The sequence below is a fragment of the Protopterus annectens genome, chromosome 3.part1 (assembly GCF_019279795.1).
Source record: "Protopterus annectens isolate FY-2018-M chromosome 3.part1, PAN1.0, whole genome shotgun sequence".
Taxonomy (NCBI): Eukaryota; Metazoa; Chordata; order Ceratodontiformes; family Protopteridae; genus Protopterus; species Protopterus annectens.
In genome coordinates this window covers 337,666,452-337,810,630 of record NC_056732.1, presented here as the reverse complement: position 1 = coordinate 337,810,630, position 144,179 = coordinate 337,666,452, and positions in this window count along the sequence as shown.

The window sequence follows — 144,179 nt, the reverse complement described above, 5'->3', positions numbered from 1 at the left end:
GAAATAAAGTAATCAACTGTCCAGCATTATAATTTATATTCACAGCACTTCCTATTAGTTTAAGAAGAAGAAAAGCAAACATGGATAATAGCTTTTAGTACAATGCACATTTAATGTAGTAGAGGTAGAGAAAAATGAACTCAACATATCAAACACTTTAGTAATCAATATTTAAGACAGGATATATTTATGGTACACATTGCTAAAACTTTTTATTTACCAGGTATGTACCCACACAATGGTATAAGAAAGCCAATCACATCACCATCAAAAAGGTACATATTAAACTAGGGTCGCACTCTAGGGTCAAGCTTTTCCTCACTAATGCCACCAAAAAATCTATAGTCAATGCACACTTACTCTCCTCCCTGCTGTATGCCTCATCTATACTCACTAATCTTAGCAAAACAGACCAAAATAAGATGTCATCTTGCTATAACAAAATAGCAAAATTTGCCACTGGCCTCCCCTACAGATCATGCCATTGTAACGAACTTCACCAACTAAAATGGCTGGAATGTCCAAACCTACTAATGTTCAACCAACTAAACTTCACACATAATGTCTTTCTCCACCCTAGTAACTGCACATCCCTAAAAGACCTGATTCACCCTTACAGCACCAAGAGATCCCTAAGAACAACCAACAAACTACTTCTAGAAGTAACTAAATCCAACAATTACCATGGTGATCCCTCATATCAAATAAGATATCCAAAATCTGGAATTCCATACCCCAAACAATCATCAACACTAGCAATGCAGTAAAGTTTAAAACACTTCTGAAAGAACACCTTGCAAATAAATGGTTATACTCTTGCACCAACCCTGGATGATTAATCCCTTCTCTACTACCTCCCTTTTTCACCCACTTTCTCAAACATCCTCTCTAATTCTTCCTGCTTTCTCCTTTTATCCCCTCACTGAAACCTACCTGACCCTCCCTCTCACCCTCCCCACTTTCAAACTACCCCCTCAGTTTTCACTACATTTGTTCTTTAGTACTTCTGTCAGTTTATTATCAAACTGCTCTAACAATTACTCTAGGCTCTTTATTTCCCAGTAATGTTTTCACAGTATTACTTTCCCCCACTTTTTTCAGTTTGCTACCTCTGGCCTATTAATTCCACTCCTCTGCTGTACATCTTCAAGCTCACATGTCATCCACTCTGTCTCAATCATACAGTTTTTCTCTTCCATCAGCACTATTTCCATGGCACATCAACTATCAGTACTACTACTGCTGCTGTTAACTAACTTATACCTTGTTCACTACTTGTAATACCCAGACTGGTTGGCTTATGTTTTTTTTTCTCCCAGTCTAGTTCTGAACTATTTTACCTACCTATCTGAAAATCGTATCTATACTTATTTAAGATATTAGCTCTTTTATTTGCTATGTTGATATGTTTCAAATGCAATTAATTATACACCTGTTGTATTTTTTACTGCTACTTTTTTTTCCTTACTGTGTATGACCATGTCTTCAAACGTTTGTATATATTATTTTACTCTATTACTAGTAACTTTTAGGCTAAGGTTATGTGTACCTATTATGTATTGTTTTATTATTGACATTTGTATTGCTTGTTGTGTTAATTGGGGAGCTTTTCTCCCCAGGCCACCACTGAAAAGGGGCTAATTATTCTCAGCCCAGTGGATAATCCTGGTAAACAAATGTAAAATAAAATAAAAAATAAATAAATAAAATGTTATAGAATCTGGAAATAAAGCTTTGTGTGATGAGTCTATACATTACCTTATACCATCAACTGTAAACTATAAAGGTACTGGTAATGTCATCTGAGTGTAAATTCCTTACTTATTGAAATATTTAGAAAGTGATTGTCTCCATTATTTCCATCAGCAAATCTGCAGCAAAGTGAATCCTGATGTTGTCTAAGAAAAGCAAGCTAAGATTCCACTCCTGATAAGAAGTAAACCATATCTACCAGCTTAAAGTTTTACATTGGAAGTGTGAGTCTACTGCATGTCTTAAGACACAACAAATTATTTTAGTTGTTAGGTTTCCTTCAGAATTTGGATCTTTAAACAAAGCAACTAAATGTTTTATATGGTTCACATAAGGATATTATTTATTATGGATTCATTTGTTTGCTTGTTTTTTTCCTGTTGCTTAACTGGATAGTCTGAGTGGGCAAGTTGCCCATTTTCAGATGTGTTCTGGAATGATAAGTTCCACAGAGACATTTGATGATGACAGAAACAAAACAATGAAAAATGTGTGATAAATATAGTAAAACATTATATTATGACTATATCCCAAAAATGTTAATGAGCTCCAAACAAATTATGAACATTTACAAAAACAATGAAATATATATGCACATACACACACACACACACACACACACACACACACACACACACACACACACACACACACACACATATATTTATTTATTTATATATATGGGTTTAGGACTGTTGCTCGAAATCACGTTTACCTGAAACGTAAACAGCCAAGCACACTTTCACGAAAGTGCATTTCTGCCGAAAATGCATTTTCGCAAAAGAGAAATAAAAAAAAAAAAACATAAAAAGAAGGCAACTGAGAGATGGGGGCTGTTGCTTAGATCACGGTACCATGGGGATAAGGGAATATTCCTTTTTCCCCACTGTCGTGCGATCTTGGAGTGAAAATATAAAAGTAGGGTTGTGTTAGACCATAGCCCCCCACATGGGGCTGCAGGGGGGCTTGCCCCCCAGCATAAATGTGATTACTGTTATTTTGTTTTTTTTTTGCTTTTTATGTTTTGTTTTGTTTTAATTTCTCTTTCACGAAAGTGCATTTTCGGTAGAAATGCACTTTTGCGAAAGTGTGCTCAGCCGTTTACTTTTCGAGTAAATGTGATTTCGAGCAATAGTCCTAGATCCAGAAATATATATATATATATATATATATATATATATATATATATATATATATATATATATATATAAAGATATTATATAAGAGAACTATATATTCTAAAACGTTATATATGAGTTTTCCTAGGAACATTTGAAAAGGGACAGTGTAGTAAACAACATTAATATGAAGAAGTAAAAGATATACAACAGTTATGCAATTTGGCTTGAATGAAATTATCAGATGAGGATAAGCAATACATTGTGATAAAGACAAAAAATCCAATGTCAAGATGAATGAGAACATAAAAGAAAATTAGAGAGAGAAAGTATATCTGAAGGAAAGAAAGAAAAATAGTATTGGTAGAAATCAACAAACATAGAAGAAGAATAAGGAGAAGTTAATGGAGTCATGGTGAGTAAAAATACTATAAAAGAGGGTTTCAATATTCATGAGTTGTTTAGCAATGCAAATTATTTGGTAATTAATTATATAATGTTATTATGGTCTTGGGATATCTTTTAGTATGATTATAGGTGATGTTTTACTATAAATTGAAACACCTCAGTGTTAGAGTATGCTCAAAGGCTCAGAAGGATAGAATTCCAATATTATGCTATATGGGCACAATAAAAAGAAGATACCATAGTGACTAGTAAATGTAATTAATGTTATTTGGTTTACATACTGAGGTCTGAGGTCTCTTCTTGCATTATGCTTTATGATCATGTGATGGCAGAGAGCTTGTTAGGTTTGCCTAAGATATTATGCACAGTATCAGTTTTGACATAATTCAAACACTGTTTATGTTCCATCCACTGGAATTTTTGGGTTGAGTGATTCAGTGGTGAATTTTACTATGTAGATATCTGGCAAATCTTCCTATTTTAGGTTCTCTTGAGTTTACTAAGTCGAGTTGTTTGAAGGTTAGAGTAATTGACACATACAGCAGGCTTTGAAGAAATAGGAGAGTTTAAACTGTGTAGATCCGTACTTCTTGTATAACAAATGACTTAATTTTATATGCCATTCTTTTTATTGGTTTTAGTTGCCACATACATAATGTGTTGTTCAGATTTAAGAGACTGATCTATAATTACCTTTGATAACATAATTTGTGTGACCTGTTGTATTTGTTTATTTATCTATTTATTTGAGAGAATAGTTATGTTATTTGTACATTTGTGAGATAATGTGGGTAGATTACTATTAATTTAGTTTTGTTTTCAGAATGTTATGATTTCCAGAGCCAGATTCCAATTTAGTAAAGGTTATTTGAGTTTCAGAATAGTAAAAATAAATGCCATGGAGGTCCCACAAATGGTTTAAAAACAGAATTTGGTGCATTTTTAAGACTATATCAGCTGGTAAGGAATGAACCTACTTGCATTACTAAAACAGCACCTAATTTCAAAAGATTAATGGACAACAAATATGGTACAGTTCCATAGGCAATTAAAGGAACTATGAGATGTGGGTGTTGTAAATAGTGTACTTACATCACTAGGAACCTGACCTTAACATTAGGTAAAACTATGAATAGCAGAATAACATTTCAGGACGGTGGCTGTGACACCTCAAGAGTGGCATATCTTGCTTACTGTGTTGAATGTTTAGCATTTTATGTTGGCAAGGTTGAGCATGCTTTAAAGACACACATATATATATATGAACTCACGTACAACATTACCAGCAAAAATGAAAACAGTGCTCTATTCAAGCATTCTGTTGTATGTCAAGGATTTATGAAGTTTTGCTTTGATATCTTGGGAAAAAAATAAGTTGGACCCAAGAGGGGGATTGGAAAAACTTTTTAAAAGTGAGGGAAATGAAGTGGCAACTTCGACTTGGTGCAATATTCTTCCTGGTTTAAATGACAATGTGTCTATTGCTCCTGTGTTGTATACAAAAGCTACTAAATTATGGGTTATTCAACCAACACTTACAATTATAATGTTGTTTGGTACATATGAATACACACAAATTATGTGTGTGCCTTGTTTATAACAACATTGAAGTTTTCCATGTAATAGCTGCCTGATATACTTGGGTTCTTTAAGAGAAAAATATGAAAAGAGCAGGTTCAAGTGATTCGTCAATTACAGCCAATGAAAATTGGTTCTAGATATCATATAATACCTTGGTATTGACTTCTAATTATTCTGATGAAGTTTCTTTTGTGAGGCAACAGTGCTCAATGGTTTATGGTATAATATTAAATTGTTTTTAAACCATTCATGGACTCTCCATGATGTTTATTTTTTCTATTTTTAAGTGTTTTGCTTGATGTTGCACCTATTTTGTATCTTCCATTATCTGAGTTTGAGTTCTGAGCTCAGTAGGATTGTTAGCAAGATATATAAGAGTAGAATCATCTACATATTGACTGGTGCCCCACCACCTTCAGTGTTTTTGATGATTGTTAACAACAGATGGTAAAATAGCAGTGTTCATAACGTAGACCCTTTAGTGATGTCTGCAGTATTGGGGGTGAGGGTAGAATGGCTGTCTTGTTTGTTGATCTTTCGGAGAGATAATAATCAAACCACTTCTGAGTTGAGTTGGTCATATCAAGTTAAACAAGTCTACTAGTTTTAGGAGACAGTATTGTTACAGTTGGAAGATTTTGATTCAAGTGAGCATTTATTGTGTCTTGTTAAAAGATTCAGGCAAACCAATGAATATTATGTTATTCTGTTAATACTCAATTTCAAGTTGTGACCATCAGAGATTATTTATTTTAATTCCCATACTGCTGATATCTGAAATTAATAAGATGAAACAAGCTATACAGGGATTTGAATCCCACCACCACGACTGCTAGTTAATATACAATAGGTAATTGGTCTTAACAATTATAGTAGGTGCTCACTGAAAACATAGGTAAAAGCAAAGCCCTGCCACAAGTAAATATGCTTTGCACTTCAGAGCTAAAGCAAATGGCCAGAATGTTAACATGTCAACTGTATAGTGCAACATGTTAATACTAAATTGTATATTCTTACTGCATGATATTTAGAAAATGTTTTGTTCAAGGACATATGCAAATGTAGCAAACTCAATATAGTGATTACATTTTATCAATTATATCAGAAGCTGCTATATTCAGAGGTGTAGAAGTATATCTTAACCATGTTAGGTGCACAGTTCTTCATTGATAACCATATTGTGCATGTCACACAGATTGTCTTTTCAAAATTGTAATGTATATTGCACCTACTTGTAAAATATGTGCAGTTACACCCAGGACATGACTGAAAACAGTCCATGGACCACCTAGCAATGTAATAAAGAAGAAATAAATAAAAATCACTGATTCCCTAGGATTTCACTCACCCCAGACAGAGGTCAGTGCCTGCCAGCACAATTTACCAAAAGTAATTAAAACTTGACCATAATTAGCTTGCATACTCACTCAAACAATATCTATAGGATGGTGGTAAATGGCGGCACTCAAGCACCAACATTCATCTCCCAGTCTTACTTTATCACTGTCACCAAAACAAGAAAACCTACTGTTTACCCTTAAAACAGGTAAGTGAAGTTTGGAACAGACGAATTTGTCCTTGGTATGAATGGAGTGGGGGGGGGTTAAGAATTAGGGAGATAGGTAAGTTAGGATTGTGTGGGTAGGGAGCAATTGGGAAAGAGTTAATTAAGTTGGGAGCTGAGGGAGGAAGTGAGGTAAGGCTAAGCGGTGGGTCTTAAGGGGTTCTGAAGGGGAAACTGGTATGAGTTAGCACATTTTGGTGTGGTCTTGTTGAAGCAGGTTCACGTCCCTGATGACCTGAGGTGTTAGTAAGGTAGGCCTTGGGTAGTTATAGATGGTGAGCTGAGTACAGTTATGGGTTATATTTTAGCGTTTTTTTTTTTGTTAAGTGTAGATTATGGTGGGTTGATGGAAAAGTCATATATAGTGGAGGCTATGACCTGCCTGACAGTATTGTGGTAGATATGATTGTAGACATTTTGCAGGGGGTAGATTAGGAAGATCAGTGGTTTTGTTATTAATTTGAGCTTTCCTTGTTATATCATGGTAGGGAGCGGTGTGAGTTTCTTTCTTGTAGCTGTGTCCATGGTGGTTTAGTGGTTATTCATTCATTTATAAGGTTTCTTTCTTCATATTCATGTTCCATGATGGTTTAGAGGCTTATTCGTCTGAACATGTGCATCTCCTTTCATTTGTTTGTTTTCCATGGTGGCTTTGCGGTTATTTTGCCAGGTTGCTTGGTTTTGGTTGCTTTCAGGGTGTTCCATGGTGGTTTAGTGGATTTTCACCTTGTTGTGGCGGTTTTTGGTTGCTATTTGTGTTCCTGGTGGTGTAGCAGTTATTTGCAGGCTAGTAAGGTCATTTGCGGCTGGGTGCACATGTGCAGTAGAGCTAGTGTGGCCAGCTGCTTATATAAAAAAAAAAAAAAAAAAAAGAAAAGAGAATGGAGACGAGAGATAGCAAGGTTGATTCTGTGCAAGCCAGTGGGTGCCTTGCTTGGTGGTGTGCGGAGGAGTGTGTCGTTCATCTAGGTTTGGTAGCTTGATGTGCTGGTTGTCTCCTCGATTGCAGCAGGTAAGTGCTGATTTTGGGTGCTGGTAATGGCTGGTTATGAGGTAGTGCCAATTGGTGTGTCTGTGTTTTCCCTTAGATTGGGAAGTGAGGTGAGTGGCATCTTTGTGGGATTTGTGTGAGTGGTTTTCGTTTCCCTGGTGGTTAGTGGTATGTCCCTGGGACCTGGGGGAGTGTAGCGGCTTTGTTGGGGTGTTGTATCCCTGCTGGTTAGTGGTTTCTTGGCTGAAGGTAAGCCATTGTGGCTTTTTGCGGCTGATAGGGGTAGTGCGGGCATGCCCAATTGCATCGGCAATTGCGGATTGCCTTTTTAGTAAAAAAAAAAAAAAAAAAAAAAAAAAAGAAAAGAAAAGAAAGTGAAAATAGTTAAGGAAAATGGCATGTTAGGTTCCTTAGTTAGAGTAGGGTTTGGGTATGTGAGGAGGTTGGCAGATGGTGGGCAGCTGGTCACCATAGTGCAGGCAGGGTTGCAGTTTTACATGCAGAGGTGCATGGTTCAAGTCCCAAGATGGCCAACTTAGGTTAGATTGTAGTTGCAGTGGGTAGGGTGTTGCTTTTGCATTACAGATGAATGAGTGATTGGTTGTATGATGGTGGTGTTAAGGGCCAGAGGGTCAATTTTTTTTCCTCCACAAACCCTGGGCTGAATCAGGGCAGGTAGGAATCAGAGCAGGTAGTTAGGGGGGAGTAGTTAGTCGAGGGTAGTGGTTTAGGAGATAGGTGATAGGCATAGGGATCTTTAGGATTCATGTGTTGAATTTGTCTGCAGGTACTGGTTGGTGCTAGTAAGACTTTCTTTATGGGTTGTTTTAACAGCAATTTTTCTTTTGTTTCTTTAAGTTATCATGGCTGAAGCATTGAGACAGAGGTGGGCCAGTATTGTGGTGCAGGCTGTGGACCTCTTCAAGGACATATCTACTGAAGTTCCATCAACTAGTGCCCAGGATCCAAAAACCCGACGGAAGAGGCAGATGGTGCCTGCAACCCGGGTGTCGAGGGCGAAGAGAGCCAGGTAGTCAGCAATGGAAAATGTGTTCTGCAGGTAATTCTTTATCAGGTCTGACGAGGAGTGAGGAGAGAGCAGCATCTATGGGGGGAGCACCAAGGTGCAGTGAGGGGGTCCAAGGTGAGCTAGCAGGTAGGGGTTTAGAGGTGTTGGTTGATTGTGAGGGGGTTTTTGATAATACTCTATCATTGCTGGATCCGTATTTGGGGTCTGACTTAGATGTTGTGGGGTCTGACTTTGGGTCACGGCCGGGGGATTGGTTGGCAACACAGGCCTTACGTCAGGAAGGGGCACCCATTGTTTGGACCCCCCACATATCTCTGGTGGTGAAGAAGAGGATTGGGAAAGGGGAATTCATTGATAGTTTTGAATTGCTTGATGCTGATGGGGTTCAATAGTTGACAGAGGCAGAGTCGGCTAATGGGAAGGATCTTTTGGTGGCATTACCGGCCATAGGTCGCAGAAGAGTAGGTAGGTTTTGGCCTATGTTATCGGATAATTGGGTCCTTGGTTTTATATACTACATGGCAGTTTGGTTGGAGAGGGATACTTTGCTGGCTCTTCCACTTTTGGCCTATTTTTTGACTATCAGGGAAGCACAGAGGTTGCGGCCAGGCTAGGCATGGTTTTGCTATGATCGGAAGTTTCGTAAGTGGAAGGTGGTGGATAAATCCATGTGATGGGAGGTTAGACAGCTAGACATTTGGCTTTCTACCATGATGGACACTGGTGGATTGAGTAGTAGATTGGCTCAACCATCTGAGGGAGGTTCCAGGATATGTTGGGCTTTTAATGCAGGGAGGTGTTTTTTGGGTAAGTTGTAAATTTTCTCATATTTGCTCTAAGTGTATGGGGGCTCATGCCATTACACAGTGTGGGGCCCTGTTGGCATCTTATTCTGTGGGTCCAAGAGGTTGGGTTGATTCTTGCCTAGCATTGCTAGGTGGATGAGTCCAGGCTAATTTTCGGGGGCAAAGAAGGGGTCCTTTTGTGGAGATAGGGGACAACCGGGGGACTCATTCCTCTATTAAGGTCCAGGTTTTGGAGTCATTCCTGGCCCATTACCCTTTGCCAGTTGAGGCAGGGGAATTGATTGAGGGTTTTTCAAGGAGTTTTTCAATTAAGTCCATGTTGGTGGGGGACGGTATGGAGAGTAAAAATTTGAAGTCTGTAAGAGGGAGGAAGGGGATTTTGCAGGAGTTGATTGACAAGGAGTGTCAGGCAGGGAGATTGTTGGGCACATTTAGTTGTCCTCCATTTTCTAGCTTTAAGGTGTCACCATTAGGTTTGGTTCCTAAGAAAAACCAAGGTGAATTTCATTTAATTCATCATTTGTCATACCCTGGAGGTAAGTCTGTGAATGACTTCATACCCAATGCAGAGGTTTAAGATCACGTATTCATCTTTGGATGATGTGGTCCAAATTATCAGGAGTTTTGAGGATCCCTGGTTAGTTAAAGTAAATATTGAGTCGGCTTTTCATTTGTTGCCCATACAGGAGGAGGACTGGTCTTTGTTGAGCATGGTGGTTGGGGATAAATTTTATTTTGACACTGCCATGCCTATGGGATGTGCAGTGGCATGTTCCACTTTTGAAAAGTTTAGCTCAGTACTCCATTGGATTTGGCAACAGAGGGTGGAGGATCAGCAAGCAGTTCACTATTTAGATCATTTTTTGTTGGTGGGTGATGGTCAAGATAAGGCGCAGGCAGCTCTGCATGAGTTTGTGGGGATGTGTGAGTCCCTTGGAGTTCCTTTTGCTAAGCATATGTTAGATGGCCCTTCGAAGGTGTTGGACTTTTTGGGCTTGACATTAGATGCAGGACAAGGTTTATTTAGTTTACTGCAGGACAAGTTGGTTCGGCTGCAGGAGAAAATCTGCTAGATGAAGTCCAAGGTTCAGGTGCGAGAGGTTATGGAATTGTTGGGTTTGATGAATTTCGCTTGTAGGGCTGTGCATCCAGGGCACATGTTTTGTCGGTCTGTAGCATTTCTTTTGAAAGGAGGGAGGAGTAAGCACCACAGAATTTGGGTCACTAAGCTAGTGCGAGAGGATTTAGAGTTGTGGATGAAATTTTTAGAGCAGTTTAATGTGATTTCATTCTGGCAGTCGGATTGGGTAGAGCAATGGGAGGTGCAGTTGTTTACTGATGCAGCTGGGGGGCTGGGCATGGGAGCTTACTTTGCAGGCCAATGGTTTTTGGCCCCTTGGCTGGAGCATTGGTCAGAAGAGTGGAAACGGGATGTTGCCTTTTTGGAGTTGATGCCAATTTGGGCGGCTTTGGTGGTTTGGCAGGATTGTTAAAAAGGTAGGAGGGTGTTTTTTTATTCGGATAATACTGTGGTGGTGAGAGTGTTGCAGGTTAAGATGGCTAAATCTCCTCATTTGTTACTTGTTCTCAGAAACTGGTACTGCAGAGTTTGATGATTAAATTTTCCTTCACAACATCGCATGTGCCTGGGATTAAAAATGAGTTAGCCGATAGCTTGTCTCGTTTCAGTTTTGCAGGTTTTGGCAGGTGGCCACAACAGCAGCATTGCATCTGGGAGTCATTCCAGATGTCATTTGGCAGACTGGTCCATAGTAATTGGCAGGTTGGTGCAGCAGTCATGGGTGGTGTCTACGAGAAGAGCTTACGGTAGAGCATTATTTCATTTTGACCAGTTCTTGACACAGTTACTGGATGAGGAGTGCGAGTGGTCAGAGGTTTTGTTGTTGTGTTAGTTGGCCAAGTTGAGGGAACAGGGAAGGGCAGTTAGGATGGTGAGGGTGGTGTTGGCAGCTATTGCTGCTTTCACTCGTTTGGCCGGATTGCAGGATTGGACTAGGTCCAGGGTGGTGAGTTGCATATTAAAGGGTTGGGGCAGAGTTGAAGGTGGGGATAGGAGATGACCAGTGATGAAGGAGATCTTAAGCCAGTTGCTACAGGGTTTAGCTAAGGTGTGTGGATCCTTGGAGGATTATGTGGTGTGGAGCACAGTTAGCATGTGGATGTATTGTGGAGTGTTTAGAGTGTCTGAGTTATTGGGTTCGTTACTATGGGAGGATGTGTTGATCTTACCTAGGGCGGTGCACATTCAGCTGCGGTCTTCAAAGATGGATCAGGAGGGGCATGGGGCCCTGATGGTATTGGAAGCAGCTGAAGTAAGTTGGAGATGTCCTGTGGTGTGGGGAAAGAGATTGTGGGTGGTTCAGAGGGGTAGAGTGCAAGGTTTAGTTTTTACTTCAGTAGGTGGTAAAGACTTGAGGGGTGAGCAATTGAATTTGATTATGAGAAGGGCTCTTTATAGTGTTGGTTTAGAAGGGGATAAGTTTTCTTCTCATTCTTTTAGAATGGGTAGGGCATTGGACTTAGCAAAGGAAGGAAGTTCTATAGACGTCATCAAGAGGGTGGGTAGGTGGCTTTACAATGCCTTTTTGTCTTATATTAAGTAGCTTTGTGGCAGGCTTTGTTTACATTTTTTTTAGGTAACAGAAGGATCATCATATTGAGTCATTCTTTCATCTTTTGGGCAAATAGGTATGCAGCAATTAGACGCAATATAATGAATTTGGGGCTGGACCATTTTGGATGGAAGGTCATCTGGCATGGTGTTAGAGGGTTGATGTGGAGCAGGATATTATTGGATTACAGAGTCAATGGGGGTTGCCGCAGGTTTTGTTGATTCATTTAGGAGGGAATGATTTAGGTAGGGTTCTGAAGAGGCAGTTGGTTTATCACATTTGTGAGGATGTGTTAGCGTTGAGGAGGATATATCCATATTTGGCTTTAATATGGTCTGAGATTATTCCCCTGTTGCTGTGAAGAGCGGCAAGGAATTTTGTGGTGGTGGAGAGAGCTCAGAGGTATGTTAATTTTATATTGGTGAAATATTTGAAGGAAATTGGGGTGAATACAATACAGCATGTGAAGTCTGAAAGCAGGGATCCTGTATGATATAGGTCGGATGGAGTTCATTTCAATGAATTTGGGCTTGATTTATTTAACCTTAACGTGGGCTTAAAGGTGGAGGATCTATTGAAAAGTGGTATGGTCTGAGGGGGAACAGCCCTTTGGGCTGGTGGGAAGAGAAGATGGTCAGGCTTGACCCTCTTCTGTCCCCCTCAGTAAGATATTTGGAATTGAGGTGGTGATTTGATGGTGGATGACTTGGAATGGAAGTATGGAATTGATGATATTAAGGTGAGTGGGGATGCTGCCTTCATGATTATTATGATAAGTGAGCAAGTGGGGGATGCTGCTTACCCAAGGATGAGCGGGTGTGCTGCCTTTATGTTTGCTATCTTATTTGTTGCAATGTTGAATTCTGTGTGCCTCAATAAAGTTTGATGTTTGTTATTCATTTTCCATTACAATAAAGGTTGTCAAATGTCTTTGGGTGTCTGTGTTGTTTTATTAGGACCGTGACAAGTAAAGTTTGGAAGAGATGAATTTGTCACGGGACGACCTTGGTATGAATGGAGTGGGGGGGGGGGGCTGGGAAGTAGGGAGAAAGGTAAGTTAGGATTGTGTGGGTAGGGAGCGGTTAGGAAAGAGTTAATTAAGTTGGGAGCTGAGGCAGGAAGTGAGGAAAGGCTAAGGGGTGGGTCTTAAGGGGTTTTGAAGGGGAAACTGGTATGAGTTAGCACATTTTGGTGTGGTCTTGTTACCCTCTCAGCTGGACCCATTTGATGATGGCTTGAGGGGTGGAGAAGAGGGTCAGGCTTGACCCTCTTCTGTCCTCCTCAGTAGGATATTTGGAATTGAGGTGGTGATTTGATGGTGGATGACTTGGAATGGAAGTATGGAATTGATGATATTAAGGTGAGCGGGGATGCTGCCTTCATGATTACTATGATAAGTGAGCAAGTGGGGGGTGTTGCTTATCCAAGGGTGAGCAGGTGTGCTGCCCTTATGTTTGCTATCTTATCTGTAACAATGTTGGATTCTCTGTGCCTCAATAAAGTTTGATGTTTGTTATTCATTTTCCATTACAATAAAGGTCATCAAATGTCTTTGAGGTGTCTGTGTTGTTTTATTAGGACCGTGACAAATGGTTAAATATTTAAATAGTAGCAATTAGAATTGAACAGCCACCTATCAAGGAGTGGAAACCACACAGCTGAAAACATATTCGTCAAATGCAATCAATTCTTAAACTAATAAATCATCAACCACAAGCACTTAAAGTTGGATAGTGACATTCTTGACTTAAAATAAATCTGCTACATCATTTCCTTTACAAATAAATATTCCAACAATACACAGCTTGCAAAAGGAACTTAATATAAAGATGTAAACTTTCATCAGAAATAGCCTGTCTAAGCACTTTAACTAAAAATTATATTATCTGTTTTTTTTTTTAAATCAGAATGAATGCTCAGAGTCCTTACAGACAGTTGACCAAAGCTGATCTCTCTTATAGTATATGCTCCTGAAGACAGAGCCAGGAAATGAACTGTGGTAACTTCATTAATCATTATCTCTGCTTATATAAGTCCTAAACAGGATTTCTCATAGCTCTTTCTTTGAATTATATTCTGGGGGACGCCTTTTTACATGTTCAAGGGAAAGGATAAGTATTAGTAAGCCACAGCTGAAACAAAGAAATAACATTTGACCCAGCTTAGCATCTTCAAGAATTAACCTTTAACGGGTACAAACATTTGAGAAGCAAGGATTACTTTCCTTTGTAACACAAATGCATTTTCTTAATGATAATAGCAATTCTAGTTTACATCTTATCTGGAGCATTTCTCCCCGGGCCTCCGCTGAAAACAGGCTCTGTGAAACCTAGTCGGACTTTCCCGGTCAACAAATGATAAATAAATAAATAAATAAATTCTGTATAATTTTAGTAATTTTCTGTTACATAATACAATTTACTGAAAGGCAAGTACAATACAGCTTATTTTACATTTATATTTTTTACAATGTGTGGTATATTTAAAAAAATAAACCTATTTAACTTTCCATAAAATTTCCTTTAAAACAGCAGTAAAATTTGTTGAAATTAATCTGCAGCTTTTTTCATGGCAAATCCAAAATGTAATCCTGAAGAGTTTAATACTAGTATTATTTTATAGCTAAATCATATGTTTCTCCTGGAAAAATCTCAAAGCAAATTGCATACCTTCATCCATTTACTTAAGCCTTGAAAATAGATTTGATTTCTGCAGATCTGTCCAAAATTCTTGTCAGAGCATCTTGGATGAGAATCAGTACTTCCTATATACCATCCATGTTAAAAGTTGAATATTTACTAACTTTACAATGTGTGGTTCTTTTCCCTTTGATGGACATTGATCCATCAGCGGTTTTAACTTTTACGGACTTCATCATCATATAAAGAAGAAAAATGTTAGGCAAGGTATGTCTTTCAGGTCAATATTTCTGTGGTCTCCTCAGACATGTTGGACCTTGAGTTAAAAATTGTTAAAACAAAACTGAAGTCCTTTTATGTCCTAAATAATTTAATATACAATTATCAAATATTATATCTCATGTTTAGTTAAAAAAAAAGAAAATGATTATATTTGGGATTATAATTTAATTAGTTAACTGAATGGAAGAGTGTAGAAAATGCCACTCTTAACACTTCAACACCATTTTGAAAAGTCCCCAACTTCCAAGACTTTCAGTACACATATGTGCATGCATTCATTATTTTTCAATGTATTCATCCATTTTCAGAAACTGCCACATCGATTTCAATGAAGTGGAGACCAAGAGCCTATCCTGTCATGCTTTGGGAATAACACAGAAAACAATTCTAGATGTAATGACTGTCTCAAAGACATATATACATTGACAGACAGACAGACACACATGTGTAAGTGTGTGTGTGTGTCCATGCTCAGTGCATAATATACACACTCCTAGGGACACTCAGCTTGGAACATTGGCAATAGGTTCACATATCCATGTATTAGGGATGTAGCAGGAAACCAGATACTGAAGCAAAAAACATTTGAGCAATGCTAAACCATGAAAACTCTGCAAAGAAGACATCTCAGCTGGAACCAAAGAAGAAAATCAGGTGCTGAGGGAAAGCATTGTTAAATAATGCACCACTTTGCAACTTTCTTCAGTTAAATGTAGAACTAAATCAGTTTTACAAGGATTTTTCCATTGCTTAGGGCAAGACACTGACGTATGATTATGATTTTTCATTGTATTATATGGATTGAAAAACACAGCAGGAAAACTCATTTTTTAATAAAATAAAACTCGCAGTGCGAATGTAAAAACATACAAAAATAATGAAAACAGGAGTATTTTATCCCTGGCATATTCCTCAAGCAGTGTGCTATTTCCTTTACAAATGTCAGCTTCAATATTTCCTTTCAGTATTCACATATTCATTGGCCACAAGCAGGTTTGGCAGGTGATCCTGTAGATGAAAACTGTATAACAAAAAAAGCTTGACATTGTACTAAAAACAATAATACAGGAATTCTGTCTTGTCTGCCATGAAGTCTGCTTTGCACAATTTATGCCAAGTAACAAATAACTTGGCAACAGATTACAGGAAATATTTTGTAGCCTATGGATATACCTGGCTAATAGGATGAAATAGTTTGAAGAGAGAATTAAGCCATATGACATAGATATGCCGTACTGATTTAAGGTCTTGATATCTTGTATATGCACTTTTACTGCTCTGTTCTGTAACTGAGCTGCTTGTGTCTGTACTGTCCTCCCTTCTTCAACGGAATTAAAAATAATTGAAGCTGGGTATCATGTTTCTTGACTCAGTAGGGCTTAGAGAGGATAAGAAAGATGCCTCCTGGTCAGTATGTCAAATAAAATTGTGTAAATTATAGATACACAGTGCAGCCAAGGAGTATGATGCAATGGCTGCTTAGAGTCTTGGCGATGGAACAGCTACATATCAGTTACAGTGTGTAGTGGAGCTCATATTGTAATTCAGCCTCTGGGTGCTACATTCCCTGAACTTTAAACTCACAATAACAGCAAGACTTCAACAAAGAATGAGGTACTACATTTCACTGTTTTAAGTTAGAAAATAAACCTTTTAACACAGAGGAATCCAATGTCAAGTTCCACAAACGGACATACATGCTTAAGTTGAGAGATGAAGCATTCCAGCTGTTGTTGGACAATTGTAGTTGAACATACAAACTGGCTTTAGTCACCATTAATCATTGTACAAGAAACTAAAAAAAACATGATATCAGTTTCATTTGTTGCTGTGCATAACTTGTACTTATGCAGGGTAATGTCTATTGCAGAGTACACTAAAGGATCTGGTTAAAGTAACTGCAGATGATTTGTAACTTGATGTTTCTAAAAAAACATAGTCTTTAAAGTTATTTCCTATATTTGGCCCAATTTTAATCTCTTATTTTGAGTACTGCCTCCTTTACAGATCTGTCCTGGAACTTATTTTTTCAGTAATCCATTTGTACACAATAGACTTACCACAACTTGTCTGTTACAGAAATTATTGCATAACTAAGTTGTCTAGTACATAATAACTCCCTTTCTATGAATTAAGAGATCTTCTATATTCCTGTTTGGTTGGTAGAAATTCTACAACTATTACAGGCAAAATGTACTAACAAAGATGCAAACCTACTGTGGCCATAAGTGTGGAAGCACAGAGATGTAATTTGGGACATGATAAATATCATGCATGACTATATTCACTATATAGATAGTACACCTCTATGATAAAATCTTCATGGTAGGTTTTGGTGATCTTAACATCTACAGTGTGATAGGCTACTTGCAAAACACATAAGCAACAACTGCTATAAACTATTTACACAAACTGTGGCTCATTGCTGGCAGTCCATTGCATTTTACATGTGATGGCCAATAATGTCCAACAGCCTTTTTTATTGCATACATCTTTTGAACATCGTCAGTATTTTCAGTTTGCATGCATGGCCCCTTATAGCTTCTGCGGGCAGCACCAACCATACTCTTCTCGAAACATGGGCAATTTGTTTCACCTGATTCATAGTCTACAGCACAAATACCTTTGAGTAAGATATTTAAACTGCTTTTAACTCAACCGCTTCAACCTATGGTCATTTTGTACAAAACAAATTGTAGCTTAACCACACCATACAGATGTAGACAATGACACACTGATGGATGCTCAGCATCTGGGTGGTCATAAGTGTCAGGATGACATTACTGCATGAACGTGCACTAGTTCCAGTAAAAAAGGTGTCATACATGCTGGCTGGGTACAAGATGACCACAATCCACTGCTGTATTAGGTCTGTATAAAAAGGTGTTAATAGCATTTTCAACAGGATCCTTTTCCACTCATATTTTCATTTGTTCCTTCATACCAACTTGCTTTTATTCAGATCTGTGGTGGTCATAGAGTCTATTTATTTATATTTATTGACTGGGAAAGTCTTACTAGGACAGAGCCTATTTTCAGTGGTGGCCCGAGGAGAAATGCTCCAGATGCATGTCTTTAGAATGTGGGAGGAAACTGGAGTAGCTGGCAGAAACCTATGTGAATGCAGGAAGAACATGCAAACTCCACACAGAAGGCACCCCAGCTGAGAATCGAACCGGAGAACCTCTTGCTGCGAGGTGACAACATTAACCGTTGCACCACTGCTTCACCCTGTTACAGCACTGTCTGAATTTAAGTCATAGAACAAATTCTAGACAGAATGCCAGTCCTTTGCATGATGTGATCGGGACGTGGCTTAGACACTGCTAGGTTGTTAACTGTCTATTTCATATTCTCAGTAGTCACCTATCATGAAACAGGTGCAGTAAAATGCATATCTAATTCTGAACAAATAATAATGTATGTGCAGTAAGAAGCTGAGATCCCCCATAAAATCCTCCAAAGCTAGTTACAAAAACAAAATAGCCATTGATTCTAAAGACAACCACAAATCATGCTATAGCTATGTCAAGAATCTCAATGGCAACATTCAGAGCTGCTCTGAGTTACAGCACAATGGCACTAAATATACAGAACCAACTGATATTGCCAACATCCTTGCAGATAGGTTCAGTGCTAACTTTACCCCCCCCAACCCCTAAAGGACCCATCTCTATACCAGAAGAATGCAAAGTTACTGTAATCACGGCTGCACAGGTAAAAACCACATGCTCCAAAGCCAAGAACATAACATCCATGGGACCTGAAAACATCCCAGGTTGCATTCTACATGAACTGCAGAATGAACTGGCACCCCACCTAAGCACCATGTTTAATCATAGCCTCACCTCAGGCTTTGTGCCAACTGAATAGCGCACAGTGACAGTTATCCCACTCCACAAAGGGGGAGCCACCACAGACCCTGGGAACTACCGCCCCATTTGCCTAACGAGCCTGGTCTGCAAGGCCATGGAATGTACGATCCGGGATCTTATAAACAAAGAGACTGGTAATCTCCAAACTCTGGACCCCAGCCATTTTGGGTTTGTAAAAGACAGATCATGTCTCCTAAACCTGATAGACTTCTTTGAAGCAGTCACCAAAGCCGTAGACAAGGGTAAGGTGGTTCACACAGCCTATCTAGATCTTACCAAGGCTTTTGACACCATCCCCCACTCTGGAATTATATATAAACTCACTAAACTAGGTATAAATCCCTATGTCACAAGATAGGTTGCCAACTGGCTCACTGACAGAACCTACACTGTGAAAGTAGCAGACTCCAAATCTGACTTCAGACCAGTGACAAGTGGAGTACCACAGGGTTCAGTCTTGGGTCCTCTCCTGTTTGGTATCTACATTTCTGAAGTATAGGCTAACACAGAAGGTCTTTGGCTAATGAAGTTCACAGATGGCTGCAAACTAGGAGCCATAATCAAAATTCCTAATGATGTGGACAGCCTACGAAAGGGCCTCACTGAGACAGATGCCTGGTGTCAAAGCCATGGCCTCAAGCTCAATGCCAAAAAGTGCATTGTCATCCCCTTTGGTAAATACTCTGTACCCATGAGCTACCACATAGGTGGTAGTCTACTTAACACCAAAAGTGTGATAAGAGACCTTAGGACACAAGTAGACAGTAGTCTCTCCTTTGATATTCACATCGCCACAGTAGTCAGGAAATCCTTCTATGTGGCACACCTCATCACAAAAAGTTTCTTATCCAAGAAAAAAGAGGTCATTGTTCTCCTCTACTCGACACTCATTAGACCCTTTATAGAGTACAATGCCCCTTTTGGTACGTACCTCACAAGACATCTACAACAACTGTAAAGACACAGAAATGCCTCACAAAGAGGATTTCCGGCCTCAAACAGATGCTCTACGTAGACCGTCTCAAAAAACTCCAGCTTTACTCCGTCGCATATCACCTACTCAGAGGCGATCTCTGCCTAACATACAAAGCTATGTCAAACCTAGAGCTGTTGGACATGCTCCAATTAAAGAAATCCCAATCCCTCTGAGCTACATGCTCTAGGGAGCTAAACCTTGTCACCACAATAAACAGAACATGCTGGAGGGATAGATTCCTGCCCCAGAGACTTTCCATACTCTGGAACAAACTACCTATCTATATCAAACAAAGCTCCTCATTAGCACTCTTCAAGAAAAATCTTGATGACTGGATGGGAAATAGGAAATTCACCACGGGGATCACCTCTGTGGCTCTGCTTGACAGGGGCACAGGAAAATAATTTTCTTGGGTGGCAAAAGCCGGGGTACCTTTTTTGGCTAGGCTTATGTAGGCTCTAGGGTCAATAGCCTAGTACCTACCTATGAACCTATGTATACATAGCTTAGATAGACAGACAGAGAGATGGATAGATAGAAAGATGGATGCATATCCATTTGTTATTACATCTGCAACCTCTTGTTGTTACAGTATCTAACATATCTATATGTCGGTCTAGCAGTTAGCACAGAGGGTAATGCTAGGAGCCATTAACAAGTTATTTTAGGTGGCACTGAGTTTGATTCCCTCACCTTTCATTTGCCAGCTGAGTGACCTTGAGCAAATCACTTAACCAGACAGTGTTCGGAGCAACTAGAAATTTGGACTAAGCTTGTCAATAGTCCCTTGGAATGCAAGCCTAGTAACAACCTATGAATGCTTATTGCCCCTACGTACTCATCATCCCATCCAGTCCCATTTCCAAACAAAAATCTAAGCTGTACTGCAGTCATGCATAAAGCAGATTGGAACATTGCTGTTCCTCATTGTACATTGCCTTCTGAATGCTTAAATGTGAGAAAACAGCTGAGTGCGTATAATAAAAACAGCGAGAGGGTGACAGAATGGCAGTGGCACTACAACCAAAGATTCAGAAAGTCATTAGCCCAGATCTATAAATGGTTTTGTACCATGAACAATAATGACTGGTAGCTGACAGCATTAGTTAAAGGAAGAGTCTCCAAGACAGCAGTGGGTCTTTTGTTCTCCCTTAATAGTAATGAAGGACTTTGCTATTGAAGACAGAAGCAATCCAATGTTGTGTCTTTCAGCTTTTCCCGGTTAGGGGTCGCCACAGCAGAACTCCGGTCCGCTAATGATTGGCGGTGGATTTTTTAGGTGCCGAGTTGCCAGCCCTGATGCACAACCTTCAACGAAGGCACGCCCATTCACGCATGTCTCCACACAGAAGACGCTCTAACTGGGAATTGAACAGGACAACGTCTTACTGTGAGGCAACAAGGCTACTGCGGCACCACAACCGCAGTATACAGAAGCAATCCAATAAGCTATAAAAATATATTAATTATTTAAAGACTGAAAGCCTGATGATATACTCATTTTTTCTGCTATATTATAATAAAACTAATCAATCTAAACTATTAAGATTAGTAGAAATCACTTTTCAGCCATGAATGAGTTCCTTAATCACCCACAATAAAAAGCAAGGCAATTATATTTGAAAAAAGAGGTATAGAGGTGGAAATAAATGGCTACCTTTCTTCACTGAGCAACATTCTGAAATACTTCCTCTCATACCTTAGATTTACACTGTATATCTTTACAGGAGAAATTTAACCCACAAACTGACCTTACACTTCTGTTGAGTCCTTCCAGACTGGTGGTTATCACTTTGTACAAAGTGACAATACCTGTGCCTTCACTGTTGTAGACTTTCTGTCACACCTGCAGCAGGAACATCTTTTATGATGCAATACTGTTGGCATTGTGAAAAATAGGATCAATTAATCACTGCTGCTGTGCTACATAATGATTCCCTTTCATTCAAAAACATGGAAACAACAAAACCAGTAGAAAAACAGCAATTGATCTAGTTAAGTATTCATGATGGTATTGCTGAGACATGCTGCCTTTCTTCATAATTTTTAGTAGTAGGATTTGATCCTTGTTATGAAAACGTCCAACACTTTGAGCATATAGCATGTCTGTGTGGGCATGTCTGTCTCTAGGAAAGTAGGGGATCTACTTCACTGCTTTGCTGCAGAAGACAGAAGCATTATAAAAATGAAATAAAATAAACACTTTAGCAACATATATTCTACACAATAAACAAATGCAATGGAATAACAATAGACCATGTTTGGGTATGAGTTACAGTGGGATTTACTTGCACCTTTGTTTTTAATTTTGGTCACACAGATGAAACTTCAGAAGGTGGTGAGAGTAAATCCTAGCATAGACTATGCCCATATAAGGTATGTTCCATATTAATGTGGATCATGGTAGAGTTGCCTCATTAGGCAGCTGGTGTAGACTCATAGAACGAGTCAGATGTTAGACTATTTGTAATATTATTTCACTATTGAGGATTCTGGAGAGCAAGCTGCTATTCTTGGTATGACTTGTTCTTCCCATACACTGGTAAAAAACAGGCAAACATGACAGCTACATGACAGCTACAATGGGGCATGGATACAACACTGAAAACAGGATGGATAAGTGAATCCTGTGCCTGGTTACCCAGTAATATGGTTTTACAGGTTTATTGGTTCATTGACTTATTGGCCTATCATTGATTACTAAATGTCTGTTTTGATATGTATCTATGTGAGATTTATCTAATATATGCAGATTCTTTCAATCAGTGTGAATGGTTTAAACCACTTTATAAAAAGTGAAATTGTTCAAATTAATTAAACACTATTCAACAGGAATTGTTGGCTAAAAATAACTTAATCTTTCAACCACAAATCATTTAGGCTTTCAGCCAAGAAGCTCATTGGGTATTCTACAGTGAATTCATATTATAGTAAATCTAAGGGTGCTGCAATTATTTACTCATGGTGCTTACATAATGATTAATAGTTGTTTAAATACTAATGATAGCATAATATTGGTTAAAGTTCAGTATAAAAGTTTGATTTTTTTTATAACATGGCTTGGTTTATGCTCCATTTACAAATTATAGTCTAATTATAAGAGTATTATTGATTGGCCTTACCTACCTCAATTGTTTTAATATAATTCTGAAAGGAGATATTAACATGTGTTTTAACACATAATCAAGGTTACATAATATAAGCATCTTAAATAGGTTTTTTTAACTAGATGGAAGTACAAATAGCCATCATTGCATATTTTACTGATTCAGATACCAGATACAAAACCAGCAAGACTAGATTACATTTTATTTATTCTTATTTTATAAAATATGCCCAAGATGTGCATATTCTACCCACAGTTATCTCAGATCATATCCCTACATTAATAAGTATAACAAATCAATTATAAAACAGACAAATAATTATTTACATAGGTCCACAGCTGATCAATACATCAAAGTTATACATATCAAAAACAATTAATATTTTTCAATTATAAAACAAACAAATAACTATTTACATACCCACAGCTGATCAATACATCAAAGGTATACATATCAAAAACAATTAATATTTTTCAAGCAAGTCTTTAAGTTTAAAGCAAGATTTATATGAATGTGTAATATCAGATGTTCTCATCTTTATGATATGCAATTCACTACAGCAATCAATTTTTGCTATAGTAACAAATTCAGCCTGAGTGGGGTAACTTTACTTTTCCAATTTTTAGTAATTACTTTTCTGGTTACAGCAAAAATAGACCAAAAAAGAGGGACTTGGGTTTTTGGAATTATCTCAGGAACTGGAGCATTAAATAAAACTAACTTAAGAATTTTATAAATTTGTGAAAAATGTGACTTATTTTTATTGCATTATTATTGACATTTATTGAAAATTCCAATAATTTGAAGAACAATTTCTTACTTTGGTTAAACATCTTATTTATCTCTGGTTTCATAAAGGTGCTAAATATTTGTAAAATTAACCAATTCTCAGAATCTTGATTGTATTTGGACCTTAAATTTTCAACAGTATATATATCAGTACCATTTAAGAATTGATGCCAATAAATTATTACTTTGTTGATTCAAGACAAGCATTTTGTTGAAATTATGAGCTTCTAATCAGTCATTTGCATATTCAATTGGAAGCATACAAAATATCAAGTCTTTAATACAATGATTAGAATATGTTAACTTTTGGAAAGAGGACATGATGTTATTTACATAAGGAATTTAAGAAGAGGTGTAATTTAGACAAAAAGCTTTTAATAACCAGATAAAACTATCAGAGACTATTTGTTTATGACTGGTTGTGATATGTTTATTTACTAATAATATTTCTTGATGTATTTGCTTCCATTTTGAAACATAAGATGAATTTATCTACAATGCTATAACTTTTACAATTGTTGAAGGACCATACAATTGAATATCAGGGAATCATATTCCACCATTATCCCAACCTCTTCTGTGCCATTCAAAGGAATTGGTTTATTAGAATTCCAAAAAAAAAAGTAGGGTACTATTTAACTTATTCTTCAATTTTTTATGTGGAGATAGTACTAAAGATTGTAAGACAAACAATATTTTAGGGAGAATTGCCATCTTAATAAGCATTAATTGTTCTTCCATAGTAAAGAGGAATTTATTCCAATTTGTGACTAAGCCTAAAATTTTATCAACAACATGCTGAAAGCTTGTTTGTATCATTTTTACTATTAGACATAATGGTTATACCAAGGTATTTGATTTGACTGTTATTCCAGCTGAAGTTAGAATATATTTTATTAACTGATAATGTACTTGTTTTATTATGATTAAATCGTAAGTTCAAGATTTCTTCAAACTGACTCATAGAACTAATTACAGTATATGTTCTAATAAATTTTCTATGTTTCCTGTTGTTAGTAAAGTATCATCAGCAAAGAGTTGAATCTTTAGTTCAAAATCTTCTTTTATTTTGATACCATTAATTTTGTTACTGGATTTAATACTATTACCAAAGGGTTCTGTAGATAATGTAAAAAGTAATTTTGAAATGTAAAGGAATTATTAAGAAAATAATCTATTTTAACATAATCACACGTGTCTGTGTAACGTAAAAATTAATGCAATTAGCTCAGGTGATAAATTATATACTTTAAGTGTTTTAAACAGGTACGACAAAAGCCTTATCAAAATCAAAACTAATGATAGAAAGTTCTTTTTTATTTTTATTTGCATAGTCTATTAGTGTATGTATTCTTATTATAGCATCCTTGTACTTTTCTATTTAAAATAAACACAGTATGATCATTGTTAATTAGTTTAGGTATAAGTAGATTCATTCTGTTAGCTAAAATGGACATGAATATCTTATAGTCCACACTTAATAGTGAAATGGGTCTGTATGATGAACACTTTCTTGGATCCTTATCTTGTTTTAGAATAGGTGATATAAGGGAATAGTTCCTCAATGGAGACAGGGCTTCAGCATTTGTTTTTATTTCACTATCGACCTTATCTAATATTTTAACTGCATCATCTGGTAATATTTTATATAGTTCTGGTATAAGCCTATCTAAGCCTGACGCCTTATTCTTCTTCTTCTTTTGGCTTTTCCCATTTAGGAGTCACCACAGCAGATCACCTGTCTGCTTAATGATTGGCAGTGGAGTTTTACGGTGTTGAGTTCCCAGCCCAGCGCCCAACCTTCCACAGAAGGCGCACACATGCACACACTCATGCCTAGGGCCAATTTAGAGTGTCCAAACCACCTACAATAAGTCTTTGGGATATGGGAGGAAACAGGAGCACCTGGAGGAAACACACACAACCACAGGGGGGACATGCAAACTCCACACAGAAGGCACCCCAGCCAAGGATCAAACTGGCAAACATCTTGCTGTGAGGTGAAGCCTGGTGCCTTATTATTTTTTATTTTTTTATTTGCTCTTTTATTTTTGTTAAAGTGAATGGTCTATCATTTTTTTTTTAATTTGTTCACTTGTTATTTTATTACTTATATTTTCCCTTAGAAAAGTTTCAACTATATCATCATTATCTAGGTTATTTATATTATTATTTATATTTTTATAAAATATTTTAAAGCCCTCAAGAATACCATTAATATCTGTTCTTTCTTTTTTATTATTTATATGTGTTATAATTCCATTGATATGATTTAGTGTATTCATTTTCTTTGATCAAAGAGCAAGTTTATGTACGTTTATAGGGTTTACTGAATATGCATGAAATTATAAGTTTTTCCAGGTTTATTGAAACTTTATGATTTAGAACTTCAACATACTTTGTACTTAAGTTTTTAAGTTCTGACTGACTGATAATGTCATTTGGTTTTAGGTTTAACTTTAGTGTGCTATTTTGGTGTGTAGTGTATTAAATTCTTTGTCACATTCTCTTGTTTTGGTACTATACCACTGGACAATGTCAGATACTTCACCATTCATGTTTATTTCTAGGAAATTTTTGATCTCTTATCATACCAATTGTTGAATCCTTTTATTTTAATAATGTACACTGCTAATCTCCTGTGATGTATTAAATTGTCAGTTTTTAAAATAATATTAAATATTATAGCATTATTGTCCAAGAATGGACATTAAACTATTGACACTTCTCTGATATGTGAATTAGATTGTTTGAGACCAAAATTTTATCGAAATTTGTTTGTGTTCTATATCTATATGAATGATGGACAAATTGAAGTTAATTTGTTTTCCTTAGCCCATATATATCCTTTAAATTCATTAGATTTACAAAATTCATTAAGTATTTGCCTGGAGATGTGATTCACAGCTTTCTATCTGCAGTGGAATCTTTGTCTGATAAAATACATTAAAATCGCCAACCATTATGACTTCACCTTTCATGTATTAGGCTACAGTGTCTAAATGTTTTGCATCTTTAGCACAACCCCTGGATTCCAATAAGAGTTCACCAATGTATATAGTTTTATGTTCCACTCAATTGTAACAATGCTTAATGTACCATTTTTATCAACATAGGTATCTTTTACTTTAGGCATTACTGGTGAGGTCTTCCATAAAATGAGGGTGTCTTTTTTTTAGTTTGAAACCTACTAAAACCAAATAATACTTTAATGAAAGTTTATTTACATCTTTATTAAGTAAATGTGTTTCCTGTAGAAATACTGTTTGAGCTTTATGTAATTGCAAGTATTTGAACAGACTCCCCTTCTTTACTGGATTATTCACTCCATTAATATTAATAAATATGCATTTAAAATCATGCATTTATATGACAGAGAAAAACACAGGTATAATGAAATCACATTTATGTACAGAGCTTATTATATACTTTATATATATAAATATGAAATCTTCATCTGGGGACAAAACCTTTTAAGCAAATAAAAAAATGACCTAATGATATAACCTTAAAAATTCTACCATGGAATAATGTATTCCTAGTTTGTTGAAAAAGACAAACTACCTCACAAACTCTCCATTAGACTAACAATGCTTAGCTCATGCTTCTGATTCATATTAATGTGTCTCATATTTTTAGTATGCATCATCTTAAAAAAAGCCCATCAGTGAGTTATTATGAATAAGAAAAGTTAAACAGTTGTTCAGAATCTTTATTATAAGTTGACCAAACTGCATATCTCTACAATCATCTTTCCCTATACCTCACATTACCTCCCTGGTCTACTGTAGGAAAGACATCCATTGTTATTTTCATATTTATTATTTTACAGGTCAGATGATTTTATATTTTTTCTGTTTTACTTATTATGTATAAAGTTGTTCATAGGATCAAGTTCATAAATTAGTGCTACACTAACTGTCCTTGTGGGCCATTTCAAGCCCAACCAATTACCCCATGTGAGAGTCAAATGCTGTACCTTGTGCTTAAAAGGTGAATTCCTTAACCACTATGCCACCCTCCCACCCTTGCAGATATATTTATATGTTTAACTATATATTATTTATTCATTTATTTATTTGCATTGTGTTTACTGGGAAATTCCACCCGGCCATTCAGAGCTCATTTTCAGTGGAGACGGGGAGAAAAGTTCCTCATTACATCATCATAAAAGTGAATACAGACATTGAGAATACTATTCAGAAGTATACACAACAAAGGTAAAACAGGTAACAATTAGTTGACTTATCGGTGGAAAATTTTAACAAACAGGTAACAACAAAGTAACACTAACATTGAACAAATTATTTACTTATACATATTTACATAGTCTGATCTCTTTCTGTTTCTATTTGTATACTATGTCTTGTGCTATTACTATATTTCCAGGTTTTATATTTTAGCTATAATCCTAGTGTAGTGTCACATAATAGAACATTTATATTTACCCTTATATATTTGATACTCTTTAATCTAGTACTACTGTTAGAATCAGTTCTGTTTTTCCTTAAATGTTATGTCTAATAGCATCTGAACAATCATCTGAAAAATCTTCCCTTTTAAGATTCAAACTTCCCATAGTAAATCATTCTGAGATATTAATTTTATTATCATTAAAAAGATACAATAATAGAGAAATACAATCCAATTTATTTATCAGAAGTGTCATCCTACAGGCTAGTATATAAACTATCCTGTTGATATACTACAAGGATTCAGAAGTATTTATGAACTGACAGCAGTTTAGAATGCAATTCACCATCTTTTGCTTATTATCTAACTTTTATTCATTGACATCTCAGCATGTGATTCAAAATATTATGATTATTTACTTTTAAACAGGAAGAAGTAACATGAACAGTTCTTAAAATTTTCAGAACTCCCACAGCATCACAAAAGTGCTCATGACTTTAATTAAGCTGCTTCAAGCTGGTCCTCATGACAAAGGTTTGTAAATGAGAAGTTAATCAGTTACAATTCACACAAAAATGTTCACGAGTGAATCCAAACCAATTGTACATTACAAATCAATCCCTCAAACCCTTCCAAACCATAAAAAAGACATTTCAAAGCACGTTAACCACTAAAAAGGCTATTGTATTTAAAGCAATAACATTTAATGATTCAGTAAGTACTATATGTATAAGATGTTTAATATAAAGCAGACCTCATTTTTAAAGGAGACATAGCATATAAACTTGCATTAAAAGAATGACAATCATGTGGGATCCAGGTCTAACCTGTAAACGTGCAAATATTACTTTATTTGATAACATTCCAATAATGACTTATATATATATATATATATATATATATATATATATATATATATATATGTAAGAAACTATATTTTGTATACTTTGTTTATAACATAGCATAACTTTGTTGCATGCTATTAAATTTTGAGTATGCCATCAGTAGCAAGCATTCATAACTATGTAATAACTGATAGTGATTTAGAATGCAATTCACTGTCTTTTGCTTATTATCTAACTTGTATGATTTGACATCTTAGCATAGGATTCAAAATATTATGATTTTTTACTTTTAGACAGGAAGAAGTAACCTGGACAGTCCTTAGAATTTTCAGAACTCCTGCATCATTACAAAAGTTCTGATGACTCTAAGTTGTTTCAAAACTGTTTTTCATGATCATCTGAAAGTATCCGAACCACTAAAAAGTCATTGTACACGAAAAAATAACATTTACTAATTCAGCCAGCACTATTTGTATAAGATGCTTAATATAAAGCAGACTGTCATTTTTAAAGGAGATATAGCATATACACTTGCATTAAAAGAATGACAGCTATGTGTGATCCAGGTTAACTTGTAAAAGTGTGAATGTTACTCTAATTATTTGATATCATTCCAATAGCAACTTTTATATATGTAAAAAGCTTTATTTTTCTACTTTGCATATAACATAGCATGTCTTTAAAGGGTGCTATTAGATGTCAAGTATACTATCAGTAGCACACTACCTGACCAGTTTAAGAGCAAAGAATGTAACTTAACATGCCTCGTTAGTGTCATTTGTTGCATCTTGTATTATATTTAATAGTACATTACTCAACTATGCCAAGATCAGGAAGTGTGCCACCTAAAATAAGTTTCATCATAATAATGATTAACTTTTAATAAAATGAATAGTATAGCCTTTTAAACTCTTAATGAAAATAAGTGGCTTTAATTGCGTATATATCAAAAAGAATTAAACTCTAATATTTTTAAAAAGGAAACTAATAACCATTCAAAGCAGGGAAATCAAGAAATAAATTATTTACTTTGTAAAAAGTAATATTCAGCACCTGTTCATAAGCATTCAAGCAGTTCTTTAAATTTATAAGAATTTATAACCATGAAATACATTGATTTCCATTTGTCCTTCACTTTTTGACTGTGTTTGTATTTTATTAACCAGCCATCTCTTGTTGCACTTCCCTTCAAAGAAGTTGATAGATTCCAGTCCATTTCTTTTTTTTTCCCCCTAGGATTTTATTTTTCTGTGCATCTTCCAAGGCGATAAAAATCTTTTTCCTTCTGGAAGGTGAATCATTTTTTCTGGAAACAAGATTTGTGATTTAATATTGTTTTTCTTTAAGATTTTAATGAATGGCACATGTGCATTTCTCTTTGACATTACTAATGTTGAATAGTCATTGTCAAATTGTATAGTATTTTCTTTAATTTTAACTGGATAATTAGCCCATGCAGCTTTTAAGACTAAATCCTTATCATAACTTGAGAAAAATCTCATGATCACTGACCTTAGTCAATGTGTTTTTTTAAGATGAGTTAACAAGTGACCTATGTACCCTTTCCATGTCAAAGGAAAAAGCTTCAGGTAGATTCAAAGTTTTAACCAGGTATTACGGAATTGAATCATACTGCCTCCCTCTTATTTTTTAGGAATCCTGTAAATCTGTGTGTTATTCCTTCTAGATCTGCTTTCTAAGTTTTCTATTTTTCCAGAATAAGTTGATTTGTTTCAGAATAAATTCAGTGTTATTCTCATTTTCAAGTAATCTCCCATCAAAATCAGACATTTGTCTCTTCTATATCAGATGTAGCTATTCAGTTGGGAATTTATGCAAAGTTTAATGGCTTCTAACTGAGATCACTGAGAGTCTTATTAAACTAGTTACTTAATGTTTAATTTTATTTATATGGAATACTATGTTCTACCTATACAGGAGCAGTAGTTAAAATTTGCATAATTTTACAAATTTAAATCTCTTGGTCTATAACAAACTACCATTACATCATAAATCATTTTTTCCATTGCTGGACGATGGTGTGGTTTGAAATGACTCAATTCATTAACAACTGTTTCTATATAATTCATCTGTTGTCAATATCTTTCAAACTGTAGTGTAATTTTTAATTTGTTTGCTATGTTTTAATAAAAAAACTCTATCTCATTTTCTGGTAACATTTAGATGATTCCATAACTTTAGTTTTCTAACCAAAGCATTGAGGTTGGGTTTCAGTAGGTAATAAGAAATCAATGCAACAAAGAAATGTGGGTTTCAGTAGGTAATACAAAATCAATGCAAAAAGATTATGCAGTGGCAAGTGTTGAAAATGTTGATGGTGGATTGAGTTATCAGTAATACATAACTTTGGCATGAGGCCTTGTTACCAGCAATGCAACTTGAAAGGTTTAAGCTAGCAGACAAGGTTCTATTTATTTATGTATTTATTTATTTTTTTGTTTGTTAACTGGGTAAGTGAGCTTGTCCAAAGACACTTTTCATTTGCAACCAGGGCCAGAGGCAATAACACAGAAAAATTTACGGTCTATATTATTCGAACGAAAACTCACTTCAGCAAAACCCGTTTGAGCAACACATATTGAGCGAATGTCTCAAATATTGAAGAACAAAAATAAAAAAACTAACACACGAAAACTATCACTAACATTTTATGCAGGGGGGCAAGCCCCTCTGCACCCCGCACACCCCCGCTACTTAAATATACCAACTCCGAGATCGCACTCCATTGAAGTAAGGGGAAGAATTCCCTATAGTGATCTCCATTCACTTTTGCGATATTTGAGACATTCGCTCAATATGTATTGCTCAAACTGGTTTTGCTGAAGTGAGTTTTCGTTCAAATAATATAGACCCAAAATTTATACATGACTATTATACAGAATAAGCACATTATTTGTACATCACAATTACACAAATAAACAATTTGCTGTACAATTTTGAATAAGTACAGTTGAATATAAGAAAACACTTCAAAAAGAATGGCAACTACAAGCACAAAAAACAAACCATATAAAGTAAAAAATGATTTAATGTTGAGTGCTTTCATCTGTATAATCATCAAACTTCTTCAGAAGAAATTTAACAGTAAAACAACTCCATATACAACTTCAAAAACAGTCATGTAATAAGTGGCATCATATCTGCTAGCTTCTTTCCATGTTACTTTTTTAAAAAACACAGTCCATCTACAATACAACACATTTCAAAACTATACACATTTATGACAATAAAACCTTCATATTTGTTCTATAAACATTAAGAAGTAATAAATAAACATAAGTTTTCAACTGTAAATTTTAAAACTGGCAATAAAGTTCATCCTTTAACCATGGTGAAATATTTGCATTTAAATGAAACTGCCACTAAAGCTCACAATATTCTAATACCTCATAGTCACCACTTTCAGGATTACTTTTGATGGAATTAATTACAAAAAAATGTAATTTTGCTTTCAAGATGGAATCACTTACACAACAATGCCAACATAGAACTCTTTTTGGAGAGACAAAGATGACCGCCGTTCAGTAAGCACTGTTAACCTGCAGCTCCTCAAATACCCAGAGAAAAACTCAACCTAGAAGATATACCACTACTTATTTAATAACAATCTGCTGATCCAACAACTCTACTTATTATCCAGAAACACAGTAAAGATACCTGAACCTAAAATACTAGCAAATCTATCAAGATTACAACAGATTACCTGAACCTGTAGTAAGTCTCAAAGAAAGAAGCCGTGTGCTCAGAAAACTTCCCTCATATCCATCTGAATATATACCAGAAGTTTTGTTTTACTTTTACCTGTGACTTTACAAAATGTCAAAAGATGATAATGCGATGGAGACTACAACAACAAAAACTAAACTTTCAGAACTTATGTCACCTGAGAAAGATTTAAACTCCAAAAGGCAGAAAATAACAAAATAACAAGAATCCGGAAAACCTGGAAATAAAAATAAAACAGACCAAATGGCAAACCTGGAAGATATTAAAGCAGCCTTATTACCTATCCAAGAAGCTATAAAAGAATTATCTACTCAAGTACAATCCTTTGGAACTTCCTTCAATCAAATTATGGAGAGAATGGACAAATCTGAAGCTAAAATCATAGAGAATGAAGACAGAATAGCCCTGCTTACCAGAAAATCTGACTCACATGTAACAGACATTCAAAATATGCAAGCTAAAATCATTGATCTTGAGGCAAGGTCTAGAAGAAATAATATAATCATCAGAGGCATGCCGGAAAATATACAACACTATGATTTGATCCCATCTATCGTACAAATACTTACAACTCTACTCAATGACCCAAAAGCTGCACATCAAATAACAATAGAAAGAGCCTATAGAGCTCTAAGAGAATCTCAAGCATCAAATAGTCCAAAGCCTGTCTTCGCCAAACTCCTCAACTTTCAAGATGTGAATAAAATATTATTAACTGTAAAGAAAAATGGAGGATCATTAATATAGAACAACAACAGAATATCCCTGGCCCAAGACCTGCCCCTACAAATTAGGCAAGCCAGACAGCTTCTATCACCTTACTGCAGATTCCTGATTGAAAAACAACAAAAATTCCAAATGAAGTACCCAAATACCTTATTATTTTCAGTCAATGGGGTGAAATATTCAGTTTCTAACAAGAAAGAAGCAGAGCTTACCTTCATGTATGTTAGTGTTTAAATCCATTCCAGCTTCAGAGAACTAGATTTAAATCCCGTTGCGCTCAACTGAACTCCAAGGTCGGATTCACCCTCCACCAACAGCTGAGGACCTATTTCTCCTTATATCTGGCATCTACCCTGCACTAGGCCGTATTGTGGGTCTGGCGTGACCCTTTTCCTGACTCTACAAAGAGCAAAAACTCAAACAGGAAGTGTACATCCCTCGCGCAAAGCTGGCTTTCCCACGAGAGGAACCGAAAGTGTGTTTGAAGCCTTAGAAGCAGCTTTAAAGCGGTAGTGCATCCAGAAGTTCGATCGCAATATAAGTCCCCCTTCACGAAATTAAGCAATCGGCTTAGCTGGATGGAAGCTCGAAGGGAAGCCTAAAAGGAACTAAAAAAACGAAAAAGAAAAGTAAAATAAGTAATGTATAGTTACAAAAACACCAAACACATGTAATATAAGATGAAATGTCAACCTCATTGCCCCATAAACTGTAGTTAAGCTTTAATTAATAAGTTTAAACATCTACAAATATTTATACGCACATACAATCTATACACAAAATTTGTGAAAATGAAACATTTTGCATGCAACCAGATATCAAAACACTATATATTAATACAACAAACTACAGCTAAACAACTATACAGACCTGAAATACATAATCATAAGAGCTAAATATTTTTAATTCTATCTAATATGTATACATCAAAATACTAGATAACCAGTGAGCATTTACCTTCCTTACTATTACAAATCCAATTGACATAAGTATACAATTAGCATTATTGTAAAGCTTCAACTCAGAGGATTCATAAACCTAAATATATATCACATATCTTCACAACTTTAATGTTGCATTAGCCTGAGTTGGTAAAGAAGCATGCATAGGTTACACCTTTGTTAACTCATTCAATATGGCCCAACAAGCTGGATGGAAAAGATGTTAATATAGCTTATTGTATCAAATAACGGACTACTAACTAGTAGTCGTGTAGCTTCTAGATTTGATAACCATCTGAATACCTAAATATTGGTGTTTATGTCTATTTACTTACATAAGCCGGAACTGTTAATATTTACATTGTTTTCTGCAGGAGTCAGGAAGCTTTTTCCAAATCTAATATATGTGGTATGACATATACTTGGATAGAGAGAAATTGCCTCAAATCCCCTTTAATATAACACTACCTACCTAAGATTTGGGCAAAAATGGTAAAAAGGGTAGTTCTAGAAGTTGAGGTTCACTTGAAGCTAATTACTCGACCAATACCTACAAGGGACTTAAGTTACAATCACAAAGGAAGAATTAGACCTAGAGGAGGTGGAGGGACCACCCACAAACTAAGGCTAGATAAGGAAGTTACATATTTTATGTACATAGTTATTAAACTAAATTGAAAAAATAAGATATAGGTACCATTCTCTTAAATAGCATTTATGTTAAGCTGTGTAAATGGATGTCTACTGTCTTTAGAAGTAATCAGTACTGGTGCTTATGATTGCTCAAAACTTTGACATCATATAAATAAATCTAACAAGAAGAGGTGTAGGTGTCAAAGCTACTGAATGAGTGGGATAGACTTTGTACAAATAATTTTAGGTTATTCAGGACCACCATGTTTCTTTTACCTCTTATATGCTAATATACAAGACATATATTTAACATGGATACAGAAAAATTCAAATACAAGTTATTGTCAGGTCCTGTTAAGTTCCTGGTCCAGGGTATTAGTGGGTAGGCACTGGGAAGGGACAGGAATTATAGAATGCTTTCACAATACACCCTTGATAAGAAATCGACATAACTCAAAATATCTACTCATATTTCAGCACTACCTATACAAAATAAAGCTATATGAATGTGGGAAATAGATTCATGGAATATTAAAGGGCTTCAGAACATGAAAAAAAGGAAACTCTTTCTTCATCTATTTCTGCAGGCTAAGGCGTGTTTTATACTACTCCAAGAAACTCACTTAACCAATGACCAATGGTCAGAAATAAAAAAGAAAAAATGGATAAGAGAAATAATAGCCTCTGAAGGCAAGACCAATAGTGCTGGAGTTGTGATTATCATTAAGGACCAATATCAAGACAAAATTATAGAATCCAAAACAGATAAAGAAGGTAGATGGTGCTATGTGATCTTATCAACTACCCTTTATGATAAGCCCATTATACTTCTCAGTATATATGCACCTTGTTACAATCAACATTCCTTCTTCGCTTCATTATATCCTATCTTAAATAAATATAATAATCATTACATAATCATAGGGGGGGACTGGAATGCTTATCAAAACCCTAAACAGGATAAATCAAGCACACAAAGATCATGTAATAACCAAGCAGTGTTAACATTAAGCAAACTTAAATATGACTTTAGGTTATATGATCCCTTTAAATATGGTAACAAAACTCATACCCCAAATGACTATACGAACTGTCATAAAATGTGGTCAAGAATAGACTTCTTTCTAATCTCGGAAGCACTAACCAATCTTGAACCCACAGTAGATATCCATGCCCGCTACCTATCAGACCATTCTAAAATTACATTAAACATTTTCAAGGACTCTAGAACCAACACACCATATAGGGGAAATGACTGGTCCTTAAACCCCAACCTCTTAAATAAAAAGGAAACAGTTCAGCAAATACAGGACATACTTAAAACCTCATTAATCAAGATAGTAAAACAGCAATACCCACCGGATATTGAATGGGCGGCAACTAAGGCCCAGACAAGAGGTATCTTCATCCAAAATGCTTCATATTATAAAAAAATCCAACACAGAGAAGAACAGCTACTAGAGAGTAAAATCAAATCATTAGACCAAGATTTAATGAAAAAATCATAACACACAAACTGAATCAGAACTATTGAAATGTCAGAAAGAACTTTTCCTAATAAAATAATAGATTATCATTTCAAGAAACTAAAATACTTGCAAAATATGCTAACCGTATACAAACTCAGTCACGAGCACTAACAAGAATTATTAACCAGTCTAAAACCCCCTCCCAAATTCACAAAATTTGCTATAAGAATAAATCCTTTACAGGAACTGAGGATATTATTAACACATTTGAAATTATATACTCACAAGTCTATGGAGAACAAAAAAACGTATCCACATATGAAAATAATTGTGACTTCCTACAAAAACTTAACTTTCCAAAAATTGATGAAGAACTACGAAAAGACCTAATAAAACCAATATCTATCAAAGAAATAACAACTACAATTAAAAAACTAAAACCACATAAAGCTCCTGGTCCAGATGGCCTTATAGCAGAATTTTATAAAACATTCTACCTTATTATTGCTCAAATTCTATCACACGTATTAAATTATATAATAAATAATACAATTAATGATATACATTTTAATGCATCCAAAACAATTTTTATACCCAAAGAAAAATCAGATCCTCAGAACCCGGACAACTACAGACCTATATCCCTTCTAAATATTGATACTAAAATTCTGACATCTATTCTGGCCAGTAGACTGAAGAAAATATCGAACATAATTATATCCAATGAACAGTCTGGCGTTTTGGCATCTAGACAAACCAGAGATAATACTTTAACACTACATACACTAATTTCATTTGCTAACCAAAAGAAACTAAACATGTACACACTCATTATAGATGCACAAAAGGCCTTTGATAGAGTTAATATAAAATTTTTATTTCAGATCTTACCCTACTTTAATATACCCCAAAAATTCATTCTAACTTTACAAACATTATACAATAAACCGTATACAACATTATATATAAATAAAACACGCTCCAAAAGAATTAAAATCAGAAATGGTACCCGCCAAGGATGCCCTCTATCACCCCTATTATTTAACATGTACCTAGAACCCCTATTCCTATATATCAAACAAAAGATATATCATAATGCCCCAGTAATTTATGGTACCAAAATCACCTTATCAGCTTTCGCAGATGACCTCAACATATACTGTACAACACCTATCTCAGACACCGATAAAATAATATCTGCCATTGAAGACTTTGCATTAATATCAAACTATAAAATAAACCTTAATAAAACCAACATATTCCCTTTAAGAACTCTGAAACCTTTCTCACTTTTACCATTGATAGGCCAATTAAAAGCTGAAGAAAAGGTCAAATACTTAGGAATTACATACTCTACAGATAATAAAGATTTTTATCTCAATAATATTAAACAAAATTGGGAACACATTTTAGCCGATCTAAAAAGGTGGAAAAATTTGAAATTACCACCACTAGCAAAAGTTTTGATTATTAAAATGAATGTCTTGCCTAGGCTATTATACATTTTCAGGTCTGCACAGTTGCTAATACCCAAGAAATTTTTTAAACAAATACACACTGAATTCGCCAAATTTATTTGGGAACCAAAAAAAAGTAGAATATCTTATGATAAACTGATGACCCCGAAAAGCAAAGGTGGACTAGATCTACCTAATTTTGAGATTTACTACTTAATCATAAATGCAAATAGAACTTTAAGAATTGCAACCTACGATACGCAAAGCAATAATTGGTCCCCACACTGGTTAAAGATATGTTTTAATTATATTAAAAATCTGAATATTAATCCCAAATCATTGCCCTTTTTAAACAGAGACAACACTAAAACATATAATATAATGGAACCCATAAAAAATTATATAAAATTAACGCAAAATCTCTTTAGATCAGTAAATCTCTTTCAATACATGATGATTCTACAACCCTTCCACAAAAATCCTAACTTGAAAATTGATAACCAACTAATAGACCTGAAAAGATTCCCACTTATAATAAACTTATCATTACAAGATATATATCCATACATAAATTGTTTGGCTCATGAATTAAGACAGCAACTGGGTCTTCCAAAATCTTATCTATTGATCTTGAGACAGATTAAAGAAATATCTACAAATTACTTTAAAAATCTAAACATCATTAAAGAGGAATTAACAAATTGTATATCACTATGGCAAGCCCTTTTACAAAACACCAAATTTATAACATGCTCATACAAATTGATAAAAGACATCAAATATCAAAATCAGCTACTCTTAGCTAAATACTGGAAAGAAAAATTGCCACTGGTGGAAGAAAACAAAATAGCACAGGCAATTAATTTAACGATAAAATCCATTTCCCTTCAAAAGCTATCATTCACCCAACTCATGATATACAATTATGCTTACTACACACGCCTTAGCTTGCATAAATTTAACCCTACGAATTCTCCAAAGTGCCCACATTGCAAAGATGAAACTGCTGACCTTTTGCATATGTTCTGGAGCTGTAAATGTATATATAAACTTTGGAACTCACTGAAAATACAATTCCAAAAGATGGGATATCAAACAACAACGCTTACTTGGGAATTTATGGTATTACATATCCCCCCAAATAACCTATCTAAAACCCAAATTATCATCCTAATAAATATTTTTATGCTAATGAAACTTTACATAGCTACTAACTGGCTGACCCCATCTAAAACCTCATGGGAAAACTTTAGTACCTTAGCGATAAAGCACATCTTAGCCCACAAATACATATTAAATAAACAAAACAAAAAGCCCTACAACTTGAAAACATGGGAACAAATATTTAATATTATACTGGCATAAAACATAGAACCTGAACTACCTCTTCAATATACACAATACAAAACATAACAATATTTGAAACTACACTTTTACAAGATACTAACCCTGGAGAAAATAACATATATATATATTTTTACTTTTAAGAGAGAGTATGGAAGCATTCATGTAAATAATGTAAATATGTTGTAAGAATATTGTTAGAATTTCTGTTAGAACATCAATGGTATACCTTTTGAACAAATGTTCTGTAATGAATAAAAAAAGAAAAACAATAAAAAATATTATTGAAAAAAAAACCAACATAGAACACTTTTTGAAATGTGTTTAAATAATATGAAAACTGTGTTTATACATCTGCTTTTTTTTACTCAAATGATTTTTATTTTGATGAAATAACACAATAATTTTGTACATTCATAACATTCAATAACTATTTACAGTATTTAAATTCAGCCTGACAAAAAGGATTCAGATAAAAACATCTGTAGTTAAATAATAAGTTAATATATAAACTATGATAGTTAGGAAGAGTTTGGTTCCATCTGTAGGGTATCAATCAAATTCAAAACTTTCCTCCATGGACTGTTAACCAATGGCTTAGGAAAAGTTCTTAACTCTTTAGTTCTTTTCTCCATTAGTATGCATTTCTTCAATGATGATAGGAATTCCTTCATTGTGGGTGGTACATTAGAGTTCCATCTTCTAGTTATACATTTTCTGGCTATTGCTAACATTGTCCACAACAAATACAGGTCATCTTTCTTCATATTATTACTATTAACAAGATTCAATAAAAGTAAAGACTTTGTCAAAACAAATATATCAGTATAGATAGCTTGAAGAAATTTGTTAATCTCATTCCAATATGGTTTAATATTAGTACAGTCATAAAAAATATGAGACCAGTCAGCATTAGTGAACAGACGACATCTCCAACATAACTTGCTGTTTGAAGGTTTCATTCTTGAGAGTTTCTGAGGTGTCAAAAAGGATCTGTGTAGAAATTTCCAATGAAAAATCCTCCAGAATTGTGAATAAGAAGTTAGTTTAACTGAAAATTAAATGTTTATCTTCCATTGATAATGATACTTGAAACCCTTTAGTTAGGTATTGCCAGTAAGAATCTTTATGAGCTGTCTTATAGACAATTAAAGTGTTATATAGATATGATAATTCATTCTTAACATTGATATTATTATATAGAATTCCAAAAATCCAGTTTATAATTTTTGGTACAGTTTTGAAGGATGAGTTATGTATTATTCTACACAGATCCTTAGTGTATGCCGTGACACTCTAAAGAACCAAGCAGTCATTAGGGGATAGGCCATAGGTTGACAATATATTATGTGTGTTCAAAGCTTGTTGGTTTTCAATGCATTGCAACCAACAAAGTAGGTTACTGTTTTCCCATAAACCAAAATCCCTCTATGTGTTTTATCAGGGAAATCCCTTGTAATAGTAATTGGTATTAAAAATCTATGCCACAGTTTTATATCTGGATATGTGTTAATGAATTTTCTAAACACACCAAAAATATTGTTTACTAGTGTTAGTTTAGTTAATTTTGTTGTGGTATACTATAAATTTAAACTTAAATAATGCCATATCTTGTTATCTTTGTCAGTTACCAAATCATTTTTGATAAATAATTTTCATTCATTAGTATAATGGAGTGTAACTGTTTCCAATTGAAAGAGTATCTAGGATTTATCCAGTTCATCACTATTTTAATTATAGATGCCTTATACAAGTTTCAATCTCTGGGAATTTTAACCCCCCTTGTTCCCATTTTCTGATATGATGAGTATATACCACTCTATTTAATTTGGGGTACCATAGGAATTTTATCAGAGTTTAAGTGATTTCTTTAAGGGTTTTCTTTCCTGGTAGAAGTATAAGGACTTGTGCTATATATATTTTAGGTAACAAAACCATTTTTATCAGTTGTAACCTATCATCAAATGTTATAAACAAATGATTCCATTTGTTTATTAATGTCTTGATTAAGTCTATGGCTTTAGCATAATTAAGCTGTAAGGTTTCCTCTATATTCTTACCTAGGACTATTCCTAAATAGTCTAGAGTTGAAACTTGGTTTCCAATAACATGATTAACTGGAACCTGTATGTTCTTTTTATTATTTAATAATAAATATTATGATTTAGATTTGTTGAAGGAGAGTCCTGAGATTTTTTGGAAATTTGTTGTTACTATATCCACTTCACCTAACACTTCCTTAGAGTTGGGTAAGGTAAGTAAGACATCATCAGCAAACATCATTATTTTAGATATATATTGGTCATATATATTTATACCTCTTATCTTTGGGTTATTACGTATTAAAATGGCAAGTATTTCTATGGCCAGACAAATAGGGTAGAGGACATGGGACACCCTTGTCTAGTACCTCTAGTGATTTGGATTGCTTTGGAAGTAAAGGGACCTAATTTGACATATGCTAGATTATTTTCATAGATTTTCTTTATTATTGTTATAAAAAGGGGGGGGGATAAAATAACAGTAAGACTTTAAATAAATAACCACAATTTAAGGAGTCAAATGCCTTTTGAATATCTAGACCCATTATCAGTGCTTCATAGTTTCCACTATTGAGGTAATCTAGCAGTGTTAATACTCTTTTAATATTATCTTGTGTATGCCTGTTATGTATGAAACCAGTTTGGCCTTCATTTATTATTTTAGATATGGGTATTTTCAATCTATTGACCATAATTGACATAAATAGTTTATAATCATTATTCAACAAAGAAATAGGTCTATATGAGTTGCAATGATTAGTGTCCTTATTCTCTTTTAATGTATGGAGAAATTAGAGAATATCTCCAAGAAAGAGGAATATTTGCTAATGTTTGAACTTCAAGAACGGTTTTATGTAGGAGAGAGATTATAGTAGAAGGGAACAATCTATACATTTTGATAATTAAGCCATCTATTCCAGGTGCTTTATTAGACTTACTTTATTTAATCCCATCTATAATTTCCTTTTGAAAAATATGTTTTTGTAGATCTAACTTAAGTACCTCAGGAATTCTTGTTATGTTGGGAACTATATTCTCTAACTTCTCACATTCATTTGTACTTATTTTATCTTTATGATGCTCTGCATAATGATAATTAAAAGCCTCCAGAATGTCCCCTATGTCTGAGACTTTTTTCCTTTTCTTTCATGAAAGATACTATCAATGTTATTAATTTTTGATTGTATCTTAACTTTCATAGATGAAGATGCTTAGGAGAGGTAGCATAAGAATTTAATTTCAGTTTTTCCATAGCTAAATTAGTTTTATGGGATAATATTTCATTGTATTTCTTATTTGCTTCTTCTATTTTCTTATTATTATATGTAGCAATTAAGTTCTTATTAGATTTAAGAGATATTAATTGATTTTGGTGATGCTGTAACTCTGAGTCCCATTTTTTAATTTTATTTTTGTATCAGCTAATGGTTTTACCATATAGATAGGCCTTAAGAGAATCCCAAACCATAATTGTGTTTGCTTCAGGTTTAAAATTAATCTCTAAGAAAAGCTGACGTTCAGACATTATCCAAGATTTAAAATCTTAAATTTTTGTGATATAATAAGGGATCCTTGAAGTAATAACTAATTGATTGAATTCCAAGTGTATTGTTAACAACAGGGAATTATGATCTGAAAAGGGACAATGTTGTATTGAAAAATTCAAGATTTTAGAATAAGAATCTTGTGAGATATACATTTTATCTATTCTAATTTGGGTACCATGTCTACAGTCTTGGTGTGAGAATAGTAAATAATTTGGTCCCAAAGCATTAAAGGTGTCTTTTAATTAAAATATTTCTGTCCATTTTTTTAACTGTTTGGCTGATGACGATAGTCTAGGAGATTTCCTATTTGTAGATTCTGTAATATCTGTGATAGAGTTGAAATCACCTTCTAGTATAATATTACCTTTAGAAGTAGTTGTAATAAAGTCTAAGTGTTTCTTAGCTAGTCCAACCCCCATACCCGGAAACCAGTATAAATTAGCCAGGGTCCAAATTCTATTGTTAAATTTAAGTATAACTAAGGCCATGAGTCCATCATTTTCTACATGTTTGTAAATAATTTGGGGATTTAAGAAAGTCTTTTTCCATAGGATTGTTACTCCTCTGGTCTTATTTTTATTAGAAGATTGAGCATATATTGTGCATTCCTTAGGGTCCCACATAAATGTGTCATTTATTTTAAAGTGTGTCTCTTGGAGAAAAACTGCTTGAGCCTTGCTTAGTTTAAGATACCTTAGTAGGTTAGCTCTCTTATATGGGTTGTTTAAGCTATTAGTATTTAAGGATATCAAAATTAAATCCATATCATAATTCTTTAAAGATAACAAATAATAAAGGAACTTGTATTAATATAATCCTGTATACATAATACTCTTCCTGAATAGACAACAGAATATCAGTTGTTATATTTTTATTTATCTCAATCCAAATAACTTTCCCCATGAAAGATAAAAGTAAAACAATTTTGTCAGGCATTTCAAAACTAGAAAAACAGTTAAATAACAAAAAATTAGCATATTTCACTCTCATTTAAACTTTAATACACCCTATACATGGAATGAGATGCATTCCTAGTCTAGCAAACAAAACTAAATCTGCTAGACTACCTATCCCAACCATCAACCTTTGTTGGTTCGACCCCATGAAAACAAAGTAAAAAATGGAGAATATATTATAAATTAAGAGAAAAATAGAAGTGATAAACAACTAATCAGATATTGATTCCAGTTAAGTTTTAGAGATAAGTTACATACACTATTATTAGAAGCATTAAACATTTATACAGTGATTATTCACTAAGGAAGCAAGAGACATATTAGGATATATATGTAATCTGAGTTTAGTGCTTAATAGACTAAGGAAACATTCGCTTTATTAACAATCTAAATGATTACCCAAAATACCTAAGCATGTCATTTGTATTATTTCTAATAAAAATTCAAAATGGCTGAACAAATCAAAGAATCATTTAGCATTTGTATTTACTTCCCCTCTGAATAAATCTTATCATGACAAACTCCCACTAAATAAAACTTCACAAGAATTGGGTGTTAGCACATAGTGAGTGTATGTCATTCCCAAAATATGTTAACATACATTTTTAGAGATATTCCATAAGACATATTTGTCCCTAATTAACTCCTAAACTTTTGGAATAGCAGATGTTTAAATGACTGGCAAAAATCAATAATAATGAACTGGCATCAGTTAATATGAAAAAAAATTTGTAAAAAACATTATTTTTATAAAACTTACTATGGATAACAGGTCTTAAAAGTGAATGACTCAAAGACAGAATTAAGATAGAAATAGATGTAAATATCTGCCATAGTAATAGGGTAATACTGAAACTCATAACTTGTTTGTTATGTTATCACAAGTCATAGATATTACTGAGATCTTTCCCTGTCATAAAGTAATATACTAAAAAACATGACTTTATAATAACTGAAAACATGACATCTGAAACATAAATAATATCTAAGATACAATAAGAAAATCAACATATTAGATACAAAGTAATTATAGTTCAATCAAAATTATTCACACATACATTTGCTAGGATTTAGTATGGTATTTGAGTATCCTTACAGTTAATACCATTAGTCATAAGCATTTCCTGTAAATGTATAAGCCTATATTAAACACTTGCTAACTGCATAGGAAAGTTATTTGTAAAGATCTATTTATAAAAAAACTCCAGTATATTCACTAGAAATAGTGGCTATAATTAACTGTTTACAAGAAAAAATAACATTTTTATATATAGTTCATCACAAAATATAGTCACTATTATAAAAGGGAACCATGGATATGTTTGCAGCCATTGTAGCTCATAATTCTTGTAAAAAAAGGTTATTATGCTATATTAACCAGTCAGAGACTTGACATTCACAATTAGCCTTGCATATACACATTAGATTTAATGTAATCTGATCTGCATGCATAGAATGTATGATGTCACGAGCTAAGTAAGAAAGCTTCAGTTCTTAAATTTCAAACTGACAATCTGATGTTGTAAATCTTTATTCATTCCTTACTGTTAAGACCTCGGTTACATCCTTGGAACCGACACAACCGTTTCCAAGTTCACGCCAGCCAAAAACTCTCAGCGAAGACCTACTCATAATTCCCCTCTCATAATTACTCCAGATCTCATTTGCCACATTCCTTGTCAGATGTGCCTAGTCTTCTGTCTCAAAGCTAAGTGGAATTTTGTCATTTTTGGTGTAGTTTTTCTTCAAACAATATTGTTTTTTAGTCATTTTAGCCTTTTATTACTATCGGCTATAAACTACATCTATTTTCTACCCTTTACCTTTGGTAATTAAATCTCTACCATTGTTGGTACTGTCCCTCTCTCCTACCTTTGGTAGGCCTTTCTTTACCACTTGTGGTATGTTTTAAATACCATCATTAGTATTCTCTCCCTTTTCTTTCCTTCTTATTGTTGTTTCTTTTAGGATACTCCTTTGTTGCCTGTACTATGTCAGACAAAGTTAAGTTAGGGTTTAAACAGTGTGACAAGTGTGGGCGTAAGATGACCAACTCGAACGGCCTGCTTGATGCATTTACTGTTTGGGCATGGACCATATTAAAGCTGATTGTGACATTTGTGCTAGTTTTAGCAATCGCACGCTAGCAGAGCATAAAAATAAGCTTATTTTGAAAGGTCTAATCAAAACACCTTTTTCGGAGGCTCTATATGGGTTGGAGGTCTCACAGCCTCCAAAGACCAAAAAACACAAGGAAAAACGGAGTCACTCGGTCCCTACATCTCCGTCAGTTATGGAACCGAGTCAGCCCTCGGTGCAGACCTCTTCAGCACCAGGCGCTGTGTCTTCTCCCTCTGTGCCATCTCTGATGTTGACTCCTGTCTTGGTTCCATCCTTGGCAACACCAGCTTCGGTGCCGTCCTTGGTTCCGACATTGGCTTCCACGACTATACCAGCTTTGGCACCATCTTCGGCCACTGTGCCGATAGCTTCTTCGGCTCCACAGATTATAACCTCGGCTCCTAAAGTCGAATATCTCCCAAGAACCAGATACTCTCCAATATACAACCCTTTTTTGGGGCATCACTTTAGCCCTTTCTTGGAAGACCCGATTCTCCTTCAGCAGCCTCCTTTAGATCCACCAGGAGCCTTTCTGAACTAGATGTAGTGTGGGTTGTGGACCAGCTTCTGGCAGCTAGGGGATTGCCCACTCCAGCTAGACCTTCCATCCCCTTTGGCTCGGAATCCTTTACAGCATAGTCTTCTGTTTATCCTCCTCCAACCTCTACCCAGGCCCTGGAGATCTCAGTATCGATGTCCACCTGGTGCATACTGTCTCGGCTCTGACTGCAGATTTTTCCCTGTCGGCACCAACCACCCTTGCTGCATTGGCTCTGTTACAGCCGGTGAATTCTCGGAGCAGTGTTTGGACTGTCAGCACCTTGGTACTGTCTATGTCCATGGCTCCAATGGCTTCCAGTCCTCTCAGAGCTCCTCACCTGGAGGTGAGATCCTCAGGGCAGGGTGTGACCCCGGTTCCGAGGTTAACCTTCTTGGTTCTGGGCTCCCATCCCTACTCGGATGGGCCTGCTTTGCAGGTGATGGAGAGGATTCTCTGCAGGCTCACAGTCAGCATCAATGACATTGACATCAGAACCCCCCCCCCTCCAGCATGCAGTGTTCCAACCCCCTAATTTGGGATCCCGGGCATGGGAGGCACAAGACTTCCCCTTGAAAGGAACCCTTTCTCTAGAGTCCTCCTCAAAAGATCCCACTGGGATGCCACTCTGAAAGAAATGGTGCAAGAGGAAGCACCTTGATTCCCCTGAGGAATCTATTAGTGAAGACACTGATTGTGATGAGGGAGAAGGGTCCCCATGGTCTCCCCCAGATGATGTCTCATTCGAAGACATTCTTGCAATCCTGAAGTAGCAGGGAGGCTGGAGGTCCTCTAACCCTTCTTCTGAGGAATTGGTGTTCTTGCAGGCCTTCTGTGCCCAGCCATCTACTTCCTGGGTGACCCCACCTGCAGATGAGCTTGTTAAGCTGATCATGCAGTGTTCCTGGAAGGCCCTGGACAATGTAGAACCTGTCTCCCAGAGGCCGGACAAAATTCTATCCACACCAGAGGACTAGACCCACTGGTCCAAACAGTTGACGGTTGATTCCATGGTTGTGGCAGCGGCCATCAAGAGGGAACTGGCAGAAGATAGTTCCACTGTCCATCCTCTGAACAGGGCGTCTTGAGCCATGGACAGACTAGAGAAGCAGACCCATGCTTCAGCAACCTTTGCCATTTGGTCACAGAACTATCTGGCACACTTCACTCACCTCTAAAGGGACCTAATCTCTGAAATATCCTCCTCTTTGGTGAGAGTACTGCCTGATGAGGTGCATGACACTGTCGCCTCACAGCTAGCTACCCTTGAATCTATCTCGAACTCCACGATGGGTTTGATATCTCACATCACTGAGGGGATAGCTTCCAACCACTTTCTTATAGCAATGCACATTCCTGGGAGTTCCAACCTTATTGCGGACAATCTGAGCAGGAACATCCTGATGCCTCATGAGTGGTCCCTCATTTCTGTAATGGTGGATCGGATTTTCCACTGCTGAGGCAAGCCTTGTTGCGATCTGTTTGCCTCCCCCTAAACAACAAATGCAGAAGCTACTTTGGATGCTCTAATGCATGATTGGCCCCCGGGTCTACTGTATACCTTTCCTCCATTTCCTCTCATTCTGAAATTCCTCCAGAAAGCTCAAAGGTTGAGAAGCAAAGTGATCCTCATTGCCCCTTATTGGCCCCGTCAGGTCTGGTTCCCATTCCTATGGCCTCATCTGATTTACAGCCCATGGATCCTGGATCATTCCCAAGGTCTGTTATCTCATCCTCAGAGACTGATTCATCCCAATCTCTACAGCCTCAAGCTCACAGCTTGGTTCCTCCACTTCCAGTGATTGCCAGGCTACCTGACATCTCATCTCCTGTTCATGAAATTCTTCTGGCTTCACACAAACCTTCAACCACGAAAGTTTATTCTAGTAAATGGAATAGGTTCTCTATTTGGACCAAAGACCAGAACTTAGATCCCTTCTCTATGCCTATTCAAAAGATCCTACAATACCTGACAACTCTTCTACATGCAGGAGACTCAGCATCGACAATCACTGTACATTTAGCAGCTATCTCCAATTTTCATAATGGATTTGATAATTCTTCGGTTATGTCACACCACCTGTGCAAGACCTTTTTGAAAGGAGTATTACATGTTAAACCTCCTGTCAAGCCCCCCATAGAACCCTGGGACGTGACCTTGGTACTTCAATCTCTCACAGGTCCTCCTTTTGAGCCTTTTGATTCATGTGATATAAAGTTTTTGTCATGGAAGACTCTACTTCTAGTAGCACTTACCTCAGCGAGAAGAGTATCTGAGCTGCAGGCCTTGACAGTCAAGAGACCTTACTTGAACTTCCACAGGGATAGGGTGTCCCTTGGTACTGACCCTTCTTTCTTGCCCAAGGTCATTTCTGGATTTTCCATTAACCAATCTATTGACCTGGTGGTTTTCTTCCCTCAACATTCTAGCAGAGGGGAGTACCTTTTGCACACCCTTGATGTGCATGGGCAGCTTCATTATTATTTGGACAGGACTAAATATTTCAGGAAAACAGATCAATTGTTTGTGGCCTTTGCAGGACCCAGATTGGGAAAACCTGTCTCCAAAGTGACTTTATCCTCCTGGCTTAGAAACGTCATTACCTTTATCTACCAACAGAGTAAGCTATCCTTACCTTCCAGAATAAAGGCTCATTCTACTAGATCAATGACTACTTCTGTAGCTTTTCATTCCAGAGCCTCTATGGATTATATTTGCGCAGCAGCCACTTGGGCAAGACCTCACACCTTTATCTCTCCTTACAAATTGGATTTAGCCTCCAGGTTACGAGCATCTTTTGGTTCTATGGTGCTCAGAAATATCCTTCCTTAGGGCCACCCAGGACTCAAGTAGCTGGAGACTCGGTCCTATCAGTAAGGAATGAATAAAGATTTACAACATCAGATAAAGAAGTTATGTCTTACCATAACGTTCCATCTGTGTTGTAGACCTTTATTCATTCATTACTTCTCTCCCTCCTTCCCCCGCCTGGAATCCTGGTGGACTTTAGGAACTCCTGGTTAGAGTATTTGCTCAGACAGAGCCTCCTACTGTTTTTCTCTTACTATCTCTATTATATAGGGGTGGGCAAACTCGATCTGGAGTAACTATGAGAGGGGCATTATGGGTAGGTCTTAGCTGAGAGTTTTTGGCTGGAGCGAGCTTGAAAACGGCCGTGTCAGTTCCGAGGATGGTACCAAGGTCCTAACAGTAATGAATGAATAAAGATCTATAACACAGACGGAATGTTATGGTAAGACATAACTTCTTTTTTTCCTGCCCAGCACACTACACAGTACAGTTTCCTGACCTCATTTTAACTGTATCACAAAGTCCACTTATTTACTGTAACAAATGTAAAGATTAACTGTAAGATACTTCCAATCAGTAAATTAACATTCAATACACAATAAATCACCTCCAGACATCAAAAACCATACAACACACATAAAAAAAAGTTTCATACAGCCTTTCCCATACCTAAACTCTATATAACCAGCAAATTTAGAACATCCGAAACAGTCATTTAAAAGCATTCTAAAAAAAAAAAAGAACACACCTCTCCCTTTACATAAACACTTTTAATTAATAGGCAGAACGGTCCATAAATTCATGTCATCATTCTTATTTTAAATACAAAGTCATTTTCTGAAGCAAGCACTTACCAGGAACAAACAGGAAACATAACTTGTAACCGTTTAAAAACCTTGTGCCATAAAACATACAAACATATAACTGTCAGAGAGACCCAATTTATGTCAAAAGCCGGCAAAGAGCTTATTGTTCACACAGGTACCAATATTTATTCTGAAACAATCAGAAGTTATAAATATTAAAGAAATTAGTTAACATATACTAAATCATAGATATGCCATGTTATCCCATGTATCCAAAACAGTTTTGATAAATTAATCTAAGCAGTGACTATGCCTGTGTAATAACTCAGAAGAGCATTTAGCAGGACAAAGGGCTATATATTATTTGAAATACAGCATGTCATCTTAAGGTCATAAAAGCAAAGATAGCTTACTTAATAAAATTCCACGAAGACACAAAGCTCAACCAGACCAAGTTTATTGCGCAACAAAGACACAGGTTCTCCACCACTGACCTAGGTTTCATCGCAAAGGACTTCTTCAGAGTGTGTTGAACCAACTAACATATATACTGACACAAATCATCAATTATCCAATATAGAAAAATCAATTAATTAAAAATAATCACAGCCAAAAACATCGAGACTTATATCATTCAAAACTACATAAATTAAAAACAATTGTACTAGTGTGCTGAATTGCTCGTACCAATAAATGATGTAAACAATGTATTAGTAAATAAAATGCATATATAAAATAAATATACTAAAAACTATATATAAATTGCTATTAATAATTCAGCACAATCCATATATACGATACCTAAAAATGTAAATATATGTACACCACATCCTGGTGAATCACCCTAATATGTGTTTAAGCCTCAAATAGGGTTTGATGGATATAAATTCATTCAACCCAGGATGATGATGAGCATTTAATACCATCTGCCATTTGAGTTCACATACATCTAAATGGTAGTCTGTTAGCCTACCTTGTTGATCTTTAACCAATTGTTGTATAACACAAAATGAAAATTTATGATCGTTATGTGCTATAACATGTCGAGCTAGGGCATTGGTGGACCTTTTATGCTGAATATCTAAGATGTGCTCCTTGATCCTTTCCCTAAATCTCCTGCACGTCTTGCCCACATAAAATGCCGTACATAACTGACATTTGGCAAGATAAATAATGTTCGAAGAATAACAATTAAAATGACCCCCAATCTTAATAGGTATATTGTTAATCAATATCTTGTTCGCTGTTGGCAAAATAAACGCACATGTTGAGCATCTACCACATTTAAAATTTCCCTTGATTTTTCAGGAAGCCCACCTTTTCCAATTCTTACTTGCACTTTGATAGTTGGCATCCGGAACATCAGAAAAGAGCCATTATCAAAGGTCAAATGGTCAGGGCAGCACGTATGGTCAGCGAAGAGTTGGATTTTCAAGTAGAATTGGAATTTATGATTAAACTCTTCTTAAATAGAGGATATCCTAGGTCCATTTGTGAGGAGGTTAGGAAGGAAATACAGCTTAAAAGAGACGGTGGATACATTAAACCTATACTTAAGAGTACGCAAGATCTTTTTAGTCATAATCTTAGTGATAACAGGAGGTATGATATATGTGATGAACATTTTTTTGTTTGTCCTCACATTTAATGCGGACACCGATGATATCATTAAGATCATTGAAAAGAATTGGAGGTCTTTTTGTTAGATTAAAAGACTTTCAGGGATTTGCCGCACGAAAACCCAAGTTCGTTTTTCATAAAGATAGGGCATTTAAGGAGATTTTTGAGAGAGGTAGTTCAGTAAGGGATAATATGACATGTAAAATCAAGGGAAATTTTAAATGTGGTAGATGCTGAACATGTGCGTTTATTTTGCCAACAGCGAACAAGATATTGATTAACAATATACCTATTAAGATTGGGGGTCATTTTAATTGTTATTCTTCGAACATTATTTATCTTGCCAAATGTCAGTTTTGTACGGCATTTTATGTGGGCAAGATGTGCAGGAGATTTAGGGAAAGGATCAAGGAGCACGTCTTAGATATTCAGCATAAAAGGTCCACCAATGCCCTAGCTCGACATGTTATAGCACATAACGATCATAAATTTTCATTTTGTGTTATACAACAATTGGTTAAAGATCAACAAGGTAGGCTAACAGACTACCATTTAGATGTATCTGAACTCAAATGGCAGATGGCATTAAATGCTCATCATCATCCTGGGTTGAATGAATTTATATCCATCAAATCCTATTTGAGGCTTAAACACATATTAGGGTGATTCACCAGGATGTGGTGTACATATATTTACATTTTTAGGTATCGTATATATGGATTGTGCTGAATTATTAATAGCAATTTATATATAGTTTTTAGTATATTTATTTTATATATGCATTTTATTTACTAATACATTGTTTACATCATTTATTGGTATGAGCAATTCAGCACACTAGTACAACTGTTTTTAATTTATGTAGTTTAGAATGATATAAGTCTCAATGTTTTTGGCTGTGATTATTTTTAATTAATTGATTTTTCTATATTAGATAATTGATGATTTGTGTCAGTATATATGTTAGTTGGTTCAACACACTCTGAAGAAGTCCTTTGGGACAAAACCTAGGTCAGTGGTGGAGAACCTGTGTCTTTGTTGCACAATAAACTTGGTCTGGTTGAGCTTCGTGTCTTCATGGAATTTTATTAAGTCGCCTTGGTTCTTTTGTTAAAGATAGCTTACTGTTCAATTATATCACTCAATAAACTAGTAATATTATATTAATATACTAAAAGCATTAACAGTTATTTAATTTGTATATGAACAAAAAAGTATAGAAATGAAAAAGCAAAAAGAGAAAGAAAAGCAATAAGAAAAATATTATCATGACATACTTTACTTGAAAATTTAGCAAGTGTAAAACAAATTAAAGTCCAGTTGCAGTAGATGCTTTGAGAGATTTAATGGGAATAGCAATGACTCCGTTTTTTGTTTTCTCTTTTTAACATCAGCCCAAGAAGATTTATCAGTAACTCGCTTCAGAGATGCAGGTGCCCATTCCATATCTTCAGGTAAGGAAATAATGTTATTGTTTTTAATAAAGGCAGTGGCTTCCTCTAGGGCATTAAATGATCTCATTTCATTCTGATATAGGATTTTTATTCTGGTAGGAAAGACAAGCTGAGTTTTGATGTTATTGTGCTTTAACAGTTTTATTAATGGCCAAGCTTTTTCCCTCTGTTCCAAAGCCCTGTTAGAATAGTCATTATCAAACCTAATTGGGTTTTGATTAAATTTTAATGGACTTTTCCTCCAGGCAGATTTTAGGACCAACTCCTTGTCCAAATAAGAACTTTATGACTATTGATCTGGGAGGATTAGCTTTCCTAAAGCTCTAAGAGCCCTTTGAATACCAAAGGATAGAACCTCCTTTAAATCTAAAATCTCTGGAATCCAAGTATTCAGGAAAGAAATATTTTCTCCTTCAGCTCTCTCAGGGATGCCAAAAATCCTTATATTTGACCTTCTTTCCCTGTTTTCCAGGTCATCCACTTTACTGAGAAGCCAAGTGTTTTGTTTGATAAGGAAATCTTTCTGGCTTTCTTCTTCCTTCAGTCTTCCATCAAGATCATTCAGGGATGCTTCTAAGTGTGTTATTCTGGATTGATGCTGCTGTATAAGTTCCTTGAGAGAATCTGACTGCTCCTGATAATTTCCCTTGAGGTTTTGTAAATTCTCATTAAAATTATCCATTTTTAGTGAGAGTTCTTGAAGAGCAGATGTCACAAGCTGCATTTCTTTTTTTAAAGCCATGTCAGAATGAGGAGTCTTTGAAATGCTCATCTCCACAACTGATATATTCTCCTTTATAATTTGACAGGAAAAAAACTTTCCTAAGTTCACCAGAGTTACTAATAATATAGTTTATACTTCCATCTATCAATTCTAATTATTTTTACTAAAATAAAATGTTATTTCCTGTTTTATATACTAGTTTCATGGAGCTCCTAAAAACTGCTGCTATCAGTTGGCCACCTTGGCTCCATCCCTCCATACATCTGCTTTTATAATGCTCGTTCAGTCCTGACCATGTAAAACACTGGGTAAGGCTGACATACAGCTAAACAACTTATTTGGAAGCACAGTTCCAATAACTGTAAGCTGTGATTTTACCAACAATGTATATCTATACATGGTCAGAACCCAATGTAAAGCTACCCTGGGAACAACACCAACATTTATAAGTAGCAGTTTTCATTTTTAAATTCTGATTTAACCTTTTCAATCCAAGGACATTTTTTTTTTTTATTTTTGCTTTGGAAATATACAAAATGTTCTATCAAAGTTTTAGTAGTGGGTAAAAAAGACTTTCCAGTTATTTTTAATAATCTGCTTGATAAATTTAGTGTAATTTCCATAGGTCACCTCTGTTGCTTTCCCAAAAGATTGCTTTACCTTAACTGTTTTACTGATTGGTGAGCCAAGGTCCAATAAACATTTGAACCACTAGATCTCTTATTGACTACTTCAATTATAATAGGATCCAAATTCATAAGGATAAGCACATTTGTAAAACTTACATACATATACATACAAATATTTCAAGCATGGGCATTAATTCCCTTCTAGCTTGCCAGTATACCAAAACTCTTCTCCCCATAATGTGTCCAGGCTGTTCTTACAAATATCTAAACTAGTACTTGCCTTAATGTAATTTGGCAGTCTATTCCATGCATCAGCTACTCTGTCAGAGAACCAGTTAGTGCACTTCTCATTCCTATAGAATCTTCTACATAGGTTATCTGATGATTCTCTAGTGCTTTTTGACAACTCCAAACATTCCCAGAGGTAGTTGCTTCTAAATGCCCTATATACCTGAATAAGTCCTCCTCTTAAATATCTATAAGAGACGCTGTACAAATTGAAATATTTTAGTCTTGTATAATTACTTAAATTTTCACATACATGGATGCCCTTTTTATATTTCTGCTGTACTCTTTCCAGTTTACTCATGCTTATTTTCTTATAGGGTTTTTATACTATTATTCCATATTCCAGTTTGGCTCTAATGTAACTGTCAAACAATGACTTAATCATTTTAGATTTCCTAGATATTACAAATCTGTTGATACGATTTATAGTTCTATAACTGTCATTAGTCAATTGGTTGATATGATTAGAAAAACTCATAGCTGGATCTACCCATATACCCAGGTCCTTAAATGACTCTACAGTTTCAATCACATGCAGCATTAAATATTCACCTTTCAATTTGTTTCCCAAATCTCATATGGTTATTTATTATGTATTTATCAGCATATTATTCTCTTGTGCTCAAATAGTCAATTTAGCCAAGTTACTTTGCAGGCATGTCTTATCTGTAACACATGTAATCAGGTTACCCAATTTCAGGTCATCTGCATATAGACTATAGAATACCTCAGATGAAAAAGTTAGGTCTGAAAGATACAATCTAAATAAGTAAGGGCCTAGAACAGAGCACTGTGGAATACCCTGGCTGTAACCAAGAATTTCAGCTGTCCAGCTGCTGTATGCTGCTTGCCATGTCCTATTTGTAAGCCATGCAGCTATCCATCTTATCAAGAGTACATCGATACCTAGTTGCTCTAATTTATTGATCAGTGTTTTGTGTATGACCCTGTCAAATGCTGAAGTTAAATCTATATAAATTATATTACAGCACAATTTTTCATTCATAGCTGTTATTACATTGTTATAAAACATAATATTACAGGTAGTAATATATTTATTTTCAACATATGGATGCTGATATATGGTTTCAAGTCCCAGCCTATCCAATTCTGACAATAACTTATCCAATACTACCTTCTCCATTATTTTTCCACAGCATGAAAGTAGATTTAGGGATCTATATGATTTTGAGTTTGTCCTACTCTCCTTTCCCTTAAAGACAAGTTTAGTAAGTGCATGTCTCCAATCTTGAGGAATCTCCCCATATTTATATGACCTAGTGAATAATAGATATAATAGTACGGTACATTCTTGCTGAAGTGTTCTCAGGTCATTCTTACTAATTCTGTCTCCTTCCTGTGCTTTGTTTGAATCCGGTTTGTGCCATTCTTTTTCAATATAATCTATTTTGGTTCCAGTATCTGAGGTCACTTGGATGTCACTAGGACAACTTACCACCCCTTTTGCGGAGCCAAACTGTTTTGCATAAGATTTTGTAAATATATCTATAATCTGTTGTGTCTGAAAACAGATTTTAGAATCTGCATACAGTTTAGCAATCTGTATGTCTTTACCCCTTCCACATCTTATGTATCTATAAAAAGATTTCCTATTATGCTCAATATCTTTATATTTAATTTCTTCAAATTTTTCTTGATCTTGTCTCACGCTATGCTTAATCTGTTTGTCCAGCTTTATTTCAGTTTTCAAACTTGTAGTTTGATCTCTCTTCCATTTCTTATCGTTTTTGTCTCTTACATTAATCAAGTATCTTGTTCTTATGGGAAGATATCCCCCTGACGTTGTATGCCTAGATCTTGATGTTAAACTTTTTTTTTATTTTTTTGCACTCAAACAATTTCTCTTTCAAAACTTTTCACATTCCATCTGCAGTTTTTCCACTGAACACCTCACTCCAGTTAGTTTTACATAGTGACTGTTTTGCTTCCCTGTAATCTGTAATTAGCCTTCTGTGCATTGGTTTAGATTTCAGTTTGGCAGACTTATATAACAACAAATTAATCTTTATAACCCGATGATCACTGCACATCAATGGTGGTAAAGCTTTACTTGAAGTAACAGTAATTTCTTTAGGAACACAAGCAATGTCTAGTATGTTCCGTCGCCTGGTAGTTTTTTTTTTTTTTACAATCTGAAGCAATTGTTCTTCCTGGACATGTATAGTGAATCATTTCCTTACTAATATTATTGAATCAATATTATTCCATTCTGCTTCACCACTAACTGGAAACAAAACAGCTCACCATGGCATTGAATTATTCCAATCTGTTTCTGGTAATTTTAAGTCCCCATCTAATATTATTTGTCCCTCCTGTGTTTCATGCATGAAATGTGTGAATTCCTCTAGGTCATCTGCACTTGGCTTTGGTGGTCTATACACACCAACAATTGTTATGTGTTCCAGAGTTGTGTTTATTGTCACAGTTACACAGTGTATAGTATTGGTGTTATCATCAAACATGTAATAATCACAGGTCTCATAACTATCTTTAAACCCTATCATAACATGTCCATCTGATTTTTGTTAGAATGTTTATTACAGTAAAAACATTTATACCCTGACAGAACTGGTTTCCAGTCATTGCTCTATAATCATGTTTCACAAACACTAACAACATCAGTCTTGGGAGAATGTAACAAATTTTCCAATGAAAAAAACTTTATTATTAATGTTCCTAGCATTAACAACCATCAGGGATACATCAGATATTGCTATCTGTCAACTGTTAAATTTTAGACTGGTCATAAATGCCACCTATTGTTTGTCAAATATTGCAAAATATCTGCTGCAAAAATTCTCTTCCCCGATTTTGACAAATGCATGCCATCCTGTCTGAACACGTGTGCCTCAAACTAGGCCTGGATGCTGTACACATTTTCATTTTTTTTAAACAGGACGTTTTTTCCATGTAGGTACTTACCCAAAAACATTTTCATTCACAGGGACCTGAATATCCTTTCTATAGGTGATTTCCAAAAAAATGTGTCCCTAACCACTTCAATTTTTTCTAAGAAAGTATCAAAATTTGAAATCATTCTGGCCAGTTGAATGTGTTGTCCTTTAACTATACTCTTTTTCTGTTTAATAGGATAATTATTTGAAAAGTGCACATATTTATCAGAAAAAATTGATTTTTTTATATATCATGGATGAAAAGCAGCTGTTGGAAATATCATTAGAAATAAGAAGATCCAAATAATTAATTGGGATTTTAGAGCATTCATAAGTAAATTTTAAAAAAGTAGTATAATTATTAATATGTTGAAGAAATTTTTTCTTGAGTTTGTAACCAAATAAAAGTATATTATCCAGATATCTGTAATAGGCATTCCAACATTTGCAAAATCAAGTATTAAACACAACATTTTCCTTCTGGTAACACTAACACACGAAAATATTTGCAACAACAGGGGTACAAGCCACACCCATGGCAACTCATGAATCTTGTGGTTTGTTTTTTCTGCTTGTGGTCTTCATTCATTTTGCAAGTGTTTGCTGATCCGTTATTTGACTGTTCAGTTTGTTTCTTAGTTGCTGTTGGATATAAGCATAAGTCAAATGACAATTTAAAAACTTGAGCTTAAATTGACAATGACAAGATTGAACCGACTTTACAATAACATAAATCTCATCAATTGTATATAAGAAAATTAACATAGCCATGCTAGGACAGAAACTGCATCAACATAAATCACATTATATACAATAAGATAAGAGCAAACTCCATTCTTTGAGTTTATAGACCCCATTCCCTTTTTAGATACAGAGCAAAAGTAGCTTACAATGTTATATATAGTACTATGATTTGGACTTGTTGAAATGATTAACACCCGATCTTAATATCAAGCAATGTGACCTACATGAGGATGTATTGGTGCTTGTTAATATTAAGAAACAAGATGTAAGGAAAAACTGAAAAGCTGACAGCAGAGGAGTCAGAAGGTTAGTATGTCATATGACCTGCTCATAATGCCTTATTTACTGGACCAAGCTGCAAGTCATAAGCAGTTTGTACTCATGGCCAAGTTGATAATGGTATGCTGCTTGGACATGGGACCAAGAAGACAACTATCACATGCTAATTTGTGGAGAACTAAGGGTGGTAGATTAAGGCCAGACATAGGACTCAAATTTTGAGACACAGGCTACAGTCAGGTGTCTCAGGGCCGGATGACAGTCACAATGCAACACAGTATATAATACTGAGGACATGCTTAATTAAAATCAAAGAGCTTATAGATAAATTATTGATATGGAAAAATAATGTTGGTGATATTGACTTAAGGTTCACTACACACAGAATTAATAAAATGAAACTCAACAAAGTATTTAAGAATTTGTAAGAAATTTGGTATGTGCTTCCTTAGAATAAAGACTGATACAATGCAATTAATGGTGTGGCAATTTGGGAGTGGAAAAAAAAGCTACAATGTAGCTTTCAAAATGTACCCTAGTCATAAAAGCATGTCCAGATTAAATAAAATACAGAAATGAGTTATTTTTCTTACTAAGTCTTCCAGATAAGAAAACAAGCTTGGCTGCTTTAATTATATCATACAAATGAAAAGAAAAACTGTAAATGTAATATGCTGTCAATAAACATTTAAGTGATCACCCAATCGCAGGACACAGTGAATATGCTTGCAGAAAAAAAGTGTGTGCTAATGTCACAAAAAGCAAAGAATTATGATACAGTGCTATACAGGCAGGAGTGACATCGGTTATACAACTACAGACATAGTTACTACTGCCACAAGTAAAGATTAAAACATAAGTTCCATTATACCAAATAACATACCATATATTTTCTTCCATGCTGTAGGTGGATTGGACACTCTAAATTGCCCCTAGGTGTGAGTACATGCATGTGTGTGCCTTCTGTGAAAGGTTACGCCGGCCTGCAACTCGACACTGTAAAAACTCCACTGCCAGTTATGAGCGGACAAGGTGATCCGCTGTGGTGACCCCTAACCGGGAAAAGACAAAAGAAGAAGATGTTTCCTTCCACAAAATTGAGAAAACCTGTTTAAACCAATGTCAGTTATGTTAAATTAAATGCTGGCATGTTGACATGCCTCTAACATATGGACTGTAGTGGTGCAATTTCACAAAGTAGGGTTATTACATATTCATCATCTGGACCATTACAATAATGTAACTAAACATGCTTGGTTAATTAGGGTATAAAAGCCACATTGCTAGTTCTGTACTTTATTCAAAAACTGAAGAGGCTAACAGGTAAAACCATGGTCTGATGATTAGATTTTTATGGTGATCCATGATAAAGACGCTTTTGGGGCATTCAATGTTCTAGAGCCTTTTCTACTTTGAGGGTCTCATCCTGACTCTGAACATTCTGTGCTCCCTGTTATGATTGTATACTATGGTTTTATTATTTATTTAAAGCTTTGTTAAAAAAGTAAGTGGGTTGGTCCAGAGACCCTTTTCAGCCATGACCCAGCTGTAGAAGTGTACAGTGAACAGAGATCTAGTATATAGATAATACTAAGTATAATAACAGGCAGTGCATAAGGTATTGTAAAGCACAGCTGATACAGAGAGCACAGTTACCTTAACATATTATATGCAAGCACAAATGATACCTTTTACATAGCAAAACTAACTTATAATGTTATATAATACAGAAGTCATAGCAAAGTGATCACAGTGATTGCTACTAACATACATTGCATAGTGTTCCTCATGGAGATATAATGTTATATAATACAGAAGTCATTGCAAAGTGATCACAGTGATTGCTACTAACATACATTGCATAGCGTTCCTCATGGAGATATAATGTTATATAATACAGAAGCCATAGCAAAGTGATCACAGCGGTTACTACTAACATACATTGCATAGTGGTCCTCATGGAGATATAATGTTATATAATACAGAAGTCATTGCAAAGTGATCACAGCAATTGCTACTAACATACATTGCATAGTGTTCTTCATGGAGATATAATGTTATATAATACAGAAGCCATAGCAAAGTGATCACAGCGATTGCTACTAACATACATTGCATAGTGTTCCTCATGGAGATATAATGTTATATAATACAGAAGTCATTGCAAAGTGATCACAGCGATTACTACTAACATACATTGCATAGCGTTCCTCATGGAGATATAATGTTATATAATACAGAAGTCATTGCAAAGTGATCACAGTGATTGCTACTAACATACATTGCATAGTGTTCCTCATGGAGAATGATGCACATATTCAAACTTCCCAGCAGTTCCCTGATAGATAATGGATAAAACTGTAAGTACTGATCATTAGGGTATAAAAAATGAACTGCAACAGCAAGTTACTACATAACGAGGTTGCATGACGTTATTAAATCTACCCACTCTACCTATACTTGGTTACATTATGTGAACTGCAGAGAGGTAGAAACAACATGTATGTACCCAAAGTACAATTTTTGCAGTAATAGAATACTAAAAACTCTTGAAGTGTCATGCATCCATGTAGATAAGAAAGAGAATTTAGGATGGTAGCTGTTCTTATTATTGTTGTGCCTGATTTTACACATGCAATTGTAATAGTGATAGGGTTTCCCCACTTTAAAGGTTTATGGAAGTTGTGGGAGAAAGTAGTCCTTTAGACATGCCAGCCCATCAGTATGGGAAAGGGTACTGACAAGTGAATAAGTCCCTGTAGATATACCTCTGCCTAACTTGGAAAAATGGGGAGGTGGTGAAACAACCATAAGAAACATTCATTAGAGCGAGTGAATCCATCAAAATCCAAGGTATAGTGTTAGAAAACTCAAGCAATATGTAAGTTTTATTAAGAATACAGAGAGAAGATGTTACATAATTTAAAAACGTATGTCAGCATACAACTCTGTCAGAACATCATGAAAGATCATAACCAAAAGAAGGAAGAGAGCTGCATTATAAAATATTGTTGACCAAAAGTGTTGCAAATCAGAGTGAAATGACTTCTCATTGTAAGTTGAAAATGTTACAAAGAGGAGAGGAGAGAAGATGCATCAGTGTAACTTGTAAGGATTGCAAAGCAGGAGAATTGATTAACAGAGGTGATAATAAGTTCACACTCACTGAAATGGTATATTGTAGGAAATGAAGTTAGGGAGTATAGAAAATATGCAACCATTCATCTTATACATGTGGATTGTTGTTAAACGTTTCTTTGATATACATAATATTGGAAAGGTAACTAGTGCACTGCAGTCTTTATTCTAAAGACAAAGGATACATGATAGTGTCATATTCAACAATCATCCATTAATTAAGATTTCTGCATGAATGGGAATTCAGACATACATCATAAAGTCAACACTATACTCAGTCCAGTGGACTAAAAGTGAAAACTATTTGAACAATAAAAACTGAGCATGAGAAACAGTTGTATCAAAAGCTATAAGGATTGCCGTCTTTCAATTTATGAATATAGAAACATTCTACTGCAAAGATTTAGTGTCTTGCCAGTTCAACTATTGATTGGCAGAAGGTTGACAGCAAATAAATTACTTATGTCACTTGCATTACTGATGCTTGAAAAACAAATAAGGAGTGAAGGAGAATCTAGAAAGAAATCAACTAAGGCAGAAATACTACCATGATAGAACTGCATATGACTAGCAGAAGAAGAAGTACGAGTCCCAAAGCCACAGCAAACTCAAACTCTGCAGCCTGAGGCTGAAATTGTTGGTAAAGCAGCTAAGTCAAGATTCTATGTAGCCTACATGGAAGATAGTGAAAAGGTTAAACAGAAATCTCAGATACTTACAAAAGGCAAATATGTCTTAGTCAAAATCCAGAGAATGCGCAACTAGAAGTGTCACAAGGTTGTAAATGGACAGACCCCAAATGTGTTTCAAAGGGAAGCTTAAAACAGCAAGAAAAGAAAAAGTGAATAAAGGCTGCAAAAGCATGAACAGGTGTCTAGCACTAACAGTATAGTTAAAGTATGCAGATAGAACAGACTACTGGATGTGTTCCCTAGTGATAGCAGGGGAAGTTAAATTTCATGGTATTTCCTGAGGGAAGCTTGAAGGGGAAAGAGGGGTAAAGTTGGAACTGAATTAGTCAGCCAGGAGGTTTGCTATATCTTCTGGCTCAGTATAGGTGGCTCCATTTACAATGAGCTCTGCACACAATTATGTATTTACTTTGAGGTTGCAGACATAGCTAATGAAGGCATTGTGGTTATCCTTGGCCTGGGAGTCTATATTTACCTCAAATTTGGCTTTAGTAGACTTCATTTATACTATGATTATTTGTTTAGTTTGATGAGAGTGCTTTTATCCTGCGGGGTGCTACACCTCTGAATTTTTGCCATGATTTTCTTCCTTCTGTTATACAGCCTTCTGATTTTCTGATTCCACCAGGATGTCTTGTTTTTTGTGTTAGTTCTGTACTTTTTCCGAGTGAGTACAGCTGTCTCTATGCAGCTATTAACATGCTTGTAATGAAAAGATCTGCATTACACTAGAGGGTGTGCACCACTCTCACATATTAGTGAGGACCAGATCCGGTATGGTTGCACACCTGGTTGGTGTATTGACAATCTGGTTCAGGGAGTTTGTGTTTATAAAATCCAGAAATCCCTGTGCCTGTATGTTTAGTGTCATATAGAATTCCCAGTTAATAATGGGGTAATTAAAGTCACCCATAAATATGGTATTTTGTTGGATGGTGAGTTTTTTTCCAATATGTTTAAATACATAGTATGGGTTTCCTGCATCATAGAGGGGGGCATATAGCTTGCAAGAAAGTGGTATAGGATTTTTGCCTATAGTGATTTGAACATGGAGTATCTCAAGTGCTTTGTTTGTTTGACCAACCTTGAGTTATATTTATTTTTTTTATGTAAATCAAGACACCTCCACCTTTAGTCACTGTCTGTGTGTGGAAGGCATTATAGCCTTGCACTGTTGGTGTGCTCTTTGTGGCTTTGAACCATGTCTCAGTGACCCCCACAGATGTCAGCATTCTCTAGGGTGAAGACGGCTTTTAGGGAGTGGAGCTTTTGTTTAACCCCCTAACATTAAGCAGTAATACCTTTGGATTTTCTTGGTTTTAATTTGATATGTTGGAAGTACTTTCAGTTTGGCATTGCCTTACAAAAGAACTATGGGGGAAGAAAATGTTTTAGCTAATATTTGAAAGCCTAGAGGGGAGAGGTGCAGATCATCCCTGGCAAAGCAGCGTGGTCTGTTGACCATCTCTTTCCATGCTGACAGATATTGCACCTCCTTAGAATGACATCAGAAATTAAACCAATTATTAAAGTCAGTAATATTTTGTTTGTATTGTGGCATCATCCTAGCAGAAGGTAAAATGCTGCTCAATGCTAGGCTCATACCAGCCTGGGACACATATTCTCAGAGCTTCATGATGTCTGTCTTCATATAGTCTAGGGAGGTACATCTCAGGATATTTTCAACCACATAAACTATGACTGCATCATACTGGTACTCTTAGTCCAATGAACTTGAGTGCAAGCGTAATTTGGTGGATCTTAGCCCCTGATAAGCGGCTGACTGTGACTTTCTCCTTATTCATCATGGAGAGAGGGACATCAGTGTCTCTCTTGATGGAGTCTCCAATGACCAGAATGTTGGACTGTGTGGTGGCTTAACTTATGGGCTTAGAAATACGCTCCATTGAGATGTGGCTGTATGTGTTGATGTGGATGTTGTTTTGAAAGTGGGGATTCAGAGCTGCTGAGGATGTTTATTATGTGTTCTTTGACTAGGAGATCTTTGGGGTTTATGAAGGTTACATTTAAGTGCCTCAGCATATATGTGTCTACATGTCTGCTTTGAATTGTGTGCAATGGGTGCAGCATGTGTACTACTGAAAGCCTTATTGACATTAGGAGTACTTTTATGTGACATTGTGTAAATACATCTCTCACATACCTTATCAGTTTGTTTGAAATTTAATTGGTTGTTAGTAAACATGATGAAGACAACTGTTGAGCAAAAATCACCTTTATCGAACAACAAAGCTTTCGGTCATAAAAACCCTTTCTCAATGATTAACAAAAGGTATACTAAAATCACATGTTTAAATACAAGCCCAGAACATCACATGACCCACAGCCAAGATCACATGACCATGCTGATAGCCAGACGTGTCCCCAGGTTTAAATGCATGTGTCTCATTAAAACCAGTTTTGGTTAAGATACAACACACTAAGCTGAAATGAATGTATATATATATATATATATTTTTTACATATGTATATGATGAATTTATGTATTTGCAATTTTATGTGTTACATATGCATATTTGTATGTTTTAGTTTTTAAGTTTTTTAGGAAAGGCTTTGTATTAAGTTGGTCATGTGATCTTGGCTGCGGGCCATGTGATGTTCTGGGCTTGTATTTAAACATGTGATTTTAGTATACCTTTTGTTAATCATTGAGAAAGGGTTTTTATGCCTGAAAGCTTTGTTGTTCGATAAAGGTGATTTTTGCTCAACAGTTGTCTTCATTCTGTTTGTGTTCAGCAGTGTTCGTTGTTAGTAAACATGAGGCAATTTCTACATTGCCTCAGTATGCCCATATCCACCAAGATAGTAATGGAAATAGTGTGAAAGTTTATATGCAAGGCAACAGACCCTTTTTTATTGATTAGTCAGTTGGAGTGAGAATATAAAGCAATGTCAGGAGAATCCAGTTTGCAACTCTGGTGACAGTGAGTGTCACTGCAAACTAGTTGTCCTGCATGCAACCAGGTATTGGTGACACTTCAATCATGCTTTTACAGGAAAAATGTCACTCAAGATGTCTGTGTCTATACAAGGCATTACCAAATACTTAGGGGGAAACTAATAAGTGGACTCTGAAAATTTAAGGATGAAGTATTTAAGCAGATATTCTGAAGTTAGAAACAAATCAAGCAGTACTTACTGAAAACAAGGAATAAGCTTGTCATGAATGATGGAAAGATGTGAGCCGGGTGAATGGCTGCTGCCTGGCTACTACTAGTGCTGGTCACATCACAGCTTCACCTTGCTGGGATATACTGCTCCTCTTATTCTTCTCTCACCAGAAGCAAAATGTTAGCACCAAACCCAAGATGATAAGCAGGCCACAGCCTGTTTGGTGATCCACAGTCTTGTCCCAGATGATGCAAGGTTCTTTCCACTTTTTGTAGCCTTTTCCTGGTAGATGCCTTGAATAACAGCCATACTGATCAGGAACGTCAAGCCGAGACATTCACTGCCCAACCAGAAACTGTCAGGAATCAATGCACTCTACTCCTTTTTTCACCAGGAGCAAACTATAAGCACAAATTCTAAGCTGTCACCTATGAAGCAGCTATTAGGCTTTCCAGTGATCAGCAGTCTCCAGAAAATAATGTCCCTGTGTTCCTTCTCTCACCAGGAGAAAACAGAACACCTAATCCCAAGATGACTACTGAGAGGCAGAATGTAGGCTCTCCTATAATTGGTGGTCTTGCAATAGATGTTGCATATTTTAAAGGCAAGATGGAAAAAATGGTTTTATATCCTAAGCACTACAGTGTGCACTAAGCAGTTTGATATGAAAGAGGGGGTAACTTAAGCTTTAGCTGTCAAAGTAGAGAGCCACTAATTTTAAAGGAGCAATATGGATTGAAAGGGGGTGGGCACTTTGTATTCTGGTTCTATGGAATATACCAGGATGACCAATACATTTAAATAGTTGAAGGGGAGTGATTTCACAAAATAATAAGTTTGTGCTCACTCACAACAGCCAATGAAAGGGGAAGAGGAAGGAGATATCTGGTCAAATTAACATAAGGGGTAAGCCACTAGAAAGACAGTTGGGTTTAAGAACACAACACCATGATGGGAGGGTGGGGAAAATTCTGTGTGACTCACAAGAGACACATCTGTGGTCTCTTTCCTAGTTTTAATATGCAGTTAAGAGCAGAATACAAATAAAATACAGTGTAAAGAAAACAAATCACAATATACAAAATAGAAAAAGGCAAAGAAGTAATACAAAATAGAAAAAAGCAACAGTAAACTAATCTTTCCCCTCACAAGTTGTGGAAGAGTCTGTGTGAGCTTTTCCAGTAAAAGTCTCCCAAAATGACATGATTGTCCAGTGTAGATTTACTGTAGAGATCTTCTGACATGGCCATCCAATCAGTATCACACAAAAGTCTTCAATATGTAAAAACGAAACAAAGACTTACTTTAAAAAGACACCATATGCAACACAAATAAAATGAAAATTCACTAAAAGTTCACAATGAAAAAATGTTTATGCTTAAAAAGTTGGGATAACTGTTTCCATGTTTATATTTAAATATGCAAATAAAATTATCTATACAACTGATATATAAGTAGAATCTATTATAAGAAAGAGAACATGTTGAATGTAATGACATGAATGAGCTATCTTAAACAGTGAAAGTCAGTAAGTTTAAATAATTTATCCAGTCCCTTAGCCTTGAAGACCAATGAGCATCAGTTTATAAAGATCCTTCAATTTTCAAAAATCTATGAAACTACAGCTCTGAAACAACAATAAATTATCCCAACAGTGAAAAAACTGAGTTGTAAATATTCCCTGGACTTTTCAATTTTAAAAATATAGCAATGCAGTATAACACTGATGATTTCCATAACACAATGTACTGTGAAAGACATGGACATTGGCTGCATTAGGTAAGACCATACAAATTGTTGCAATGCTGATTCATTAGTGTGAGACCTGGAGTGTTGAGACTGAATGACATAATGCTGGTTTCCATAAACTAAGTCTGAAATTGCCATTTTCTGGAATTTTCCAGTTTTTTTCAAGGTATGGAGATCTCAGTATTGGAGCATATATCAGCTCAGGAAGTGTGAGGAACTGCCCTTTACAGTTAGTATAGGGGGCTAGCTCCCCCTGCATACAAAAATGTTTAAAGGAGAAAAAGCAATGTTCAATATTAGCTCTTCTGGCTTTTCTAGTTTTATTTTGTTTTTTTTTGTTTTTTGTTTTTTTGCAGAGGGGGTATTTTGGTGCTCTACATTTGCAAGTCTTGACATTTCAGTAGGGGGTCACTAAAGTGATGAAGATTACAGTTGGTTATGGTTTCATGCAGAAAATGAAGACAACACAAAGAGAGCAATGGTTGTTTCTTCTGATAATAAATCCTGTCTCAAGACAGTTTGTTTTCAAAAATCTCAGAGCCAATAATGCCCTCAGACCTAAATCACTCTTAACATTTGGACCACCTTTCCTGTAAAGTAGTTATCAATGTGCATTGGTGCAATTAGCATGATATAATTTAAAGAGATGAACTGATTTCGTTTCAGATTGTGTAAACTTTGTTTGTTTCCTTTGTTAGCCAGGTAAATGCACTGGTCCTAAACAATGGACCATTTTCAGTCAGAACCAGAACAAAAAGACAACAGCAACATATAGCAGCATATATATATATATATATATATATATATATATATATATATATATATATATATATATATATATATATATATATATATATAATCAACAAAAGCAACTTTAGTGAACTAGATAAATATATGGTTATTAGCCCAGCATTTCATTTAACCTAAACAAAAATTAATTGCCTAATACATTTGAACAGTAGGAAAGACATTCATCAAATATAAATCTATAAATAGAGAAAAAGAAAGTAATCATGGGGATGAATATGCAGATGATGGTGGTGATTACAGTTGTCCCTCAACAGATGCCCTACAATAACGAATGTTCTCAGAATTTCAAAATTATATCACCAGTTGTTTACTAGTTTTCTAAGGGTATATACATATAGAGGGAAGCATTTGCAGATGTGGCTTAGCTCAGAGCTAAAGGACAGATGATGTTGCATCTATATGCAAAGTGAGATTTTAGCACTTCATGAAATACTTGAAAACTGTCACAGTTTTGCATATAATGTGGTAAGGCATTCCAGATGCTAGGAGCAACTGGACTTAATGCTTTCTCTGTGACAGTTAAGAAACTCACAAAATACATGTACATAGTACATGGAGCTATTTGCAACTGGCTGCTATCCTGGCTTCTCAAACTGAAAATGGAATTTCTAATAAAGAAGTTATATGTAAGTAGAAGGCAATATTGGTCATTCGTTAGTTCGAAGATGATGTCACCGAGTAAAAAGAATTAACACTTCCCTCCACATGCATCCACTTAATTTTCCAAAGGCAACACAGTGATTATGGCAATTATGGACCAGATCTACAAATTTTAGTATGTTATTTTCTACAGTTAGTGGCATAACCAATATGCTGATGGCAATTGCCCATCAGACATTCTATATAAAATATTTAATTGGTTAAGACTTAAGTCGTTTTCTGTTCTGTGTGCTTGGTGAATGTCAGTTTTTGGCCGAGGGTAATACCCAACCATGTTTGACTTTTGAGTGATGGTACAATGTATGAGAATGTTATCTGGCATTTCTATTTAGTAATAATATGATATTAGTTTTTTTATATGTCTAAGTATTACTCATTACTATGTTTCTGTATATGAATTACCGAAGATGAAGAGGGTATAATCAGATTGGATCATCCAGTACCAACAGTTAAGAAACTATAAGCACGTCAGATATAGGAAGCAAGAAAAAAAGAAAAAATAAATAACACTGAGCACTAAAATAACTACATTTAGCAAATATAATGCCTGCTTACTGAAAGACATAAAGTCATGAAGTACCAGGACATGTAAGCAGAAACTAGATCAATATTGAAAAAAGAGACCCAGATAGTTCCAATAGTAGTAGGAGCAACAGGACTAATAATAAAATCATTTTCAGTCGTACTTAAATATGCTAACAGGACATGTAACTACATAGAACCTGCAAAAAGAGGCAATTCTGGTTACATTGTGGGTGCTGAGAAGAGCTCTCATAGCAAACATCAAAGACTGCAGTAGTACCAGTTTTATGAACCTTAATAGTATCCTGACTAAGGAATGTAATCCATTCCTGTCACAATATTAGAAACCCAAAACATTTGAAGAAATTAAAAAATAGAAAAATCATTTTATATATTTTGTGTGTTTTGTAAGTTGATTAAGTGGGCTGTTAGAAGTACCTAGTCATAAACATGCAATGTGCAATCTATATTGGGTACGCATGGTAACAAGTCATTAATAAAAAGTGATGACAAAAGTGGTCCAAGTTCAAATCCCAGTGAAACACCTTTAAGGCAGTGCCATGGTTTGAGTTTCTATTATTTGTATGAAATGCAAAATTTCTAGGAGACAAGTAGTTGTCAAATCACTACAGTACTTCAGGAGCAAAGCCAATGTCTTTTAGCTTGTTCATAAGCAAGATGTCAATGATATTTTCAAATACACATTTAAGGTATAAAAATCTTGCTCTTGTCAGTTCACCTTATTCCTTATCGTGGTAGATCTGGTCAATTACTTTGTGAAATGCAGTGAAGTTACTGTATTTGTGTCTGAAGCCATGTTGTCTGTCAGTAACTATATCACAGTTGGCAACGTATGTCAAAATTTGATCATAGACCAGTTCCTCAAGGATTTTTCCAGGGGACAAACATCAACTATGGGCATATAATCATTAACCTGAGGGGGTATGAGATACATTAGTGAAGAGTATTATTAGAAAATGCTTAAAGCTTGTTAAGAAAAAATTCATTTTAAGTGTAAAGCTGAAAATGGGAATGGCAGATCCTGCTAGAAAAAATTGAGGTAGTCAAGGTATTGGTTGTAGCTGCAATGCAAATTACCTATCAAGTTTTTGATGTATTACTTAAGGAATGATTTTAAATAGCATGGATGGATAGTCTACATTCTGCTGTTGGGGGGGGGGGTGGAGTAATTGAGAGTGTAAGGGAATCCTACCTTTGCAGTGTAGATGGGAAACTGTGAGCCCTAAGATCATTTAAGTTGTTCTGCCATTTGCAAGACTTTTTACTCTTCTCTTTGTCCTGGCCCCCCTATAAATAAACCACACCACACACATAAAGCCATTTGATGACCTTTATTGAATATTATCACATAATAAACTTTAGGCACACAAAACAACATCAATTATCTTCATCAACAATGATCCCCAGGACAGCGTAACTACTCACTCTGGATGATTATACCTCAGGGCAGCATACCCGCTCACCCTAATACCTCCTCCACCGAGGCAGCGTACCTGCTCACCCACCACAATTAATAGGCAGCATACCTGCTCACCTCCAGACCAACAACCATTAACCAATGAATAACCACCTTCCTTAGAGGGGGAACAGAAGAGGACAATCTTGTCCCTCTTCTCCATCTTAAACAACCCAAAATTCTTCCATCCAAATCAAAACGGGAGGGTGGGAGGGCCACCAACTCACTCCAAAATGTACTTACTTCCCCTAAGTCTTACCACTTAAGCCTTCTATGAGTCCCTCCCCTTATATCACTTGCTTTAACTTCTCCCATTCCCGTTAACTCTTTCATCCCACCATCACACTAGCTAACCTACAAGCAAAACCTCCCATTAATCCCTAATCTATATCCCCCTTTACCCTTTGCTCGTAAGACCGGGACAACTTAGTTTGTCCCAAACTATATTTATGAAATAGTACTTCTTTGCTGATTTGATTAATAATTTACCATAATAGTCTCTGATTTCCCAGTTTGTTGTCCTGATTGCATGCATCCTATCTGTTAATCCAGGGAGTGACACAGAGGTTTAGTCCTAATTTATTTAGTTTTTCTACTATGCCTGAGAGGAGGATTGTGTCAAAAGCTTTGGCTAGTTTACTTCTGCCAAGAAGTGCTCATTGAGCACGTTTGCCAATAATTCTCCAGAGTTCAGCACTTCACCTCAAACAGAAATTGGTGAGAATGATTTAACCTTATTACCGATGTATCTAACATAAGAATAAAATTTCTTACAACAAGGGCTACTAAGTAAATTATCTTCATATTTAGTTTTTATTAATCTCAAAGGGCATTTAACCTTCTAGACATTAAGTTACAGAGTCTGTTTTAAATGATTTATTTTGAACCTCTTCCAGAACCTAAATTTCTTCCTCTTTTTTTCTCAGAAGTTTAGCGTGACAAGTATTCCACCATAGAGGTGTAGTCCTCAGTAAACTGTTAGTTATTGTTTTATTACATTCAGACAAAAGAACTTCACAAATATTTTCAAAGTCCTGCAATTTATTTACATTACTTACCTCAGAGGAATTCAAGATAAGCCGCGGTGGTGCAGCGGTAGCATTGTCACCTCACAGCAAGAAGTTCTCCCTTTCGATTCTCAGCTGGAGTGCCTTCTGTGTGGAGTCTGCATATCCTCCCTGTAGTTGAGTGGCATTCAAAAGACGTGCATAGGGCATGCCTTCGTTGAAGGTTGGGCATCGAGCTGGCACCTCGGCACAGTAAAAATCTACTGCCAATCATTAGCGGACCGGAGTTCCGCTGTGGTGACCCCTAACTGGGAAAAGCAGAAAGAAGAACAAGAACAACCTCAGAGGAATTCAAGTCCATAGAATTTATTTGATAAATAATATTCAGATCAAACAGCTTAGACTTATTGAAAATACTCTTTTGTTGATTTTTGCAAAAAACTTTTGTTATATCAAATTCAAAAGCTGTGTAATCTAAATTGCCTTATGGACTCTGTTGGTTAATTTTAGAAATTTTATCTGGAATATTTGTAAGTAAGAGATCAAAAATATTATTTGTTCTATTAGGAACATCTCCACATACATAAATCATAAAATTCATCCTACAAGCTTGTTGATGTTGTGCCATCAGAACACCAGATGAATGGAAGTTACTTAATATTATCAGTTATCATAAGCCATAAACTTGACCAAGCCATTGATATACCAGAGTTGATCAGTGCTTGATAATGCACTCTTTTATAACAAACTAACAAGTGTATTGGGAGACCAAAGTCAACAACTAATACTTCCACAAAAATCAGTTGTGAATTATAATCCACTTCCAACATCCTAACATTTAGCCATTGGGCTGCAAAATGAACCACTTCTCCTCCTATCCTATTATATCTTATGCAGCTAAATTATTGCTATCCTGGAAAATTGCTTTTATGTTGGGATATCCACCTCAACCCAGGTCCTACACAACCCCCTCCCCTAAAACCACATCTAAATCTTTAAATCTAGTAACAATTAATATCCATAGCATATGCAATACAACACTGACCTGACCTCAAAGTATGTTTCTCTCTCTCTCTCTCTCTTTCTAGACCTAACATAGTAGCAGCTTCAGAAAGATAGTTTAAACCAAATATAAATGACTCAGAAATGCCACCTCCTGCTATAACATCCTTAGAGCAAACAAATTACCAAAAAAAGCCAGAGGCATAGTTCTTCTATATTCCAGTGCCTACAGTCTTGTTCCCTACTCTCGGACATTATCATCATTTGCAAATATTGAAATTCTTGTCATCTTTCTAAAAACAAAACTAAAAGCACTTGTATTACTGTTGACAGCGTGACAGCTTTACTGTTATTGCAGCACTCATGGAAAGCAATAAAAGTATGACCAGTAGGGATATGGAACAAAGTATTTACTGCTGTCTTGTATCATTGGCAAATGATGCAGATCTTCTGGCCTACCTGCATCAACCTATTCTAGTCACTGAGCCAAAGTGTTGTACTTCCAAAAACACAAGCCAACATAAAACAGTGAACTAGCGAACTAATGCATGTATGTATGGTTCCTAACAGCTTCTGCATATTACCTTATTGTATCAAATCAAGTTATCATATATATGTTATTCTGAAACATGTTGCAAACTAAAATTGATTCATAACAATCATAGAGGTGGAACAAGAGCCAACTAAAATATTAAGATATGTACATTTTGTGAAATGGAATAATACTGTATTTACAAACATCAACAGTTCTGTCATTCATTTATTCATTCATTTTTCAGTACATGCTTTGTATTCAGAGTTGTGGAGTGGGTAAGAGTCAGAGCCTATTTAGCCCTCCATGGGAATAAAGCAAAGAACCAATCCTGAATGCAACATTAGTCTGGCACAAGGCACACGTGTGCATACGACACACACACCCACACACACACACACACACACACACACACACACACACACACACACACATACACACACACACACCAGTGGAAAGTATACCTAAGGGAAATTTAAAGGGTTTGAAATTCACCTGTTGGCATGTCTTTGGTATGTAGAAGGAATACAGATCACCATTCAAAACATGTGGACACAGGGATGACATGATGGCATGGAAATTCTAAACGGAAGATACCCAAGTCATAAAAGAAACCACAGAAAAAGCACCATGAGACAACATTCTTGCTGCTGCACCCTTGCCTAGAGAAATGTGGATGTTTACTTTCATAGGAGATACTTTTCTAAACTGTAGGAGTACCTGAAGAGATAGGAATAAGAAAAGGAAACACTGCATTTGCAACTCAACCTGAATAGCATGAGACTGTGGTACTGTTAATTACCCAAAATAACTTTTGCTACTTGCCAAGATAAACCCATAAATAAAACTGAACGCAAGTACTTTCAATGATAACAAACCCAATCAGTTTTGGAAGCAAATTTTAAAAAGTTTTTCTTTTTTCTTTTTTATGCTTTATGGTAAAGAATTTGTTTCTACCAATGCTAACTAGCACTAAACAACAATAACATAGAAAATCATATTTCACATAAAATCAAGTAAGTATCAAGCCTGAAGAGCTTCTGCCTTGCCATTTTTGTGTCCAGTACTCTATACTGGAGAATGTTTAGCTTAGTTTTCTCCCACATGAACTGTCCTTTACCTTTCAAATTGAGTAAAATATGCCCTGTATCATCACAATAGTCTATTTTAAAGTAGATAATTTGCTTTAAGAGCAGGTCTTAACACAGGATGAGCATGATTAGTTATTTAGTTTGAAAGGGCTGTTGGAACTGCAATGTTGTTTGTTCATAGGTTCATAGATTAGTACTAAGCTAACTGCCCTTGTGAGCCATTTTAAACCTAGCCAATTATCCCTTGTGAGACTCAAACCCTGCACCTTGTGTTTGTAAGGCAAACACCTTAACCATTAGGCCACCTTCCCAACCCCCTAAATAAACAGCCTCTGGAAGTCTTGAATCCAGGACCCTGCACACCATAGACAAAGTGATTTACCACTAAGCCATAACAGCTATATGTTAATGGTATATCACCAAATATATTGAAGTTACTTTTTATATTCAGCTAGTTCTTCTCTTTGGTGGATAGACTATTCCTAGCATTTCTTGCCTCCAAGTGGGCTAATTTTTCATTAACAAAATTAGTTCAATGGAAAGCCTACCATAGTTTATACACACCAAAGATGTCCAGTGTTTAAAAGAAGACAGTCTTGTTTGGATTTCTGCTGCTTTGAAAAATCAAAAAATGTCAGTTTTAATTTTAGCTGGTGCAATAAATATTGTTTAAGACTGAAGAAACTGGTATGACTGTGATATAAAATTATTCCATAGATATCGTCTTTACTGAAATTGTAAAACATTTTGATTTATATATATTTCCCATAGCAAGTATCACCTCTGTTGAGAAGGTACATCTGTAGTACTTTTACTTTTTTCTGTCTTCTAGTTTGCTACTGTGTTTTCATAAGTTATTTATTTTTATTTAACATTTTGTTGACCGGGAAAGTCCGACTAGGTTCCACAGATCCTGTTTTCAGTGGAGGCCCGGGGAGAAATGCTCCAGACGCATGTCTTTAGAATGTGGGAGGAAACCGGAGTACCCGGAGGAAACCCACATGAACGCAGGGAGAACATGCAAACTCCACACAGAAGGCACCCCGGCCGAGAATCGAACCAGAGAACCTCTTGCCGTGAGGTGACAGAGTTAACCGCTGCACCAATGCACCACCCAATGTTCAAATGTCTAATGAAAACATCCAGTAATCTCTAGCACAATGAATCTTCAAAAATGTTTTGTAGGTCAGAAACTGAAGAATTCTAAACAAACTATTGTAAATGTTGTTTAGTAAACATGCTGTTTACACCTTGTCATCCAACTTGGAGTCCTCCATATTCCATATTTTTAGTCTTATCTTATTTTTCTCTTGCATTTTACAATACAGTCTGGAACTAACTTTCATATATTATTCTTCAGTGGTAATCTGTATTGGGAAAATAAATCTAACACGAGCTCAAAAATATAATGCATGGCAATGTTGAGCTGGATAGTTTTGAGTTGAGAGATAGTATGTTTTTGTCTTTGTAATATATGTTTACTACATTCATAAAAATACTCTTAATAAGCAAGCTGAAAGTCTGATCTTACATATCCTTAGCTTGTGAAAGTGATAACAACTCGAAACATCCTTTGTGATGTAAATGGTATTCTGTAATAATTATGATGTCTTAGCATAGACTTATGTACATTCTTTAGTCAGAATATCCACTGTGGCCAGAACTGTGGGAATGTTGTCTTTAAAACAGTTCAAAAACCAACATATTTCTCTGACTGTGGCAATAAAGGTATCAATTCACTGAGTAACCCAGGGGAATCTAAACTTGTCTTGCAACACTTTTTTTTCACATTCAGGTTGGAGTAGTCAGATTTCTGCATATATCTTTAGATGTAGAGTGTTTTAAATATGAAGAGCCCTGTCTGAAGTGAGCCATATTCTTTTGTTTCTAGAAAACATTAGCAATACCACATTTTCGTCATGTTTCAGTCCTGAAATAAAAGCTTCTTATTGTTATGTATGTTTTCAGTCTCATCACAAGGCAGTTGCTGAACATTATCAGTGCTAGAAAACTCAGTGCTACTATTTCTAAGGAACCTTATGCATGTGGTGGTCTTTTGATGAGCTGGACAGGTAAACACCATCCTGGCACAGTTGCATCTTAACCTTCTACATCAAACATATTGGTCCCTATAGGGAATGTACCATATGTATCCAAATTCTTTGCAAACAATCCTCCATATCAAAAAGGCTGTAAAAGTAAAATGTATCACAAAATCTGGAAATATGAAAAAGTTACTGGAAGGAGCTACTCTGATGACTTAAACTGATATCTCCTCATTTGCCAGAAGACTTGCTGGATTTTTGCATTTTGGGAGTTTCTTTTTAAAATAACCAATTAAGTTAATGATTAAAAATTTGAAAGATGCTAAGAAAGAGAAACTTCATCATTTTGAAAGGCATGGATTACACTGCTATAAGAAATAGATCACTATTAATTAATGCAAAAATAATAACTCATCTGTATAAGCTTCTGATACCCAAAACCATAAAATGTCAGTTATCAGTGTGAATTTTTATTTATTATTATTTTTTATTTTAAATTGCAACATCATCTATTGGCCACTGCTAACATAATGGTTGCTTTTTAAATGTTTTGTTAACTAGATGGGCTAAACTCATTTCCAGCAAAGTCACTGTTGAACTGCTGGGATAAGTTGCTTGCTTGGAGTCAAGCAGTAAGAAAATGAAGATGAAGAATCACATCCAGGACTACAGGATGAAGCTTGTTTGTAACTCACAGCCTTAATCCATTGTGTTAAATGCCCAGATTATAGCGTACCCTCTTTTATAGCTCTAATCAAGCCTTCAGTTATAGTGGTTACACTTTTTGCCATTGACAACAAAGCCTTATGAGTATTCCTTTTTAAAAAAAATGCATGAAATGTAATACATTGACTGTTTTACGTACTGCCTGTCTCTAATCTACAGGTAACATATACTTCCATAAAAAGTTTGGGATGATATTTAAGTATGGTAAATCATATTCATCCTGGTAATGAATGCAAAAGTGCAAATAAATGTTCAGAAAAGGTCTGCAGGCAGCATACTTCAGGACTCTTTTCTTCTCACATAGACATCTATAGATGTTGGCTAAAATGTAGTTCCCTAAAGCGATTTGTTATTCCTGTATTAACCCATTTTCTTTTAGGAAGAATACATATCAGTATAAGTGATTGAGGACTGAAAAGAATATACTGATGCTGCAGAGTATTTGCCATATGCATAAAGAAATATTGGTGCAGAGCTGGAAAGAGATGGATGATGCATAGCAGACAATGTGGGAGAAATAACATACCAAAGGAATCAGGTTTAAAGTACTACTTAAATAAAATATATGAATTGTAACATCTGATCTTTTATGGGGATTAACCCACTGAAAAGTTGGGGGATCAATTAAATAGCTCATGACCTTTAGGCAATATATAAAAAACAGTTTTTCTTATGCTTCTGTGTTTGGTGTTACTTAATGGGCTAATACTTGACTTACTGAAACTCATTTATTCAAATCAAGAAAACTGAAGGGGCAAACCATAGGTTCATATGTTCTTAGGTAAATACAAGGCAATCAGTCTGTAGACAATTACAAGACTAGAAAATAAAAGCATTCAAAAGTTCCTTCCAGCCTCAAGGGAAGCAAGACAAGATAGGCCAGGGGAGAATCTGAGGTTACCCATCCAATTATTTTGGTTTACCCTGAAGGTGGCAAGGATGCTACTCTGTTTGACATGTACTGGAAATTTGTTCCAGAAGTTAGGGGTATGTTGGGGTATGAATCTATCACACCAATGTGTCTTATTCATCTATTGATGAAGGATTCATTCCTTTAACCAGGTATTTCTTCTATGAAGGAATACAAAATCAAAGAGGATTAAATCTTTCATGGCTCAAAAGGATAGGCACAGATATCCACACATGAGTCTGTAAGACACATGAGTAAAGAGACAGTTCTGCCAGTCTGTCCTGATATCTAAGTTTTTGAAATCATTTATATTTTAGTTATAAATCTCTGAGGTCTCTCAATTTAACTGATATGTTTTGACAAGTACATGCCAAAAGGTGTATTATATTCATTAATGGGTATGATGTGAGTAAAAGATAATTAAGACTTCTTTGGAATTAGTGGAGATGCCTTTAGAAAGTAGATGAGCCTGACAGAAGACTTTCTGAACTACTGCAGAGACATTATGGTAAAATGGTAAAGAATGCTTAGATCCCTTATGGCAGTGCCTAATTTGGGGAGGTCTCACCTATATGGTATGGGAATATGTTTTTTTTTACTGAAATGAACTATGCTCCACTTTTTCACAATTAGTTTGAGGCAGCTGTCCTAGCACCAATTGTTAACCCATTTCAGAGCAATTGTAAGCCAGTAGAAGATTGAAAAACAGCATCCAATTCATAGCTGCCTGCAAACTTGGATAACCATAGGCCTGGATTGCTAGCTTGAAGGGTCTGAGAAATAGATGTTAAATAGGAGAGGGCTTAACACCAGGCCCTGTGGTACACCATTATTAACTTTTTTTGTTTTCAGAAGTGGCATTTGTGACTCTAACCACATGGGTTCTTTTAGATCAGTATGCTATCCACTGAACTATATAAGGATTTATGTGAAGATTTACAAGTCTGTCAGTAATGCCTGCATGGGGAATAGTGTAGAAGATCTCAGCGGATCCAGATATTCTGGATATGCTGTATTGACTATCTACTGCTTTGGCTACTTTTTCAAAGAAATGAATGAGGTTAAAGTGGCAGGATATTCCTTTGACAAAACTGAATTGGCGAGGGTCCATGTTTAAGAGATATTCAATGCCCATGTTAATGAAGTCTGAGAAAATACACTCCATAGCTTTGCATGTGAGGCTAGTGAAACCATTAGGTCAATAACTACCAGGGTTTGTGGTTAGGCCACAAATGTGTAATGGCATTACAATGACAGTTTTTCCAAGCTTCAGTAATATTGCCAGTGGGGACTGTTATATTAAAAAGGTTAAGTAGGAGTTCAGACAGGGCAAACTTGCAATGATAATCAGGGAACTTCCTGTATTAGCAAAAAAACACTTGAATAAAAAAACAAAAAAAAAAAAACAAAACAAAGCTGAAGCAGAAAAATGCTGGATAGAGCTATTCAAATAATTTTAATATAATACACCACTAGTACCTTAGCTTTCCGCCTGTATTATCAGGATGAGGTGTTCTTAGATTCCAGAGAGCTGTGAAAACTTGCTTCATAGTAATTAAAGGGTATGGTTATGACTGAGGAATCTGTGGAATAGCTATAACTGTAGGATGACCAAAATCTGCAATAAAGTTGTCAGCTAGAATATTAGCTATTTTTCTCAGGTCAGATTGTGCTGTATTTTGGGTGACCTATGAATAAGTTATGTTAGTAAAGGATCCTTGGTGTATCAGAAGTTATGTTAAAATGCAACTCTTATGTCTCTCTCTTTCTCTATATATATGTGTGTGTGTGTGTGTGTGTGTGTGTGTGTGTGTGTGTGTGTGTGTGTGTGCGTGCGTGCGTGCGTGTGTGTGTGTGTATATATATATATATATAGATATATATAGATATATATATATATATATATATATATATATATATATATATTCTATACACGAGTAAAATGCAAGAAAGACCTAGCCAAGCTAGACTCTTCACTGTGTAGTAACCTTGAACTTTCTGTAGTGGAGGCTCATGGGATATATGCAAATGATCCCTTAAAGCCATACAAATGTTTATGCTACATAGCTTTTGAATATCTATGACTTTTACTTTTTAAGCTTTTATGAATACATTCAGGCCAGTAAAGCCAAACTCCATTAGCTATACACATGCATGTTTTGGCCGTTTTTTGGCCTTATCAGTACAGCATAAGTAGATTGTTTAGCTATATCTTAGAAACACAGAGCTTAAAATCATACCTGATGTTCAGAAACATTAAAAACACATGACCATATACCACACCACACTACTAATAGTGCAGAAGGTTTAATGTATTACACACTAAACAGTCTATTTTTCTTGCAATTTTTACTAAATGGTTTGTCTGTGTGACCTTTGTACTCATTGATTTCAATGTATTTATATCTCTCTAGCTATCTGTATGTATAACTGCTATATGAGTTGTCTCTGCATGCATTTTTATTGCGTGGTGAAATGGTGGTGTTTAACACTGCTGGTACAGGTTGTCAATTTATGTAATGGTCAAAGTTCATTGTATCTGCTGTTACATATTTCAAGAGTTTTTGCTCTTTTTTCTAGTTTGTGCGATCCTAGAGTTAGTATATTTCATTTTCTAGGATGTTGGGGGCAACCCACCTGCACAAAAACCTGTTTTTTTTGTTTTACTTTACATAATTGCAAACGTAACCTATTGGTTTACATTCTCAATTACTTTTCTGAGATGATTTCAGTGAAGATCAATGGTAATCGTCAGTGAGTTTGATCAATGTTAGATGTTTCAGTCAAACTTACCACTGTTGAACAGAAAGGTTTTGTGTATGTGTGTGTGCGTGTGTGTGTGTATGTGTGTGCGTGTGTATGTGTGTGTGTGTGTGTGTGTGTGTGTGTGTGTGTGTGTGTGTGTTCATGTGTGTGTATGTGCATGTTTGCACAATGAGTGTGCAAGGTGTCTTGAATAGTGGTAATGTTATATGAATTTTTTTAACTTAAGATACAGATTATGGTAAGGGGAAGGGGCAGGATTAGGGTTAGCATACATTACTAAGGTGGAGCTGGTGGCGACTAAGTAACATGATGGCCGATCATTATATAATCATATATACAGGAACTAAACTGATTCATGTATAAAATCACTTCATCTAAATGCAATATATTTAAAACCCTTTAATCAAAAACTCAAAACACTGAAAAAACATTGAAATAAAACAGTATTTTTTGCAGGGGGCAAGCTCCCCACACCTCCTGCTAATTATATATTCAACTGCAAGATTGTACAACAGTAGGGAAAACAGAAAACTCCTATAACCCATTGTGAGAGATCTGACAAAGAACACCTACATTTCAGCATACCTTTAGCTGTAGAAGTGAGTCTAACCCAACAATTCCAAATACTAATATCAAAAAACTAAATGTACATGGTCAAAAATACATTATTCTATGAAACAAACATTGATGCAATGCTTAAATCTGAACTTACAGCTAACAGATTTAAACCAATGAGTTTAGACCAGATTTACTTAGACCAAATAAATAAATTCTTACGTTTAGTCTAAAATGAATTTAAAACACTTAGACTTTATTACAACTACTTCTAAAGGTAATATTACACTAGGAGGTGGTTTCAATTGTATCACAGGTATTACAGAAACTACCAATAGGATATCTCTTAAACTATCGTGCTCAGCCAAACAGTTAAAAAATGGACAGAAATGTTTAAACTAAAAGACACCTTTAATGCTTTGGGACCAAATTATTTACTATTCTCACACCAGGACTACAGACAGTACCCAAACTAGAATAGATAAAATTTATATCTCACAATATCTTTATTCTAAAATCTTGAATTTTTCAATACAACCTTGTCCCTTATCAGATCATAATTCCCTGTTGTTAACAATACATTTGGAATTCAATCAGTTAGTTATTACTTCAAGGATTCCTTCATATATCACAAAAATTAAAGACTTTAAATCTTGGATAACTTCTGAACTTCAGATTTTCTTAGAGATTAATTATAAACCTAAAGAAAAAACACAATTATGGTTTGGGATTCTCTTAAGGCCTATTTATATGGCAAAACCATTATCTGGTACAAAAATAAAATTAAAGAATGTTACAGCAACTCCAGAATCAAATATTATCTCTTAAATCTAATAAGAACTTAATTGCCACAGATAATAAGAAGGAAATAGAAGAAGCAAATAAGAACAACAATGAAATATTATCCCATAAAACTAATTTGCCTATGAAAAAACTGAAATTAAATTCTTATGCTACCTCTCCTAAGCATATTCATAACCTATCTATGAAAGTTAAGCTACAATCAAAAATTAATAACATTGATAGTACCATTCATGAAGGGAAAAGGAAAAAAGTCTCGGACATAGTGGACATTCTGGAGACTTTTAATTGTCATTATGCAGAGTATCTTAAAGATAAAATAAGTACAAACGAATGTGAGAAGTTAGAGAATATAGTTCCCAACATAACAAGAATTCCTGAGGAATTTAAGTTAGATCTACAAAAACATGTTTCTCAAAGGAAATTATAGATGGGATTAAAGGAAGTAAGTCTAATAAAGCACCTGGAATAGATGGCTTAATTATCGAAATTTATAGATTGTTCCCTTCTTCTATAATCTCTCTCCTACATAAAACATTTCTTGAAGTTCAAACATTAGCAAATATTCCTCCTTCTTGGAGAAATTCTCTAATTTCCCCTATATTAAAAGACAATAAGGACCCTAATCATTGCAACTCATATAGACTAATTTCTTTGTTGAATAATGATTATAAACTATTTATGTCAATTATGGTCAATAGATTAAAAATAAACATATCAAAAATAATTAACGAAGAACAAACTGGTTTCATACATAACAGGCATACACAGGATAATATTAAAATAGTATTAACACTGATAGATTACCTCAATAGAGGAAACCATGAAGCATTGATAATAGGTCTAGATATTCAAAAGGCCTTTGACTCCTTAAACTGGGGTTATTTATTTAAAGTCTTAGTTATATGATCTCCCCCCCCCTTTTTTATAACAATGATAAAGAAAATCTATGAAAATAATCTAGCATATGTCAAATTAGGTCCCTTTGCTTCCAATGCAATCCATATCACTAGAGGTACTAGACAAGGATGCCCCATGTCCCCTATCCTATTTGCTCTGGCCATAGAAATACTTGCCATTGTAATATGTAATAACCCAAAGATAAGGGGTACAAATATATATGATCAATATATATATCTAAAATAATGATGTTTGCTGATGATGTCTTACTTACCTTATACAATTCTAAGGAAGTGTTAGATGAAGTAGGTATAGTAACAACACATTTCCAAAAAAATCCCAAGACTCTCCTTCAACAAATTTAAATCAAAATATGTATTATTAAGTAAAAAATAACATACAGGTTCCAGTTAATCATATTATTGGAAACCAAGTTTCATCTCTAGACTAGTTAGGAATAGTCCTAGGTAAGAATATAGAGGAAACCTTGGAGCTTAACTATGCTAAAGCCATAGACTTAATCAAGACATTAATAAGCAAATGGAATAATTTGTTTATAACATTTGATGATAGGTTACAACTGATAAAAATGGTTTTGTTACCTAAAATATTATATATAGCACAAACCCTTATACTTCCACAGGAAAGAAAATCCTTAAAGAAATCACTTCAACTCTGATGAAATTCCTATGGTATCCCAAAAGAAATAGAGTGGCATATTCTCATTATATCAGAAAATAGGAACAAGGGGGGGTTAAAATTCCCAGAGATTGAAACTTATATAAGGTATCTATAATTAAAATAGTGATGAATTGGATAAATCCTAGATACTCTTCCAACTGGAAACAGTTACACTCCTTTATACTAATGAATGGAAATTATTTATCAAAAAATGCTTTGGTAACTGACAAAGATAACAAGATATGGCACTATTTAAGTTTAAGTTTATAGTATAGTACAACAAAATGTACTAAACTAATACTAACAAACAATATTTTTGATGTGTTTAGAAAATTCATTAACACAAATTTAGATATAAAACTGTGGCATAGATTTTTAATACCATTTACTATTTCAAGGAATTTCCCTGATAAAACACATAGAGACATATTTGGTTTATGGGAAAATAATAACCTATTTTGTTGCTTGCAATGTATTGAAAACCAACAAGCTTTGAACACACAATGTATATTGCCAGCCTATGGCCTATCCCCTAATGACTGGCTGGTTCTTCAGAGTGTCCCTAAGGATCTGTGTAGAGTAATACATAACTCATCCTTTAAAATTGTACCAAAAATTATAAACTGGATTTTTGGAATTCTATATAATAATATCAATGTTAAAAATGAATTATCATATCTATATAACACTTTAATTGTCTATAAGTGGCAATATCTTACTATAGGGTTTCAAGTATCATTATTAATAGAAGATAAAACAAACATTTTATTTTCAGTTAAACTAATTTCTTATTCACAATTCTGTAGCATTTTTCATTGGAAATTTCTACACAGATCCTTTTTGACACCTGGGAAACTCTCAAAAATGAACTCTTCAAACAGCAAATTATGTTGGAGATGTCATCTGTCCACTAATGCTGACTGGTGTCATATTTTTTATGACTGTACTAATATTAAACCGTATTGGAATGAGATTAACAAACTTCTTCAAGCTATCTATAATGATATATTTGTTTTGACAAAGTCTTTAATTTTATTGAATGTTGTTAATAGTAATAATATGAAGAAAGTTGACCTGTATTTGTTGTGGACGATGTTAGCAATAGCCAGAAAATGTATAACTAGAAGATGGAACTCTAATGTAGCACCCACAATGGAGGAATTCTTATCATCACTGAAGAAATGCATACTAATGGAGAAAAGAACTAAAGAGTTAATAACTTTTCCTAAGCCATTGGTTAGTAGTTTTGAATTTGATTGATACCCTACAGATGGAACCAAACTCTTTCTAACTATCATAGTTTATATATTAACTTATTATTTAACTACAAATGTTTTTATCCAGATCCTTTTTGTCAGGCTGAAAGTAAATATTGTAAATAGTTATTGAATGTTATGAATGTATTAAATTATTGTGTTATTTCATCAAAATAAAAATCATTTGAGTAAAAAAATAAATAAAATGAATTTAGACCAAATGCATGAAACCCTATACATATATATATATATATATATATATATATATATATATATTTGCATAAATACATACACACACACACACACACACACACATATATATATATATATATATATATATATATATATAAATGCATATGTGTGTGTGTGTGTGTGTGTGTGTGTGTGTGTGTGTGTGTGTGTGTGTGTGTATTTTTGATGAGTTATCCATTCAGTCTTCAGGTTCAGCTAAAAAGGCATCAAAATGTTGTGCATAGGCATAAGGCATAATTAACCATATTGCTTTTACACTACTAAAATTGTTTAGTGATGATTAATAATACCTCCTGTCTCTCTGTGTATCTCAGACTCAGCTGAGTTTGCTGAATCAAGCTTGTAGCATAGTTTTTTGTTCTGTACATTCTTGTCTATTTATTTACTTATATCTATATCAGTTTTATCTATGAGTCATCAACAATTGTTTTTTTGGCTCATTCTTTAAAAAGTAAAACAGGCGAATGAAAAAACCTAAACAAAAAAAACAAAAACAAAAAAAAAATCTTCTTTTTCTGGATGGCATGGCTCCTGCTCCCCTCCAATGTGGGAGCAGCCACACATTCCCTTGAAATTATATATAAAGCAATTCTGTGGATGCACCACATTGAAAAAGAGGGGGAACCCCCAAAAAGTACAATGCTGGCTTGCAAAACACAATACAACACATTACAGTGTCGCACCTCAACATTACATTCTTACTTACGCCACTCAGCCAGCAGTATAGTGATAACCTTTAACTATAACATGTATATCTACAGCTATTATATCTAAATCTATATATATGTAGGTTCATAACTATCTGGTGAACTAAGCCCAAGGCCTTCTTCTCTGGAATGACTTTAAGCAGTCTGTGTTTAGGTGTAGAGCAGGCTTAAACAGCATGTATGTTGAAACAGACATAATCAAGCACATCACAGAAAGAAAATGCTTTAATAACAGCTTACATAGACTCAAACCTTGGAGCTGTGCTATCAAATATATTAAATTGCACTTATAATTACTGGTATGGAGTGTAGTTGTTTGTCTTTCCTTTGGCTAACAATATAGCCCAAGTGTTTTAGTTAACCTACAGTACTAGAAATGCAATACATTATAAGAGTTTAAGGAGCTGACTCCTTCACCCTTTCCTCTTACAACTTTAAGAATAGCATAGCATATTCATTTTTTATACACCATAGCATTTTCTTACAGAGCAAAAGATCTCCAAGGCAGCAAATTAAGACTAGATATAAAACTGACTAGTGAAACTACAACTGGCACATGGGAAAGTTTTGTGGTTAGATACAAACATATTAGAGTAGCTATCAATTGTAAATAGTTTATTAAAAAGAATAATAGGGTGCCATAAAAAAACACTAGCAGACATAATTTCCTTAGACAGCAAGACACCTGCAGTTATGGCAGTGTTATGAATGACAAAAAAACATAAAATAGAACAAAAAACAGCACTGTTTAGGATAAATGTGAAAAGAGTAACATATCAGTTGGAAAAATGGCTCCACAGAAATTCACATTGTGCTTCATCTCTGTTCTTATAAACCCTATGACCAAGTGGTTATGAGAAAGTTAACATGGATTTTCATAGAAGCACTCAAGTTAAATATATCAGTTACAGGAAAACACCACTGGTGTTCAACTAAAGTAAGGTCAGACAGTAATACATTTGTATATGGATGTTTGTAAACACTGACAGCCAGTACTGCAAAACATGTCCTGATATTGTAGCTAGTGTCAGATATATAAGCTGCATCATATAGTGGATATCAATACATCATGTTATACATTGTAAAAAGGTATTGTGGTATTAACATCTAGACATCGTAATTGTATTTATGACTCATTTAAATGGTATTCTGTTATAGAATTCTGTGGTCTGAAAGACACAAAGTCATAAAAGAAGAGGACTTGCAAGCAAAAATGAGGAGAATGTGGAAGAGAGATAGCCAGACAGTTTCAATAGCAGTAGAAGCAAAATGACTAATTAAAAGGAATCTACAGTTGCACTTAAATGTGCTATCAATACATGTAACCTCATATGAACTGCAGAAGGAGGCAACTCGCTGTACAACATGGTGCTGAGAAGAGCACTCTTGGCAAACATTAAAAACTGAAGCAATATTAATCTCATGTGAACTTTAATGGTACCCTGACTTAGGAACCAAATCATTTGGAAAAGGTAAGAAAGCTTTTCTGTTTGGCAGCTATCTGTAAATGGCAATCTATGATATGCCTGCATTACATATTTTTTTTGGAATAATAAAGAATAAAGCATATCTCAGAAACCTCTGTAAATTAAAGTTTATGAATATTCTGAGATCTGCATAAACTAAAAAAAAGCTATGAGGCTTCACACAGCACAATTGTGCAGTATATTCTTTAAGGCTGTAAAACCTGTTCAACAATTTCACATTAAGTTCATAAGGTTACAAATATCAAATGTTGATTTGCTGTTTTAATCAATTGAAGAGTGTAATGGAGAAAGGAAGCAGACTGAACAAATCAATAACAGCACACATCCAGTAGAATATTTTGTAAAATTAATTGAGGGGTATTAATTGTTTGTGGCATAGGTTGTAAGAATGTCTGCTCAAAAATCAAACCACATATCTAGTTTTGTTTCCATGCCTTGCTTCATTTGAAGGAGCTGTCATAATATCTGTATATAATATCTATATATAAAAGGCAGCCACGATGGTGCAGCAGTTAGCGTTGTTGCCTCACAGCAAGATGTTCTCTGGTTCGATCCTTGGCTGGGGTGGCTTCTGTGTGGAGTCTGCATGTCCTCCCTGTGGTCACAAGGGCTTCCTCCGGGTGCCCCAGTTTCCTCCCACATCCCAAAGACATTCTGTAGGTGGATTGGACACTGTAAATTGGGCCTAGGTGTGAGTGTATGCGTGTGTATACCTTCCGTGGAAGGTTGCTCGCCGGGCTGACAATTCAACACTGTAAAACTCCACTGTCAATCATGAGCGGACAGGTGATCCACTGTGGTGACCCCTAACCGGGAAAAGCCAAAAGAAGAGGAAGTTATAATATCTGTATAATTTTCCTCTAATGACAGAAAATGGAAACCAAATGACAAAAAAAATAAGAAAAAGTTATTTCAGTTTTAAATGAAAATTAGTGACATTAAATGCTGAAAATCAACCGTATATAAATGGAAACAAAAATCCCCACGAAAACAAAGGCAAGATCCAGTGATTATGTGTTAATACATACCAAACAAATAAATATCAAGCTGTCTTTTAATATTAGTCACATTAATCTCATATTAAAATATCTCCATTTGAAATGTAGGAAGTGTTCAATATGACATTTACATAACTCATTATAAACTTGCTGCATATACATTGATTTAACTGCACTAAAGCGTGAGGAATTCTTTTTTGCAGCAGTATAAACAGAAGAAAATTGTAGTTTTTTGTTTGCAAATGTTTGAATGTTTCAATGTGTTATTGTTATTCACTAATTACAAAGACTTTCATTCATTCATTCATATTTTCATATGTTCAGATGGATTCCATACATTTGGTCAAATTACACTTAATCGAAAATGATTCCAGTCATTGCACTTCACTGAAAGCTCACTTGACTGAAAGCTCACTTGGTCGAAGTTCATTTGGTCGAAAATAGAATATAGCCCCTGCCCCACTGCAGTGCAACTCTGGAGTGAGAATATTAAATACATTTTTACTAAAGATATATATATATCAATGCATTTCTAATGGATATACCTTCTTATAATAGTGAATACCTTAAAATGATGTGGGGGGCTACGCACCCCACACCCCCTATTGTGGGGGGCTGTGCCCCCCCACACCCCCCCTTAGTTAATATTCTCACTCCAGGGTTGCACTGCAGTGGGGCAGGGGCTATATTCCATTTTCGACCAAATGAACTTCGACCAAGTGAGCTTTCAGTCAAGTGAGCTTTCAGTAAAGTGCAATGCCTAGAATCATTTTCGATTAAGTGTAATTTGACCAAATGTATGGAATCCATTCAGATACAGTGTTTAGGCAATTTGGCCTATGAAGAACACTGATTCCACAATATATGGTGTGTAAACCTTATCACCTACCAAAATATCCAAGTTCCTTGTAAAACTACCAAAACTACTTCAATTACTTAAGCTTATAAGGAAGTTGTTCCAGAGTCTTGTAATTTTAACAGCAATAAACTGTTCTCAGATTTTGAGATTTCCCTTTTTGGTACAAACATCATATTGCTATGTTTGTACATCTTAGTATATTTATTAACCTCAATGCTATACATAATTTGCCATATGGGGTCATGAAAGATCATATATGCTACTGGCAACTTTCCATGTATACAACTATAACAAGAGACTATGCAAATTTAACAACTTACACTGAAGGCCATAATCCATAATCAATATTTCTCTATTCTTTTCATAAGTGTCCTTTGGACTCCTTCAAGTTTTTTTCAATTCCCCTGAGAATAAATACACAAAGCGTTATTGTACTCCAGTAATGGTCTTACATAAGCTTTAAATACAAAAGTCAATACATGCTAATCCCTAGTAGATAATTTCTTTAACAAGTACCCAATATACTTAGTTACCTTTATAGTAATTTGATCTACATTTGTGTTAAAGGACAACTCAGATGTGATAAGTATACCTTAGTCTTTATATTCCTGTATCTCATTTAGTGGGGAAGACTCTGAGTATACAGGAAGTCGTGGGCATCTATGTGAAAAATATATTATCTTTCACTTGTTTATACTATATGTTAAATCTCTTTCCTGTGCTCAACAACTTAGAAATTGTAAATAATTATTTAACTCATTTACATCAGAGGGATTTTGAACTGAAAAAAGCAATCTAGCAATCATCTGCATACTTATAAACCCAGAATATATTATTCTTGGGTAATGTAGCAAAAAACACATTAAACAAGACTGGTCTCAATTCAGAACCCTGTGGTACTCCAGCTTTAATGTGTGAGTAATCAGAATAAAAATGCTGCATTCTTGCACATTGCTGTCTTCCACATAACCATTTACCAAGCCACCTTAGACTGTATTAATTGTATGTTCCTGTAAACATTTGATAATAACTGTCATGAAAGGAGATACTGCCAGCCTAGCTATCTGGAATTTTGTAAATAATTATCATTTGTGAATATCAACGTGATTCATATGCTTGTGTTACAAATCTATTAGAACTGTATGTCATATAAGATGGTTTGTACAGACGTGTGTGCTGAAGAGGTATTTTACACAGTGCATGCCCTATTGGATTAGAACAGAAATGTACCTGCATTATTGTAACTGTTTAGATGTATATATCTTAACAATGGAAACTGGAACACAAAAGGTTAACTTCAGAAAAATAGCTAAAATTAAATTACTTTACATCCACATAATAAAAGGATGTCATCTTTCAGCTTAAGTGCAGTAACAGACACAATATCTAGAACCAGAAGCTTTCTGAATTGCCTTGGGAGTGTTTTATTGTTTTATGACTTCCAGGATCTGCCTTAGATCTAAGAAAAGCCATTGTCTATGTATTTTCACAGGTAGGTGCTGAATGTTACCAGCTGCATCAGTATGGGTTTTCACCTGGGATAGAGTCAGATGACAAGAATGATGACATTCTGCAAGATATCTCAGCAGTAATATTTGAAATATTAATTTGAGAAATCTCTTAGTGAGAGACTGAATTATGTATTTTTGTCTTTGACCTGACAACATCAAGATCCACTCACCACATTTGTCTTACTTACTCTGAAGTAAGTTATTAGGGTATAGTAATTCTCTTAGCTACTGTCAGGAATATAGCAAAGCTTAGCTTAGATGCTTTTCTTTATTTATTTGAGACTGTCCTGCAATGTTGTTTTAAATATTTCCTGTGATTTTGAACTCTGATGTAACTGTAAGTATATACTGAGTATTTTCTTGTTCTTTTATTATTTATATTTAAATATATTTAAACCTTTCATTGTGGCTGATCTAGAGATATTTATGTTCTGGGAGTACTTGCATATTTGTTTGGTGACTCTGTGTGGGCCACTCTTAATAGCCTTGCTCTTGGTCAAACTATCATTTGTATTAACAGTAACATTACACAGTAAGATTGGACACCCTTTGTTAAGGGCCTTAAAGTAGCTGATAAGGAGTGACTGGTGGCAGGAGAAATTACCTTATAGTCTGGGCAGATGGGGGCATAGCTAGTAAACCTGTGCCAGCCTTTCCCAGGTGTGTGTGTGTGTGTGTGTGTGTGTGTGTGTGTGTGTGTGTGTGTATGTGTGTGTGTGTGTGTGTGTGTGTGTGTGTGTGTGTGTATTTGTGTGTGTGTGTGTGTGTGTGAGTGTGTGTGTGTGTGTATGTATAACTGAAACCTCAGAGAATGTGTGTGTCATCTACTTGGGCAGGGACACGAAGTACTGGTTGAACAGAGATGGTGCTGGAAGTCTTGGCTTGGTCACTCAGCTGACATCTCAACTCTATAGCTGTGCCAGTGGGGAGTTTTATTGGGGATCTGGAGAAAGAGGGAGAAACCAGCCCCATACTGACTGTGGTCTCTGTGTGCTCTAAAGGGAAATTACATTTGATGCAGAGAGCTGCATCTGGAAATACTGTGTGTGTACTTGTCATCCTCCCAATGTACGTCCCCCACTGGTGATAGTGGTGAGGATTGAAGTTCCTTGATTATTGGGCCAGTGGTGGGGCATCACAGTAACATTGTGAGGTAAACTGTCAAAAGCTTTCACAAGATGCAGAAAAATAACTCCAGGATATAGACCCAGACCAAATTCCATAGTTATCAGTTCATGAAAACTAATCAAGCTACTAAGCATTGATCCCCCTTTTATGAATCCATGTTGATTAATATCAAGGATGTGTATGTTTCCTTCTGATTCCCAATAAGATCTAATAAGCAACTTTCACAACATTTTCCTAATAAGGAAGTTAAACTGATGGGCCTAAAATAACTCATCCTTTGAGCCAACTTTTTGAACTGGAGTTATACAGGACAGTTATCAGGCTTCATATCATTAACTTACCTTCTGTTCTTAGATAAAATAACTTCCAGCTATAGACATACAAGCCTATGTTATTGTACAAATGAACTTGAATCAACCCTAACCAGAGAGAAATTATCTTCTGAATTATTTTCTCCATATTCTATGTCAGATACCCCATCAGTAGTACTTAAATCCAATTGAAGTTCAGAAGCAACATCCACAACTTGCTTCTCTGCCTTGTGACATCCAGTGTTTTTACTCTTTTTGTAATACAATGTCTTTTCTCCTTCTTACTTTTCTTAATCTTAGCTTCTTTCATTGTTAGAGAATCTGACTTACCTAAACTCCTATTCACACTATTATCCAGAAGTAATTTCTGATTAACATTCTGTTTATGGCAATCCAAACACTCATAAGTCAATTTCTGGTCAATTAAGTATTCTGAAATCATACTAAATGCTTTTCTAAAATAAATGCAAGGATCTTTATTATAATCACTAAAGGAGTTGCTATCAATGACCTTCAAATGTTTCAGTAGTTTAGTGTAATTTGAACAAGTATTAGCTCCAGCTTGCTTATAATATACTTTACAGTGAAATCATTCTTTGATATAATTTGATTTTATAAAGTCTTCTAAAATATACAAATTTAGTGAATCTGTGTTTCCATGAATGTTTTACAAATAAAATATATTTTTAAATTCCTTGTAAAATTAAGTGTAACAAATTTAAAGATTAAGACTTGTGTATCCCCTTCCTCACTCAGTCTCTTAATCAGGTGTCAAGAAGACACGAGCTCCTGCTCTTCCTGGGTGAGAGATTTTAAGCAGTACAAGCGACTGCCCAATTGGATGGAGCCCATTAACATCAAGAACATTCCAGGAAGTTAAAAATAAAACAAACAACTCCCACCCTGTTATCCTTAAAAGGACAGGTGGTTAGACAGAAAACAATTGTAAAAAGAAACTTTGCCTTTGAAAATGCGGATCCCAAATGTGTACTCACTTCTGCTCGCTGGGCAAGAGATTTTAGCAGTACAAGCTCCTTTCCAGCGAGCCCAAAATAACATCAACAACCCTCCAGGAAGTTAAAAATAAATCAAAATAAAACAATTCTAGCACCTACTACCAAATAAACAGTTATCTTAGTGCAAACAGGAGAGGAAAGTTAGAAAACTTTACTGCAGACTATAAACGATAGGAAACACTACTATCACTTAGTGCCAAATAAACAGTTACCTCAGTGCAAGCAGAAGTGGGAAAAATGAAGAAACTCTACTACAAAAAAAAAAAAAAAACAGAAAGCCAAATATCTTTGCACCAACTACCAAATAAGCAATTACCTCAGTGCAGAGGCAGAAAAGTGACAAACTTTACCACAAAGTAAAACAAAACAAAATAAAATAAAATAAAAAGAAGAAAACTTAAAATTTTCTGCTATTACTTACTTCCAGATGAATAATTAACATAGTGCTAGCAAGAAAGTGAAAAATGGAAAATAAAAAAGGGAAAAGCACCATCGCAAACTAAAACAAAAGGTAGAAAGACAAAACACTGAATGTATCCATCATCATGCTGCATGATGCTGTAGTCACTTCCTGTCTGCTGTAGTCACTTCCTCTCTCTAGCCATCATTCATTCATTCATTCAGTCACTCATTAACTCTTTATTCATTTTTGGGTCAGAAGGAAAACAGGGCCATGGGCAATTTAAATCATTGCCAAAGTAGCTATTGTATATGCCTTTAGGATAATGAAGGAAAATGCAATGCCCAGCAAAGACTTATGATGATGTTTTCTTTGCCTTAATTAGTTATTGTACTCAATTAATATGCAATGCACAGAATACTGAACCTCATGTACATATCAGTGAACAAATATAGGCTACTGTGATAACAAATACTAACTAACATTGTGCACAAATAACTTTTATCTTCCATTCCTTTTGTGCTTAACATTAAAATGTTTGCCAGTTGAACTGTATGAATAGCTCTCTGTGCAATAATGCTTAACGATACTCATCTGTTTCACAGTGATTTTGTAGTTAATCATTTGACAGCAAGACAAGTTGATTATTCCTTGACCAGTTAGCCATTACCTAGGCATCAAGGCAAGGATAAACGTAAGTACTATAGTTAAAACAGCAGGCCATTTGGAGAAAATAAGTGCAATCAGATGAAAACCTACACACACAAACAAGAGCAAGGAAACCAGAATGACAGTACAGTAGTTGGAGATAATGAAAATATGTATTCCATTGCTAACCACTGTGACACCTTTTAAAAGGTGATCAGTGAATATGGAATAAGGAAGTGGACACAGTGACCATGGGCAAACGAACATGAACATGAGGTCAGTACATGGAAGAGGTTGAGTGTGGACAACAATTAATTCAGCTGTAAAAATGTGAAAGCAGCCACCACGAATATCAGCAGGACATAGGTTACAGCAACTCCCAAGTAATGACCATAGGCAATCCTTCAAAAACAGCAAGAACTTTTATTCAAATAACATGAAATGGCTGCATAGCCAAGCTATGCTTCTTCAGATATCAATTCAAAATGAAATCTGTAGTGCTTATATACAGCTTTTGGGCGGGCTCATTAAACATACAAATGCAATTAATCAATTATAAATTAGTAGTCATAGAGACAAAAAACAATCTAAACAGTTTAAAAAACAGTTTAAAAAACAGTTTAAAAAACAGTTTGAAATGCATTACCTAAAACTGTTCATATAAATTATGCACATAGCAATGTAATAATGAATCATAACCATCATTCAAATCAAACAACAAAATTTATCTAAAAACAGCTCCAAAGAATTCTACAACATCAGATATACATTTTAGTTCAGTATTATGCTGACCTACATTTTCGTCAAGCATAACAGCCATTGCTGTGTTCAGAATAATAAAACTAAATAAAACAACTCACTGCTCACTAGCGTGAATATATCAAAAATAGACATGAGGAACGCTAAAAATCTACGACCAAGCGTACAACATAAAAATAGAGCTTACTTTGCCTCAGTAGAACATTTCACGATCCAAAACCATGTATATATTTACAAACCATTTCTACTTTGTATATATTACACATCCAAAAGCGTTCATAGCTATCACGGAGAATCACGTGCTTCTGAAGGATGACTTGAAGAAGACAAGGCTTCTTCTGGGTCCTAATGCCTAGAGTATACATAACTTTACAAGCATTAAGCCGTGTTTATAACAACTGCCAAAGTTGCTTAAAACTTAATCATATCAATGAAAGGGGCATTGGTTCAAATACCGTAACTAAATGCCTCCCTTCTATGAACATATAAACTAAATACATAGCTAATAAAATGAGAAAAATGAGGAAATACATACAGTATGTAAAAATATATATACACAACCATAAAAGATATGTGCAAACAAGCATGAGAGCCTGTATATATGATGAATCCAAGCTCATCATATTAGCAACTAGACTATAAGACCTCTCTAAATGTCAAATAAAGCAAGAGCTTAAATAAATATAAATATAAATATAAAGGGTGATCTGTCTATGCTGATTAAAAGTGTATCAAGCCAACATAGGCTAGAAACCACCCTGCGATGTGCCTACTAAGAGGCATTAAGATGCATGCATGAAACCTCATATCTTCATGCTGTTCTATATTGGACTTATGAAGAGGAAACATATAGATATAAAATCAAAAGTTACAGAAAAATGATACCAGTGAATAATTCCTCTATATTAGAAATAATGTTCATGCCATAAGACAAGCTAATATCAATAAACATAGGGTATGTACTGGGTAAACCTCAAAAAAGGAGATGTTAATGGAATGGGGGCACCCTCAGACCAAGGCTAAAAAATAGACAAAGTCATACAAGAATATAAATGTTAAAGCCATCATGTCCAAACAGTATAATGGTAAGAGAACCCTACGTATTTGGGAACAAAATAAAATATAGTAAACTTATACAATCCTATCTACGTTCAAGTAGTATAGGTTTTAAAGGTATGTAGCTATTCAGGCCCGGGGGAAGGTGTGCTGCTAACTTGAGTATCCAGTGTAACTCAGCCTTGGCTAGCATGTGTTCATTGCTACCTCTCCTAGCTGTGGGTCTAATAATCTGTAAGACTCTAAAGGCAAAACAATGGGAGGAATATTCTTGTATGTGTTTAGCCAAGGCATTGGTCTCATCTTGTCTTCTAATTTCATAGAGATGGTTATAAATGCGATCATAATCTCCTCTTGGTTAAGCCTACGTAAAAGGCTGAGCAGAAAAGACAAGTAGCCAAATAAACAACATTTTTTGTATTGCAATCTGCATAAAATTTAGGTTTAAAAGTTATATCCATGCACGGGTGCTTGAATTCCTGCGTTTTACTAAGGCTATTACACCTGGGACAATGTAGACAAGGGTAAGTCCCTTTAGTTGTTATATCACCCAAGAGTAAACATGTGGGTTTGCTTACATTAGTAATATGTTGATCATTACATAGTTGTTTCCTTAAATTATCACTGTTTTTATAACAGAATCTGGGTGAATAACCCACTATATCCTTGATCTGCTTGTTCCCAGTGAGAACATTCAGTTTCTTCTGATGATACATCTAATACTTTCAACTTCACTGGTATATTTAATGACATATTGTAAGGTATTACCATCACGAGTCAAATCCACAGGGACTTTATTTCTAAACCCATGGGTTGTATGTGACTCACAAATGTTGGCAGAATCTATGTCTCCAATAATTTTCCTCCTGATATCTCTAACCATCTGCATATCATAGCCCCTTTCATTAAACAGATATTCTAACTTAGTGGATTCTTCATGTAAATCTTTCACATTCTGACAGAGTCTGAATATCCTGGTGAACTGACTGGTTACTATCCCACGAAGGTAAATGCTGGATGCATGCTATCAGCAGCCAGCAATGCATTTCTCAGGCAGTTTTCCTAAACAATGTAGTGGTAATGAGTCCTTCATCAGTCAAGCGTATCGTAACATCTAAAAAATTTACCTGGTAATGGGAGCTCTCTACCGTAAACTTCAAAAATTAGTGGTAGTATGCAGATGTTCCAATAATACTAAGAAATCTGTCCTGGGTCCTTCCCAAATTAGGAGTATATCATCCACAAACCTTTTATAATATTTAACCTGGTTAAAGGATGTATGACCAAACAGAAACTGTTTCTCCCACCAATAAACTACGAGGTTAGCATATGTGTTGGCACAGGGGTCCCCATAGCTACCCCCATGCCTGCAGGAAGAACTCATCTCCAAACATGAAAACATTATTGCTAAGAACTATATCCAACAATTGCGTAACCAAAGTGATTCTATCAGTGGAGAATTGAGTTTCCTTGTGTAGTAGTTCTCTAATATATTGAATGCCTACCTCATTGGGGATAGATGTAAAAGTTTCTCAGCGTCCATGGTTACAAGTAGGTAACTTCCCTAGATTTCTCTAAATGTACACTTTTCAGGGTCTCAAGTAGTTGGTAGGTATCCCTAAGTATATTACTACAGCTATCTACCACGGGGCGTAAAATACTCTCAAGAAAGGTAGAAATGTGGGCGTAACCCAACTCCCACCTGCTACGATGGGTCTCATAGGAATGGGCCATGTCTCATATGGACCTTGGAGGCCCTTAAGAATGGGTATGATCGGGTCAGTTTGCAACAGATACTCATATAACTCTAAACTGATCTGCCTGCATAGCAGTAGATCATAGATGTTATCCTTAACATTGTTCACAATGGTAGACACATGGTGTGTGGAAATCAGTATCGTGTTATGATCAGATAACAGTTCAAACATGCACTTCTTATAATCCTCTGAGTCCATTAATACTACCCCCCCCCCTTTATCTGCAGGTTTCACAACTAATTTATCATTGCCCTTAAGCCAAGTTAGGGCACAATTTTCTTCTCTGTTGAGATTATAAAACCTCCCTTTCCTGTTATGTTTTGAGGAAAACAACATATATAAATCATTTTCACAAAGATCCAAAAAACATTGTAACATTGGTTGTAATGGGGGTGAAAAGGTATCACCCCCATTACAACCAATGTTACAATGTTTTTTGGATCTTTGTGAAAATGATTTATATATGTTGTTTTCCTCAAAACATAACAGGAAAGGGAGGTTTTATAATCTCAACAGAGAAGAAAATTGTGCCCTAACTTGGCTTAAGGGCAATGATAAATTAGTTGTGAAACCTGCAGATAAAGGGGGGGGGGTAGTATTAATGGACTCAGAGGATTATAAGAAGTGCATGTTTGAACTGTTATCTGATCATAACACGTATACTGATTTCCACACACCATGTGTCTACCATTGTGAACAATGTTAAGGATAACATCTATGATCTACTGCTATGCAGGCAGATCAGTTTAGAGTTATATGAGTATCTGTTGCAAACTGACCCGATCATACCCATTCTTAAGGGCCTCAAGGTCCATAAGGAGACATGGCCCATTCCTATGAGACCCATCGTAGCAGGTGGAGTTTACGCCCACATTTCTACCTTTCTTGAGAGTATTTTACGTCCAGTGGTAGATAGCTGTAGTAATATACTTAGGGATACCTACCAACTACTTGAGACCCTGAAAAGTGTACATTTAGAGAAATCTAGGGAAGTTACCTACTTGTAACCATGGACGTTGAGAAACTTTTTACATCTATCCCCAATGAGGTAGGCATTCAATATATTAGAGAACTACACAAGGAAACTCAATTCTACACTGATAGAATCACTTTGGTTACGCAATTGTTGGATATAGTTCTTAGCAATAATGTTTTCATGTTTGGAGATGAGTTCTTCCTGCAGGCATGGGGTAGCTATGGGGACCCCTGTGCCAACACATATGCTAACCTCAGTTTATTGGTGGGAGAAACAGTTTCTGTTTGGTCATACTATCCTTTAACCAGGTTAAATATTATAAAAGGTTTGTGGATGATATACTCTAATTTGGGAAGGACAGGACAGATTTCTTAGTATTATTGGAACATCTGCATACTACCACTAATTTTGAAGTTTACGTAGAGAGCTCCCATTACCAGGTAAATTTTTAGATGTTACGATACGCTTGACTGATGAAGGACTCATTACCACTACATTGTTTAGAAAACTGCCTGAGAAATGCATTGCTGGCTGCTGATAGCATGCATCCAGCATTTACCTTCGTGGATAGTAACCAGTCAGTTCACCAGGATATTCAGACTCTGTCAGAATGTGAAAGATTTACATGAAGAATCCACTAAGTTAGAATATCTGTTTAATGAAAGGGCTATGATATGCAGATGGTTAGAGATATCAGGAGGAAAATTATTGGAGACATAGATTCTGCCAACATTTGTGAGTCACATACAACCCATGGGTTTAGAAATAAAGTCCCTGTGGATTTGACTCGTGATGGTAATACCTTACAATATGTCATTAAATATACCAGTGAAGTTGAAAGTATTAGATGTATCATCAGAAGAAACTGGAATGTTCTCACTGGGAACAAGCAGATCAAGGATATAGTGGGTTCTTCACCCAGATTCTGTTATTAAACAGTGATAATTTAAGGAAACAACTATGTAATGATCAACATATTACTAATGTAAGCAAACCCACATGTTTACTCTTGGGTGATATAACAACTAAAGGGACTTACCCTTGTCTACATTGTCCCAGGTGTAATAGCCTTAGTAAACGCAGGAATTCAAGCACGCATGGATATAACTTTTAAACCTAAATTTTATGCAGATTGCAATACAAAAATGTTGTTTATTTGGCTACTTGTCTTTTCTGCTCAGCCTTTACGTAGGCTTAACCAAGAGGAGATTGATCGCATTTATAACCATCTCTATGAAATTAGAAGACAAGATGAGACCAATGCCTTGGCTAAACACATACAAGAATATTCCTCCCATTGTTTTGCCTTTAGAGTCTTACAGATTATTAGACCCACAGCGAGAGGTAGCAATGAACACATGCTAGCCAAGGCTGAGTTACACTGGATACTCAAGTTAGCAGCACACCTTCCCGGCCTGAATAGCTACATACCTTTAAAACCTATACTACTTGAACGTAGATAGGATTGTATAAGTTTACTATATTTTATTTTGTTCCCAAATATGTAGGGTTCTCTTACCATTATACTGTTTGGACATGATGGCTTTAACATTTATATTCTTGTATGACTTTGTCTATTTTTAGCCTTGGTCTGAGGGTGCCCCATTCCATTAACATCTCCTTTTGAGGTTTACCCAGTACATACCCTATGTTTATTGATATTAGCTTGTCTTATGGCATGAACATTATTTCTAATATAGAGGAATTATTCACTGGTATCATTTTTCTGTAACTTTGATTTTATATCTATATGTTTCCTCTTCATAAGTCCAATATAGAACAGCATGAAGATATGAGGTTTCATGCATGCATCTTAATGCCTCTTAGTAGGCACATCGCCGGGTGGTTTCTAGCCTGTTGGCTTGATACACTTTTAATCAGCATAGACAGATCACCCTTTATATTTATATTTATATTTATTTAAGCTCTTGCTTTATTTGACATTTAGAGAGGTCTTATAGTCTAGTTGCTAATATGATGAGCTTGGATTCATCATATATACAGGCTCTCATGCTTGTTTGCACATATCTTTTATGGTTGTGTATATATTTTTTACATACTGTATGTATTTCCTCATTTTTCTCATTTTATTAGCTATGTATTTAGTTTATATGTTCATAGAAGGGAGGCATTTAGTTACGGTATTTGAACCAATGCCCCTTTCATTGATATGATTAAGTTTTAAGCAACTTCGGCAGTTGTTATAAACACGCCTTAATGCCTTTAAAGTTATGTATTCTCTAAGCATTAGGACCCAGAAGAAGCCTTCTTCTTCAAGTCATCCTTCAGAAGCACGTGATTCTCCGTATAGCTATGAACGCTTTTGGATGTGTAATATATACAAAGTAGAAATGGTTTGTAAATATATACATGGTTTTGGATCGTGAAATGTTCTACTGAGGCAAAGTAAGCTCTATTTTTATGTTGTACGCTTGGTCGTAGATTTTTAGCGCCTCATGTCTATTTTGATATATTCACGCTAGTGAGCAGTGAGTTGTTTTATTTAGTTTTATTATTCTGAACACAGCAATGGCTGTTATGCTTGACAAAATGTAGGTCAGCATAATACTGAACTAAAATGTATATCTGATGTTGTAGAATTCTTTGGAGCTGTTTTAGATAAATTTTGTTGTTTGATTTGAATGATGGTTATGATTCATTATTACATTGCTATGTGCATAATTTATATGAACAGTTTTAGGTAATGCATTTGAAACTGTTTTTAACTGTTTTTAAACTGTTTAGATTGTTTTTGTCTCTATGACTACTAATTTATAATTGATTAATTGCATTTGTATGTTTAATGAGCCCGCCTAAAAGCTGTATATAAGCACTACAGATTTCATTTTGAATTGATATCTGAAGAAGCATAGCTTGGCTATGCAAGCCATTTCATGTTATTTGAATAAAAGTTATTGCTGTTTTTGAAGGATTGCCTATGGTCATTACTTGGGAGTTGCTGTAACCTATGTCCTGCTGATATTCGTGGTGGCTGCTTTCACATTTTTACAGCTTTTTCTTCTTTTTGTTTGGTGAGAGCACCTTCAGCTGTGAGTAGTATTCCTGGTACTGTTACAACAATTAATTCACATAAAACACGGAGATTCATCAGCTGACTGGGGACAACAAGCAATGTACGTAAATTTGGCGAGTCAGAAGTGGTGACTCTTCACTAAAAGCACTGAGTACAAATTAGAAAGATGGGAGGGGTGCAGAGATAATGCAGATGTTCAATAGGTAAAGTCCCATAGATTGCATTTGGTGTTGATGTTTAGATGATATAAACTAATTCTGGCAGTGAGCAAGACTTTGAGACAAAACATTTAGACTGCTCACCTAATGGTTCTGCATTATGAGCTCTGAAATATCACCTCTTGTATGTTTATTACCCTTGTCTATCCTAAATGCATTATGGAGCTTTTTTCCAGGGCCTTTGCTGTAAATATGTCTTGAATGGCCCAGTCAGACCATTCCATTAAACAAACAAATAAATAAATAAAAGAAAAAAATCATGCAGTTCCATATTACAAGGTGAGTTTGTGTTAGCTGTGCAAAGTGACGTTTCTTTTCTGAAATCATATTTTGTGATAAAAGTCTGTAAGAACAGCAACAGGTGCTCCTGATGTGTGATCAAATAGATAACGTTTTGCAAATTATCAGCATCAACAACCTTTTTCCAATTTCTACACAGAGTCAGGATGTTGTGTCAACTGTCACTACATCTTTTGATTCAGAGCAACACTCCTGCAGTCAAGCCAGAATGCTGGCAGGTCTTCTGTCATACAATCCATCCATCTCTTGTCCTTGTTTGTCTTGCATTATTTCTATTTCTTCCAAATCTTCTTTAATGAATCACCATTTGCTTTTCTGCACATGTGACCAAACAACCGTAATTGTCCCCTTGACCTTCTATGCAGCTGGGGCTTCACTGGCCTTTACTCTGATTTTACTCTGATCTCTTCATTCCTTTGTCCACCCCTTACCATGCATCCATTTTGTTTCTGTCACCCCAAGCTGGTCTGCCTTTACTGTCCAGGTTTGCGTGCCATAAAGAAGCATTGGTCAGTTTAGTGTTTTGTACACTAACTCTTCAATTTATCTGGCATTTTTCTGTCATACACTACCTCTGACTCTTTTGCCATGTGGCTGCAGCTCCTCTGATTCTAGCTTTGACTTCATCATCCAGAAGTCCCTTCAGCAGGGGGGCATGGCCAAGGATGAACACAGGATAGCAGCAGATTTCTTCAGCTCCACCAATTTCATTACACTGATAGGAATTAATTACTTAAAAAATTAATTTTTGAAGTAATTTTCTTTCTAAATATGTTTGTTTTATATAGTTCTTGAACTGTATCTAAAAAAGAAAGGAAATTTTAACAATATTCCTGTCAGAAATCACTTTGGAAATTTTCCTGTCAGTTTATCAGTCTGAAATGAGTTCCAGTAAGACAAATTCTCAAGACTCCAGCATCAAGAAAGAACTTCAGTCTCTGATAACTATAATCCAGCAACTTACTGCTAAGATGGATAAAATGGATACTAAAATAGATACGTTCATAGAAAAAACTACAAAACAAATAGACTTGTTACATATAGACCTGCAACAACAGAAGATCCAGATGACAGGCATAGAAGAAGCTGTGAATGACATGGAAAATAGAATCCAAGAAGAGGAAATCAACATTGAGTTTCTGCTGAAACAAAATACACATTTACAAACAAAGCTGGATGACCTGGAAAATAGATCTAGGCAATAACATTAGGATTTTTGGACTGCCAGAAAATATTGAAGGTAACAATATTACTTCTTTTTTAACAACATGGCTCCCTAAAACTTTAGACTTACCAGAAGCATTCTCTTTTGGTATCGAAAGAGCACATAGATCTATAGCTAATACTAACTCTAACAAAAACTATCCTAGATCAGTTATAGTTAGATTTCTATCATCTTTTGATAAAGAGATGGTTCTTAAATCTGCTTGGGCTAAAGCTCCTGTTAAGATTAATGAGACAACTGTGCGTTTTGACAATGACTATACTTCCTTGGTAATAGCTAAAAGAAAAGTTTTCCTGCCACTAATAAGGGCGCTTAAAAAAGCACAGTTTAAAACATACCTTCTGTTTCCTGCCAAGCTAAAAATCTTCCTTCCTGATGGTCCTAAAATTTTTGATGACTTAGACTCTGCTTTACTGTTTATCAAAAAAAATAAGATTTTGGATAAAATAGAGGAAATGGAATGGGCTAGTCCTTCATTAAAGAGACTGGCAACTGAAACTTCGTGGAAGACTTCAGAGAAGAAGAAGAGACTAAAAAACAAATGATTTGTTCTATGTTTTTTTTTTTCTTTTTTCTCTCATCATTTTACTTCATTATTAATCTTTTTTAAATATAGTTCCTGCATTTCCAGAAAGCCACAAATATTCTGAAAAAGATTTAATCAAAGTTATTCTCTGTGTGCAAAGAAATGTTTTGTTTCATAACCAGTCAAAATATCTGAGGAACTAATAACAAGCTATTATTCAATTTGTTTCTCTTTCTAAAAAAGAGAAGTAAGGTCAGTAATTTGATAATTTTTTTTCTTTTTTTTCTCCTTTTCTTCTTTTCTTTGTTTAAACAATGACATTCTATTTAGATTATGTAGTGGGTAAAGGGTGGGGGAGGGCAGGGAGAGAAGAGTAATGAAAATATGATAAATGGAATAATAACATATTTATTCCTTGTAAAAAGTTTATATGTTCTTCAAATGCTATTCCTAATTATACTTTCTTGATTATACTGCTTATGCTTGTTTGTAAATAATCTGTCATGCTTTAACTAATAATAATTAGAACTAAATAATAGTAAATAATATGTTTTATTTTTAACTCTATTAATATAAACAGTAAGTAATATTCCATTGTATATACTTCTTATAGCTTTCTCTTACATTTTTTTTATTTCTGCTTTACACTCTTTTATTTTCTACTCTCTTTTTCTTTTCTTCATTCTTTCTCTTTATTTTTTTTTTCATATTAATATATAGAAATGCTTTTGATCATAAAGACGCAGTAAATAATAAGATTTGCATAAAAATTGAGTTGGGACAAAAATATTGAGTTTTATTACTTATTAATAACTTTGGGCTTAATTTCACTTACATAGAGGCTGTAATAACCTGTAAAATACATCGCAAAGGTTTTGTCATGTTTAGATGCATTTACACTGCTAAATGAATGTTTGTCACTAGTTTTTAACAAGTTTCCCGCCAAAATGTTAAGGGAGACAATCTGGGATGTGGGCTACCTCATGAACAGTGTCCTCGAGTTGTTTCAAAAGCTTCAACTCTCAGAATTCTCACAGAGAAGCTGAAAGCAGTCAATTTGACCTTTGACCCAGATATCACACTGACACATCGCAGATTCAGGAAGAACACTCTACCAGGAAGTAGAACTGATGCAAATGTGACTATGTGAAGGAAAATGAACTCTTTAACATTTAAATGTGAGTTATTTTATATAATTACTTAAATATCTATGTTATAATTCATAAAATATGTTCAGTTATAATGATTTTAAATGATGCAGTTTCTTGTAGTAAGTAAATGTCTTATTTTAGAAGGCATAGAAAATGAAACATTTATTCAAGTGTTTTTGAAAATCTACTTGACTGCAGCATACTATTCTGTGTTAAAAACTTATGTTCCAAGCATATACATTACTATAACTCATTTAATTCATCTGATTGACAAGCATAAATAACTTTATAACTCTATTCTGGAAGAAATTGTCATGTGATATATTTTAAAGCAGTAGTATAGACATACAAAATACAGATGGCTTCTTTTACAATAATGCAAGTGTTTCTGAGAATTTGCATAACTATGCAGTATGATTTATAACAATTTCTATAAATATAATATTTTATTCTATTGACAAAATGAGTATGAGTAAAATGCTCATATACAAGCAATTCAAGGTTTTTTTTTTGGAAGCTGTTGACTGCATTTACATGACAGAAAATAGATGCATCTTAATATATGTAATGTCTGAACCATATTAGCCAAAGTTTTTGATTTAAATGAATGTTAAAACTTATTTTTACATACTTTCAATAAATTAATATGTAAATATGCCTTCCTTTTTTTTTTTTCTCTCTCTCTCTTTCTTTCACTCTCTCTCCCTCTTTCACGTCTTTTATTTCTCTCTCTCCTCTTGGTTCCTAATATCAAGATTATTTGAATGCTATTTGAATACAAGTGTATTATATTACATAGATGTATATAGTAGTATGAATAGTTTTTTTAAAAAAAAAAGTTTATTTTAGTTTATATGATGCTGTTTTATCAAATGTGTAGTCTTGTCTTGCTAGATAATTGAATTGAAAGCTGTTAATTTAAGTTAAATATAACCAGTATTAAATTGATAAGGTGGTAGCTGAGGTACTGCTGCTTAGGGTAGGGGTTAACTTGAGTGGTAAATACTACTCTAAGTTGGAGTTTTTAACTCCAGGCTGGATGCAAGGTTTAATCCTTACATTATTTTCACTTGTTCATTGTTATGTGTATATAATTTTGACATCCACAATATATTTTGTACACTCATTGTCACTACAAACAAAATTGAATCCTATACAAAATCCCATAAGAGATTCAATAAATACAGCTATATTTAAAGGTACACCTAAAGGAGGAGATGTAACATTACTTATGTTGTTATTTGTTATATTGATCATAAGATTCTTAAGTTTTAAAAATGCCAAATGACATCTTTAAAAGGAATTTCTTTAAACATTAATGGATTGAATAATCCATGCAAAACGGCAAGCCTAATAAGATACATTAATTTACACAAGGCCAACTTAGTCTTCCTGCAAGGAACCCATCTCTTGAAAAAAGATATTGATAAACTAGCCACAAACAAATATACAGTATTGGTTAGTTCAGAGCACACTCAGAAAAAAAGAGGAGTGACTATTTTATGGAATAAAAGTATGCCCATTCCTAAAACCATTAAGTCTTATCAGGATGACAAAGGAATGTTTTGTATGGTTACAATACAAATTAATGGGAAGACTTACACTTTAATTAATGTATATTGGATACCTGGAATTGGTATTAATACAGTGAAACATCATCTTGATAAGATCATATCATTCTCTATAGGAGATATTATTTTAGCTGGTGACTTTAATTGTATACTACATGAAAGTGATACTACCACTATAGGAAAAAGAAGAATTACATCTAATGCAAAACATTTAAATGATTTTGCTAATTCTTATCATTTGAATGATATTAATAATCAGATAGATTCAAAATCATTACCATACACCTTTTTTTCTAACAGATACAAAACTTATTCAAAAATAGATAGGGTCTTTATTTCTAACCAGATGTTAACAGATTTAATTAATTCCAAAATGATTTCATGTCCTATATCTGATCATAATTCAATTGTTTTTGAATTCATGATAAAAAATATTCATAATGTTCAGATCAAAAGGATACCAGCATACTTAACTCAACTAAAAGACTATAAAGAATATATACTTTCAGAAGTAAAACATTTTTTAGACATAAATAATACTCCTGAAGTCTCCATTGTCTATGTTTGGGATGCCTTAAAATCATATCTATATGGACAAAGTATCAGATGGTATAATAATAAAAGGAAATCTTGGGATAAGGAATTGTTAGATATTCAAATTAAATTAGACTCTTATAAACATAATAATAAAGAAAATATTATGGACAAGAAAGTTATTGAAGAAATAAACAAACGAAATGAGAAATACAAAGAAATTTTAACTCATAAAGTTAAAATAACTTTAGAGAAATACAAGTTTTGTCTTATTCAATAAGCCCCAAATACTTACATAGACTTAAAAATAAAACAAAAGGTTGAATAAACAAAACCATATCAAAGAAATCTTTTCTCTAAGGAAAAAGAAGAATGTTTCTAGTATACCAGAAATACTAGATGAATTTAGAAATCACTTTCACAAAATTAACCATAATAACATTAACATGGAACCTAAAGATAAAATAAAGGAGTTTATAACCACAAACATGAATAAAAAGCTTAATAAACAACAGATTAAACTATTGGACAAAAGTATTTCATATACAGAGGTTATTACACAAATGAATAAGCTTAAATCAAACAAAGCACCGGGTAATGATGGCATTATACCAGAGATATATAAAATCCTTTCTAAAAGTACATATTCATTAATACATAAGGTTTTTATTTTGGCCCAAACTGAGTTAATAACCCCCCCATCTTGGCAATATACATTTATTTTGCCAATTTTAAAACCTAATAAAGATCCAACTAGATGTACTTCATATTGGCCCATCTCATTACTTAATGTTGATTATAAAATGTTTATGAGTATTTTTGCTGATAGATTAAAGACAGTCATCCCCGGCATTATAGATATAGATCAGACAGGCTTCATTGTAAATAGAAATACTTTTGATAATATAATAAGAACTTTAACATTAATTGATTTTGCAAATAGGAAAAAGAAAGATTTAACACTTATTAGTCTTGATATAAGTTCAGCATTTGATTCAGTAAGTTGGGACTATCTGTTTACCTTACTGAAGTGCACAAACTTCTCAGATGCATTTGTAAATCTAATTGAGCATTTATACAAAGGAACATTGGCTTATATTAAGGTAGGAACATATGTTTCACAAAAAATACCCATTTTAAAGGTACAAAACAAGGATGTCCACTTTCTCCACTATTATTCACTTTAGTAATGGAGCCTTGGGCTAATTTGATCAGAAACAGTACTGACATAGAGGGTTTTGAAATAGATGAAAATACAACATCCAAAATTTTTTGCAGATGATGTTCTAATTACATCAGCAGGATCTAATTCTTCTATGCAGTCTCTATTTGATAAAATGATGAATTTTAAAAGTATTTCTGGTTTAATATTCAATGAAGAAAAAACTAAAATACTACCTATATATACACGAAAAAATATTCTCATTAGTGATTTTACTAAATATGTACCCAATTCAGGTCAGATAACTTATTTAGGTATAATACTATCTAAAGATATTAAATCTATTATATATAATAATTATAATACCTGTTTTCTTAATATACAAAATCTTTTTAATACCTGGAATAATATGTTTTTTACTATGGAGGAGAGACTTACAATTATTAAAATGATAATATTCCCCAAGATTTTATACTTAATACAATCAATAATACTTCCACCTACAAAAATAATTATCAAGAAACTGAATACACTAATGTTAAATTTCCTATGGGCACCTAATAGACCTAGGATTGCATTAAAGAAACATACTAATAGCTGGTCTCAAGGGGTATTTCTTTTCCAGACTTTAATTTATATACTATCTCTTCTATTGTAAAAGTTATTACTTTATTAATAGATCAGTCATATGTCGCAAAATGGAAAGATTATTGGGAGCTAATTAGTATGCACTTCATGAAAATCTCCTTAACACATAAAAATATGATTGTAAATAACTCCATGTTATGGTTACTAAAGGAATTTTGTACTTCACCTATTACACCTAAACATATGGTTTGTTACCCATTAAATATTATTATCAGCTATCGTAACTTTATATTCATGCACCCTAAGTATAGGGAATGGAATTTTATTATATTCCCTATAATGTATACTCAGGGTATGCTTTTGTCATCTACTTCTGAAGGAACTCATTTAGCTATAGATAATGATCTAAAGTACTGGTATCAGTTGATATCTGATAATAAAGTTAAAAATCTAGATTTCTTAAAACAAGAAGTTGATCTAAGAGAAACTTGCTGGTTAGAGGTTCAGACCTTTAGACAACATCTCATTAATAAAATAGATCTAATGTCTATAACAGTTAAAGAATCTATTCCAACACTGATTGATTACTTGATATTAAATTTACAACATAAAGTTTCTGATAAAGGTAAACTTTCATACATACATAAAATTATCAGACAAGAAACTTTTTACAGTGTAGATACATACTGGAATTATTTCACTTCTATTAATGGGGACCCACCAAATCAACAAGATAAACAATATATATTGGAATATGCCTATAGAACTACGTCTTCCATTGTCTGGAGACTTTATACATGGAAATTTTACATAGATCTTTTATACACCTTTGATGATGAATAAAATAAATAATAAAGATAATCTATGTAAGAGATGTAATGTAGAAATTAATGCTGACTGGGCTCATATGTTTTATGACTGTATAAAATTGAAAGAATACTGGAAGTCAATTAATGAATTTTTGCAGGCTCTTTTACAGATAATTTCATTATTTCTAAATCTCTTATATTATTCAACACACCTGTACCTCAAAGTGTTAAAAGGTTAAGCTTCCCTTGTTATGGTCTATTCTAGCAGTGGCTAGGAAAATAATAACCAGAAATTGGATTTCAGATACACCTCCTTCGTTCAATGAATTTAAAAATGTTATGAATATAGTGTGCCATATGGAAATAAACACAATTAGGTCAAGAACAACTGGAAAAACATCTTATTATATTGTATGGGATAATTTACAAAATTTGTTAAAAAAATCCTAATTTCAATAGCATGGTATTTTAGTTTAATTAATTGATCTGATTGTAGTGGATGCCTTTGTAAATACTTTAGTTGTTTTGTTGAATGTTATAATCATATCTATTTTTAATTACTTGTATAAAATTGTTATGATATTTCTCTTGAATGTTAAAACAATAAACCTGTTTTGAAAAAAAAGAAGTCCCTTCAGCTGAACAACACCTCCCAGCTATTTGAAGCTAGTAATCTGTTCTATTGTCTTCTCTTACATCTCATTTTTCAGATTCTTTTTGTTTCCCGTATTTGTTGCTATGACCAGTGTCTTAACACTCAGCTTCATTTCATATGCCTTCAGTTTTGCATTCCAGTCCCCTATCATTTGCTGATTTTCCTGTTCAGGGTCTGCTTGCAGTGCCATATCAGCTGCATACAGCACTTTTGTTGATCTGACCCCTCTGGCTTGTTTGCTAATGTAGCCTTGGATTCCCTAGGAATCAGAATCTTACTGAAGGATGGAATCATGAATTTTAGTGCCCATATGGCCTTAAAGTGCCAGATTTGAGAGTTATTATGGTAGGATCTGTTAGAGCAGGATTAGGTAGATAATTTACAACCTTGGGTGCCATCTGAATTGCAGTTTTGTCTGATTCTTAAGCAAGTGCTAGAGAAGGATGAATGTTTGGCTCATTTGATACATTCCCCTGTTGATTATCTTGTGCTGGAATTTCTTTAGTAACTGCAATCTGGAAGCCCTGAATCTGCCTTTATTTTATTTTTTTTATTTTTGCTAGTGAGGTTGCCAGATATTGTGTTATATTAAAGGCATGCAAAAGTAATTTCATTTTGCAATCTTCAAAAGAAAATCCATCCATAGCAATAAGACCTAATTTTTCTGAATAGTGGTAGGGTTACAGACAGGCTTTTTCTAGGGTAAGGTGTAAACTTATAGTTTGGGACTGGGCAAGATTAGGGTTAGCATGTATTACTAATGGGGTACACCAGTCCACTGTCAATCTCCAGGCTGATACATAACAATAACCGTATTCCTAGTGCAAACAAGACTCTCCTAAAATGTATTGCTACCAATGGGCAAGTGAGGAAATAATCATAGGGCAGCCAGGTAATAACACAGCTTTGTTTGGTGACTATTTGAAGTAATATGGCAGTGCTACTCAGCAAATTACTATCCACTCACCCTTAGTCTCCTCCATTGGCACATAGTTACCATTGCAAAGAGTAACTGTATGACTAAATGTAGAACTGTGGTTCTACAATTTGCTGTATGTACCTCCAGAAAACCATCCCTGCCCTCCATGGATGAGATGACACATGCACATACCCATGGCATCTGCCTATACACCACATAATTTTTCTGAATAGTGGTAGGGTTACAGACAGGCTTTTTCTAGGGTAAGGTGTAAACTTATAGTTTGGGACTGGGCAAGATTAGGGTTAGCATGTATTACTAATGGGGTACACCAGTCCACTGTCAATCTCCAGGCTGATACATAACAATAACCGTATTCCTAGTGCAAACAAGACTCCCCTAAAATGTATTGCTACCAATGGGCAAGTGAGGAAATAATCATAGGGCAGCCAGGTAATAACACAGCTTTGTTTGGTGACTATTTAAAGTAATATGGCAGTGCTACTCAGCAAATTACTATCCACTCACCCTTAGTCTCCTCCATTGGCACATAGTTACCATTGCAAAGAGTAACTGTATGACTAAATGTAGAACTGTGGTTCTACAATTTGCTGTATGTACCTCCAGAAAACCATCCCTGCCCTCCATGGATGAGATGACACATGCACATACCCATGTAATCTGCCTATACACCAGTACCATACATGCCCATGGCATGTGTCTATACACCAGTACCATGTGACCATGTACCCTGTCTTCTACAATTCAGACATCAACCATCTTTTGCTCCACATTCACTCCACATATCATATGCAAGTGAAAAGAACTCCTAAAGCAAACAGAAAAGCATATCTGTATAGGGACACATGACTCAAATAGTGCACATACGGTGCATTGTCTAAAGACTGCAACAGGGGATACAGTGAAATGCTGATATCCACCAACCTGATTTGTTTTCATTCTGTCCTATTGTCATAAAAGTTCTGGGATCTATGTTATTCCATATATCTACTCTACCACCAGAAGTGTTAATTGTTAACCAATCACAGTTTCCCACAATGCCCTTGTTATCTCTACCACTCCACACACATTTCCATATACAGCCGACAGCATTTACAACATCAGGTGCCTTTGTCTGTGTGAAGTCAGATGAGGTTTTGCCTGTTTGCACCCCCTGCATGTGCCCTCTACATTCTTGTTTACTATATGTATCTGTTTGTATATTTATATGGGTCTACCTGATATTATCACTATGGTGAACTTTGCCCTTTTCCCTATTATAGTGAGATCTCAGAGATGGAATATTTAGTTGGGGGGCGGGCATGGGGGGCTTGCTTTGTTTTGTATTTCTTTTCATGGTGGCCAAGTGGTTAGTTTCCCGGAGTACAACTTTGGTGATCCGGGTGCGTTTTAAAATAAGTTATCAGCCAAGTCATCTCATGAATGTAATTTTCGGGTAAGTGAGAATTCAATAATAAGAAGCAGACCCATACATATATATGGAATCCCTTCACAAGCTCAAAGTTTCAAAAGTTTGAACTGCAAATGTTCAAGACCATAAGACTGAAGTTTTAAAATTTCGAACCGTTTTGAATGGAGATCGCCATACAGCATGGAACAGAAAATTTTCCATTTTCTTCACTGTAGTGCGATCTTGGAGTTGGTATATTTATTTAGTAGGGGGTGTGAGGGGTGCAGGGTGGCTTGCCTCCCTGCAAAAATGAAAAAAAAATGTTTTTATATTTTTTATTACAATTTTGAAGTTTCAAAACTTTGATCTTATGGTCTCGACAATTTGCAGTTCAAAGTTTTGGAACTTTGAGCTTGTGAAGTAGATCCATATATATCCCCTGCTAAATATATATATATATATATATATATATATATGTGTGTGTGTGTGTGTGTGTGTATGTGTGTGTGTGTGTGTGTGTGTAAATATACTAACACCGAGATTGTTCCATACTAAAGAAATAACTCTCTGTATGCACATCACAGCCATCAACTTACATGGTTGCACTTCTGAGTGTCAGTAGAACACTGAATTTCTGCCTGACTTGATAATAGTACTTACACAAACTGCTGTTCTCAAGGCCACCAGTAATACCTGTTGTATACACGGACAGCATAATTGTGTATGTACCACTCTATGTCCTCTTCTGAATAGGGCTAAACACCAGAACTCACTATACAAGTCATAAAGCGCATCATACATCAAGAGACATGCCTGCTCACATGAATACCTTGTATGCCATTCATATGACAGCCATTGACTGAGTTCCTCCAACCCCCCCCCCCATTTTGGAAGAGTGCAGTGGCCACCCTCCCTACATGCATCAGGCTACACAGCTAAATATAACCCCCCCCCCTTTATCTAGACAGCACTGTGACATATACTTGTTGCAGATGAACAATGGTAGAATAACAATTATGCAGTTGTCATTTAGGTTATTGTGTACTTTCAAAAGGATCTGCATCAGACATGGACCACATCCATCTATCCAGCTCTTGCCTAAATGTGCCAAAACTGTCCCAGACATCTTTTCTCAATGCCTACACCATGCTGTTCTGTACACTGTATATTAATAAAATGACAGGTAACTAGAAAGCAAGTTTTCCTTTTCTATTACCACTGAACTGTTCATGAGTTCATAGGTATATACAAGGCTAATGACCACCAGGGTCTTTATAAGCCTAGCTGTGCCAACCAACCCAATTGTGTCGCTATGTATCAGAGGCATTTATTATGAGAGGGTATGTTAGTTAGGAAGTTACTGTTGGTTATTTTGGGGGGTATGTCAGTTTGGACATAGTTGCTGTCTGTTTCTGTCTATTAGACACATGGAGGAGAGGCCCAGGGTGAATGTCTGATTTCCCATCCATTGGTCAAGATTACACTTAAATAAGTTAGGCATGAACTCCACTTCACATGGGGATCCTCTGTGACACATGCCCTATTTATGTTGGAAGCAAAATTTAAATCCTTGAATCTAGTGGCTCTGATTCTGTTAATTTTATGAATGTGTAAAAGGTCAATTAGAGCTGGATCTGAGGATGCTTTGTATGCTATACATAGATACCCTGGATTCATAAGGAACATTTGTGGGCATTTCAGCTGTTGCATATGTTTGGTCAGGTACATGCTGAAGGGGGCATTATACTCAATAATGGGTCTGATGAGGGCCGAATAAAGTGACAGTATGACTTCCTTGGACATAAACGCCATGCTCTTACTTATACGTTGGGCAACATAGAATGATTTACTTACTGTCTTGGCCACATGTTGGTCAAAGGTCAGATTACTGTCTACATATATTCCCTGATCCCTGGCTACTTTGTCAACTCTTAGAGATGCCTTATCAGTGGAGTTTTTAGCCTGGGTGACCGTGTTCCCAAAAGGCACTTTAATGCATTTCTTTGCATTGAGTTTTAGTCCATATCTTTGGCACCAGTCATTTATCTGTTTTAGACTCTCTAGTAAGATATATGTGTCATGGGGGGAATCTATGATAGCTCCCAATCTGCAGTAATCTTGGTCAGCCAAAGGCCCTTAACATTAGCCTTAACCTCTTTGAAGTAGATGCCAAATAGAGCAGTCCCAGCATAGAGATCTGAGGTACCACCTCAATGATTGGTCTCTTAGTAGAGATGGTCTCACTAATCCTGAATTCCTGGGTACTGTGTGTGCACCAGCTGGTAATGCAGTGAGTTATGTAGGCATTTATGCCCAGTTTGTCAACTATACCTGAGTCAGATATTGTATCATATGCCTTAGCCAGGTCCAGGTAGGTGATATTTTCACCTTATCCATTGCCTTGCAGACCTTCTCAAAGAAGTCCACCAGGTTTAGTGGACATGTCCTTCCCTTGACAAAGCCAAAAGGGGTTAGACCCAGTGTCTGAAGATTACCCATGCCTTTGTTTATCTTTTCCAAGATAATTCATTTGCTTTTAAGATTAATGAGACAACTGTGCGTTTTGACAATGACTATACTTCCTTGGTAATAGCTAAAAGAAAAGTTTTTCTGCCACTAATAAGGGAGCTTAAAAAAGCACAGTTTAAAACATACCTTCTGTTTCCTGCCAAGCTAAAAATCTTCCTTCCTGATGGTCCTAAAATTTTTGATGACTTAGACTCTGCTTTACTGTTTATCAAAAAAAATAAGATTTTGGATAAAATAGAGGAAATGGAATGGGCTAGTCCTTCATTAAAGAGACTGGCAACTGAAACTTCGTGGAAGACTTCAGAGAAGAAGAAGAGACTAAAAAACAAATGATTTGTTCTATGTTTTTTTTTTTTTCTCTCATCATTTTACTTCATTATTAATCTTTTAAATATAGTTCCTGCATTTCCAGAAAGCCACAAATATTCTGAAAAGATTTAATCAAAGTTATTCTCTGTGTGCAAAGAAATGTTTTGTTTCATAACCAGTCAAAATATCTGAGGAACTAATAACAAGCTATTATTCAATTTGTTTCTCTTTCTAAAAAAGAGAAGTAAGGTCAGTAATTTGATAATTTTTTTTTCTTTTTCTCCTTTTCTTCTTTTCTTTGTTTAAACAATGACATTCTATTTAGATTATGTAGTGGGTAAAGGGTGGGGAGGGCAGGGAGAGAAGAGTAATGAAAATATGATAAATGGAATAATAACATATTTATTCCTTGTAAAAAGTTTATATGTTCTTCAAATGCTATTCCTAATTATACTTTCTTGATTATACTGCTTATGCTTGTTTGTAAATAATCTGTCATGCTTTAACTAATAATAATTAGAACTAAATAATAGTAAATAATATGTTTTATTTTTAACTCTATTAATATAAACAGTAAGTAATATTCCATTGTATATACTTCTTATAGCTTTCTCTTACATTTTTTTTATTTCTGCTTTACACTCTTTTATTTTCTACTCTCTTTTTCTTTTCTTCATTCTTTCTCTTTATTTTTTTTTTCATATTAATATATAGAAATGCTTTTGATCATAAAGACACAGTAAATAATAAGATTTGCATAAAAATTGAGTTGGGACAAAAATATTGAGTTTTATTACTTATTAATAACTTTGGGCTTAATTTCACTTACATAGAGGCTGTAATAACCTGTAAAATACATCGCGAAGGTTTTGTTATGTTTAGATGCATTTACACTGCTAAATGAATGTTTGTCACTAGTTTTTAACAAGTTTCCCACCAAAATGTTAAGGGAGACAATCTGGGATGTGGGCTACCTCATGAACAGTGTCCTCGAGTTGTTTCAAAAGCTTCAACTCTCAGAATTCTCACAGAGAAGCTGAAAGCAGTCAATTTGACCTTTGACCCAGATATCACACTGACACATCGCAGATTCAGGAAGAACACTCTACCAGGAAGTAGAACTGATGCAAATGTGACTATGTGAAGGAAAATGAACTCTTTAACATTTAAATGTGAGTTATTTTATATAATTACTTAAATATCTATGTTATAATTCATAAAATATGTTCAGTTATAATGATTTTAAATGATGCAGTTTCTTGTAGTAAGTAAATGTCTTATTTTAGAAGGCATAGAAAATGAAACATTTATTCAAGTGTTTTTGAAAATCTACTTGACTGCAGCATACTATTCTGTGTTAAAAACGTATGTTCCAAACATATACATTACTATAACTCATTTAATTCATCTGATTGACAAGCATAAATAACTTTATAACTCTATTCTGGAAGAAATTGTCATGTGATATATTTTAAAGCAGTAGTATAGACATACAAAATACAGATGGCTTCTTTTACAATAATGCAAGTGTTTCTGAGAATTTTCATAACTATGCAGTATGATTTATAACAATTTCTATAAATATAATATTTTATTCTATTGACAAAATGAGTATGAGTAAAATGCTCATATACAAGCAATTCGAGTTTTTTTTTGGAAGCTGTTGACTGCATTTACATGACAGAAAATAGATGCATCTTAATATATGTAATGTCTGAACCATATTAGCCAAAGTTTTTGATTTAAATGAATGTTAAAACTTATTTTTACATACTTTCAATAAATTAATATGTAAATATGCCTTCCTTTTTTTTTTTTTTTTTTTCTCTCTCTCTTTCTTTCACTCTCTCTCCCTCTTTCACGTCTTTTATTTCTCTCTCTCCTCTTGGTTCCTAATATCAAGATTATTTGAATGCTATTTGAATACAAGTGTATTATATTACATAGATGTATATAGTAGTATGAATAGTTTTTAAAAAAAAAAAAAAAGTTTATTTTAGTTTATATGATGCTGTTTTATCAAATGTGTAGTCTTGTCTTGCTAGATAATTGAATTGAAAGCTGTTAATTTAAGTTAAATATAACCAGTATTAAATTGATAAGGTGGTAGCTGAGGTACTGCTGCTTAGGGTAGGGGGTTAACTTGAGTGGTAAATACTACTCTAAGTTGGAGTTTTTAACTCCAGGCTGGATGCAAGGTTTAATCCTTACATTATTTTCACTTGTTCATTGTTATATGTATATAGTTTTGACATCCACAATATATTTTGTACACTCATTGTCACTACAAACAAAATTGAATCCTATACAAAATCCCATAAGAGATTCAATAAATACAGCTATATTTAAAGGTACACCTAAAGGAGGAGATGTAACATTACTTATGTTGTTATTTGTTATATTGATCATAAGATTCTTAAGTTTTAAAAATGCCAAATGACATCTTTAAAAGGAATTTCTTTAAACATTAATGGATTGAATAATCCATGTAAAAGGGCAAGCCTAATAAGATACATTAATTTACACAAGGCCAACTTAGTCTTCCTGCAAGAAACCCATCTCTTGAAAAAAGATATTGATAAACTAGCCACAAACAAATATACAGTATTGGTTAGTTCAGAGCACACTCAGAAAAAAAGAGGAGTGACTATTTTATGGAATAAAAGTATGCCCATTCCTAAAACCATTAAGTCTTATCAGGATGACAAAGGAATGTTTTGTATGGTTACAATACAAATTAATGGGAAGACTTACACTTTAATTAATGTATATTGGATACCTGGAATTGGTATTAATACAATGAAACATCATCTTGATAAGATCATATCATTCTCTATAGGAGATATTATTTTAGCTGGTGACTTTAATTGTATACTACATGAAAGTGATACTACCACTATAGGAAAAAGAAGAATTACATCTAATGCAAAACATTTAAATGATTTTGCTAATTCTTATCATTTGAATGATATTAATAATCAGATAGATTCAAAATCATTACCATACACCTTTTTTTCTAACAGATACAAAACTTATTCAAAAATAGATAGGGTCTTTATTTCTAACCAGATGGTAACAGATTTAATTAATTCCAAAATGATTTCATGTCCTATATCTGATCATAATTCAATTGTTTTGAATTCATGATAAAAATATTCATAATGTTCAGATCAAAAGGATACCAGCATACTTAACTCAACTAAAAGACTATAAAGAATATATACTTTCAGAAGTAAAACATTTTTTTAGACATAAATAATACTCCTGAAGTCTCCATTGTCTATGTTTGGGATGCCTTAAAATCATATCTATATGGACAAAGTATCAGATGGTATAATAATAAAAGGAAATCTTGGGATAAGGAATTGTTAGATATTCAAATTAAATTAGACTCTTATAAACATAATAATAAAGAAAATATTATGGACAAGAAAGTTATTGAAGAAATAAACAAACTAAATGAGAAATACAAAGAAATTTTAACTCATAAAGTTAAAATAACTTTAGAGAAATACAAGTTTTTGTCTTATTCAATAAGCCCCAAATACTTACATAGACTTAAAAATAAAACAAAAAGGTTGAATAAACAAAACCATATCAAAGAAATTTTTTCTCTAAGGAAAAAGAAGAATGTTTCTAGTATACCAGAAATACTAGATGAATTTAGAAATCACTTTCACAAAATTAACCATAATAACATTAACATGGAACCTAAAGATAAAATAAAGGAGTTTATAACCACAAACATGAATAAAAAGCTTAATAAACAACAGATTAAACTATTGGACAAAAGTATTTCATATACAGAGGTTATTACACAAATGAATAAGCTTAAATCAAACAAAGCACTGGGTATTGATGGCATTATACCAGAGATATATAAAATCCTTTCTAAAAGTACATATTCATTAATACATAAGGTTTTTATTTTGGCCCAAACTGAGTTAATAACCCCCCCATCTTGGCAATATACATTTATTTTGCCAATTTTAAAACCTAATAAAGATCCAACTAGATGTACTTCATATCGGCCCATCTCATTACTTAATGTTGATTATAAAATGTTTATGAGTATTTTTGCTGATAGATTAAAGACAATCATCCCCGGCATTATAGATATAGATCAGACAGGCTTCATTGTAAATAGAAATACTTTTGATAATATAAGAAGAACTTTAACATTAATTGATTTTGCAAATAGGAAAAAGAAAGATTTAACACTTATTAGTCTTGATATAAGTTCAGCATTTGATTCAGTAAGTTGGGACTATCTGTTTACCTTACTGAAGTGCACAAACTTCTCAGATGCATTTGTAAATCTAATTGAGCATTTATACAAAGGAACATTGGCTTATATTAAGGTAGGAACATATGTTTCACAAAAAATACCCATTTTTAAAGGTACAAAACAAGGATGTCCACTTTCTCCACTATTATTCACTTTAGTAATGGAGCCTTGGGCTAATTTGATCAGAAACAGTACTGACATAGAGGGTTTTGAAATAGATGAAAATACAACATCCAAAATTTTTTGCAGATGATGTTCTAATTACATCAGCAGGATCTAATTCTTCTATGCAGTCTCTATTTGATAAAATGATGAATTTTAAAAGTATTTCTGGTTTAATATTCAATGAAGAAAAAACTAAAATACTACCTATATATACACGAAAAATATTCTCATTAGTGATTTTACTAAATATGTACCCAATTCAGGTCAGATAACTTATTTAGGTATAATACTATCTAAAGATATTAAATCTATTATATATAATAATTATAATACCTGTTTTCTTAATATACAAAATCTTTTTAATACCTGGAATAATATGTTTTTACTATGGAGGAGAGACTTACAATTATTAAAATGATAATATTCCCCAAGATTTTATACTTAATACAATCAATAATACTTCCACCTACAAAAATAATTATCAAGAAACTGAATACACTAATGTTAAATTTCCTATGGGCACCTAATAGACCTAGGATTGCATTAAAGAAACATACTAATAGCTGGTCTCAAGGGGTATTTCTTTTCCAGACTTTAATTTATATACTATCTCTTCTATTGTAAAAGTTATTACTTTATTAATAGATCAGTCATATGTCGCAAAATGGAAAGATTATTGGGAGCTAATTAGTATGCACTTCATGAAAATCTCCTTAACACATAAAAATATGATTGTAAATAACTCCATGTTATGGTTACTAAAGGAATTTTGTACTTCACCTATTACACCTAAACATATGGTTTGTTACCCATTAAATATTATTATTAGCTATCGTAACTTTATATTCATGCACCCTAAGTATAGGGAATGGAATTTTATTATATTCCTATAATGTATACTCAGGGTATGCTTTTGTCATCTACTTCTGAAGGACCTCATTTAGCTATAGATAATGATCTAAAGTACTGGTATCAGTTGATATCTGATAATAAAGTTAAAAATCTAGATTTCTTAAAACAAGAATTTGATCTAAGAGAAACTTGCTGGTTAGAGGTTCAGACCTTTAGACAACATCTCATTAATAAAATAGATCTAATGTCTATAACAGTTAAAGAATCTATTCCAACACTGATTGATTACTTGATATTAAATTTACAACATAAAGTTTCTGATAAAGGTAAACTTTCATACATACATAAAATTATCAGACAAGAAACTTTTTACAGTGTAGATACATACTGGAATTATTTCACTTCTATTAATGGGGACCCACCAAATCAACAAGATAAACAATATATATTGGAATATGCCTATAGAACTACGTCTTCCATTGTCTGGAGACTTTATACATGGAAATTTTTACATAGATCTTTTTATACACCTTTGATGATGAATAAAATAAATAATAAAGATAATCTATGTAAGAGATGTAATGTAGAAATTAATGCTGACTGGGCTCATATGTTTTATGACTGTATAAAATTGGAAGTCAATTAATGAATTTTTGCAGGCTCTTTTTACAGATAATTTCATTATTTCTAAATCTCTTATATTATTCAACACACCTGTACCTCAAAGTGTTAAAAAGGTTAAGCTTCCCTTGTTATGGTCTATTCTAGCAGTGGCTAGGAAAATAATAACCAGAAATTGGATTTCAGATACACCTCCTTCGTTCAATGAATTTAAAAATGTTATGAATATAGTGTGCCATATGGAAATAAACACAATTAGGTCAAGAACAACTGGAAAAACATCTTATTATATTGTATGGGATAATTTACAAAATTTGTTAAAAATCCTAATTTCAATAGCATGGTATTTTAGTTTAATTAATTGATCTGATTGTAGTGGATGTCTTTGTAAATACTTTAGTTGTTTTGTTGAATGTTATAATCATATCTATTTTTAATTACTTGTATAAAATTGTTATGATATTTCTCTTGAATGTTAAAACAATAAACCTGTTTTGAAAAAAAAGAAGTCCCTTCAGCTGAACAACACCTCCCAGCTATTTGAAGCTAGTAATCTGTTCTATTGTCTTCTCTTACATCTCATTTTTCAGATTCTTTTTGTTTCCCGTATTTGTTGCTATGACCAGTGTCTTAACACTCAGCTTCATTTCATATGCCTTCAGTTTTGCATTCCAGTCCCCTATCATTTGCTGATTTTCCTGTTCAGGGTCTGCTTGCAGTGCCATATCAGCTGCATACAGCACTTTTGTTGATCTGACCCCTCTGGCTTGTTTGCTAATGTAGCCTTGGATTCCCTAGGAATCAGAATCTTACTGAAGGATGGAATCATGAATTTTAGTGCCCATATGGCCTTAAAGTGCCAGATTTGAGAGTTATTATGGTAGGATCTGTTAGAGCAGGATTAGGTAGATAATTTACAACCTTGGGTGCCATCTGAATTGCAGTTTTGTCTGATTCTTAAGCAAGTGCTAGAGAAGGATGAATGTTTGGCTCATTTGATACATTCCCCTGTTGATTATCTTGTGCTGGAATTTCTTTAGTAACTGCAATCTGGAAGCCCTGAATCTGCCTTTATTTTATTTTTTTTTATTTTTGCTAGTGAGGTTGCCAGATATTGTGTTATATTAAAGGCATGCAAAAGTAATTTCATTTTGCAATCTTCAAAAGAAAATCCATCCATAGCAATAAGACCTAATTTTTCTGAATAGTGGTAGGGTTACAGACAGGCTTTTTCTAGGGTAAGGTGTAAACTTATAGTTTGGGACTGGGCAAGATTAGGGTTAGCATGTATTACTAATGGGGTACACCAGTCCACTGTCAATCTCCAGGCTGATACATAACAATAACCGTATTCCTAGTGCAAACAAGACTCTCCTAAAATGTATTGCTACCAATGGGCAAGTGAGGAAATAATCATAGGGCAGCCAGGTAATAACACAGCTTTGTTTGGTGACTATTTGAAGTAATATGGCAGTGCTACTCAGCAAATTACTATCCACTCACCCTTAGTCTCCTCCATTGGCACATAGTTACCATTGCAAAGAGTAACTGTATGACTAAATGTAGAACTGTGGTTCTACAATTTGCTGTATGTACCTCCAGAAAACCATCCCTGCCCTCCATGGATGAGATGACACATGCACATACCCATGGCATCTGCCTATACACCACATAATTTTTCTGAATAGTGGTAGGGTTACAGACAGGCTTTTCTAGGGTAAGGTGTAAACTTATAGTTTGGGACTGGGCAAGATTAGGGTTAGCATGTATTACTAATGGGGTACACCAGTCCACTGTCAATCTCCAGGCTGATACATAACAATAACCGTATTCCTAGTGCAAACAAGACTCCCTAAAATGTATTGCTACCAATGGGCAAGTGAGGAAATAATCATAGGGCAGCCAGGTAATAACACAGCTTTGTTTGGTGACTATTTGAAGTAATATGGCAGTGCTACTCAGCAAATTACTATCCACTCACCCTTAGTCTCCTCCATTGGCACATAGTTACCATTGCAAAGAGTAACTGTATGACTAAATGTAGAACTGTGGTTCTACAATTTGCTGTATGTACCTCCAGAAAACCATCCCTGCCCTCCATGGATGAGATGACACATGCACATACCCATGTAATCTGCCTATACACCAGTACCATACATGCCCATGGCATGTGTCTATACACCAGTACCATGTGACCATGTACCCTGTCTTCTACAATTCAGACATCAACCATCTTTTGCTCCACATTCACTCCACATAACATATGCAAGTGAAAAGAACTCCTAAAGCAAACAGAAAAGCATATCTGTATAGGGACACATGACTCAAATAGTGCACATACGGTGCATTGTCTAAAGACTGCAACAGGGGATACAGTGAAATGCTGATATCCACCAACCTGATTTGTTTTCATTCTGTCCTATTGTCATAAAAGTTCTGGGATCTATGTTATTCCATATATCTACTCTACCACCAGAAGTGTTAATTGTTAACCAATCACAGTTTCCCACAATGCCCTTGTTATCTCTACCACTCCACACACATTTCCATATACAGCCGACAGCATTTACAACATCAGGTGCCTTTGTCTGTGTGAAGTCAGATGAGGTTTTGCCTGTTTGCACCCCCTGCATGTGCCCTCTACATTCTTGTTTACTATATGTATCTGTTTGTATATTTATATGGGTCTACCTGATATTATCACTATGGTGAACTTTGCCCTTTTCCCTATTATAGTGAGATCTCAGAGATGGAATATTTAGTTGGGGGGTGGGCATGGGGGGCTTGCTTTGTTTTGTATTTCTTTTCATGGTGGCCAAGTGGTTAGTTTCCCGGAGTACAACTTTGGTGATCCGGGTGCGTTTTAAAATAAGTTATCAGCCAAGTCATCTCATGAATGTAATTTTCGGGTAAGTGAGAATTCAATAATAAGAAGCAGACCCATACATATATATGGAATCCCTTCACAAGCTCAAAGTTTCAAAAGTTTGAACTGCAAATGTTCAAGACCATAAGACTGAAGTTTTAAAATTTCGAACCGTTTTGAATGGAGATCGCCATACAGCATGGAACAGAAAATTTTCCATTTTCTTCACTGTAGTGCGATCTTGGAGTTGGTATATTTATTTAGTAGGGGGTGTGAGGGGTGCAGGGTGGCTTGCCTCCCTGCAAAAATGAAAAAAAAATGTTTTTATATTTTTTATTACAATTTTGAAGTTTCAAAACTTTGATCTTATGGTCTCGACAATTTGCAGTTCAAAGTTTTGGAACTTTGAGCTTGTGAAGTAGATCCATATATATCCCCTGCTAAATATATATATATATATATATATATATATATATGTGTGTGTGTGTGTGTGTGTGTGTGTGTGTGTGTGTGTGTGTGTGTGTGTGTGTGTGTGTGTGTGTGTGTGTAAATATACTAACACCGAGATTGTTCCATACTAAAGAAATAACTCTCTGTATGCACATCACAGCCATCAACTTACATGGTTGCACTTCTGAGTGTCAGTAGAACACTGAATTTCTGCCTGACTTGATAATAGTACTTACACAAACTGCTGTTCTCAAGGCCACCAGTAATACCCGTTGTATACACGGACAGCATAATTATGTATGTACCACTCTATGTCCTCTTCTGAATAGGGCTAAACACCAGAACTCACTATACAAGTCATAAAGCACATCATACATCAAGAGACATGCCTGCTCACATGAATACCTTGTATGCCATTCATATGACAGCCACTGACTGAGTTCCTCCAACCCCCCCCCCCCATTTTGGAAGAGTGCAGTGGCCACCCTCCCTACATGCATCAGGCTACACAGCTAAATATAACCCCCCCCCCTTTATCTAGACAGCACTGTGACATATACTTGTTGCAGATGAACAATGGTAGAATAACAATTATGCAGTTGTCATTTAGGTTATTGTGTACTTTCAAAAGGATCTGCATCAGACATGGACCACATCCATCTATCCAGCTCTTGCCTAAATGTGCCAAAACTGTCCCAGACATCTTTTCTCAATGCCTACACCATGCTGTTCTGTACACTGTATATTAATAAAATGACAGGTAACTAGAAAGCAAGTTTTCCTTTTCTATTACCACTGAACTGTTCATGAGTTCATAGGTATATACAAGGCTAATGACCACCAGGGTCTTTATAAGCCTAGCTGTGCCAACCAACCCAGTTGTGTCTCTATGTATCAGAGGCATTTATTATGAGAGGGCATGTTAGTTAGGAAGTTACTGTTGGTTATTTTGTGGGGGGGTATGTCAGTTTGGACATAGTTGCTGTCTGTTTCTGTCTATTAGACACATGGAGGAGAGGCCCAGGGTGAATGTCTGATTTCCCATCCATTGGTCAAGATTACACTTAAATAAGTTAGGCATGAACTCCACTTCACATGGGGATCCTCTGTGACACATGCCCTATTTATGTTGGAAGCAAAATTTAAATCCTTGAATCTAGTGGCTCTGATTCTGTTAATTTTATGAATGTGTAAAAGGTCAATTAGAGCTGGATCTGAGGATGCTTTGTATGCTATACATAGATACCCTGGATTCATAAGGAACATTTGCGGGCATTTCAGCTGTTGCATATGTTTGGTCAGGTACATGCTGAAGGGGGCATTATACTCAATAATGGGTCTGATGAGGGCCGAATAAAGTGACAGTATGACTTCCTTGGACATAAATGCCATGCTCTTACTTATACGTTGGGCAACATAGAATGATTTACTTACTGTCTTGGCCACATGTTGGTCAAAGGTCAGATTACTGTCTACATATATTCCCTGATCCCTGGCTACTTGGTCAACTCTTAGAGGTGCCTTATCAGTGGAGTTTTTAGCCTGGGTGACCGTGTTCCCAAAAGGCACTTTAATGCATTTCTTTGCATTGAGTTTTAGTCCATATCTTTGGCACCAGTCATTTATCTGTTTTAGACTCTCTAGTAAGATATATGTGTCATGGGAGGAATCTATGATAGCTCCCAATCTGCAGTAATCTTGGTCAGCCAAAGGCCCTTAACATTAGCCTTAACCTCTTTGAAGTAGATGCCAAATAGAGCAGTCCCAGCATAGAGATCTGAGGTACCACCTCAATGATTGGTCTCTTAGTAGAGATGGTCTCACTAATCCTGAATTCCTGGGTACTGTGTGTGCACCAGCTGGTAATGCAGTGAGTTATGTAGGCATTTATGCCCAGTTTGTCAACTATACCTGAGTCAGATATTGTATCATATGCCTTAGCCAGGTCCAGGTAGGTGATATTTTCACCTTATCCATTGCCTTGCAGACCTTCTCAAAGAAGTCCACCAGGTTTAGTGGACATGTCCTTCCCTTGACAAAGCCAAAAGGGGTTAGACCCAGTGTCTGAAGATTACCCATGCCTTTGTTTATCTTTTCCAAGATAATTCATTTGCTTTACATATTAGACTAGTCAGACTGATAGGCTTGTAGTTACTGGGGTCGGTCGATAGTCCGCCCTTGTGAAGAGGGATAACCATTGCAGTCCTCCCTTCTTGTGAAACAAATCCTGTTTTGAGATTATAGTTGAAGTGATTCAAGTTGTCCTAATACATTATATTTCAAGCTATTAAGGAGACATCCTGGATATAGTAGCCACTCACTGAGGTTGTGTTTTTGGCTTTAGCAAGTGCCACCAGTACCTGCACCCTTCCAATAGTTGGGGACTATACTAGTTATTATTTTATGAGGGAAAGCTGGGGGGGGGGTGGATTGATGTTTAAGTGAATTTGCCATCCAGTAGATTTACTATGTTGCTCTGCTCAGTAAAGGTGGTTTCATTGACCACCAGTTCAGCACACTACTGTGTGCTGCCTTTGAGGTTATGGACATGGCTGTAAAGAAGGCCTTGTGGTCATATTTAGCCTGTGAGCCTAACTTGACCTCAGAACTGGCCTTTTTGGACTTAATTAGTCCTCTTAGTTTCCTGTTTCATTTAATTAGACAGCTCCTATCATTAGTGCTGTTTAATGTGCAAACTAGGTACACTAAGCTTGTCTCTGGGCAATGGCATTGTGTTAGTCACACTGTGTTACAGGTTTCAGTTGTAAGGGTAGTTTTATAGATAAAATTTCCTATCTAGGTGTTTGTATCTGTACAGGATATCGCTAATCTCTTAATTAAAAAAAAAAACAAAATTGATTGCCAGAGAGTGTAATGCTGTAACAAAACAACTCCATCAAACAACCTGGGCAAGGTAATTTAAAGCATTAGGGATGGAAACAACTTAAGCTATCTGGAGAAGGGAATTCCAAGTTTTAGGGACATACACAGGCCAGCTGGGATAACATAGTCATACATTAAGAAATACAAAACTTGGCAGGCCTGCATAAAATAATATTTCTGTATATTTCTGTGCACTCTAAAATATATTTACAGTAGTCATCTATGCATTTTTCTAGCTCTTTGGAATACAGGGATGAATCCTTGACTACAACCCAGACGACAGCTTGCAATTATTGATCCTAGCACTGGAGGAGTTGAAAGGGGTGAGAGAAGAATGAAGGGGTAGATCCTGCTTCCCTCTCTCAAAGGGAAGGGTGGCAATGCATACACATGGAGGTATATGCACAAGGCACAATTTTCCTCATGTAGATCAGAGAAACTTCTTGTGAAGCTTCCCTGAAGGCCCCGGCTTTATCTGATGGTTTATATCCTCTATAGAAGTGAAGGATATCTCATTGTTAATACCCATGTCATGCCAGTTCTATATTACAAAATCAAAATGGCAAAACATTGACAGCCATTTCATTGACCCCAAAATATCGAACTGCAAGTTACGAGAATGGCCAGATCACAGAGTTTTTTACTAAGAAAAAAAAAATCAGTTGGCCGTCGTCATGAATTGGCCCTTTTTCCAACTGTAGCGCGATCTTGGAGTTGGTATATTTAGTTATGGGGGGGTTTGTGGGGGTGAAGGCCCCCACTTTGCAGTATTTCAAGTGGTGTGTTATGTCTGGTTGGCCTACTGATTTTTTTTTCCTAGAAAAAACTTGGTGATCTGGCCATTCGCGTAACTTGTTGTTTGGTATTTTGGGGTCGATGAAATGGCTATCAGTGTTTTGCCATTTCAATTTCATAATATAGACCCATCATGCCCATTTACATGGGTTGCTAACTGACCATGCATGAGGAGGTTAAGGCATGAAAAAACACCATTTTTTTACATGGATGAACTGTAGAGCTCTCTCCAAGGGTGGATGAATGGGTCAGTATGGTGACTGGAAGTCAGAGAGAGTGTCAGCAGAGTAGCAGTGAAAAATAAAATTTAAAAAAGATTTATATTATAGTGTAGAATATGTATGTATAATTCTTACTCTTCTGTGTAGTGTTTGTTTGTCTTACACCTTTTAAAATGTTTAGTTTCTGCTGCTGTTTTGTGATGTAGAGCATGTTGCAGTGTGAGATTGGCTTAGCTGTAACATTGACTTTCTTACAAATAGGCCTCATTAAAACACAATCTTTTCTTAGTTCTAGAGCATAACTTGAGTTGCAGGCTCTGAGAATTGAGGCTTAATGAAGAATTGGGGTTATGCATAATATACAATATTGCACAACATTTGAAATGCTGACTTTTGAGACGGCAGTGGCACTACCCAGGGACAATTAAATCTGCTAAGTATATTATAAAATATAAAAACTGCACAATATTTAACTTGTCTGAGGAAAGAGAAATGATGTGTGAGAGTATTAAAGAAGCTGCAGAAAAGTGCTGATGTAGAAAATCAGTGGCCTAGCAAAAAAAAAAAATGTATTCAGACAGAGAAACAACTCCAGTAAAAAGGGAAGACTAAGTCGAGTGTGACAGTAAAACCATTGCTCATGTTATCTCCCTGATGTTTTTGTAGTAGTGCATCCTGAATAAAAGAGAAAGACAACAGAGACACATAATGGAATGTAACCACTTAATATAGATCAACCTTTACCGGAGACAAAAAGCGTTATCTGGAAATGGTCCTCACTAGGGAGTAAGTACACAGATCATACTGATTTGACATTTATAATAAAGGAGAGTACATTTGTATTAGGAAACAGCGTAGTGCTTATCAACAGTAAAAGGTGAGCAAATGAAGCAAACAAGATAGGCTGTGCAGTGACATTATATGCAGATGTAAACAGTGCTGGCACATGCTTTGATGAAGTCAATCAACACATTATGAAGGCAGGAGAACAAAATAATATTATTCAAATCTTTTTTCTGTTCATACATTAGGAATGAGAGTGTTTAAGATCAGTTTAGAAGGTCAACATTTGAAATCCGGGGCATAAGGAATTTATTTTCATGCAGAACTGACATAAAATTCTATAGTAAAACAAAAGAGGGGAAGAACAGTATTTGCCATCATTGTAGACAATATTGTTAGCTGAATGTTTAAAGATGGTTGTATGTTGGAAGTGGGTATAAAGGGCTTCATCTTTTGCCTCTTGTCTATGGAAAACAATTTAGCAAATCAAGAAATGTTCAAATAAGGGAGGCTTCTCAATAGTTAACGCCATTTGGTTAGAAAACAAGTAACTTATTATGATTCATTTTCTGAATAACATCTTGGGTACAAGTAATTTTGTAGATGACTGTATTCTAGATTTTAATCTTAACACATCTGTCACAAAAAAAAAAACAAAAAAAACAAATGCTGTAATAATGATATTAATCCTCCGAGGCAAACGTACGCATGATAGTGAAAATCCAAGACACCTGAGAGGTGTCAACAGTATTCAACTGAGAAAATATGTGTTGATGGGCTCTTAACTAGTAACCTATAACTCATAACTGTACCATAAAACACATAGAATACTTTATGAATTTTCAGTTAATAAATGGGGCAAAAGCATAAAGAATATGTATTTAGGTTATCTTAAAATAAACATGTTGAGCAAGAATTTCTACTTCTTAAATAATGCCATCTACTGTTAGTGTAACATGGAACTGAATGGAAGCTGACTGCCATGGGAATAAATACATATAAAAGTTATTTAAAAATAAATACATATAAAAGTTATTTAGAAAAATAAACAACAGCAAAACTGTAATAAATGAACTGTACATATAGCAAACATTTGTGACTTGACTTTACCAACCACTACAGATATAACAAATTAAATTAAAACTAGAGAAAAATGAATTTAGTCTACATGATGTTGGGAGCAAACAGCAGGTTATGAGCAAGTTAACAAAGTAACTTCAGAGATTAACATTTTTTTGTAACTAAAGTAAATAAGTGTCCTTGTTCCAGTATGAGCCAGGAGGCGTGTTCTGATTAAATAAGATGTACAGAGTTTTACAGTATATGCAAGCCATCCCAACAGGCATACCTCTCAACTATCCAGATTTTCACAAAATGTCCAGATTTTTGGCTCATATTTTTCATCTGTTCCTCATAAAATTTGTGGTTTCCTGGCAAATCACTTGAATGATCTGAGGGCTGAAGTCACTAAATAATGACATACATTTGAGTTTCAGACTACAAATCCTTCAGAAAATGTATGTTAAAACAAAATGTTTTAAGTTTATAAGAACAATATTTAAAATATGTCCCTATTTTTGGGTCTTTGTCCCCCCATTTTCTTGGGCTTTGTCTAGATTTCTTGCACTAAGAGGTTGAGAGGTATACCTGCAGGAATTCAGTATAAGTGTACAGAACACAGTTCAATTGTAGCTTTTAGCTTCAACTATTATTTATTACGTAGCCATGGAAACTTAAGTACTCTGCTAGCCATTTTATAGCCAGTGGGCACACATGTCTTTATATGTGAGGGATGTAGGAGCACTTACAGGTTACAAGGATGGCACACAAATGAAGTTTATGTAAACTAAATTTGAGACCGCTAGATTTTATTTACTTAAAGCTAAAAGTACTGTACAGCAGGGTTAATGTTGCAGTTTAGTATCAAAATATAATAAAATCTACCCGAATAGGCTTTGTCAAACTATAATAGAAGACTATGCAGTTGTTATCCATTGTTGTTAATTGTGCTTATACAAGCTGTCTATGGGTATGTCCCCTGCTGATGCATGTGTGAGATATGGAGAGAAAGATGCAGGGAGTCTTAAACATACATATCATTGTGCAGTGTCAGCAGCATTAGGAAGGCAGGGTCAAACTGCTTTAATGAAAAACATTTTGTTGCAAATAAGATGATAGAATTAATTTGATTTCTGTAAAAAATGTAATCTAATCATGCATTAAACAGCTGCTCAGCTTGCCTGCAGCTAAAGGTTTCCTTTAATTATTTGATACATAATTAGAAGGCAAGACCCATAAGATAAGAGAAGACAATTCATGTTAGCTAAACGGCAATGAAAATGTAGGTTAAACTAGTCATAGATGTATGTGTTTGTATGTGTGTGTGTGAGTGTGTGTGTGCATGTGTGTGTGTGTGTGTGTGTGTGTGTGTGTGTGTGTGTGTGTGTGTGTGTATCGGTGAATGTTTGGGTGTGTGTGCGTGTGTGTGAGTGTGTGTGTGTGTGTGTGTGTGTGTGTGTGTGTGTGTGTGTGTGTGTGTGTGTGTGTGTGTGTGTGTGTATCTGTGGATGTTTGTGTATGTATATATTTGTGTGTGTGTGTGTGTGTGTGTGTGTGTGTGTGTGTGCACGTGTGCGTGTGTGCGTGTGTGTGTTTTTGTTATGTATATCTATCTATCGATATATATATATATATATATATATATATATATATATATGTATGAGCCTGTACAGGTGAAATGGATATCTAAACATAGTGCTCTATGACATTCTCCTCACTGTCCACTGTTTCCTTTTTTACCACATGCCCAGTATCCTGCCCCCCACCCCTTTTTCTACCATCTTGGCCTTCCTGCACCATCAAGGTTACTTTTTTCTTGCTTTTATTTTGTCTTACTTGTCAGCTTTTTTCCTGCATCCATTCAACTTATTCCAACTGGTCAAGACATCATTGTACTAACGTTGGAGAAAATATTCAAATTAAGATTGGGATCAGGGACCTGATAATCCCCAAAACCCATAGGGTTTTAGATGCCCCATGGTGCATTTTAGAGCTTGTGTTTTTTCAACTTTTTCATTACTAATGCCCTGAAAAAAAAATCATGAGTAAGGAATGATATTCAGTCACATGCTTTAGCTTTGCTTTTTCCTGTATCCTTTCAACATACTCTAGCTGGCTAAAACTGCACTGCAATAATTGTGGAAGTAATAAATGAATTAATTGTGGATCTGGGGAAATGGCCCCTAGAAGACATGAGATTACAGATGTTTCTGAGCTTTTTTTAAAACTTTTGATCCAATGATGATCTGAAAAAATCTTGAGCAAGGAAAGAAATTCAGTCTTATTAATGTTTTCTATTTCCAGGAATAAATAAGTTGTGTCCAAGGCCTAGTGTTCAAAGTTGAAAAAAAATAGCAGTTCTGATTAAATGGAAAAAGACAAATGCTAGTGAGGATACATAAATAATACCTGTGAGCAGTGTTTGCTACTATAGTTGCAAAAAGATACTGACCTCTGGTGTAAAAATGAAATAAAACTGCAGGAACAAATGGCCATAGTCATACATTTCAAGTGGGTGCTGTCACACATACATAAACAGAGGATGCCTCCTCATTCTTAACCTCAATGGACAGCCACTTTCAGTATATTCGCTCTAATATCAGACTGAAAAGAAAGTGAAATAACCAGTACAACACAGTATCATAGGTTCATAGGTTCATAGGTTGGTACTAGGCTATCGGCCCTAAGGCCTATGCAAGCCTAGCCTTAATTCCCTGGAAATTTTTTCCCACAATATTTACTTCTCTGGGCCCCTGTCTAGCAGGGCGACTGACATGATCCCCGGGGTGAATTTCCTATCTCCCATCCAATCATCAAGGTTCCTTTTGAAGAGGGCCAATGAGGTGTTCTGCTTGACATGTATGGGCAGTCTATTCCAGAGTATGGGGAGTCTCTGGGTCAGGAACCTATCCCTCCAGCATGTTTTGTTCATTGTGATGATAAGGTTTAGATCCCTGGAGTGTGTGGCTCTGAGGGATTGGGATTTCTTTAAGTGGAGCATCTCCAACAGCTCAGGGTTTGACATGGCCTTGTATGTTAAGCAGAGATCGCCTCTGAGTAGACAATATGCCACAGAGTATAGCTGGAATTTTTTAGATGATCAGCATAAGGCATCTGCTTTAGGCCTGTGATTCTTTTAGTGAGGTATTTCTGTGGCCTTTCCAGCTGTTGCAGATGTCTTGTGAGGTACATACCAAATGGGGCATTATACTCTATAATGGGTCTAATGAGGGATGAGTACAGTGGAACAATGACCTCCTTTTTTCTGGATGAAAAGCCCTTAGTGATGAGATGTGCCACGTAGAAGGATTTACTGACTGTTGTGCTGATGTGGTTATCGAAAGTGAGACCACTGTCCACTTGTGTCCCTAAGTCTCTCATCACACTTTCTATGTTTAGTGTCCTGCCACCTATGTGGTAGTTCATGGGTACATGTTTTTGTGCAAAGGGGATGACTATACATTTCTTGGCATTAAGCTTGAGCCCATGGCTCTAGCACCAGGCATCTGTTTCTGTAAGGCCCTTTTGTAGAATATCCACATCATTTGGGGATTCAATAATGGCTGTCAGTTTGCAGTCATCTGCAAACTTTGTTAGCCAGAGTCCCTTAGTGTTGGCCTGTACTTCAGAGAAGTAGATGCCAAACAAGAGTGGTCCCAGGACTTAACACTGAGGTACTCCACTTGCCACTTGTCTGGAGCTGGATTTGGAGTTGGCTACTTTTACAGTCTGGGTTCTGTCAGTAAGCCAGTTGGCAACCCATTGAGTGATGTAGGGATTTATGCCCAGCTTAGTAAGTTTATCTATGATTCCAGAGTGGGGGATGGTGTAGAAGGCCTTGGCGAGGTCCAGCTAGGCTGTGTGGACCTCCTTACACTCATCCACAGCTCTGGAGACCGATTCAAAGAAGTCAATCAGATTCAGGAGACAAGATCGGCTCTTCACAAACCCAAACTGGGTGGGGTCCAGTGTCTGGAGGTTGCCAATGTCTTTGTTTATAAGTTCCATAATAATGCGTTCCATGCCCTTGCAGATCAGGCTTGTCAGACTGATGGGACGGTAGTTCCTGGGATCCAAGGTGGATCCTCCCTTGTGGAGCGGGATAACTGTAGCTGTGCGCCACTCAGTGGGCACAAAACCTGAGGTGACGCTATGCCAGTTCATTTTGTAGTTCATGTAGTACACAGCCTGGGATGTCATCTGGTCCCATGGATGCTGTATTCTTAGCTTTGGAGAGTGCTGTTTCTACCTGTGTGGCTGTGATTATCGGAATTTGGCAATCTTTTGGTATTGAGATGTGCCCTTTAGGGAGTGAGAGGGGAGTGAAGTTGGCACTAAATTGATCTGCCAGGATATTGGCAATATCCTTGGGATCAGTATATTTAATGCCTTCTGTTGTAGCTCAGAGCAGATCTGAGCATTGCCATTTAGATTCTTGACATAACTATAGAATGCCTTGTGGTTGTCTTTGGAATCTTTGGCAATTTTATTTTCGTAACTAGCTTTTGAGGATTTTATGAGGGATCTCAGCTTCTTACTGAGGCTGGTGAGGGAGTTTTTTGCATCCTGGGATTTTCCTCTTTTCTGCAACAGTTTCTTCCTTCTGTTGTATAGTTTGTTTATAGCCAGGGACCACCAGATTGGCTTCCTTTTTTTGGAGAAGAGCATCTTGGTTCTATTTGGGATGGCACGATTCATGCACGAGTGGATGTGTTCATACAGTGCCTTAGTGTAGGATTCTGCAGTCGAACTTCCAGATCCCGTCTGCGTGGGTGCTGTGAAGTTTGTCACTTCTGACTTCAGTAGCATGAAGTTGGCTTTGGAGAAGTTTTTTAAGGAGGTTTCCTTACTGGAGGGGGGTGGGATGTGGATGTCAAGGGTGATTTGCTTATGGTCAGACCTGACCAATGAGGGGGTGACCACTGGTGTGGAGCATCTATCTCCCATGTTAGTAATGACCAGGTCTAGGATATTGGAGCCCCTGGTAGGACAATGGATTAGTTGATCCAGGGCATTGGAATTTATGAATTCCAAGAACCATTGGGAAAAGGAGTTGGTACCTGAGTAGTTTTCCCAATTAATGGCAGGGTAGTTGAAATCACCTAGTATTAGGGTGTTTGGTTGTATCGTAATATTTTCCAGTATGTTTAGGAAGGTGTAGTGAGAATCTTGGGGTATGGTGGGGGATCTGTAGCAAGCTACAATTTGGATTGCAGTCTTACCTAGTGTTAGTTGCACCTAGAGAATTTCAGATGCATTGTGTTGGGCAACTAGCCTGGAGGTGTGAATATCCTTGGTGAATATGGACACTCCTCCACCTTTAGTGTTTCGGTCTTGGTTTTGTGGCCGAAAAGTGTGGTACGAATTGTAGCTTGGTATTGCAGGGGTGCTCTCTGGAGCCTTGAACCAGGTCTCAGTCACTGCACAGATATCGATGTTCTCCATTTTTAGGAGTGCCTCGAGAGAACGCATTTTGAGGTTTAGACTTCTAGCATCGAGTAGCATTAACTTCAGATTTTGCATGCTTGTATCTGTTACGGTGGTGGTTTTATCCTTTGAACCTTGCCTAAAATAGGCACTATAAGGGTGGCAAGAGCTTTAGCCATTAACCTGAATCCCAGGGGTGACAGGTGCAGACCATCTCTGGCAAAGCATCGTGGTTTGTCGATCATGTCTTCCCAAGCAGACAAGTACTGGATCCCATTTGAATGACACCAGAAGCTTAGCCAATTCTTGAAGTCAATCATTTTGTCCTTATACTGTGGTATCATTCTGGGTGAAGGCAGGATGCTACTCAGGGCTAGGGTCATACCTGCCTGGGTCACATGATCCAAGAGCTCTTCCATGTCTCTTTTCATGTAGTCCAGGGAGGTACATCTCAAGTCATTTACTCCAGCATGGACAATGACAGAGTCGTATTTGTACTTGTTGTGGAGTAACTTGAGTGCATGCGTTATGTGGCAGATCCTGGCACCCGACAGGCAGCTGACTGTAATTTTCTCCTTGTTCAGCCTGGTGAGTGGGACATCAGAGTGCCTGACTACAGAGTCACCTATGACTAAAGTGTTGGGTACATTGCCTTGCCTTAGGGGCTGTTGTTGGGTGGCACACTGGTGTTGTGAGCTATATGTCACTTTGTTTGTGACTGGTGTTTGTTTGCATTTCGGCTTCGGAGGTCCTTGTTGCTTGGGCAGGTTAATGTTAAGGGCCTCTGCATATGTGGGTTTAGTGTTGCTATGTGTGGAAGTTGATGGTGTGGGTTTTGAAGGGCTATGAGTTGCTAGAGGTGTAATGCAGGTGTTAGCCTTCTCCTCTTGACTGTCTAGTACAGTCTTGACCGGAGAGAGCTTTGCTTCCAGTTTGGCTTTGTTAAGTGCATCTCTCGCAGGTTGTAGTGTTGGGTGGTAGGAGGAGAGGATTGCCTGTGTACATGAGGCAGTTGCCGCATTGCCCCAGTATGCCCAGATTCACCAGGTAGACAGGAGAAACCACTGGAAGCTGACCCTTGGACATGCCTGTTTAGGTGCTTTTTGTAAGGTTTAAGAGCTGTTTTCCCTTACCTTTGCAAGGTACTTTGCAATTGTAGGTTGTTTAGTGCCTTTGATTAATTTCTCCTTATTGACAAGGAGAGCTGAGTGCTTGTATCAGTTTCAGGCTTCCTAGTGCTTTACAGCAGGTTCTAGATCAAGTGCTAGTCACAGGGGTTCAGATTTTAGTGCAACTCCTGAGAAACCAGCTAGTTTTAAGGGAAAATTTGCAGAGCAGACTTTCTGGCACCTGGAATAGTTTAACTGTAGCCTCATAGTGCTGCACGATGTGAAAAATGTGCAAACCCACGCGTTTTTAAGCCAGAAAGTTGAAAGGGATAGAAATCAGCCCAAAAAGGCTAATGAAATTACAATTTCAGAGCTGGAAACCACTCCTCTAGTGTTAGATAGGCAGTACAATGCTCACCAGTCCCACTGGTAGGCAGTAGGACTTCCCTCTACCAGTGCAAGGTCTGGATAGCTCTGAGCACAGAAAATAAAGTCCTGAGACAAGCAAGGCCGGGGATATGGACTGGCTAGAAAAGGTGGGAAACGAGCAAACAAGATAGTATATATATATATATATATATATATATATATATATATATATATATATATATATTTTTTTTTTTTTTGTTGAAATAGGCTAAACAATGCAATAATACAGTAAATAAACACAGAAAAGGCTAACACACTTGAGTGTGTAATCCTAAACAGTAAATGCAATTAAAACTCTACAAAATTAGCAATTTAAAACTTTTTAAATGAAGCAAGGCAAGTGCACAACTGAGAAACGATTTAAGTGGCAGTAATACAGCAGAATAAGTAGCTAGTCTACATATACAGAGAAGTCTATATATACAGAAAAGCAGCTAAAACACACAAACCCTTCAGATGCAGTGCAACCTAGAGTAATTGAGTTGTAGCAATATTAAGGAAATTACAGTTATAATAAATGTTCTAAAATATACTCTATATTTCCAAAATGTTTGAGAAGCACAGTCAGAACATAAGGAAATTCAGGCAAAAAATTTTTTTTTTTTTAAGGGAAAAAGGAGAAACAGAAAGCCTTATCAAATGTTCTATCTGTATTAGGTAGAATGAGCTAATGACACTAGACTGGGAGGAGTGTCCCAGATCTGATTTACAGTAGGGGAGGGTAACTGCAAAGCCACCAAGTATAACACAAGACACCAACACGGAGGGTGGGTGGGGACACTAAAGCTATTAGCCTACAAAGCACTAGAGAAAGCCACAAAATGAAAGTTTTTAAAGAGATAAAGATTTGTAAAGATACAGAATGCTTTAACAGCAAACAAATCAGTTACCCATGCAGATTACAATAAAAGTGCTATATATAAATTGCTAGAAACAATAAACTGTATAAATAATAAAAGAAAACAGGATACTTATATATCTCAGCTAAGAGTTGGAGTCAACACCTCTCATCCACTCTGCTCAATCTACTGTTGTAAAATTTATATAAACAGCATGTGTCCTTAGCTCTATCCACAAAAGATAATCACCTGTATACATGTCTAATGTATGATTGTGAGGAAAGTAATAAACAATAAAAATCATGGTAATATATTTTAGTATGTTGTCCCTATACAGTACACTGTCCCTAGACAAGCTACAGTGATCTTCACTACACATATCTAAGGTTTGATTGTGAGGAACATTAAAGGAATAATGACCACAATGTCCTCAGCCCCAACACAAGCTATAGCAACCTTATGAGCACACCTCTGAGGTTTGCAAGAAAAGTTAAAGAAATAATAACCACACTGTTCCCATCCCCAACACAAGCTGTAGTGACCTTCTGTGCACACCTCTGAGGTTTAATTGAGAAGAAAATTAAAGAAATAATGACCACTCTATCCCTATGCTTGCCACGCATGTCTATGAAGGCTACATTTGGTAGGAACCAACTACATACCTCCAATCCATATCACATCATGCTGTACACCTACTTCTCCAAAATGTCTCTGTATCACAGTGCACTGGACTACCTCTTTCCCAATATGCATGAGCTTGTGTCAGCTAATTACTCTTATGCCCTCATGTGGGCTTTCTTATCACCTAGATCACTGACTGATTTCAACTCATCTCGATCACAATCAGGACATCGTCTCTGTATGTGCATGTGTATGTATGCAACATGACACAAGGAGGTCTGCATGGCAAAGATATTAATGTATATTATTATCACAGATAATGCAGTAATAGCTGTTCCACATATACACACACAAACACACACACAAACACATTGGGAATATGTTTTTTTTTTCAGTTTGAATGTTACATTTAGTAGTTTGTGCATAATTATTATATGTTTTGAAATGTATTGTAATATAAATAAACCCATTTTACTAACTGGTTAATGTGCACAGTTATACTTTTTTAAAATGAGTGGAATTTTGGTGTAAAGTTTTCAGGGTAGTCGTTTTAAGGGGGTCTATATCATATGAGCGAATCAAACAAATTTTGAACATTCAGAATATCAAATGTACCGGACTTGAAGTGCTTTTTCTGAGATTGTGGTACAGTGAAGAATGGGATATTAGCCCTTTCCTCACTGTAGTGCAATCTCAGATTTGGAACATATATTTAGTGGGGGCTGCGCCCCCCACAATAGGAAGTTCGAGGTCCAGTACGTTCGATATTCTGAGCTTTTGCAATTTGTGCGATTCGCTCATATGATATAGACCTATTTTAAGGACCCTTCTGCTAAGATATTATGTGCTGTTGCACAGTCTATTTCATAAACAGGTGCTAACACTACTTAATACTGTAAATGAGTTCTGTTTGGAGAATGACCCCAGATGAGGAGGCATACATAAGTAGCGCAGTGTTTGACAGACATGCATACCATTTTCAGGTAATACGGCTTCAAAATGTGTTCAAAAGTGCTCCTTCTGGTGACATCTGCAAGACCTGAAGGACACATGCAATTAGAAATACTCCGGCCATCAGTTTTCGGATGGATTAGCTGATGGCATGCTTGTTCCATAGCAAAATTATTTACAAGATTAATCATGTAAGTGGTAACCCCCAAGAGTTGAAAAAAAAATGTATATATATATATATATATATATATATATATATATATATATATATATATATGAAAAAATAATAATTTACTTATGTTGGTTTTGCTGTTGGTATGTTTCCATGTTTCTTGCCTTTATTTACTTAAGTTCCTATGTTAGCGTTCTATGACAATATGTATGTGTTTTATTTCTATTTTAATATGCATTTATATTCATGTGGACTGTATCTTGGTCAAGCAAGAGACTTCTATTGCAAGTCACAAAGTATTAGTTTAAGGGTGTGCACACTTCTGCAACCAGCTTATTGTATGTTTTTTATTTTTTATATTTTTTCCCCTAACAGATTTGTTTCTTTTTCAATTAAATTGTACAGGTTATATGTCACAAAAACCTGGCATTTTAACAGGGGTGTGTACACTTTTTATATCCAATATATATATGTCTGTGTGTGTATATATATATATATATATATATATATATATATATATATATATATTTATATGGGTCTACTACCGGAGATCGAAATTACAGTATCGAAATCCGGTATTAGATGCCCACTAATGCGAAAGTGCACTTTACCAAAAGTGCACTTTCGCGAACACCAGTAGAACGAACAGGCAATGTCCTCCACTGTGGTGCGGTAGTCACAGACCTTAGGGTTAGGGTTTGGGTTAAGGATAGTGGAGAATCCCACAGTGGAGGACATAGTCCGTGACTACTGCACCATGGAGGACATACAATTTCTTCCACTGTGATGTGGTAGTCATGGACCTTAGGGTTAGGGCTTGGGTTAAGGATAGTGGACAGCCCTATTAGCTATCCACTATCCTTAACCCAAGCCCTAACCTTAAGGTCCATAACCATTCGCTCAAGTGGTGTTCGTGAAACTTTTGGTGAAGTGCACTTTCGCGTAACCGTGGGTCTACTGTTTTTTTTTTGAAAACGTGAGTTTTCAATTATATACAGTAGACCCATATATATATATATATATATATATATATATATATATATATATGTGTGTGTGTGTGTGTGTGTGTGTGTGTAAAATAGTGCGTGTCTATATATATCTATCTATCTATCTATATATATATATATATATATATATATATATATATATAGGTTTACTATCAAAATCGCGGAATTCAAAACCGTGAATGTGGATATCTTCGACGCATTTCATTACCTCATGCATATTAATGAGATCAGATGATCGACGCATACAAGCAACAGTCAGGTGTCGATCTTAATATCAACAATTGCTATGTAAAGACATGCTGCATTTCTCTCCCCTGCTGACGATCTTCTGTACTGCCGTTCACTTGCCTATCTACATACCGACTGACACTCCTACCATGTTCGAACAGTAGCAAGTTGGTCATCTGATTTTCAAGATTTTGATTGTAAACCATATATATATATATATATATATATATATATATATATATATATATATATATATAAAATGTATATATATATATATATATATATATATATATGTGTGTGTGTGTGTGTGTATATATATATATATATATATATATATATATATATATATATATAGATATATAAAAACTTCTACTAACATTGAACCCGGCTACAATGCCCCTGATGATCTAATGATATACCCTCATATTTCTTAAAAGCTGCCGCAGAAGGCATAGCTCTTCCCATCTGCATTCTTATAAATCGATCTGTTGATGAATGTCAAGTTCCCCAGCTCTGGAAAAAGGCCTTTATTATTTCACTCCATAAAGGTGGTAATAATAATAATAATAATATCACAAACTTTTGACCTATTGCTATCTTATCCCCCATTTCTAAAGTTCTAGAAAAATGCATCTTCTACCTTACCTCATAAACAACCAACTTCTAACCCCTACTCAACATGGTTTCAGACCCGGCCACAGCACTACTGCAGCTCTCCTCTCCTTCCTAGAAACAGTTAATAAGCCTTGTGACACTGGCCACATCGTGTCCACTCTCCTCCCTGACCTCTCTAAGGCATTCAACACTATCTCTCATAACCTTCTTCTCACTAAACTCTCCAAACTAAATCTATCCCACTCCTCTGTTAACTGGTTTACCAGTTACCTCTCAAACAGACAACAAGCAGTCAGATGGAAAAAAGCCACATCCCCTTTTCTCAGTACTCCCACAGGTGTTCCCCAGGGTTCAATTTTAGGCCCCCTTCTATTCAATATAGTCATAAATAAGTTCTACCAAGCCATCCCAAATGCCAACCTTGTCCAATATGCTGACTAGTCAACAATAATCTGCTCTGCCTCTTCTATACTCACCCTAGTTAAATTAACCCAAAATGCCTTCTCCTCCACCGAACAATGGATGATGGACAACCATTTAGCACTCAATGCTACTAAAACTAAGCTCAATATTTACTGCTTCCAAAACCACCATCCTAGATAAAAACCTCATTCTCAGTCACCAGTCAAAATAATACTCCTCTCGAAATAGTCTCTAATGCTAAACTACTAGAAGTCCTGATCGATGACCAGCTAAAGTTTGATAATCTACAAGTAAATATCAAAAAAACACACAAAAATTAGGCATGCTTTACCGCCACAATCGTTACATCTCTCCCTCTCTTGCTAGAACAATTAAAATCTTTATAACAACGTTTTTGTTTGAGACTTTCACAATTTCTATAAGAAAAACTGTTTAGTGTCAATAAATTTCAATAGCTCAGTAGCACTTCATAGGATGCACCAATTATTGTTGATGATATTCTTAACATCATCACTTCACCTACTATAAGTCATGGGATAGTGTAAAACCATGGATTGATTATCACCACGTACCAAAGGCATTTGAGTGATGCTTTTACCACAAAAAAGGGGTAAAACCTAGTGTCCCTTTCCTCAAGAATTTTATTTTTGATACTAAGTAACAAATTCTCATCATAGCCTCTTTGAAGAAACTCTTCAATCATATAATTCAACTGTATTTCACATTTTTTTCTTTCTGTATTGAGCCTACATACATGTATCAACTGACTCCTGATAATTCCCTTAAAGACATGTGGGCTGTGCATACTTGTATGGTGCAAATACTTATTTTTATGCGTGGGTTTTCTGTGAACTGCAGTTTGTATCCTACCACCCTGTGTACTTAGATCAATGTCCAAAAACTGTACACGCTCAAATGAGTAAGTCAAAGTGAAGTGTAAGAAAACAGTACTATAATTAAGAAAATTAACATATTCTTTAAGCTCATATTCATTACCCTCCCATATGAAAAAAATGTCATCCACAAATATTTTAAAGAATGTAATCTTAGAGCTATAATTTCTAGGGGCACTGTACACATATTCAGTTTCCCATTTATCTAATACCAAATTGGCATAAGTGTTTGCTACTGGTGTTCCCATTGCAACACCAGAGGTTTGATGATAAAACTTGTTATTGAACACAAATACATTATTAGTCAATACTATATCTAGAAGTTCCCATATAGTTTCTATTTCCCTACCTGAAAGTTGTGAGTACATACAAAGTAAATCCTGTATCAAGTTAACACCATAATCAACAGGAATAACTGTAAATAAAGAATTAATATCTAGTACAACAAATATAAAGGGAACATCTTCCTTATTGTTAAAATCCTCATACAATTGTCGCAGGAAATCTCCACTGTCTTTAATGTACCTTTTGACAGACCTAAGATACTGGGAAAGAACATGCTGTAGATAAAGGGAAAGTGGTTCAGTGCACCAGCCCCTGCCCAAGACAATAGGTCTCATAGG